The sequence below is a fragment of the Hyla sarda genome, chromosome 1 (assembly GCF_029499605.1).
Source record: "Hyla sarda isolate aHylSar1 chromosome 1, aHylSar1.hap1, whole genome shotgun sequence".
Taxonomy (NCBI): Eukaryota; Metazoa; Chordata; class Amphibia; order Anura; family Hylidae; genus Hyla; species Hyla sarda.
Genome location: NC_079189.1, coordinates 559,592,349 through 559,731,132, shown reverse-complemented (window position 1 = coordinate 559,731,132; position 138,784 = coordinate 559,592,349). Strand labels below are relative to the sequence as shown.

General features: G+C 44.5%; 1 protein-coding gene, 1 long non-coding RNA gene, 1 other non-coding gene and 1 pseudogene across 3 annotated transcripts; 2 read left to right on the top strand and 2 right to left on the bottom strand.

Annotated features, from left to right (window-relative positions):
* The first annotated feature begins 18,322 nt into the window (after nt 1–18,322).
* Nucleotides 18,323–57,299, top strand: LOC130293679 (uncharacterized). The gene is made up of 3 exons (XR_008848262.1): nt 18,323–18,454; nt 54,236–54,378; nt 56,747–57,299. It is a non-coding gene; the product is annotated as an uncharacterized LOC130293679 (long non-coding RNA).
* Nucleotides 45,660–121,555, bottom strand: DCAF12 (DDB1 and CUL4 associated factor 12). Its single transcript, XM_056542622.1, has 9 exons — nt 121,348–121,555; nt 115,909–116,163; nt 100,354–100,560; nt 83,789–83,849; nt 72,508–72,701; nt 66,838–66,903; nt 52,216–52,378; nt 48,455–48,627; nt 45,660–46,195 (listed from the first exon to the last, which is right to left on the bottom strand). Exons 1-9 carry the CDS (start codon nt 121,408–121,410, stop codon nt 46,037–46,039), a joined length of 1,341 nt encoding a protein of 446 aa, XP_056398597.1. The 5' UTR covers nt 121,411–121,555; the 3' UTR covers nt 45,660–46,036.
* LOC130343450 (U2 spliceosomal RNA) lies at nt 78,491–78,600 on the top strand (annotated as a pseudogene).
* On the bottom strand, nt 97,829–98,020 carry LOC130337382 (U2 spliceosomal RNA). The gene has a single exon (XR_008878274.1). It is a non-coding gene; the product is annotated as a U2 spliceosomal RNA (small nuclear RNA).
* Nucleotides 121,556–138,784: the final 17,229 nt, after the last annotated feature.

The window sequence follows — 138,784 nt, the reverse complement described above, 5'->3', positions numbered from 1 at the left end:
AAGAAGGGACATGACCGAGCCGGAGACCTGAGAATAGATATCAAAAAACGTTTTCCAGAACTGTGCCAGTACTAAACAGTTCCACCATACATGAATCATAGCGCTGACCTCTATCTCACAACGCCAACACAGTCCTATGAAGCCAGATAAAAAGAATAAAGCAATTATAGATCCTGAAGTTTTCTTGACCATGACATGACGCAGACAGTTTGTGGGGTTAAAAGAAAAACCTGTTTTCCAGTCGACAGTGGAAAAGGAAATGCCCAGGTCACATTCTCAGGCCTGCACATAAGATCCGGGTTACTATCCGCAGCCAGGAGGAGATGATAGAGCTGGGGCATGGTCTGGAAGGTTGGGTCCCCTTGTAATTGAAGAGATTCCAAGGCAGTAGGAGATGGGATTCCCTGAGGGAAACACACTTGGAGGTGAACCTTCAACTGCACATACTTTAGCCAGGACAGGGGTATCACCTGGCAGGTCACTTGCAAAGAAGCCAGGGGCGGCAAAGGTGCACTATTTCAAGTGGATTTAAAATCACAGTTTGATGCATTGTCCAATCTGCTTAGAATGGTGTATACGTCCCAAATGGAGTCACTAGTTGATACGTCTTAGGAAACTCTAATGCAGTGTGGACCTAGACTAACAATGTGTTTGGCCCATTAAAGTCAATGGACACATCAAGCTCTACTTAGGCAACCAATTTTAATAGGTAACCAATGCAAATACCCTAAAACGTGGTGTGAATGCAACAGAACCATATGAGGGCATGTTTTATGCTGGAACACTTGTACTTTGTAATGACATCACTTATTTTGCCACAACATCTATGACGAAACCCAAAAAATTATTTGTGGGTTAAAACTGAAAAATGCAGTGCACTCTACTGTAAAAATAACGACATTCTGTAGGTCAATTACGACTACAACAATACCAAGTTTATATAGGTTTTGTTTTATTCTAATACTTTTAAAAATTAAAATATTTTTTAACGGGAAACTGGCAGGATGTTCACCTGCACTAAACCCAATATACTGTGTTATAATGCGAGGGAACAGCATTAAATGGTGGGGGTCCTTTACTTGTATTAATGAAGTATTGCAGGAGTTATAGCTCTTTAGTCGTTCAGCTGCATTGCGCAGCTATGAGGAATGCAGCTTCAAGACTAAAGAGTTACAACTCCTGCAATACTTTATTGGTTCAAGTAAGTGACCCCGCAATTTAATGCTGTTTACCCGCACTATAACAGTGTATTGGGTTTAGTGTAGGTGAACAGCTTGTCAGTTTCACTTTAAGAAAATAAGTATGCTTAAAAAATCATAACGCTTTAAATTTTCCACCTACAGACCTATATGAGGGCATGTTTTTTGTGCCACCAATTTTACTTTGTTATGACATCCATAATTTCACCACAAAATCTATGGCGAAACCAGAAGAAAAATATTTGTGGGGCAAAATAAATAAAAAACAACACAATTTTGTAACTCTAGACAGAGCACTTTTCTGCAACAATTACTCCTTTCCTTTATTCTGTAGGTCCATACGATTAAATTGATGTCCAACTTATATAGGTTTGATTTTGTTTTACTTCTGATAAAAAATTATAACTTTTTGCATGAAAATTAGTATGTTTAAAAATTTTCTTTTTGTCACAACTCCACCTTCCTGGTCTGTCTAGGGATATTTGTGTTAAATTGGAGAAATCAATTAGTTTGACAGAATTGGAGATCTTTTCAAGGAAATTCATCCCCTGGGGCGAATGGATTCCCTTTTGAAATTTATAGGAAATTGGGGAACGTATTATTGCCAAAATTATTGGAGGATTTTAAATTAATCCTGTGGGAGGGAAGTTTACCTTTTTAAGTATGTGTGAAGCTCATATTCCCCTTATACCTAAAAAGATCCTATGGAGAGTGAGTTGTATAGGCCTATCTCCTTTTGAATACGGACACAAAAGTTTTCGCTAAGGTTTTGGCCCTTAGACTTAAGCCAATTATGCCACTCGTGATTATAGAAGGAAACAAATTGGCTTCAAGCCCAAAAAAAACAACAAGTTGCACAATTTTTTCGAGATGGACAGCTTATTGAATTCAACACACTTAAAGGGGTAATCCACTGGAATTTTTTTTAAATCAACTGGTGCCAGAAAGTTAAACAGATTTGTAAATTACTTCTATTTAACCCCTTAAGGACTCAGGGTTTTTCTGTTTTTGCACTTTCGTTTTTTCCTCCTTACCTTTTAAAAATCATAACCCTTTCAATGTTCCACCTAAAAATCCATATTATGGCTTATTTTTTGCCTCGCCAATTCTACTTTGCAGTGACATTAGTCATTTTACCCAAAAATGCACGGCGAAATGGAAAAAAAAATCATTGTGCGAAAAAAATCGAAAAAAAACGTCATTTTGTAACTTTTGGGGGCTTCCGTTTCTACGCAGTGCATATTTCGGTAAAAATTACACCTTATCATTATTCTGTAGGTCCATACGGTTAAAATGATACCCTACTTATATAGGTTTGATTTTGTCGCACTTCTGGAAAAAATCATAACTACATGCAGGAAAATGTATACGTTTAAAAATGTCATCTTCTGACCCCTATAACTTTTTTATTTTTCCACATACGGGGCGGTATGAGGACTCATTTTTTGCGCCGTGATCTGAAGTTTTTATCGGTAGGATTTTTGTTTTGATCGGACTTTTTGATCACTTATTATTCATTTTTTAATGTTATAAAAAGTTACCAAAATACGCTTTTTTGTACTTTGGAATTTTTTTGCGCATACGCCATTGACCGTACGGCTTAATTAATGATATATTTTTATAGTTCGGACATTTACGCACGCGGCGATACCACATATGTTTATTTTTTTTTTTTTTACACTGTTTTATTTTTTTTATGGGAAAAGGGGGGTGATTCAAACTTTTATTAGGGAAGGGGTTAAATGACCTTTATTAACACTTTTTTTTTTTAAATTTTTTGCAGTGTTATAGGTCCCATAGGGACCTATAACACTGCACACACTGATCTCTCATCCTGATCACAGGCGTGTATTAACACGCCTGTGATCAGCATTATCGGCGCTTGACTGCTCCTGCCTGGATCTCAGGCACGGAGCAGTCATTCGTCGATCGGACACCGAGGAGGCAGGTAAGAGCCCTCCCGGTGTCCGATCAGCTGTTCGGGACGCCGCGATTTCACCGCGGCGGTCCCGAACAGCCCGACTGAGCAGCCGGGATACTTTCAGTTTCACTTTAGAAGCGGCAGTCAGCTTTGACCGCCGCTTCTAAAGGGTTAATACCGCACATCGCCGCGATCGGCGATGTGTGGTATTAGCCGCGGGTCCCGGCCGTAGATTAGCGCCGGGACCTACGCGATATGATGCGGGATCGTGGCGCGATCCCGCTTCATATCGCGGGAGCCGGCGCAGGACGTAAATATACGTCCTGCGTCGTTAAGGGGTTAAAAATCTTAATCCTTCCAGTACTTATCAGCTGCTGTATGCTCCACAGGAAGTTCTTTTCTTTTTGAATTTCCTTTCTGTCTGACCACAGTGCTCTCTGCTGTCACCTCTGGCCATGTCAGGAACTGTCCAGAGCAGGGTAGGATTGCTATGGGGATTTGCTCCTACTCTGGACAGTTCCTAAAATGGACAGAGGTGTCAGCAGAGAGAACCCCTCTATGACGCGGTGTGAGCTCCTGAGTCCACGCCATAGAAGGGGAGCGGGACAAGGGCATACAGGTATGCCCTTTGTCCTTAAGGTGATAATTTAATAGTTTAGACATTTCGGCACACAGAAATACTAAATAGTTTTTTTTTTGGTTTAAATATTTAGTTTACATATTATAAGCAATCATTCGACTGCTTATGCTGTTCAATGCTATGCTATTGCATAGCATTAAACAGTGTTATTTTGTCTTTAAGATGCAGTGATTGGCATTGATCACAGCATCTAAAGAGTTACATGAGGGACATCAGTGTGATCGCTCCTGTTCTTGCTTCATAGTCCCCTAATGTATATGTGATGTATATGCAAGTCGTGTGGCGCCAAATTGTAAAAAAAAAGGCTAAAGATTTCCCATTAAAATCAACACAATAGCACTGCTTTTTACTAGTTTACTCTTGTTCGGTATATGGCTTCTCCCCCTATTGTGTGTATTTTGCATGTTTGGTGCCTTTATCCCATTAAAACCAATGCAGACTTTAACGCATTAGCCGTACCTAAAAGGTGAACTATCTGCCTACTGTGGAGGATATACCTACTTCAATGGGGGACCTACTACCCAACCTACTTTTACTGTACAGAGCATTATTACAGATTGGGGGCGTATAGATGGGGAGATTGTGTACATGTGGAAAGGGCACTGGAAAATGTGGAATCTAACATGTTTGTTCTGCAGATGCTGAAGAGATGAGTTTTGACTGGAAGAATTCGTCATCTTGGTCTGAACCAGAAAAAGGAAAAGAGGACGACTGTGATCAGAGAAAATGTGAATTGTGAGTCCCTTCCAAATAATAGGGGATAAGATATCTGATCGCGGGGGTCCCGCCCTGTGGACCCCCTCTCTCAATAGCGGCACCCTGCCGTTATCACAGCACAAAGAAAAATCTCTGTGTGTGATGACGGGGCGATACAGGGACCGGAGCACTGGGACGTAACGGCTCCGGCATCTTGTGCTGTCACGTCATGCCCCCTTAATGTAAGTCTATGGGAGGGGGCGTGATGGCCGCCATGCCAACTCCCATAGACTTGTATTGAGGGGGCGGGACGTGACGGCACGAGGGGCCGGAGCCGTGACGTCCCAGTGCTCCGGCCCCTGTATCGCCCCGTCATCACGCCAGAGATTTTCCTCTGTGCTGTGATGATGGCTGTGTGCCGTTACTGAGATTGCGGAGGTCCCCAGGGGCGGGACACCCGCAATCAGACATCTTAACCCCTATCCTTTGGATAAAAGACAAGATGTCTAGGGGCAGAGTACCCCCTTTAAGGCCTAGAAATTACAAGCTACACCTCTGGAGACAGACTTTGACTGTCAAGGCATTCTATGAGTTGTAGTTTTGCAACAGCTGCAGGCACCCTGGTTGTGCAATACTGCTGTAGAATGACTTTTGAAAAGGTCACAGAGCATGCTCAGTGCTGTCTCCAATTCATCTGACGAGGACAGGTCCTATCGATTGCTGCATATGGAGCATGGATCCTGATGTAAAGCATATCACTTAATGCTGTTAAAACAGCTCAGGAAAGATGGCTGCCCTCAAAATGCACAAAAGAAAATACCATCAGAAAATAGAAACAGATTAGTAAAAAACTGTCTATAATCAGGAAAAAGAAAATAGGATATCTAGGATATATATTCCCATGAAATGCCGATCTCTCATTGGATGCTTATCCGAGACATGTATTATTTGCCAGTGAATCGTAGAATCATAGGACGGGTTTCTTCCTGTGATAACAATAGATCGGAATTTAGACCCAAAGTTAGTGGATAAGACATGAGAGGTCTCCGGAGAATCGTCAGGTCCCGTGTCTCCATGACAACAACAAAAGAATACCTTAATGTACGCAGCCTTACTGCAGCAGAGACCTAGAGAATGGCCTTCCTGGAGCTTGCTTATATCAGTCTTCAAAGTGCTGCAATATATATACAGGTTATTCAGCAGGAAATAATGTAGGATGAAGACGATGTGACCGAGAGGTCATGTCTGTATTCAGTGCTGGCTTTATTCGTGCATGGAGGCAGCAGAAGATCCTGTGCTTAAGGCACTTTAAGCGACCCTTACATAGTAAAGTGAATGATTTTGAGCAGTGGTCTCCAAATTGTGGCCCTCCAGATGTTGCAAAACTACAACTCCCAGCATGCCCAGACAGCCGTTGGCTGTCCGGGCATGCCAGGGATTGTAGTTTAACAACATCTAAAAGGTGCCACAGTTTTGACACCACTGATTTGGAGCATCGACCTCATTTACTGCAAAGCTTTGTCATGTGCACGGGTTTTATTTGACCGATAACTATCTTTCATGTTTCCGTGATACACATGAACACATAGCTTGGCCAGGCTCAGGTGTGGTAGGCTGCCGACAGACTAATCTGCTGGTGGCATATCTCCTGTGAATAAGATTGGGCAGCTGAAATTAAAGGGGTACTCCGGTGGAAAACTTTTTTTTTTTAATCAACTGGTGCCAGAAAGTTAAACAGATTTGTAAATTACTTCTATTAAAAAATCTTAATCCGTCCAGTACTTATTAGCTGCTGAATACTACAGAGGAAATTATTTTCTTTTTGGAACACAGTGCTCTCTGCTGACATCATGACCACAGTGCTCTCTGCTGACATCTCTGTCCATTTTAAGAACTGTCCAGAGTAGGAAAAAAATCCCCATAGCAAATCCCCATATACTGCTCCTGACAGTGATGTCAGCAGAGAGCACTGTGGTCATGTGGAAAAAAATTCCTATGTAGTATTCAGCAGCTAATAAGTACTGGAAGGATTAAGATTTTTTAAGAGAAGTAATTTGCAAATCTGTTTAACTTTCTGGCACCAGTTGATAAAAAAAAAAAAAAAAAGGTTTCCACCAGTGTACCCCTTTATACAAGTTCGATCCTTCTCTTGGTAGGCCTCCCATACACAATAGATGGCCGATGGGTTTAGCTAACACATATCTAATGTATATACCTAATTTAAAGTGGTATTCCAGGATTTTTTTTTCTTCTGCCTTTGGGCCCACGATGCCACATCATAATACGGTGTAAATTACCTCCGTGCGCTGCTCTGTCCGTTTTTCATGCACAGTACCCACACCCGGAAGTTCTTTAGTGCAAGTGGTTTTATTTTACTTTTGTCTTTGAACTTTCCCAGCATTCTATGCGGCCAGGGACAATATGTCATAAGTCACATGGTCTCCAGGGGGCGTGGTTTTACGTCAGGGTGGTAGAGATTAACAGAAGTAATGCTATACGCCCACCCATTGCAGCATAGCCACGCCCCCTGGAGACCATGTGACTTATGACTTTTTGTCTCTGGCAGAATGGAATGCTGGGAAAGGTCAGAGACAATAAAAAGACTTGCACTACATCACTTTCGAGTGTGATCCCATTCATGAAGACTTGACATAGCGGCACACGGAGGTAATAGAAGCATATTACGCAGTATTATAGTTTGCACTCATTGACTCAAAGGATGAAGAAAAAAAAATCCTAGAACATCCCTTTAAGGCAGGTATGAGACAAGTGTAATACGGCTGCATTTTTGAGTCTGTATTACAGCCACTGGCTTATCCGTAGATCTAATGATCCCAACTCATAATGAACTATGAGGTTTACATCATTAGACCTGTGGTTGAGGCAGAATATGTGACTATATAAGACTATGTGCACGTCTCCATTCCAGAGCTCCATGCACAATGGACACCAACGGGTCCCAGCAGGTCCCATTGACTTTGAATGAGGTCCGTCAGGTTTCCATCTGGTGTCTATTGTTTTGCACGTGTTGAGCGGAATAAAAAAATTACTGCTTGCAGTTTTTTTTCTCCCGCTCAAGTCCTTAAAGGGGTATGCCAGGCAAAAACTTTTTTTTATATATGAACTGGCTCCAGAAAGTTAAACAGATTTGTAAATTACTTCTATTAAAAAATCTTAATCCTTCCAATAGTTATTAGCTTCTGAAGTTTTCTGTCTAACTGCTCACTGATGATGTCACGTCCCGGGAGCTATGCATGATGGGAAATTATCCCCATAGGAGCTGCACAGCTCCTGGGACGTGAGTCATCAGAAAGCAGTTAGACAGAAAACAGCAACTCAAATTCAGAAGCTAATAACTATTGGAAGGATTAAGATTTTTTAATGGAAGTCATTTACAAATCGGTTTAACTTTCCGGAGCCAGTTGATATATATAAAAAAAAGTTTTTGCCTGGAATACCCCTTTAACTCTACCTAAAACTAGTCTTGGTAGCAACATGGGTCAGTTTCACAGCAGAGCAGTATCGTGTATTAAAGGGGTAGTCCTGCAAAAAGTGTTTAAAAAAAAAAAAACTTACCTTTAACCCCATCCTGACCCATGACATACATGTACATCATGGGACAGGGGGGGGGGGGGGGGGGCGGGTCCACGTTATGACCGGGAGATGTCCGCCGCTGTCATCAGCGGACATCTGCCGGTAATGACGGACAGCGGAGATTGCTCCGATGTCCGTCATATAACTGTTTAAATACCGTGATCTATACAGATCACAGCATTTAAACATTAAATGCCACTATTCCCTGGTGTCTAGTGGTCCCATAGCATTACACTGATCTATGTAAGCCTGATGATGGCTTAGGATAGGCCCCTAGGGGGGCCCAAAAAGTGTGTAAAAAAAAAAAAAAGTACAATTAAAAAAAAATATATATTAAAAACATACCTCCCCTAATAAAAATTCAAATCACCCATTTTTTTTAATAAAACACTGTAAAAACAAGACAAAATACACATATTTGGTATCGCTGCGTGCGTAATTGTCCAACTATTAAATTATTATGTTTATGATCCTGAACGGTGTAAACGCAAAAAAAATTCCAAACACCAAAATTGCAGATTTTTTGTTACATTACATCCCAAAAAAAAACATAGTCAAAAGTGATCAAAGAGCCAGAACTACACAAAAGTGGTTGTAGCTCATTGCGCAAAAAACTAACCCTAACAGCTCTGAAAAAGTTATAGGGGTGAGAACATGGTAATGAACAAAGTTTAAATTTTTTTTCTTACCATAAAAGGAAACAAAAATTATTAAAGTTTGGTATCATTGGAAACATACTGACCCATAAAATAGAGATGGCATGTCAGATTTACCGTATTTCGAACTCCGAAAAAATTATTGCCCTACAAAATTGTGAAATTCCATATAATTTTGCCCTACGCATCATTTTTTTCTGGCTTTGTAATACATTGTATGATAAAACAAATGTATCAGTGGAAAGTACAACTTGACACGCAGGAAATTAACCCTAACACAACTTTGTCAGTCGAAAAATAAAAAGTTATGAGTCTTCGAAGGTAAGGAGGAAAAAAACGAGCCAGAAAAAAAATTAGCTGGGTCATGAACAAAAGAAAATCTCCCCCATCCCTACCATAGTCTGTGATATCACTGCTCCACTTTCAAGTGCTGGGACCTGATACATTAGAGTGCAGGACACTGCTGTGGCCAGTGATTGGCTTGGCAGCAATTTGACATATCGGGCCCCAGTACCAGGAAATGGAGCACGATCAGTGCCGTCTCCAGCATTCATATTTAGGGGGGGGCACATGAGGGGCCTGTGACAAAAGTGGAGGGGGGCAATTTTAAAACGTGTGTGTATGTATATTTATATATATATATCTCATAAATAAATACATATATATATACACACACACTGTGCAGAACATGTTTAACCCCATAAGGACTCAGGGTTTTTCCATTTTTGCACTTTCGTTTTTTCCTCCTTACTTTTTAAAAATCATAACCCTTTCAATTTTCCACCTAAAAATCCATATTATGGCTTATTTTTTGCGTCGCCAATTCTACTTTGCAGTGACATTACTCATTTTACCCAAAAATGCACGGCGAAATGGAAAAAAAAATCATTGTGCGACAAAATCGAAAAAAAAAACGCCATTTTGTAACTTTTGGGGGCTTCCGTTTCTACGCAGTGCATATTTCGGTAAAAATTACACCTTATAATTATTCTGTAGGTCCATACGGTTAAAATGATACCCTACTTATATAGGTTTGATTTTGTCGCACTTCTGGAAAAAATCATAACTACATGCAGGAAAATTTATACGTTTAAAAATGTCATCTTCTGATCCCTATCATTTTTTTATTTTTCCACGTACAGGGCGGTATGAGGGCTCATTTTTTGCGCCGTGATCTGTAGTTTTTATCGGTATGGTTTTTGTTTTGATTGGACTTTTTATTCATTTTTTAATGGTATAAAAAGTGACCAAAATACACTTTTTTGGACTTTGGAATTTTTATGCGCATACGCCATTGACCGTGCGGTTTAATTAATGATATATTTTTATAGTTCGGACATTTACGCACGCGGCGATACCACATATGTTTATTTATTTTTTTTTTTTACACTGTTATTTTTTTTATGGGAAAAGGGGGGTGATTAAAACTTTTATTAGGGAAGGGGTTAAATGACCTTTATTAACACTTTTTTTTAACATTTTTTTTTGCAGTGTTATAGGTCCCATAGGGACCTATAACACTGCACACACTGATCTTTTACACAGATCACAGGTGTGTATTAACACGCCTGTGATCAGTGTTATCGGCACTTGACTGCTCCTGCCTGGATCTCAGGCACGGAGCAGTCATTCGCCGATCGGACACCGAGGAGGCAGGTAAGGGCCCTCCCGGTGTCCGGTCAGCTGTTCGGGACGCCGCGATTTCACCGCAGCGGTCCCGAACAGCCCGACTGAGCAGCCGGGTCACTTTCACTTTCACTTTAGAAGCGGTGGTCAGCTTTGACCGCCGCTTCTAAAGGGTTAATACCGCACATCGCCGCGATTGGCGATGTGTGGTATTAGCCACGGGTCCCGGCCGTTGATGAGCGGCGGGACCGACACGATATGATGCGGCATCGCGGCGCGATCCTGCTTCATATCGCGGGAGCCGGCGCAGGACATAAATATACGTCCTGCGTCGTTAAGGGGTTAATTGAAAATTGTAAAAAAAAAAAATTTAAAATCTTAATACATTCTTGTTGCGCAATGATTTTTGTTTTTGCTGTAGATTTTTGGGGACAATGACTGATGTCACTACAAAGTAGAATTGGTGGTGCAAAAAATAAGCCATAATATGGATTTTTAGGTGCAAAATTGAAAGGGTTATGATTTTTAAAAGGTGAGGAAAAAACAAAAGTGCAAAAACGGAAAAACGCTATGTCCTTAAGGCGTTAAAACTTTTGGACACTACCATTAACTTTGATAGCGGCATCTAAAGTGTTAATGTCGGACATCAGCCTGATTGGTGATATCTGGCATTAGCTGAGGGTTCTAGCTAATGATTTATACAACACAGTGGGAGCAGGCACTGTGCGTACACATACACCTTGTGTCCTTAGGTCTCATTTACACGGAGGGATCCTCAGCATATTTTACGCTGCGGATCCCCCGACAATGGACCCTACAGTGCTGCCTCCATCTGTGCCTGCTCATAATGGCAATCCTCCGCTACGAGCAGACACGCTTTGATGTGTATACTCGCACACATCGCGGCTGCTCTCGGCCTAGCTCAGAGAGCAGGAGGAGCGGCCATGATGTGTGCGAGTATACACATCAAAGCATGTCTTCTCGTAGTGGCAGATTGCCGTTATGAGTAGGCACAGATGGAGGCAGCGCTGTAGGGTCCATTGTCGGTGGATCTGCAGCGTAAAATACACTGTGGATCCACCCCTGAATGAGCCCTTAGGGTACGTTCAGACGTACAGGATCTGCTGTATATTTTCTGCAGCTGATTTTGATACCTATTGAAGCTAATGGGTTGCAAAATCAGCTGCACAAAATATGCAGCAAAAATATGCAGCAGATCCTGTACATGTGAATGTACCCTTAAGGGGTTAATAATAAACTAGCAGTGTGTTCACATGTTGTCCTTCCAGAGGGGTCACTTTCCCTCCTCCAGTGTCCACAGGTCTCCAACAGGTCACATTACCAGAACAATTTATGGAAAAATCGTGCCAAAAATTGCGCGGTTTTACCACGATTTACGAAAAAAAGCGGTAAAACCACGCAATTTTGCCACGATTTTTCCCAAAAATTGTTCTGATAATGTGACCTGTGGACACTGATGGAGGGAAAGTGACCCCACTGGACTGCTACTATACACATGACCCAGCCCCAGGATAGACTACTGATCAGGGGGAGAGAGGGAGTACACGGGACATCACTTACCTCACATGAAGCTGCTCTGTGTTCCTGAGGCCTGTCAGCTCTCGGCCCCCGTCCTCTCCAGTGCTGGGGGCGGAGCCATCATCAGGTACCTTCATCCCTGCTCTGCCTGTCTCTGCTAATGATACACAGACCAGGAGCAGCACAGGGATATCCCCAGCAGCTGCAGCGGGCTCTTTACCCAGCCGGTCAGTCGGCCCCTAACCCCGATACTAGTATCGGGATTAGGGGCGGATCCAGAGTCTAGTCTCGGGAGGGGCACTATTAGAGAATTTTGTTTTGGTGGACAGAAAATAAGGTGTTTCTTAAAGAACTTACAATGTTATTAAATGTATCCAGTATAATAATCAAATATACCAATTGCCACAGAATGGGAAAGCGCTAAAGAAGTTTTTACCATTTAAAACTACAGCTCCCAGTATGATCTAAGTAGTGGTGAGGTTATGCTGGGAGTTGTTGTTTCACCCATCATTACTGCAAAACTTACAAGTGACTACAGCTCTGATGGGACAGTCAGGACAATACACAATGATATCAGAGACTATAGGTGACGTCTTCTCTATAGTCTTTCCTTATCTAATTCAGATGGTACATACCGCCAGGTCCAGCTAAATGTTCTCGCTGAAGAACTTGACGCCCAGACGGCTCCTCACTATGTCAGCGGATTCTGATCCTCTATATGAAAACAAGTATTATTATAAAACTGCCAAACACCATATCCTTTGAATATAGTTCTGACACACTGTACCCTCCGAATATACTACAACTGACTTTACCCTTTGAATATAATACTGCCACACACTGTACCCAATGAATATAATACTGCCACACATTGTACCCACTGAATACTGCCACACAATGTACCCACTGAATAATACTGCCACACATTGTACCCACTGAATATAATACTGCCACACTCTGTACCCACTGAATATAATACTGCCACACACTGTACCCACTGAATATAATACTACCACACATTGTACCCACTGAATACTGCCACACATTGTACCCACTGAATATAATACTGGCACACACCGTACCCTCTGAATATAATACTGGCACACACTGTACCCACTGAATATAATACTGCCACACATTGTACCCACTGAATAATACTGCCACACATTGTACCCACTGAATAATACTGCCACACACTGTACCCACTGAATATAATACTGCCCACACACTGTACCCAATGAATATAATACTGCCACACATTGTACCCACTGAATATAATACTGCCACACATTGTACCCACTGAATATAATACTGCCACACATTGTACCCACTGAATATAATACAGCCCACACACTGTACCCAATGAATATAATACTGCCACACATTGTACCCACTGAATATTATACTGCCACACATTGTACCCAGTGAATAATACTGCCACACACTGTACCCTCTGAATATAATACTGCCACACACTGTACCCCTGAATATAATACTGACACACACTGTAACCTCAGAATATAATACTACCACACACTGTACGCTCCAAATATCCCTCTGAATACAATACTGTGATGTATTGGGGCTTATGAAAACTGTACTACCCCAGAAATTCCTTATACTCTGTGCCCCTCATATATAGTAATAATGCCCCATCCTGTGCCTGCACATATAACTATGACCTGTCCTGCTCCCCCTCATAATAATAATGCCCTCTGTCCTGTGCCCCTACCATATTATTCCCCCCTGTGCTGTGCCCCTCACTTATAATGCCCCTGCAATGTTCCCCTCACATATAATGCATAAAACAAAACATAAACAAAATAAAGTCCTAGACCGTCTGGTCACTGACTACACATATCAGCATGCCCTGACTACGAACTGGTGAGCTACCCTCAGCCAGTTAAACATGTGTCTCCTGCAACCTGTTACTCACAGTTCACACCACTTCTTGGACCACTCGCAGCGCCTTCTGCGTGTTACCTAAACAGGGCCTGTGTGTCTCCCCCTCTAACAGCCAGCAAACTGTTTCCAAGGGAGAGCTTCAACTATTCTGTTTCTTTTCCTTTTAAACACACTTCCCCTTCCTGATACCTCATTAACCAGGCCACAGGTGGATTCTCCAGAGTTAGCAAGGGAAATACACCCTTTCCTTGCCACACTGCCACAATATATATATATATATATATATATATATATATATATATATATCTATATGCAGGGCCGGACTGGCACTGGGGCACACCAGGCAAGCTGATGCCGCAGCCTTTTTCAGAGTTGCAAACTGCGACCGGTGGCTGAAGCCTTTAAAGCAGTGACTGTTGGCTGCTGCTCTTAAAGGGGTACGCCCACCCTAGACATCTTATCCCCTATCCAAAGGATAGGGGATAAGATGTCTGATCACGGGGGTCCCGCCGCTGGGGAGCCCCACAATGTTGCATGCGGCACCCACCTGTTTCTTGTCCGGAAGCGCTGGAGGGTCTCGGTCGCGACCACGGGAACGGAAGTCCGTGACATCAGGACTCCGCCCCCGTGTGACGTCACGCCCCGTCCCCTCAATGCAATTCTATGGGAGGGGGCGTGACGGCCGTCACGCCATCTCCCATAGACTTGCATTGAAGGGACGGGGCGTGACGTCACGGACTTCTGTTCCCGTGGTCGCAACCGAGACTCTCCAGGTGGGTGCCGCATGCAACATTGCAGACATCTTATCCCCTATCCTTTGTACCCCTTTAAAGCGGCAACCGTCTGCCGCAGCTCTTAAAGGGGTACTCTGCTAGGGGATAAGATGTCTGATCGTGGGGGTCCCGCCGCTGGGGACCCCCGCATTCTCAGTGGCGACACCCCGCCGTCATCACAGCACAGAGGAAAATCTCTGTGCATGATGACGGGCGATACGGGCCAGAGCACAGTGATGTCACGGCTCCGGCCCCTTGTGCCGTCACGTCCCGCCCCCTCAATACAAGTCTATGGGAGTGGGCGTGGCAGCTGTCACGCCCCCTCCCATAGACTTACATTAAGGGGGCAGGGCCATGATGTCAAAGTGCTCCGGCCTGTATCGCCCCTTCATCACGTAATGTAATCTAAAGGGGGCATAGGTGGTCTGGGGAAGGCTAGGGATCCCGACGGGTCTGGAGAAAGAGGATGACACTGGGGTAGGGGGGGAGGATCCTAAAGGGGTCTGGGGGATAAAAGGGGGGGGGGAGGTGAGGACCCTGAGATGTCTGGAGGATGACAGAGGGGTCTGGGGTAGGAGGGGTGTAATAGGGATCTTGAGGTATCTGGAGAGCCTCTTTACCCAAGGTGATCAGTGGGGGTCCCAGCAGTCAGACCCCCACATAAAAAAATGGGCTGCTTAGTCTAAAATGCCCGGGCATATTTTTGGTCCCAGTCCGGCCCCTTATATATTGAAAATGGCATTGCATTTAACACTGGTATTAAAAGCCACTTGTAGAAAACATAGAGAAGCTTGGAAACATTTATCAAGTAACATTTTGATCTGGCACAATCAAAAAAAGGACTCTGTTCCTAAGCAACTGGATTTAAAATGAAGAATTATGGGGTTTCTTCTTGCTTGGTCTGCCACACACGGTAACATCTTATTGTAATAGTCATGAACTGTCTCTCATACCCGGGGGACTCAGTAACCTTCCTCCTCCATTTCTTAAGGACAAGCCAAATAATGTGTCCGAATGATGATTGGTATCCTGTCAGTACTTTTCCCTTACACCCTGTCCTAAAATAAAAATTTTGGGGTTCATACTTGAGGCAAGAGAATCTGTAGTATTTATTGAATACTTAATCTGACTCTAACAAATCTTCTGACAATTAAGGTTTTCATTAAGGCTAAGTTTACATTGACATTGTCGTTCATTTGGCTCTTTTTTTTTTTTCTTGAACAGAATGGACCCTGAAATGGGTCGGAACACAACGGACACTGTCGGGTCCCGACGTACCCCATTCACTTAAATGTGGTCCGTTGGGGATCTAGTAGTTTAGTGGAGAAAAAAGATTTATTTCTCCACAAAACTCCCACCAGGTGTGTTGGGGGACTGTCTCATCCCACAGCCACGGCGACTGTTCTTAAGTGACCACGGCACCACTTTAAATTATTGAGCAGCAGTGGCTGCTGGAAATTCAAATGAGTGCCCCCCCCCCCTGCCAAAACCACAGTGAAAGACACAAGCACAGTGAATAATCAAGGAGTGGGGGGGGGGGGGATTAAGTAGAACAAGGGGGAATCAAGGGAGAAATTAAGTGTCACAGGGGGGTGATAAGGGGCAAAATAAAATGGCACAGTAGGTGATCAAGGGGTGGGGATGAAATGGCACTGGGGAAGATGGGGGGAGGTAATGAAATGGCACATGGAGTGATCTAAGAGGTGATAAAATGGCACAGGGAGTTTTAAGGGGGGGCTGAAATAGCACAGGGGGGTAGCAGTCACATATTTAATGCTAATACTGGATACTGGTATCATGCCGTGCGTTGTAGGACACATGACGTGTTAAGTGCAATTGGGGGTACGGTGAGGAGTGTGTTACAGAACTATGCATGTCTAAAAAGGGTGTCACCAAAATGAAAAGTTTGTAAAGACCTGCCATACCTGACTTTACGATGCAATCGCTGCATGAATCTTGAACAGATTCATTAGATTCAGATTAGGGCGAAAATATTGTAGATTCACTCACTTCTTGCTAATACATAGCATCTCTCCCCTACTGGCACCTAATGACAGACAAGTTATAAAATAATTCTTGGGACAATTCAGTGGTAACCATATGCATACAAATTCTATTAAATTGTAAAAAAAAATTTTTTATACCAGGAGTGTTCTAACTAGCAGTATACAGATAGAGCTGGAAGGGGAGGCGTATGACGACTATATATTCTGATCACATAACTGGGTGGGGAGGGATCTGGATCTAGCAGAAGGGATCTGACAGGTGATGATGTCATCCTGTAGTTCACCAAAAGTCTAATCCAGGACTGACTACTTTAGACTGGTGATCACATGCCATGGTTATAGTAAAGAAACCCAATGCTTTCAATTTTATTGCCTCATTTATGAAGCAAGTCTATATTGTAGGTAAGTGTGAAGGTATTATCACAGACACAAAATAGTCTTTTACTGTTCTAAACTGAATAGTCCTTGTCCCTATCTTATATAAAGGATAGCCTGATGCCCATCCCTATCCCATAATGGATAGCCTGATGCCTATCCATATCTTATATGAAGGATAGCCTGATGCCTATCCATATCTTATATGAAGGATAGCCTGATGCCTATCCCTATCTTATATAAAGGATAGCCTGATGCCTATCCCTATCTTATATGAAGGATAGCCTTATCCCTATCCAATGCATGCTTAACCCATTCCCTCTTTGGCGATTTTTCATTTTTGCACTTTTGTTTTACATTTTTCACCTAAAAATCCATATGAGGGCTTGTTCTTTGCGCCAACAGTTTTACTTTGCAATACCATTAACAATTTCACTACAAAATCTACGGCAAAATTGAAAAAAAAAATTGTGGGGCAAAATTGAAAAAATAAAACCATTTTGTAATTTTTAGTGGCTTCCGTTTCTATGAAGTGCAGTTTTTGGTAAAAATTGCACATGATATTTATTCTGTATGTCCATACGGTCGCAACTATACCCAATTTATATAGGTTTGATTTTAATTTACTACAAAAAAAATTTATAACTACATGCACCAAAATAAATACGTTGAAAAATGTCCTCATCTGACCCCTATAACTTTTTTATTTTTCCGTATAAGGGGTGATATGGGGGCTAATTTTTTGCACTGTGATCTGAAGTTTTTATCAGTACCATTTTTGTTTTGATCGGACTTTTTGATCACTTTTTATTCATTTGTATGGTATAAATAGTGACCAAAAATAAGCTATTTTGGACTTTGGCATTTTTTTACGTGTATGCCATTGACCGTGCGGCGATACCACATACCGTATATACTCGAGTATAAGCCGAGTTTTTCAGCACGATTTTTCGTGCTGAAAACACCCCCCCTCGGCTTATACTCGAGTGAACTCTCTGCCCTCAGTGGTCTTCAACCTGCGGACCTCCAGAGGTTTCAAAACTACAACTCCCAGCAAGCCCGGGCAGCCATCGGCTGTCCGGGCTTGCTGGGAGTTGTAGTTTTGAAACCTCTGGAGATCCGCAGGTTGAAGACCACTGCGGCCTTCGACATCATCCAGCCCCCTCTCACCCCCTTTAGTTCTGTACAGTACTCGCCTCCGCTTGGCTCTGGTCCGGTGCTGCAGGACTGTCCGGTGGGGAGGTCGTCCGGTGGGATAGTGGTTCCGGGCTGCCATCTTCACCGGGGAGGCCTCTTCTCCGCGCTTCGGGCCCGGCCCCAGAATAGTCACGTTGCCTTGACGATGACACAGAGGTACGTTCATTACCAACGTCCTTCTGCGTCATCTTCAAGGCAACGCCTCTATTCCGGGCCCGAAGCGCGGAGAAGAGGCCTCCCAGTGAAGATGGCAGCCCGGAACCACTATCCCACTGGACCACCTCCTCACCGGACAGTCCTGCAGCATCGGACCAGCGCCGAGCGGAGGTGAGTACTGTACAGAACTAAAGGGGGTGAGGGGGGCTGGATGATGTCGAAGGCCGCAGTGGTCTTCAACCTGCGGACCTCCAGAGGTTTCAAAACTACAACTCCCAGCAAGCCCGGACAGCCAATGGCTGCCCGGGCTTGCTGGGAGTTGTAGTTTTGAAACCTCTGGAGGTCCGCAGGTTGAACACCACTGAGGGCGGATAGTTCACAAGAGGATGATGACAAGAGGATGATGACAAGGGGATGATGAAGGGGGGTGGGGATGATGACAAGGGGATGATGAAGGGGGGTGGGGATGATGACAAGGGGATGATGAAGGGGGGGTGTGGGATGATGACAAGGGGATGATGAAGGGGGGTGGGGATGATGACAAGGGGATGATGACAAGGGGATGATGAAGGGGGGGTGTGGGATGATGACAAGGGGATGATGAAGGGGGGATGATGACAGGCGGTGATGATGAAAGGGGGATGATGACAGGGTGATGATGATAAGGGTCTGGATGATGACAGGGGAGGATGATGTATTTCCCACCCTAGGCTTATACTCGATAACTTTTCCTGGGATTTTGGGGTGAAATTAAGGGCCTCGGCTTATATTCGGGTCGGCTTATACTCGAGTATATACGGTATGTTTATTTTTATTTACACAGTTTTTTTTTATATGGGAAAGGGGGGGGGGTGATTCAAACTTTTATTAGGGAAGGGGTTAAATCACATTTATGAAATTTTTTTGCAATGTTATAGCCCCCATAGTTGACTATAACATTGCACACACTGATCTCTTACACTGTTCACTGGCATGCAATAGCATGGCATTGATCAGTGTTATCACAGCTCGACTGCTCCTGCCTGCATCTCAGGCACGGAGCAGTCATTTGGTGATCGGACAGCGAGGAGTCAGGTAGTGATCCTCCTCCTGTCCTGCAAGCTGTTCGGGATGCCGTGATTTCACCGTGGCGGTTCCAAACAGCACCACTGAGCTAACCGGCAATGTTTACTTTAGTTTTAGAAGCGGCAATCAAGTTTGATCGTCGCGTCTAAAGGGCATTAGCTGTGCATCCTGGTTGCCTATAGCAACCGGGACCCACCGGGTATAATGTGCGCTCACCTGCTGTGCGCGTGCCATACCTCGGGAGCCGCAGATGGAACATCCATTTGTGGCAAGGGGTTAAAGGGGTACCCCACCCCTGGACATTTTCTCCCTTATCCAAAGAAGAGGGGAATAAGATGTCTGATCGCGGGGGTCCAGCCTCTGGGACCCCCCACAATCTCTGTGCAGGCACCTGGCATTCTGAACATTATGGGGGAGATTTATCATTGTTTTGCTGTGCAAAGTCCTTTTTAGTGTCATTTTATTTTGCACTGTTTTTTGCTGTTGTGTGCCGAATTTATCAAAAAGGCACAAGGACTTTAATAAATATGGCACAAATTTTATTTCACCTCGCAAACGGCTGTGAGCTGCCAAATTGGAAGTTTACTTTTTTTTTTTTTATTACTTTATTATTTTTCCAATATAAAAAAATTTACATTTTACAATAGTAAAAAAAAAAGAGTTGAAATTTCCCCCCTTCCCTTTTTGCATATTTTTGTGGGTAGGGAACAGGGGCACACCTAGCCTTTCCCCAATTCACAATATTATCACTATTAATATTCTTGTTATTCTTAGTATCTAACCCTCTTTAATTTTTCTTAATTCAGGTGTCCCCCCGATTTCCACCCCTCTTATATTATTACAAAGTCACAGAAAACACAAACCAAGAGAAAAAAAAAATAAGAGTTTCTAATTTCTGTTTTCAAATACCCCTCCTATCACCTCCTTCCACTCCTCTACCCCTGGTGAGTTTGGTGCCAACCATCTCCTGATTATTAATAATCTGGCATAAAAGAGCATCAGTAATAACCTTCTTATCTCCTTTCCTCCTTTGCTATCATCCCCTAAAATGAATAATGTTATATTATCTTCCATTTTATATTTTGTCTTTTCCTCAATATATTTTATTATTTTACTCCAATACTCCTGAATCTTCTCACATTCCCATATTATATGCATAAACCTCGCATTTTCCACCTTATATCTTGGGCAGTTACTACTCTCCCTCTTCCCAATCCTAAATAAAAATTTTGGTGTATAATAGATTCTGTATATTATATTCCACTGTGTCAGTTGATGGTCTAAACTTAGGGGAGATAGTTTTTTTATTTCTGAATACATTTACCCAATTTATCTCCCCTTTTTCCTGCTGCCAATTTTTATTTTTCCCTATTATTTTATATATTTTCGCCATCACTTCCCCCCCCCCCATTTTCCCTTCTATATTCCTTATCATTTCCATTCCTTTTATTGTCTGTATTTTTCCCTCTTTGAGCGATTTGGGCGAGGGAGGTCTTCAAACGCTCATATTCTAACCATATTCTTCCCCAGCCTGAACTCCTCCCTCACCTCATCCCACTTTTTTATCTTACTGTTTTTCCAGATATCTTTAATTTTTTTACCTCCGCTCCTGTACAGACTATTAATTCCCATTTTAGCAACTTCCTTCAAGTTTACATTATACCAAATTGGTGCTGTTTCTAGTATTCCTTCTACTTTTATTTCTTTTTTACATTTTTCCCACGTCTTACTCATTCCTCTAATCATTATGTCTTTACAGTGGTCCCTCAACATACGATGGTAATTCGTTCCAAACTACCCATCGTTTGTCGAATCCATCGTATGTTGAGGGATCCGTGCAATGTAAAGTATAGGCAGCTGTACTCACCTGTCCCCGCCGGTCCGGACCAGGTTCTCACCGCTCCCGATGCTGTCCCAGGGGCTCCCGATGCTGTCCCGCTGCTCCGGTGACTTCTTCGCGATCCTCCAGTGTCTTGCGCATCTTCTGCAGGGTCTCTCTTTCTGGTGACGTTATTACACCTCGTAGTGACGTAATAACGACGCCGGAAAGCAAGGCCCAGACCCTGGAGAAGATGCGCAAGACACCGGAGGATCACGAAGTGGACCCGGAGCAGCGGGAATAGGTAAGTGAACCTGCTGGGGCACATTACACTGCTATCCGACAGCAGCTTAAGCATTTTGCGCTGTCGGATAGCAGTTAATGCGATGGCCCCGACATATAAAAGCATCGTATGTCGATGCTGACATCGACATGCGATGGCCTCTGAGAGGCCATCGTATGTCGATTTTATCATATGTCGGGGCCATCGTAGGTCGGGGGGTTACTGTATTCCATTCCCCTTCTCTTAACTGTCCCGATTCGAGTACCTGAAATATGTTTTCATAATTTCCTTTAGTGTTCTCTATTATACATATAATATATTATAATATATAATATATATTATATTATATTCCTTTAGTGTTCTCTATTATTATTATACCTTCTTCTGCCGACGGGGCTGGGACTCGCATCGCGTGACGTGCCCGCCTGCGAGCCCCAGTCCGTCACTCTCCAGGTATTTCTCCTGCCTCTGCCTCTCTGCTCCAGCGCGCGTATCCCTTAGGGCGAGCGTGTGTGCACCGGAGCTTTGAGATTTAAAGGGCCAGTACGCTCATTAGTGTAATCCACCTGTGGCTTGTTTATAAATTCCTCCACCCTCCTCAGTTCTCTGCCGGATCTTTGTTGCCCTGTGCCCTAGACAAAGCATTCCATTGTATTGCCTTGCCGTGTTCCAGATCTCCTGCTTTTGTGACTTGACCTTGCTCCTCTGCCGCCTGCCTACCGAACTCCTGCTACGTCCTGACTACGCTACTGTTCCGCCTGCCCTGACCTTCTGTTATCCAGACTACGAAGTTGTGCCTCGCATCTCCTCAGCTGCATGTGTGGTCGAGCCGTGCCAGGGGTAGCGACCTGGGTGTCGCCTGCAGCTGCAAGCCCATCCCGCTTTGCGGCGGCTCTGGTGAAAACCAGTGGCACCTTAGACTCCGCTCCCTGGTATGGTCCGAGTCATCTGCCACACAGGTCCAGCGGATCCACATACACCAGAGTTCCCGTCTTCAGAAACGTGAGTGTTACAGGAGTCTACAACCCACATAAGTGGCTCAGGTAGGGCAGGTCATCCAGGATGGCACCTCAATGCGAGCTGTGGCAAGAAGGTTTGCTGTGTCTGTCAGTGTAGTGTCCAGAGCATGGAGGTGCTACCAGGAGACAGGCCAGTACATCAGGCTATTTGGAGGAGTCCGTAGTAGGGCATCAACCCAGGAGCCGGACCAATACCTCCGCCTTTGTGCAAGGAGAAGCACTGCCAGAGCCCTGCAAAATGACCTCCAGCAGGCCACAAATGTGCAGGTGTCCACTCAAACGGTCAGAAACAGACTCCATGAGGGTGGTATGAGGGCCTGACATCCACAGGTGGGGGGTTGTGCTAACAGCCCAACACTGTGCAGGACATTTGGCATTTGCCAGAGAACACCAAGATTGGCAAATTCACCACTGGTGCCCTGTGTTCTTCACAGATGAAAGCAGGTTCACATTGAGCACATGTGACAGGGTCTGGAGATGCCATGGAGAACGTTCTGCTGCCTGCAGCATCCTCCAGCATGACCGGTTTGGCGGTGGGTCAGTAATGGTGTGGGGTGGCATTTCTTTGGACGGCAGCACAGCCCTCCATGTGCTTGCCAGAGGTAGTCTGACTGCCATTAGGTACTGAGATGAGATCCTCAGACCCCTTGTGAGACCATATGCTGGAGCGGCTGGCCCTGGGTTCCTCCTAATGCAAGACAATGCTAGACTTCATGTGGCTGGAGTGTGTCAGCAGTTCCTGCAAGAGGAAGGAATTGATGCTATAGACAGAAATGTCAGCAGAAAGCATTGTGGTCAGGCAGAAAGGAAATTCAAAAATAAAAGAACTTCCTGTGGATCATAACAGCAGCTGATAAATACTGTGAGGATTAACATTTTTTAATAAAAGTAACTTACAAATCTGTTTAACTTTCTGGCACCAGTTGATAAAAAAAAAAAAAAAAAGTTTTCCAGTGGAGTACCCCTTTAACCCCTTAAAGGGTAGCTCCCACCATCCTATATTTTTTTTTTCTGTTCCTGCCTATTGCACATCTATCCCTAACCCCCTCCCTGCTTTAAATTTTTTTTTAACTATATTTAAAATAACTTTTTGTCTGCCTGGTAGTGTGCTCACTACCAGGAAGACTTCACCATCAGGCACCACGTCACTGATGCCTGCTGGGGGGGACTTCCACCCTTAGCTCATCTACACAGGGTGCCTCCAGCTGTTTCACCACTACAACTCCCAGCTTGCCCTGACATCTATTGGCTGTCAGGGCATGCTGGGAGTTGTAGTAGTGAAACAGCTGGAGGCACCCTGTGTAGATGAACTATAACTTAGTGCTATCCGGCGCCAAGCCCGCCGCCGCATACCCCGCCCCCCGCCACAAACACCCCGCCCCCCGCATACCCCGTTCCCTCCGTCACACACAGCCCCCGCATACCCAGTTCCCCCTGTCACAAACACATACCCAGTTCCCCCTGTCCCCCTCCTTCTGATGCTTAATGATACTGCAGAGTCCGGCAGCGGGCGTGCAGGGTCAGCGGCGGTGATGACACGTGCGGGAGGAGTGGCCTCCCAGCCAGTGGCCGGGGAGCCAATGCACTCGCTCCCGCCTGTCTGATTGACAGGCCGGGAGCGAGAGCAGCCTAAATGAAAAAGGACTGATTGCCAGGCCAAAATCAGTCCTTTTTCAGGCGTGACGTCATGCCAGGCTGCAGCCGGCCACTAGGAGGGTGACCCCCTAGTGGCCGGTTTTCAAACATAAAATTCACCCTCAAAATGAAAAAATAAATAATGAAAATATATTACTGATATGTTGTAGTACATAAGTACTACAACATATAAAAAAAATAAAGTTGGTGACAGTGCACATTTAAGGACCCATGACGTACGTGTACGTCATGAGTCCTGCTCCTGCGATATAACGCGGGGTCACAAGGCGACCCCGCATCATATCGCGGCGGGCCCGGTGTCATAGTGAAGCTAATAGCGCGCTCAAAGCTGAGCCGCGCGGCTAAAAACGAAAGTGAATGCCTGGCTAGGTCAGGGAGCTGTTCGGGATCGCCGCGGCATAATCGCGGCATCCTGAACAGCTGTAGCACAGGAGGAGGTCTTCTTACCTTCTCCTGCGCTGTCCGATCGCCGAATGAATGCTTCGAGCCTGAGATCCAGGCTTGAGCAATCAATCGCCGAAAACACTGATTGATCCATTCCTCTGGAGATGCATCAGTCTTCAAGATCAGTTAATGCAATGTTATAGCCCCCCCCCTATAGGAGCTATAATATTGCATATGAAAAGTGTAAAAAAATAATTAACCCTTTCAATTATCCCTTCCCCTAATAAAAGTTTGAATCCCCCGGCATTTCCCAGAATAAAAAAAAAAAAACACAGTGTAAATAAAAATAAACATATGTAGTATCGCCGTGTGCGGAAATGTCCGAATTATAAAAATATACCGCTTTTTAAACCGCACGTTCAATGGTGTACGCGCAAAAAAATTCCAAAGTCCAAAATAGCGCATTTTTGAATAAAAAGTGATCAAAAAGTCTGATCAGAACAAAAATGGTACCGCTAAAAACTTCAGATAACGGCACAAAAAATGAGCCCTGATAGCACCTTGAACACAGAAAAATAAAAAAGTTATAGGGGTCAGAAGATGACCATTTTAAATGTATACATTTTCCTGCATGTATTCATGATTTTTTTCTGAAGTGATACAAAATCAAACCTATATAAGTAGGGTATCATTTTAACCGTATGGACCTACAGAATAAAGATAAGGTGTCATTTTTGCCGAAAAATGTACTGCGTAAAAACGGAAGCCCCCAAAACTTACAAAGTAGTGTTTTTTCATCAATTTTGTTGCACATTGATTTTTTTTCCAGTTTCACCGTAGATTTTTGGGTAAAATGACTAATGTCATTACAAAGTAGAATTAGTGATGCAAAAAATAAGCCATCATATAGAATTTTAGGTAAAAATTTTAAAGAGTTATGATTTTTTAAAGTTAAGGAGGAAAAATTGAAAATGAAAAAACGGAAAAAGCCCGTGTCTTTAAGGGGTTAAGGACGCAGCCCATTTTCACCTTAAAGGGGTTATCCAGGAAAAAAAAACTTTTTATTATATATCAACTGGCTTCAGAAAGTTAAACAAAATTAAAGTTAAACAAAATTACTTCTATTAAAAAATCTTAATCCTTTCAGTACTTATGAGCTGCTGAAGTTAAGTTGTTCATTTCTGTCTAAGTGCTCTCTGATGACACCTGTCTCGGGAACTGTCCAGAGTAGAATCAAATCCCCATAGCAAACCTCTTCTACTCTGTGCAGTTCCCGAGACAAGCAGAGATGTCAGCAGAGAGAACTGTTGCCAGACAGAAAAGAACAACCCAACTTCAGCAGCTGATACTTATTGGAAGGATTAAGATTTTTTTAATAGAAGTAATTTACAAATCTGTTTAACTTTCTGAAGCCAGTTGATATACTGTACAAAAAAAAGTTTTTTTCCTGGAATACCCCTTTCAGGATGCAGCCCTTTTTTGAAAATGTGACCAGTCACTTTAAGCATTAATAACTCTGGGATGCTTTTACGAGTCCGAGATTGTTTCTTCGTGACATAATCTACTTTAACATAGTGGTAAATTTTTGGCACCACTTGCATCCTTTCTTGGTGAAAAATCTTGCATTTTTCTAACTTTGAAGCTCTCTGCTTGTAAGGAAAATGGATATTCCAAATAAATTATATATTGATTCACATACACAATATGTCTACTTTATGTTGACAACATGAGAGGGCTTCAAAGTACAGCAGCAATTTTCTAAATTTTCACAAGAATTTCAAAATCCTAATTTTTCAGGGACCAGTTAAGTTTGAAGTAGATTTGAGGGGCCTTTCTGTGAGAAATACCTCATAAATGTCCCCATTATAGAAACTGCACCCCTCAAAGTATACAAAATGACATTCAAAAAGTTTGTTAACCCTTTAGGTGTTTTACAAGAATAGCAGCAAAGTGGAGGAGAGAAATCTAAATCTGTAACCTGTTCTTGTAGACCCATTTTTTTTCATTTTTAAAAGTGGTATAAGGAGAAAAATCCCCCCAAAATGTGTAGCCCAATTTCTCTTGAGTATGGAAATACCTCATATGTTGACATACAGTGCTCTGCGGGCTCACAACATGGCTCAAGAGGGAAAGAGCAACTGTGGGATTTTTTAAAAACGATTTTTGCTGTCTTGGTTTTTGGGGGCCATGTTGCATTTAGGAAGCCCCTATGGTGCCAGAACAGCAAAAAATAAATAAATAAATAAATATATATATATATATATATATATATATATATATATATATATATATATATAAATATATATACACATGGCATACTATTTTGGAAACAACACCCCTCAAGGAACGTAATAAGGGGTATAGTGAACCTTAACATCTCACAGGTGTTTAACGACTTTGCGTTGAATTTGGACATGAAAATGGAAAATTTTATTTTTTAACACTAAAATGATGGTGTTACACCAAATTTTTCTTTTTCACAAGGGGTAATAAGAGAAAATGGTCACCGAAATGTTAAGCCCAATTTCTCCCGATTAACCCCTTAAGGACGCAGGACGTACTCAAACGGCCCCTTTTCCGAGTCCTTAAGGACTCAGGACGTTTGAGTACGTCCTGTGAAATCCCGGCCCCCCGCCGCTAGCTGGAGGGGAGCCGGTGCCCGATGCCTGCTGAAATCGTTCAGCAGGCATCGGGGCATATCGCCCAGGGGGGTCATTATGCCCCCTCATGTCGGCGATGGCCGCAGATCACTGGACAATTCAGTCCAGCGATCTGCGGCAGATTCCGGGTCAATCGGGTCTCCAGTGACCCGGTGACCCGGAATTACAGGCTGTTCGGGGCCGCCAGAGCCTGCAGGGGTGAGGTGGCACTGGTGCCACCTCACGATCGCCCTGATTCATCGGCCGGTTTCCCGGCCGACCAATCAGGGCGCCTGCTGCGGGTGTCACTCCCGCAACCCGCTCCACCCCTCTTCCGGAGGACGTGAGCGGGTGCGGGACGTGCACCCCGGGTGCTGGAGACCCCGATCCCCGGCGTCAATGTTGGGATCGGGGCCCCAGGAGCAGCGGCGGCGACGACGACGAGGGACTGACCTGATGTGGCTGGATCGTTGGAGGTGAGTGACAGCCTCCTGCTGTTGCTTAGCAACAGCTCCCAGCATGCAAAAAGGGCATGCTGGGAGCTGTAGTTATGCAACAGCAGGAGGCAGACCACCACAACTCCCAGCATGCCCTTATGGGCATGCTGGGACTTATAGTTTTGCAACAGCTGGAGGCACATTTTTTCTATGGAAAAGTGTACCTTCAGCTGTTGTGTAATTACAACTCCCAGCTTGCACAAACAGCTAAAGTGCATGCTGGGAGTTGTAGTGGTGCATCTGCTGGTTGCATAACTACAACTCCCAGCATGCCCGTTGGCTGTCGGTGACTGCTGGGAGTTGTAGTTTTGCAACAGCTGAAGGCACACTGAGTTATGTAGCAAACCAGTGTGTCTCCAGCTGTTGCATAACTACAATCCCCAGCATCCCCAGCCAAAGTAGTATGCCTCCAGCTGTTGCATAACTACAAGACCCAGCATGCCCTTCTGCTGTCCGTACATGCTGGGGGTTGTAGCTTTTGCAACAGCTGAAGGCACACTGGTTGCAAAACACTGAGTTTGTTACCAAACTCGGTGTTTCACAACCAGTGTGCCTCCAGCTGTTGCAAAACTACAACTCCCAGCATGCACTGATAGACCGTACATGCTGGGAGTTGTAGTTTTGCAACAGCTGGATGTTTCTCCCCCCCCCCCCCCCAATGTGAATGTACAGGGTACACTCACATGGATGGAGGATTACAGTAAGTATCCGGCTGCAAGTTTGAGCTGCGGCAAATTTTCTGCCGCAGCTCAAACTGCCAGCGAGAAACTACTGTGAACCCCCCGCCCATGCGACTGTACCCTAAAAACACTACACTACACTAACAAAAAATTTAATAAAAAGTAAAAAACACTACATATACACATACCCCTACACAGCCCCCCTCCCCAATAAAAATGAAAAATGTCTGGTACGCCACTGTTTCCAAAACGGAGCCTCCAGTGGTTGCAAAACTACAACTCCCAGCATGCACTGATAGACCGTACATGCTGGGATTTGTAGTTTTGCAACAGCTGGATGTCCCCCCCCCCCCCCCCCCAATGTGAACGTACAGGGTACACTCACATGGGCGGAGGATTACATTAAGTATCCAGCTGCAAGTTTGAGCTGCGGCAAATTTTCTGCCGCAGCTCAAACTGCCAGCGAGAAACTCCGGTGAACCCCCGCCCGTGCGACTGTACCCTAAAAACACTACACTACAACACAATAAAATAAAAAACACTACATATACACATACCCCTACACAGCCCCCCTCCCCTCCCCAATAAAAATGAAAAACGTCTGGTACGCCACGGTTTCCAAAATGGAGCCTCCAGCTGTTGCAAAACAACTACTCCCAGTATTGCCAGATAGCCACTGACTGTCTAGGCATGCTGGGAGTTTTACAACAGCTGGAGGCACCCTGTTTGGGAATCACTGGCGTAGAATACCCCTATGTCCACCCCTATGCAAGTCCCTAATTTAGGCCTCAAATGCGCATGGTGCTCTCACTTTGGAGCCCTGTCGTATTTCAAGGCAACAGTTTAGGGACACATATGGGGTATCGCCGTACTCGGGAGAAATTGTGTTACAAATTTTGGGGGTATTTTCTGCTTTTACCCTTTTTAAAAATGTAAAATTTTTGGGAAAAGAGGCATTTAGGTAAAAAAAATTTTTTTTTTTTTACATATGCAAAAGTCGTGAAACACCTGTGGGGTATTAAGGTTCACTTAACCCCTTGTTACGTTCCCCGAGGGGTCTAGTTTCCAAAATGGTATGCCATGTGTTTTTTTTTTTGCTGTTCTGGCACCATAGGGGCTTCCTAAATGCGGCATGCCCCCAGAGCAAAATTTGCTTTCAAAAAGCCAAATGTGACTCCTTCTCTTCTGAGACCTGTAGTGCGCCAGCAGAGCACTTTTCACCCCCATATGGGGCGTTTTCTGAATCGGGAGAAATTGGGCTTCAAATTTTGGGGGGTATTTTCTGCTTTAACCCTTTGTAAAAATTAAAAATTTTTGGGAAACCAAGCATTTTAGGTAATTTTTTTTCCTTACATATGCAAAAGTTGTGAAACCCCTGTGGGGTATTAAGGTTCACTTTACCCCTTGTTACGTTCCCCAAGGGGTCTAGTTTCCAAAATGGTATGCCATGTGTTTTTTTTTGCTATCCTGGCACCATAGGGGCTTCCTAAATGCGGCATGCCCCCAGAGCAAAATTTCCTTCAAAAAGCCAAATGTGACTCCTTCTCTTCTGAGACCTGTAGTGCACCAGCAGAGCACTTTTCACCCCCATATGGGGTGTTTTCTGAATAGGGAGAAATTGGGCTTCAAATTTCGGGGGGTATTTTCTGCTATTACCCTTTTTAAAAATGTTAAACTTTTTTTTTTTTACATATGCAAAAGTCGTGAATCACCTGTGGGGTATTAAGGTTTACTTTACCCCTTGTTATGTTCCCCGAGGGGTCTAGTTTCCAAAATGGTATGCCATGTGGGGTTTTTTGCTGTTCTGGCACCATAGGGGCTTCCTAAATGTGACATGCCCCCCAAAAACCATTTGTCGCTCCTTCCCTTCTGAGCCCTCTACTGCGCCCGCCGAACAATTAACATAGACATATGAGGTATGTCCTTACTCGAGAGAAATTGGGTTTCAAATACAAGTAAAAATTTTCTCCTTTTTACCCCTTGCAAAAATTCAAAAATTGGGTCTACAAAAACATGCGAGTGTAAAAAATGAAGATTGTGAATTTTCTCCTTCACTTTGCTGCTATTCCTGTGAAACACCTAAAGGGTTAAAAAGCTGACTGAATGTCATTTTGAATACTTTGGGGGGTGTAGTTTTTATAATGGGGTCTTTTATGGGGTATTTCTAATATGAAGACCCTTCAAATCCACTTCAAACCTGAACTGGTCCCTGAAAAAAAGCGAGTTTCAAAATTTTGTGAAAAATTGGAAAATTGCTGCTGAACTTTGAAGCCCTCTGGTGTCTTCCAAAAGTAAAAACACGTCAATTTTATGATGCAAACATAAAGTAGACATATTGTTTTTGTGGATAAAATTTTTTTTTTTTTGGGAATATCCATTTTCCTTACAAGCAGAGAGCTTCAAAGTTAGAAAAATGCAACATTTTCAAATTTTTCATCAAATTTTGGGATTTTTCACCAAGAAAGGATGCAAGTTACCACAAAATTTTACCACTATGTTAAAGTAGAATATGTCACGAAAAAACATTCTCGGAATCAGAATGATAACTAAAAGCATTCCAGAGTTATTAATGTTTAAAGTGACAGAGGTCAGAATTGCAAAAAATGTCCTTAAGGTGAAAAAGGGCTCAGTCCTTAAGGGGTTAACCCCTTAAGGACCCACGCTTTTTCCGTTTTTTCATTTTCTATTTTTCCTCCTTAACTTTAAAAAATCATCACTCTTTAAAATTTTCACCTAAAATTCTATATGATGGCTTATTTTTTGCATAACTAATTCTACTTCGTAATGACATTAGTCATTTTACCCAGAAATCTACGGTGAAATGGGAAAAAAATTAATGTGCGACAAAATTGATGAAAAAACACTATTGTGTAAGTTTTGGTGGCTTCCGTTTTTACGCAGTACATTTTTCGGCAAAAATGACACCTTATCTTTATTCTGTAGGTCCATACGGTTAAAATGATACCCTACTTGTATAGGTTTAATTTTATATCTCTTCAGAAAAAAATCACGAATACATGCAGGAAAATTTCTACGTTTAAAATGTACCTCCTTACCCCTATAACTTTTTTATTTTTCTGTGTTCAGGGCTCATTTCTAGCGCCGTGATCTGAAGTTTTTAGCGGTACCATTTTTGTTCTGATCAGACTTCTTGATCATTTTTTATTCACTTTTTTGTGGTATTAAAACTGATCAAAAATGCGCTATTTTGGACTTTGGAATTTTTTTGCGCGTACACCATTGAACGTGCGATTTAAAAAGTGGTATATTTTTATAATTCGGACATTTCTGCACGCGGCGATACCACATATGTTTATTTTTATTTACACTGTATTTTTTTATTCTTGGAAATGCCGGGTGAATCAAACTTTTATTAAGGGAAGAGATAATTGAAAGGGTTAATGATTTTTTTTTACACTTTTCTTATGCAATATTATAGCTCCTATAGGGGGCTATAACATGGCATTAACTGATCTTTTACACTGATTGATCCATCTCCATAGGAACGGATCAATCAGTGTTTTCTCAGGCTTGAAGCATTCATTCGGCGATCGGACAGCGCAGGAGAAGGTAAGAAGACCTCCTCCTGTGCTACAGCTGTTCGGGATGCCGGGATTATACTGCGGCGATCCCGAACAGCTCCCTGAGCTAGCCGGGCACTTTTACTTTCATTTTTAGCCGCGCGGCTCAGCTTTGAGCACGCGGCTAAAGGGTTAATAGCGGGCCCGGCGTCATAGTGAAGCCGGGAAGCGCCACTAATAGCACGCGGCACTGATCGCGGTGCCGTGTGCTATTAGTGGCGCTTCCCGGCTTCACTATGACGCCGGGCCCGCTGCGCTATGATGCGTGGTCACCGTGTGACCCCTCGTTTTATCGCAGGACCGGGACCCAGGACGTACCCATACGTCCTGGGTCCTTAAGAGGTTAAAGGGGTACTCCGGTGAAAAACTTATTTTTTTTAAATCATCTGGTGCCAGAAAATTTTACAGATTTGTAAATTACTTCTATTAAAAAATCTTAATCCTTCCTGTACTTATTAGCTGCTGAATACTACAGTGGAAATTCTTTTCCGTTTGAAACACAGAGCTGTCTGCTGACATCACGAGCACAGTGCTCTCTGCTGACATCTCTGTGTTTCAAACAGAAAAGAATTTCCACTGTAGTATTCAGCAGCTAATAAGTACAGGATGGATTAAGATTTTTTAATTGAAGTAATTTACAAATCTGAAGAGAAAATATATAACCAATCCTTCTAGGATTTTACCCCGAAGTGTACACAATGGGGGAGATTTATCAAAGTATTTAGACTGGTTTTTCTTGTCTAAATTTGTCGCACAGAAAGTCGCAGTCTAAATATGTGCGACTTTTCTGCGACTTTTGCTCTAGAGGATTTTTAGAACATGATGCATTCTAGTCTATTTTAGACTGAAATGCATTGAAAAATGCATTGGTGCTGAATTTATCAAAAGCGACTTTCAGCGACAAGTCGCATAGGCTGAAAGTACGCCGAAATGTCAGACCATGTTGGAGCAGGTTTAAATATAGACTAAAGCATAGATCATGCAGTCTGTGCACAGAATTTATCAAGAGCTGTGCGCCATTTGATAAATTAGGTGCACAATAGACCAGACTAACCCTCTGTAGTTTGGTCTATATTGATGCGGGACATAGACAGCTTTGATAAATATCCCCCAATTAATGTAAATATAGTATAGAGAAATTTCAATTGATATATACTATATATACTATATTTGCATTCATTGTGTACCCTTCGGGGTAAAATCCTAGAAGGATTGGTTATATATTTTCTCTTCATATTATTTATTTCTGGCCGTTTGGGGTTTCGGCATATAACCAACTATATCCTCGGATTGTAGATTTGTGAGCTGCACACATTCTTTTCCTTTTTACATAATTTACAAATCTGTTTAACTTTCTGGCACCAGTTGATTTAAAAAAAAAAAAAAGAGTTTTTCACCTGAGTACCCCTTTAAGAAAACGCCCCGTATGTGGACGTTAAGTGCTCTGCTGGCGCACTACAGGTCTCGGAACAGAAGGAGCGCCATTGGACTTTTGGAGAGAGAATTTTGCTGGAATTGAAGTCAGGAGCCATGTACATTTACAAACCTCCCATGGAGCCAGAAGAGCAGAAACCCCCCACATGTGACACCATTTTGGAAACTACACCCCTTCAGGATTGTAACAAGGGTTACAGTGAGTACTTAAACCTCACAGGTTTTTTGAACAGTGGGCCGTAAAAGTGAAAAATTTGATTTTTCAGACTATATTGATAATGTTACCCCAAATGTTTCATTTTCACATGGGGTAATAGGGCAAAAGGTCCCCAAAATTTGTAGTGCAATTTCGCCTGAGAAAGAAAATACCCCATATGTGGATGTAAAGTGTTCTGCAGGCACACTGCAATGCTCAGAATAGAAGGAGCGCCATTGGGCTTTTTGAGTGAAAAGTTTGTTGGAACTGAAGTCAGGGGCCATGTGCGTTTACAAAGCCCCCATTCTGCAATAATATGACACCATATTAGAAACTACACCCCTCAAGGAATGTAACAAAGGGTACAGTGAGTACTGTAACCTCACAGATTTACTGAAAAGTGGCCATAAAAACCTAAAAATTAAAAATTTTTACACAAAAATGCTGGGGTTACCCAATTTGTTTTATACCGTATTTTCACAAGGGGTACCTGTATTTCCAAAATTTATTTTCCAGGAATGGATGAAGGGTAGCTTTTGAAAATTGCAATTTACAACCTATGCTGTACTTTATCTTTCTGGGAACAACTAACATGCGACTCCGAATTGTCACCAGAAAATATGACAGAGCTCATGAGCGAGAACTCCATGGAAGTGTGATTCTCCCTGAAGCAGTTTTTAAGGCAGAGGCCCAGATGATCGGGGCAAGTGTCGCACTGAGTGGTGGTGTCCTTCCGAATCCCCCTCTTGCGACTCTGCATATTTTCTGGGATCGTCCCTTTTTTCCAGTGCGGGAGCCCACAATTCCAGAGGTGCTCTGATCCACTCTTCGGCGGTCACCAAAGATGAGGGCCTTTAGACCTTCCTCTTGAAACTGCAGGAATGTCCCTGTGTTGCCAGCACAAAAGTGTTATACATGGCAACCTGTACCATGTAGACAGCAACTTTTTTTTGTACCATGCCCGTGTTTGGTACTCTGGGGTACTCACGCAAAGTTTATACATCTTCACGCCATACCGTGCTACCGTGCTCATTTGGTTGGGATGTATTGCCGGAAGCAGAGTCTCCCCTTAAAGCTGATGAGAGACTCAGCAATAGCGACCTCCCTACCAGGGACATAGGCCTCCAAAAATTTGGCCCCGAAGTGATTGATGACCGGCCTGATTTTATACAGGTGGTCATACGTGGGGGGACATGCCGCATTATCAGCATAATGCAAACATTTTCGAATGGCCTCGAACAGGGGACGTGCCATGGTCATACTGTAGAGTGGGGTCTGGTAAAGGATGTCCCCACTCCAATATAGCCCGACACTGGGTTTTTTGACCAGGCCCATATGCAGCTCGAGGCCCCAAAATGTCCTCATTTCGGCTGCATCGACTAGGAACCAGCCATTGGGCCTAACCAAAAAGTGAGCCCGAGTTTGCGGCAACAAACTGTTGGCCGTATAGATTCGTCTGGTCAACCATCAGTTTGACAAAGTCGTCACTGGGAAAAAAAACTGAAATAGTCCATTTCAGTGAACCAGACTGTCAATCTTGATTCGCCAACAAACTCAGGAATCACAGGCCCGTGGTCCGCTGGCTCAGTCCAGACAAGTTCTCTGGTACGGGGCACCAGTAAACTTGGCTGGGGGGCTTGACTAGTATGAGCGCCAGGGGGACTCATACTAGCATGGGGCACATGATCAGGAGCAGAGAAGGTTTACGGTCCCGCATGGTGGCATCTCCACCGCCTTGGTGGCTCATCATCAGAACTAGATTATGAGGAGGATGAGCAAATAAGGAAGCTGGGGTCTTCCTTGTCCTGTGTGGCGCTTTCAGTGTCAGAGGCAAGTATGGCATATGCCTCCTCCGCTGAAAATGCCATGCAGGCCATTTCCCTACTCTAATGGGGGGGGGGTTTGAAGTGTGTGTGTGTGTGTGTGTGTAACTTAATTTGTGTATGTGCTGTGTGTGGTGCGATACTACCTCGCTAACCCACCCTAACATAAACTTGCTTAAACAGAAAAAAATATAAACTAAAAAGGGGGAAAAGTCAGTGGGGGTCTGGCCACTCAGCCCAGAACAGTGGCTGGTGGCACGTACACAGACCCCCAAACAAAATACCCAAAAAATAAAATGCTTAACCCCGAAAAAATTCACCCGCCTGAACCCCCCCCCCCCCCAAAAAAAGATAAAAATAAAACAAAAACGCTGATCAGGGATAAATCACAGACAGCGGTGGGGCAGGCCGCACACAGAAGTACGGTCCGTCCACAGCACAGGCCTGCTACTGGTGGGACGGACCACCTATTAAGTGCAGAATTTTTTTTTAAAAAGCCGCTATAACCGAAGAAGTCCCTGATCAGTACTACGGTACTGATCAGCGGCGGGTGGGCTTTAGCTAACAGTGGCGGACCTCTCTTTTATAACTAAGAGGGCCTGGCCACACTTTTAGCAAGAAAAAAAAAAAAAAAAAGAAAAAATTACTGCACCAAAAAAAAAAGAAAAAAGCTGGCGGCAGACCGCAGCGATCCAGTAGAGTCGGAGTCACACAGCTAAAAGGTGCTAAGGACCCGCGGACACCTACGGATGGTATGTTGAAAATTTAATGCTTTACCTGACTGCTTTCAGTGCCAAGGGGCCACAGAAAAGGGGCAAGGGGGCACTTTTTTTTTTTTTTTTTTTTTACACTGAGGGGGGAGATGGCAGCATGGGGCTCTGTCCTGCTCACCAGATCTCTAAGAAATGGTGGGCAGAACGGAGAAACATTCTCCTACACCCTCATCATACTGCTGTGATTGGTGCGGTCACTACGGCCGCCCAATTACAGCTGTACTGAGGGGTGGCAACACTTCCACCCCCCAAGTCATCATCCTCATCCGGGTCAAGGGGTCACACATGACCCGGAAGCACCGCAGACTGCCGGTGAGTATTTATTATTTATTTTATTTATATAGCGCCTACAGATTCCGCAGAACCCCCTCCAGCGATGAGCCGGGATGCCTGCTGAATGATTTCAGCAAACATCCTGGTCCAGTACCCGACTGGCGGGGACCAAATTTCCCACAGCCGTACCCATACGCCCTACATCCTTAAGGACTCAGGATGCAGGGCGTATGCATACGCCCTCTGTCCTGAAGAGGTTAACTTTCCTATGCCTTGTGCCTGCCATAAAGCAACTGTGTAAGTGTTGTGAAGTGACACACCACAAAGAGGCTACAGCATTGCAGCCCCCAGTACACACTTTATTACTGAATAACATTAAAACTACATTGTCCTAAAACTAAATATATAAATTAAATGCTTTATTTTGATAGAACAAATTTTATTTATTAAAAAATTAAACCAGTGACACATTACCTTTAAGGACGCAGGTCGTACTGTTCCCCTGCTATGACATGGGCTCATGAGCTGACCCCACTATAGCGAGGTGGTCCCGGCGGCTACCCATGGCTTATACCGGATATCGCCAATCGTGGTGGTGCCCAGCGTTAAACCTTTAGATGCCACAATCCAAGTTGATTGTGACATCTAAAAAGAGGACGGCGGGAGGGCCCTCACCTGCCTCCTCGCAATCCAACCGGTGATCTGACGCTCCAGGAGGCCTCAGCAGCCTGGAGCAATCGAGCACCGATAACACTGATCAATGCTATGCTATTGCATGACATTGAATAGTGTATGCAATTCCAGGATTGCATGTAATAGTCCCATAAGGGGACTAGAATATGTGTCAAAAAATAAAAAAAAGTGAATAAATGTGAATGAACCCCTTCCCTAATAAAAGTTTAAATCATACCTCTTTTCCCATTAAGAAATTTTTTTTAAATAATAATAAACATCAACTTATGTGCTATCACTGCGTGCGTAAATGTCCAAACTATAAAAATATAATGTTAATTAAACTGCATGGTCAATGGCGTGAAGAAATACCAAAGTCCAAAATTGCTTATTTTTGGTCGTTTTTTTTATGCCCTAAAAAAAAAAAAGTTTAAAAAGTAATCAAAAAGTCCCATCAAAACAAAAATGGTATCGATAGAAACTACACGGCACAAAAAATGAGCCCTCATACATAAATAAAAAAGTTATAGGGGTCAAAAGAGAACACTTTTTAATGTATTTTTTATATAATCTTCGTGCACAAAGTTATAGGTTTTTAACTAGGGGTCGACCAATATCGTTTTTTTTAGGGCAGATACCGATAATCGGTGGAGGTTAGGGCCGATAACTTATACCGGAATATCGGTATAAGTTATCGGCTATCTATCCCCCCACGACACCGCTGCAGATCATTGATTTAAAGCGGGTGCTTTAAATCAATGAACTACAGTGGCTTTAGCAGTGCCATAGACCGCCGCCGCCGCCACCCACTTCTCTCCCCCTGCCTGTCCCGGGGTCCTGAGTCCTATCGCCGCCACCCACCCCCCCAACGCCGCACCGCCCCACCCCCATTGCCTCCCCCATCCCCGGTTTTACAATTACCTGTTCCCGGGGTCCACTCTACATCTGGCTCCGGTGGCGTCCACCTGAGCTGTCACTGTGCGCACTGACAGTGACGTCTCGTCATTGCGCACAGCATAATGCAGGACGCAGCAGGAGCCAGAAGTAGCGTGGACCCCGGGAACAGGTAATCATAAAACCGGGATGGGGGAGGCAATCGGGCCGGGTAGGAGCGGTGGGGGGTGCGATGCAGCAGGTCGGGGGGGGGGGGGGGGGCGGTGCGGGCATTATCGGCAAGGTAATTGCTGATACCGATAATGCCCAAAATCGTGATCATCGGCCAAACTGATAAAAATAGGGGTCGACCGATTAACAGAAGTAAAACAAAACCAGTGCTCTGCGTGGAAACGTAAGCCGCTTAAAATTACAAAATGGCGGGGTTTTTATTTATTTTTTTTGTCCCACAAATATTTTTTTTTTTTGGTTTCGCCATAGATTTTGTGGTGTAGTGATGTCATTACAAAGTAAAATTGGTAGCCCATAAAAAAATCCCTTATACAGGACTGTTTTTTGTGCAAAAATTGAAAAACCCTTAATCCTTAAGGGGTTAAGGCTACAATTGGTCTGGTCCTTAAGGGGTTAAAGGGGTACTCTGGTGGAAAAAAATTTTTTATTCAAATCAACTGGTGCTAGAAAGTTAAACAGATCTGTAAATGACTTCTATTAAAAATATATATATATATATATTTATCCCTCCAGTACTTATCACCTGCTGTATGCTCCAGAGGAAGTTGTATAGTTCTTTTCTGTCTGACCACAGTGCTCTCTGCGGACACCTCTGTCCATGTCAGGAACTGGAGAGGTTTGCTATGGGTACCTACTCCGGACACTTCCTGACACAGACAGAGGTATCAGCAGAGAGAACTGTGGTCAGACTGGAAAGAACTACACAACTTCCTCTTGAGCATACAGGAGCTGGAAGGATTAAGATTTTTAAATAGAAGTAATTTACAAATCTGTATAACTTTCTAGCACCAGTTGATATAAAAAATGTTTTCCTCCGAAGCACCCCTCAAATGGGAACTCAGATTTAAGAACTTTGTATATGTTCTTGGCAAAACATTAACCTTTCTAATATACTTCAGAAAGGTAAGCGTTTCTAATAAGAACATCATGGCTTTGTCCATGCGGAAGCTCAGGCATGGACATAGTCCAGTAAGTGAGGATGGGCTAGCCCTCCACTGTGCTCTCTTCTGTTTGATGGCACTCTGTGCACTCTCCTGTCTGATAGAAGACGTAGGAAAAGAGGTAAAAAAAGAAAACAGGGGGCGCTCCCTTAGTTGACGTATACCGACTTGGTGTGACCCTCCACCACACCTAATTGATATACTCACCAGATCTGATGGCAAGCCTTAGTCCCAGGGTTCCTGGGACCAATGTCTGCAGCGGACTGGTGGGGGTATGGTTTTGGTAGGTGTGGCTGCTGAACTCTGAACGGGACTGGACCCTTGCGCAAGGGCCAGTTTAAGCAACACGTGAAAAATGGAGAAAATACGGTCTTAGAGGCGCTGCGCACAACCGTGGTCACAAATGGGAAGACTCGAGCCGGCACAGGACAAAATTTTTATTGGATACAATGGACGACGCGTTTCGGCACACAGAGTGCCTTCCTCAGGTCCAAACATACAGTGCAATTTCAGGGGTGGATCAGATGCAAGATTGCACTGTGGGGAGGAGGGAAAAAGGTAAATGTGGAGAATATGGGGATAAGGCTGTGTATAGCCAGAAGAAAGGAGGGAGAGGTACCTTGTGGGGTTCCTGTGTTGAGCAGGGACCCACGCCAGCACTGCTCAACACAGGAACCCCACAAGGTACCTCTCCCTCCTTTATTCTGGCTATACACAGCCTTATCCCCATATTCTCCACATTTACCTTTTTCCCTCCTCCCCACAGTGCAATCTTGCATCTGATCCACCCCTGAAATTGCACTGTATGTTTGGACCTGAGGAAGGCACTGTGTGCTGAAACGCGTCGTCCATTGTATCCAATAAAAATATTTATTGTCCTGTGCTGGCTCGAGTCCTCCCATTTGTGACCACGTTTGTGCGCAGCGCCTCTAAGACCGTATTTTCTCCATTTTTCACGTCCTGTCTGATAGGACTCCTATCCTAGAAGACTGAAGAGAGCACAGAGAAGAAAGCACAAAGGAGTACTATCAGACAGGAAAGAGCACAGAGGAATGCCAAACTGGTTTTACAGGTTCCTCGGTTGCAACTTGGTTAAAGCCTAGTTGTTAGCCAGGAACACTTTTCAGTCCCTGAGTAGCTTTGGCGAAAGGGGACATCGTACCTGGAACCTTGCAGGTGCCTTTTGGGCCGGAGGCGAAGTTTTTTTTTGTGTGAACACTTGCACTTGGGTGATTTGGGAACGCGTACCTCGGCTCCTTAATAAAAAAACAAAAACCTTTAATCCCTTAAAGGGGTACTGCAGACAAATTTTACCTATCCCCTATTTATGGAGGGAGGTTTCGTTTTTTCCTCCTAACCTTCTATTAGCCATAACTCTTTAAATTGTTTACTTATAGACCCATATGTTTTTTGTGTCACCACCTGTACTTTTTAAAGGACATCACTGATTTTACCACCAAATCTACAGCAAAATTAAACATTTTTTTAATCTTATTTTATTCTGTAGGTTCATATAAATTGGGTATCACTGTAATTGTATGGACAAAACGAAAGGTAGGCCAGCAATTTATTTAGGAACTTCTAAGTCACATAAACTTACTTCTAAAAGTAACTACCAGGATAAAAATCAAAACTTGCAAGGAGAGTGCAATATTGACACGTTTTGCAGATTTGAAGCAAAAAAAATAAAAAAAAAAAGGCATAGGGTGAATACAACCATAGTCCTAAAAGGCTAGTTTACCTCAGTGGAGGGGGGAAAAAAAAAACAAAAAAAAACATACATATATGTACGCATCAATATCCACTCCTTGCAAGTTTTTTTTATTTTATTCCGGTAGTCACTTGTGACTTTTAGAAGTTCCTTAATAAACTGAAGACTATCGCTGGACTACCTTTCTTTTTGTCTGTTGCTGTTGGAGATTGGAGTCAGTGGGCGGATCTCCCTGTCCATCCCAATTTATATGGGTTGTTTTATTTTACTACTTTTAAAAAATTGATACCTTTTTGTACAATAATTTGAATGCTTAAAATTGTTCTCTACTGACCCCTACAACTCTTATTTTTCCATAAACCGGGCTGTATAATGTGCAATGGTCTTTAGTTTTTATGGATACCATTTTTGTTTTGATGAGACTTTTAGATAGCTTTTTATCACTTTTTCAGGGTATGTGAAGCAACCAAAAATACACAATTCTTGACTTTGGTATTTTTAACCTGTTTAACTTTCTGGCACCAGTTGATTTAAAAAATAAATAAATATATACATATAATTTTCAGAGTACCCCTTTAAAAGCTTTGTTCAAGGTCTGAGTATTCAGACCCCCACACCCCCCCCCCCCCCCCAAATCTTTAAACGAGCAGGGAGAAGCCCACAGTTATGCGATTCACTCCACTTTGCTGCATGAGACAAGCACCAGAAAGTGAAGCACACCAACCCTGAGCTTCTCCTGACATATTCAACTGGGGGCCTGAACAATCAAACACCCCTTACCGCTTCCATCAGTCCTCCCAGCGTCTTCTTCTCTGGTCTGCCTTCCAGTAGATTGCCGATAATATTCATGCTATAAATATTCCCAAATGGTGGCATAAAAAGTGTAAAAAAAAAATTTTAAATGTGAAAAAGCCCCTCCCCCAAAAAATGTAATTCGCCCTTTTCCACATTTTACTAATGAGAAGCGTAAAATAAATAATTTTTTTTATATTTAGTATCGGCGCGGGCGTAAATGTCCAAACTATCAAAATATAATGTTAATGATCCTGTATGGTGAATGACTTAAAACGTAAAAAAAAAAAAAAAAATAGCTTTTTGGCCACATCACAGCCCAGAAAAATAAAACTTGATCAAAAAGTCACATATACGCAAAAGTGGTACCGATAAAAACTACAGACCATGGCACAAAAAATTAGCCCTCATACAGCCTTGTATATGGAAAAATGAGAGCGCTAAAGGGGTCACAATAGGGTGATTTAAAACATACTAAGTTTAAAAAGTTAGCTTTTTAAAAAAGTTGTACAATAATTAAAAGATGGGTACCAATTATGTAAACATGGGTATCTTAAGCATATTGACGAAAAATAGCATTTTTCTTTCCACTTTCCCCACAAAATAATTTTTTTGGTTACGCTGTACATTTTATGGTAAAATAATGTGTTCTTACAAAGTACAATTGGTCACGGAAAAAACATGCCCTCGTATGGGTCTGCGAATGGAAAAAAAATATTTAAAAAGTTAGGATCTTTAGAAGGCAAGGAGGAAAAAACTAAAACTGGCAAAAATGAAACTGGCTGTGTCCTTAACCCAAAATGGGCTGTGTCCTTAAGGGGTTAAAGATAAACTGATATATACTAGGCTATAGTGTGAGGGAACAGCTATAAAAAGAGGGATTACTTTAATTGTGTAGTTGTGGTAGAGTTATGGGTGTCCCTTTATTCCTTCCTATTGAGCTGCTGTGCACAATGGAGGTGAGGGACCTCAATAGTCTCTGCCTGCCCCTGTGATTAATATGCAAATATGAGGAGGCAGGGGAGCTGGGCGAGCAGGTTTCCCGCCTACATTTCGCACAGCAGCGCAAAAGGAAGGAAAGAATAAACACCCAAACTTTGAAATTACTACAGCGATTAATGCAAGTACCCCCTTTAGTATATTGGGTTTAGTGCGGGTCAAGAAGCTGGTTTCTCTTCAATTTCACCTCCACTTTCCTAAAGGGTAAAAGTGGAATGCCAAAAAAGGTTTTCAAATGAATTGGTTAAAAGAACATTATACAGATTTGTAAATGTCTTCTATTTAACCTCTTAAGGACAAGGGTGTACCTGTATGCCCTTGTCCTGCAGTTTAAAGCACGTTCGCTAGCTGAGAGCACTTCATACCCAGTGGGTCCCAGTTGCCAGGACCCACGATTAATGCCGGATAACCCTGAACGGCCTGATCCCCAGTATTAACCCTTTAGACGCCACAATCAAAGTTGATTGCGGCGTCTAAATGTGGAATCTCCCTGACCAGGACATCTGCAGTGAAATTGTGGGTTCGATCAGCTAAGTGGAAGGCGGGAGGGCCCTTACCTGCTTTCTCACCGTCTGATCTGTCCTGCTGCAGCCAGCCATGGCAGGCTAGAGCAGCTGAGCACCAATAATCATCAATGCTGAGCCAAAGCTCAGCATTAAACAGTGTATGAAACTGAAGTTAATAAAAGTAAATTAACACCTTTCCTAATAAAAGTTTGAATCGCCCCCCTTTTCCCATTTTTTTTTAAATAAAATAATGTCTGTCATGTGTGTAAAATGTCCAAACTATAAAAATACAAGGTTAGTTAAATCTCACTGTCGATAGAGTACACGCAAAGTCAAAAATTGAGCATTTTTGGTCACTTCATATACCATAAAAAATTTTAAGCGATCAAATAGTCCCATCAAAACAAAAAAGGATACCGATAAGAACTAGAGACCATAGCGCAAAAAATGATCCATATGCATGTATTTTTTTTTTTATTTCAACCCACAAATAAGCCCTTATATGGGTCTGTAGGAAAAAACGAAAGTGCAAAAACAAAAATTTACCTGGTCCTTAAAGGGGTATTCCACCCAAAGAATAGGGGATAAAATCTCTGATTGAGGGGTTCGGTCCAATCTCTGTGCAACACAGATGTGAGGTCAAGCCTCGCTCCCTCCATCCATTCATGTCTATAGGAGGGGCATGAAGGCTAAAAATGGGCTTGGTCTTTAAGGGGTTAAAAAATCTTAAATGGGCAATCTCAGATTCAAAAACCTTTTATATATTGTAGGGATCGACAGATATAGATTTTTTTTTTTAGGGCCGATAGCCGATAACTTATACCGATATTCCGGTATAAGTTATCGGCTATTCCACCCCCCCGCACACCCCACCAGAAGCCGCTACAGATCAATGATTTAAAGCGGGCGCTTTAAATCAATGAACTGCAGCGGCTTTTGTGAGGCCAGAGACCGCCGCCCGCTTTTCTCCCCCTGCCTGTCCTGGGGTCCTCCCTAGTCCAACCATCATCGACACCCCCCCATTTTATAATTGCCTGTTCCCGAGGTCCGCACTACTTCTGGCTCCGGCGGTGTCCTGAGCTGTCACTGTGCGCACTGACTGTGATGTCGCGTTGAGGAAGTCACTCGTCATGGAGCACAGAAATAGCACAGGACGTTGCAGGAGCTAGAAGTAGCACAGACCCTGGGCCCCCGTAATTATAAAACCAGGGATGGGGTAGGCAATGGGGGGGCGGTGTCGGCGGTCTCTGGCCGGGGAGGCGGGGCATTATCGGCATGGTAATTGCTGATACCGATAATGTCCAAAATCGTGAATATCGGCCGATAATATCGGCCAAACCGATAATCGGTTGATCCCTAATATATTGTACATCTTGGCAAAACATTAACCTTTCTAATATATTTCATAAAAATGTTTTTGTATATATACACACAATCAGGATTAGGTTCTGAATAACAAAAACTTGTGTGTGATATGACAGGTATGCTTTAGGCCTTCCAGTACTACTTAGCTGCTGGAAGTGGTGTAGTTCTTCAGAGTCTGACCACAGTGCTCTCTGTTGACAGCTCTGTCCATGTCATGAACTGTCCAGAGCAGTTTGCTATGGAGATTTGCTCCTGCTCTGGACAGTTGCTGACATGGACAGAGGTCTTGGCAGAGTGGTCAGACTAGAAAGACCTATACAAATTCCTGTGGAGCATACAGCAGCTGATAAGTACTGGAAGGATTAAGATTTTTTAAATCAAAGTAATTTACAAATATTTTTAGCTGAAGTTATTGACTAAATCTTACCACTTATAAGAAAAAAAAAAAGGTACAAATGTGTCAAAAAAAAACAAACAAAAAAAAACAAATCAGAATCACCAGGATAAGTTAAAGCATCCCAAAGTTAATAGCTCTTAAAGTGAGACAGGTCAAATGGCCCTTAAAGCCAAAATAGGCCTCGGAAATAGGTCTTTTTTGGACACCAAACACTTTGTGGCATACAAACAAAATAGCATTATTCTTCATTTAGGGTCAACCAAAAAACCACAGGCAATCCGTTTCTGCTACAATTTATTGTCCGATCCTCTCAATATACAGTTTTGTTAGAATCTTTTACACTTAAAAAAAAAAAAAAAAAAAAAAAATTATAATAGATGATAAAACAAGCCCCACAATCAGGACCTAATGAATAAAGCTTTTTTGTATGCATTATGTTAATGACGTTCTGATTATTGTAAATGCTTTGTACTTGACACAAAAGTACCCTTCACACACTCGCACACACGTACACACACACACTAATATCTCCACAGATTTTCACAGAAAATCTGAAATGGTCCACCAAATTATTACATGTATCTGTCCAAAGCCGATTACATCTGAAGTCCCACAGAACCCAAGAGCGTGCAAGTTAAGTAGCCGCATACGAGTCTCTCTGTTGGAATGGGCGCAATAACATCCATGATTTCAGGAGGAGGTGGAGATAAACAGAGTGCTTAAAATACACATTTATTATAAAAAAAAAAAAAAAAAAAAAAAAAGTTAGGAAGGCTCTGCAAATTGGCCACGTTCTGAGACTGTTCAGAAAAATAATGACATAACTTTTTTCAGGGGTACACATCTTGTGATTCGTGGACCCCCATAAGAGAAACTCTATCTTTAAAAAGTTTAACAATGGAGAAGGAACGATAAAAAAGGTTTTAAAAAATATTCTTGACAGGATTGGCTGGTGAATGTCAATGAAAGAAGCATTGAATTTTACTAAAAATAAAAACGTGGACAGAAAGAAAAAAAAGCAGCGGACATAATTTAGTGACTGCTAGAGGGTCTTCTTCTGCATTGCACATTTGGAGAAAAAGGGTTAACGACAGACTGCGCCACCTCATCTTGGGTCTCTTCCTTAGCTCCACAGCCCGGCGTAGTTTCCATGGAGACCCGTTGGCAAAGGACCGCCTGCCACAAAGAGTTTTGTTCCGGACGAGTCGTAGCAGTGGGTGTAAACAGCATTGGGGCAGCAGTCGATATCGGAGAAGTAATTCCTCCACATGTCATTGTGGTTCTGAGGAGACAGGAAAACGCCAAAAGTAACCCTTGTGGGACTGATTCTATATTACAATGTTTAATAAAAACAGAAACCTCCTACAGGTGTAGCAATAATTGGTGTATACATTCACTACTGGAGACACACTGCAATGTTCAAGTCGCCGCGCGCATGCGCAGTATACAGTGATCCCTCAACTTACAATGGCCTCAACATACAATAGTTTCAACATTAAATGGTCTTTTCTGGACCATCGTAAGTTGAAACCAGACTCAACATACAATGCTACAGACAGTCTAGATCTGTGAAACATGTCAATGGTCGGAAGGACCGACCAATCAAAATGGGCATTTACTGGTAAAACCCCTGTATTACTGAAGCGTGTGCACTGATTGGTGTTTGGTAGTGCCCCCTACAGTAAAGGGAGGTATTACATGTTCTGTACACTTTACCTGTACCAGGGTTAGCTGCTACTTTGGACACCAGGTGAGGGCAGCTCCATTACTTTTTTTGGACACTGTGTGTACTGTACAGGACCCTGAAGAAGCTCCTGTCCTCTATAAAGACCAGTGTTTCCCAAGCAGGGTGCCCCCAGCTGTTGCAAAACACTGACATACACAGCGATTTACAGCTCCCAGCAGATCTTTCCTACTTTTATATGTAAGGAATTGCTTTATCTGTATTAGTTATCTACTTATTTTTCTTCAATTCTCACTTTTTTCCTATTTTTGGATGACATTTTGGTGCCTTTAAAACCGATTACCAGGTTTCCATAGAGTTATGGTCTCAACATACAATGATTTCAACATACAATGGTCGTCCCAGAACCAATTAATATTGTAACTTGAGGGACCACTGTACTCTTACATCGCGGCAGCTCTTGGCCTAGCTCATGGAGCAGGGTGAGCGGCCGCGATGTGTGCAAGTACGCCAGCAACTCGCTTCAGTGTGTCTGCTCGTAGCGGCATATTGCCACTCTGAGCAGGCACATCTAAAAAGGCAGTAAAACATCCAAGTTTATTTGAAATACAAAAACATGATAATCTTGCAAGCAAGCACTTAGTGCACACCTCCTAACCATTGATACACTGAAAATTGACACGTTTCAAGCGCATGCGCGCTCTCGATCACCATAACACCTGTGCTCGTCCTCCCCTCTTTATCCACGACTCGGAGGGAGGGACTACCAAATGTGAGTTAAAAAATCTAATTTTTTTTCTAATATAATACTTTGTCACAAAGACAGGTACAACAAAATAGTCATATGCAGGATTAAATATGGAGAAATAATCCTGTGCACATTCACAAATAAGCAGACATATTTTATTACTTTTAGTTCAGTTTCATAAATATTCTTGATGTTGCATTATACATATATGTCAATGTGCACAGTACCTAACACTTCGTAACTTTGTGCATCACACAAAGTTATTTTTCCTGCATAAAAACTTCAATGATGAAACATTATTTTCTTTTGTTTAAACCTTAGAAGGTTCATATCTCGAGCGTAAACTGCAAAAAAAATAAAATAAAATAAAAAACCCTTACGGCTTGGCAATCTGCGCGGCAAAAGCATATATGTCAGTGTGCACAGGGCCCCACACTATATGCAAGAAAAATAATTATATGTGATGCACAAAATCTTCAATAATGAAGCATTTTGGCAGTTTGCGCTCCAGACAAGATCCCCCCAAGGTTTAAACAAAAGAAAATAACTAATGTTTCATCACTGAAGTTTTTGTGCATCACACAAAATTCTTTTTCCTGAGCATTTCAGAGTAAATCATAGTGTACTGGGATCCCACTCCCTGCACTTGTTTCATGCTGGCCAGCATTAAATAAGTGGCAGGCTCCCTTTTAATGTGTTGTGCCCAGTTAAGCACAACTTCTTCAGGTAAGGGTATGTTCACATGGGAGAATTTCCGTGCAGAATCCGGTGGAAAAATTCAACTTTGAAATTCTGCCACATGAAGTTAATATTGTGGTGATGTGGATAGGACTGTGTGCCTAATCTGTGTATTAAAGCACAAGAAATTCAGCATAAATTCAGCACGAATTACATGCACATTCTGCACAGAATCAGCAAAACTGCAAAAAATCTGCCGCCAACTTGGCAGAATAGTTTCTGAGCGGAAACATGTAAATTCTGTAGTATGAACATAGCCTAAGGGTGATATCTCACAGTATGTTGTGGATCTTGTTTTTTTATGGGTTATAACTCCATTGGCACACTATGCCTCCCTATTTGTGCACCCATTTCTTTTTCTTTGTACTCACCAGCCAACCTTTCCCAGTCGTCAATTTGAGAGCCTCTCCTTTGGACTTTGAGCCACTTAAATAGCCAGTGAAATCATCCAAAAACCTCTGTGCCCGGATGTCATAAAACAGGAGTGAGCCCTGACCAGTCCCCACTGTGATAATATGCTCATAGAAGCTCACAGAGCGAATACCTGCACACAAACACACACAATAAGTAATGGCAGAAAGTGTTTGGGTCTGCAGATACATAGAATATATTTGGTTAATAGCTGCTTCTGGCAGAGCAGAGATCACAGATCTGTGAAATGGAGAACCTCCAGCATTACTGAATGGAAATTAAATCAAATTTTGACTTGTGGTACCTTTGATGACAACTGATCAGAGAGGTGCTAAGCCAGTAACATAGTTCATAAGGTTGAAAAAAGACCAGAGTTCATCAAGTTCAACCCATATCCCTAATGAGTCCCTACTGAGTTGACCCAGAGGAAGGCAAAAAAAAAAAAACCCTCATATGCTATAGGTAAAAATTCCTTCCCGACTCCAGATATGGCAGTCAGAATATATCCCTGGATCAATGCTCTGTCCCTATAAATCTATAAACCATAACCAGCGATGTTATTACTCTCCAAAAATGCATCCAGCCCCTTTTTGAACTCTATTACAGAGTTCACCATGACCACCTCCTCCGGGAGAGAATTCCATAGTCTCACTGCTCTTACAGTAAAGAACCCCCGTCTGTGCTGGTGTAGAAACCTTCTTTACTTAAGACGTAGAGGATGCCTCCTTGTTATAGTGACAGTATAGAGACTGGGTATAAATAGATCATGGGAGAGATCTCTGTAAGGTCCCCTGATATATTTATACATAGTTATTAGGTCGCCCCTTTTCTAAACTAAACCCTAATTCTGATAATCTTTCTGGGTACTGTAGTCTTCCCATTCCCCGTATTACTCTGGTTGCCAGTCTTTGAACCCTCTCCAGCTCCCCTATATCTGGTGCCCAGTACTGTACACAGTATTCTATGTGTGGTCTGACTAGTGATTTGTACATTGGAAGAATTATTTCCTTAAATCGTTTTCCATTTCAGTCATCCTAAGTGTGCTCCCATTTAGTACATAATCCCAGCCTGGATTTTGTGTTGAACCTCATCTGCCACTTCCCAGCCCAAACCTCCAACCTATCTAGATTTATATGTAACAGTGCACTGTCCTCTATTGTGTTGACCACTTTACAGAGTTTAGTATCATCTGCAAAAATTGCTTTACTTTACTATTCAACCCCTCTACAAGGTCATTAATAAATATATTAAATAGAATTGGACCCAAGACTGAACCCTGTGGTACCCCACTAGTAACAGTCACCCAATCAGAATGAGGGCTGGTTCACATCACGTTTTCTCCCATACGGGAGCGCATACGGCAGGGGGAGCTAAAACCTTGCGCTCCCGTAATTCATTTCAGTGAGCCTGCCGGAGTGAAACGTTCGGTTGGCTCATTTTTGCGCTGTATGCGCTTTTTCCCCGGACCTAAAACTGGTCAACCGTGGTTTTAGGTCCGGTTGTAAAAGCCCATATGGAGCAAAAATGAGCCGACTAGACCGAACGTTGCACTCCGGCAGGCTCATTGAAATGAATTACATACGGGAGCGCATAGAAAGGCATATGGAAGCGCAAGGTTTTAGATCCCCCCTGCCATATGCGCTCCCGTATGGGAGAAAACGTGATGTGAACCCAGCCTAAGTACCATTTATAACCACCCTCTGTTTTCTATTACTGAGCCAATTACTTACCCACTTGCACACATTTCCCCCCAGCCCAATCCTTCTCATTTTTTGCACCAATCTTTTATGTGGCACCGTATCAACGGCTTTGGAAAAATCATGATATACGACATCCACTGATTCCCCCTGGTCCAGTCTGAAGCTCACCTCCTCATAAAAGCTGATCAGGTTAGTTTGACAGGACCGATCCCTCATAAAGCCATGCTGATATGAAGTCATACATTTATTTTTATCAAGATACTCCAAAATAGCATCTCTTAGTTTAACCTCCATTGTATGTAAATTGTTTGAGGGTTTTCTAACAGGCCTATAATTCCCGGGGTCACCTTTTGACCCGTTTTTAATATTGGCACCACATTTGTCACGCACCAGTCCCGAGGACAGACCCAGTCACTATAGAGTCCTTGAATATTAAAAATAGAGGTCTATTACATTATTTAAATCCACGGGGGCGAATGCCATCTGGACGTGGGGATTTGTTCTAGGGATCGACCGATATCGTTTTTTTTAGGGCCGATACCGATAATTTGTGGAGGTTAGGGACGATAGCCGATAACTTATACCGATATTCCGGTATAAGTTATCGGCTATTTATCCCCCTCGACACCGCTGCAGGTCATCGATTTAAAGTGGGCGCTTTAAATCAATGCACTGCAGTAGCTTTTGCGGTGCCATAGGCCACCGCCGCCACCCGCTTCTCTCCACCTACCTGTCAGGGTGGTCCGGGCCATCCATCCTTCCTTCCTGTAGTGTCCGGCGGCATTCCGGGTGGAGGGTGCACGGTCCGGGCTGTCCTTCTCCGGGGGTCCTCTTCTCCACTCCGGGCAGGCTCCGGCCTAGTACGCTGCATAGACGCCCATGCGCAGCGACGCACCTGACGTCACGGCGTAGTGGCGTCTATGCAGCGTACTAGGCCGGAGCCTGCCCGGAGTGGAGAAGAGGACCCCCGGAGAAGGACAGCCCGTACCGGTGCACCCTCCACCCGGAATGGCGCCGGACACTACAGGAAGGTAGGATGGATGGCCCGGACCACCCCCCATTACGGGTAAGTTTACCGGTATAGCGGAATGGGCAAAAATCATACCGGTATACCGCCCAGCACTACGGTGGGTGGTGCGACGCGGTGGGTCGGGGGGGCGGTCGCGATGAGGCGGGTCCGTGGGGGGTGCAGTTGTTGGGGCGTTCGCGGTGCGGTGGGGGCGGTGCATTATCGGCAAGGTAATTGCCGATACCGATAATGCCCAAAATCGTGATTATCGACCGATATTATCGGCCATACCGATAATCGGTCGATCCCTAATTTGTTCACTTTGATTTTTTGTAGGCGACGCACTATCTCCAGCTGTGGAGAAACTACGATCCCCAGCATGCCTGGACAGCCAAAGTCTGTATAAATTAGTTCTACCAGAGACTATGTTTCACAAACAAAAATGATCAGCTCACACTAACCTGGAAGTATTCGGTGCCCAAGGATTACCACTGTGCAGTGGAACCAAATAGCAGTCAGAAGAGAAAAATCCAGCGCTTGCGGGAAGTGGATAAAATCACGTCTTTATTCAATTCTTTAAAAGCAGGTTACAAACATTTACCAATGCAGCATAGCTGCTTGTTGCAGGCTTGCTGAGCTATGCTGCATTGGTACATGTTTGTGACCTGCTTTTAAAGAATTGAAGACGTGATTTTATCCACTTCACGGAAGCGCTGGATTTTTTCTCTTCTGAGTAACTATGTTTAGTCCATTTCCAAGCATATACTGGTTTGCAGGATTTTTAAAACGCAGGTGGCTGCACTTTTGGGTCCCATGAAAAAAATGCTTTGAAATGGACCAAATGTAATAACTATTAGACTATGGTCAGTCTACAGACCTCAATATATCCAGTATGCCGACAGTTACCCTAAGCATAGGCCACTTTTCAGTAGGAAATGTTGCTTTATATGGCGGAATACTAAGGGCACTTTATTTTATTTATTTAAACCCAGCAGGATACCCACAGACTCACCACTGCCTTGCTCCCTGCAGTACACAGACTTGGCATTCTCTGGCGGCTGCCGTGGATCAAGGAAAGACACATGTGCCTGTGATCCCACAGCATAGACTGACCACTCTAGACCATAGGCGAGACAGACGTTCTCTCTGCAATACGGTAACTTGGTAGACAGCAGCTGTGTGGGAGCAGAAAAGACAACAAAGGAAATGATCACCAAATGCAACATAAGAGCGAGAGAGAGCGCGAGAGAGCGAGATAGCAAGAGCAATACTGACAGCGAGAGAGAGAAAAAGACTAAAACAAAGAATAAAAACTAAAACAAATTATATTATAATATATATAAATAAATAAAATTACACTAGACATATTAATGTACTTATATAGCCAAAAATAATTCTAAATCAGTCTTAAATTATTGTGCAACAATGATGGGGATGATGATAGTTGTCCCAAATGTAGTCGCAAAGCTAGTGGAAACACTAGAAATCTCTCAGAAATGTTAAAGGGATTCTATTGAATAGGAGTTTTCTATTGAATATGAAAATAGAATTTTTTTTAATAACATGTTTGACCAGTTTCTAGTATTTGTATTAGCTTTGAAACTAAGTTTGGGACAACCATTATTGTTGCATTGTAATTTTTGAATTGTAGATTTATTTTTGGCTATATGAGTACATTAGTGAATTATAATATAATATTTTGGTATGGTTTTTATTTCTATTTTTGTAACTTAAAAAATAGACCCATTTTGATGTAGCTGTCTACTTATATAAACTTAGTTACAGTGACCTAGATAACCAGTCCATTTGGTAGTTCTTGGCCACTAAACAGATTGAGCACACAGGCTTATTCCAAATTTAGTTTAATCCATTGTTCAGACAATGTTTTTGCCTTCACACAGCCAGACTTACATGAGAAAATTCAACTAAGGTGGTGCTTGGAAGTTTGTGAACCCTTAAGAATTTTTTTATTTCTGCACAAATTTGACCTAATACTACATCAGACTTTAAGTCTTAAAGGAGTAGTGTACTGAAAAGAATTTCCACTCCATTGTGGCCGGGCTACAAAGGAAAATAAAACTTTAAACACATTACTGCATTCCCCGTAGCGCCGCTACAGCTGTTCAGTCCTTCGGTCCAGCCTTCATGGATCGTCACACTGCCCTCAGCCCATCACTGGCTGAGATGGGATGTCGCTGCGGCTGGTGATAGGCTGAGCACAGTGTGAGACGGAAGTAGGAAGAACACCAGACCGGATGACCGAACCTCTGACCGGGGGAATACATTATAATATATATTAGGGATCGACCGATATCGGTTTTTTTAGGGCCGATACCGATAATCGGTGGAGGTTAGGGCCGATAACTTATACAGATATTCCGGTACAAGTTATCGGCTATTTATCCCCCCGAGACACTGCTGCAGATCATTGATTTAAAGCGGGCGCTTTAAAACAATGAACTGCAGTGGCTTTTGCGGTGACATAGACCGCCGCCGCCGCCACCCGCTTCTCTCCCCCTGCCTGTCCGGGGGTCCCGAGTCCTATCACCGCCACCACCCCCCCCCCCCACCGCTGCAGCGCTCCGCGCCCCCTACCGCCCCACCGCACGGCGCCGCGTCGCACCCCCCACTGCACCGCCCCATTGCCTCCCCATCCCCGGTATTATAATTACCTGTTCCCGGGGTCCACTCTACATCTGGCTCCGATGGCGTCCTCCTGAGCTGTCACTGTGCGCTCTGACGGTGACGTCAAGTCGTGTCACTCGTCATTGCGCACAGCGTAACGCAGGACGCAGCAGAAGCCAGAAGTAGCATGGACACCGGGAACAGGTAATTATAAAACCAGGGATGGGGGAGGCAATGGGGCCGGGGCGGTGCGGTGTGCGACGCGGTGGGTCGAGAGGGGGGCGGTCGCGGTAATTGCCGATACCGATAATGCCCAAAATTGTGTGCGCCGTGGTAGAAAAATGAGAACAAATACAATTGACTAATGCTGTACCACCCACTAATGATTTTTTTTTTTTTTTTTTTAGGTACACCGGAAGCTTCCAACCCTCCCATCAGAAACCCACCAGAAGAGGTGGGAGAAGGCGACACAGGAAAAACAAGAAGCCAGAGAGCACAAACAGGGGAACCAACGTACACCTGTAGCCAAGAAAAGGACTTAAATATTGTGGTAAATATCTCATCATATACTTTGTCTGATATAGAAACATCTTTATTGTCTAAGGGTCTCTCTGTTTGCCCGGTGTCTAATACTAACTGGTTTGACTTAGAGTGTGATCTTCAAGCTTTCTTCACAAGGTTAAAATTGAAAGTGTGGTTTAATGACCGTGAGATTGACATGAGGGGATAGCAATTGTATGTAACATATAAAAGATTTTGATTTATATAACAAAAGTACATTTAATCCCGCAATTGCATCCCATCCTCTTGAGACATTTATTTCTCTTGTGAGAAAAGACATAGATGACTTGAAAACTAATGTTGGTGGTTTTACATTTCAGAATTTGACCCTTGGTGAAAAGCAAGCATTGGATGCTCTTGTCCGTAAACACGACCTTACCATAAAACCTGCAGATAAAGGGGGTGGGGTTGTGGCTATGGACACATCCAAATACAAAAATGAGATTTATAGGCAATTGAGGGATGGACAGACATACATGGAGTTGGATCATGACCCAAAAAAAGAAATTATGACAAAACTAGTGACAATTGTGGAAAAAGGATTTGCCGATAACCTCATTGATGAAGGCCTGAAAGAATTTTTGGTGGCAAAATATCCCGTTACACTGGTAATATACATACTACCAAAAATCCACAAGTCCCTCAATAATCCCCAGGCAGGCCCATTGTGTCCGGGAGAAATTCCCTACTTAGTAATGCTTCCATTCTGCTCGATAAAATATTGAGACCTTTTGTTTTTAACACTGCCTCCTACATTCAAGACACAAGTGATTTCCTGTCTAAACTTAAAAATATTCCTGTTTCAGAACACACTATTTTGGCACCTTTGGATATTTCAAGCCTTTATACCTCTATCAGTAATGATAGAGGTGTAGCAGCAGTTAAAAGAGCTTTTGCGGGTTCAGAAATCCCCATGGCGGCCCAAAATTTTCTTTTACAATTATTAGAATTCATTTTGCATAACTTTTTTATTTGAAGACAAATTTTATTTACAAATTGTCGGGACCGCCATGGGGACAAATGTAGCCCCTATGTATGCAAATCTATTTGTGGCAGGGCTAGAAGAAGGCGTCATCTATTCATCGCACCACTTCAGACATTGTCTGAGGTGGTGTCGATTTATAGAGGACGTCTTTTTGTGGACAGGCAATGAACATGAGTTGAGAAATTTTCATTTATTTCTGGATAATATAGACCCCAACATAAAATTCACCATGTCCTACTCCTTTACAGAGGTTAATTTTTTGGATGTGACAATCACTAAAGTAGGCACAACATTACAAACTAAACTTTTTACCAAACCAACTGATAAAAACACATTGTTGCATCCCTCCAGTCACCATCCCAGGAAAAGGATTTCCTCCCTACCATTTAGTCAGATGCTACGGGTGAGGAGGGTAGTAGAAGATCCTTTAGATCTTCAAACATCCTTAGACAAAATGATAATTTATAGAGAGAGGTTACCCAAAAACAGTGGTGGAGAGACATAGAAAAACGGTAGAAGCCATTGACAGAGAGACATCACTACAGAAAAAAGTTAAACAGACTAACAAAATAATTCCTTTTACATCTAACAATACTAAAAGCAAGGATATTGCAAATATATTATATAAACATTGGTATATTTTGCAGCGTAGTTTTCCCAACATTGAAGAATTCTGTTCCAAACCTTTAATGTCTTACAAGAGATGTAAAAATGTAAGAGATAGACTAGCGAGCCCAATTATCAACAAAGATAAGAAACCATGTCAGACATACATTGGCACAAGGAGAAAGGGTTCATACCCATGTCCCTCGTGTCAATTGTTCGTTAATTATGAAAGGCCCAAATTTTATCCATCCGCAGACTAGACGTTCGTATATTCCGAATTATTTAACATGTGACTCCACATGGGTGATTTACGTGTTAAGTTGCCCATGTGGACTACTATATGTTGGACAAACAACGTGGAGCTTAAAAACGAGGATTAATAATCACCGTTACAGCATTAGAAAGAAAACAATGGGCCTGCCAGTGTCCAAACACTTTTCAGATTTAAGACATACAGAAAAGGACCTGAGATTTTGTATTATTGATCATGTACCAATACCCCAGAGAGGAGACCGGTTGAGACTTTAACATAGAAGGGAGTTGTGGTGGATTCACCAATTGAATACACTACAACCCCATGGGTTGAATATGGAATTTAATGCAATATAAAAATTTGTGAGTTTTGGACAAGAGGGTGGCCAAACCCTGGGCTTCATCAGGGACCTACTTGACCAAATACTTGGGCATATTTAAATATACAGTGTTAACATTTTTACTGGATATTTATGCAATATATAGTAATTAGGTTTTGTTTTATTTTTTTCAGATACATTTTGGAATTATCTTCCCTACAACCGAGGAGACACTTCCTGCTCTGCTAGTCCATTATAATTGATATCTCCTGTTATATTTGAACATTTAAATACATAATAAATACACAGTAGTATCATTTTTTAATAATATCTTTTCTGAAAGTTTCTTAGTGTTATACAGGATCGGATGGGGCGCCATGAGCTCAGTATAGTGGAACAAACTTTAATGGGTAGCTTCATATAAGAGGTTTAACCCCTTAAGCACCAATACAAATAAACCTGTACGCCCCTGAAAGACCAGGCCTGTTTTTTCAAATCGGGGATGTCTGCCAGAGAATAACTCTGGTAACGTTTTGCCAATCACGATAATTCTGACATTGTTTTGTGTCACAAGTTGTCCTTCATGTACATAGTAAAAAGTAAGCCGATATCATTTGTAGTTTTTTTTTTTTTTACAATGCAAAAAATCATGAAATTTTATATATATTTATACTTACTGACCAAAGAGTTTATGAAACTTATACTTTCAGATGACTACTTTATTTTGACAGCTTTTTTTTGTTTTTAAGTAACATTTTAAATTAGTCAGAAGCCTAACAATTTAACTTGAAATTGTGAAAATTTAGAAAATTTGAAAAGCACTTTTTTTATGTGCTATGCAAGGGTTGCAGAACAAAGGAACACACCCCCCCCCCCCAAATTACCCCTTTTTAAAAACTAGACCCCTCAAGGTATTCGATAGGGGGTACAGAGTATTTTAACACCAGTTTTTTGGCAGGAATTATTACAAAGTCAGTGTTAAAAATTCGAAATGAGCATCTTTTCACAAATGCATCATTTGTGGGGCATATTTTTTGTACATCGCTTCTGATATTGCAAGAAATGCACCCTATATTTTATTAAGCTGCTCGGCCTGTGTTTGGAAATACCCCCACTTTAGCCATATTTGGTTCCTTGGTCGCGTGGTAGGACCCAGAAGGAGAGGAGCGCCATTTGGCTTTCAGGCCATAATTTTAGGCCGGATGGATTATAGGCCGCACTTCATGCCTGCAAAGGGTTTCAGCTACCAGAACCATTCAGAACCCCCTCAAGTGACCACATTTTGGAAACTACACCCCCTAAATTATTCATCTAGATCAAAAGTGAGTCCTTTGAATGTGGCTGGAATGGATACAAAGTCAGTGAAAATTGAAAATTTTCTTTTTTTCCACAAATGCATCATTTGTGGGACATATTTTTTGTACATTGCATCTGAAAAGTAGAAAATGCGCCCCATATTTTATTACACTCCTCGTCCAGTTTTCAGTAATATGGAAATTTTTTAGACTTACCGTAAAATCTGTTTCTCGAAGGATCCATTGGGGGACACAGACCTTGGGTATATGCTGCTGTCTCTAGGAGGCTTGACACTATAGTAACCAAAAAGTTGGCTCCTCCCCGCAGGATATACCCGCCTCCAGGCCACTGAGCAATTCAGTTTTAGTCTCAGAGCAATAGGAGGAGACCGACAGATCAAAGGAAAAAAAAACATGAACTGTCCAAGAACCAGAAGAAAAATTAACTTAAAACTACCTCGGACAGATAACCGAATAGGAAACCCAGAAAAAGGCAGGAGCTGTGTCCCCAGTGGATCCTTCGAGAAAGATTTTACGGTAAGTCTAAAAAAATCTCCTTATCTCTATCGGCTCCATTGGGGGACACAGACCTTGGGACGTACCAAAGCCGTCCCCTTGGGTGGGCAGAGAAAAAAAGGTCAGGCAGTCGGCTGTACCACCGCCGCCTGCACAACTTTACTGTCCAGACTAGCATCAGCCGATGCGAAGGTATGAACCTGGTAGAATCTCAAAAAAGCGTGCAAAGATGACCAGGTGGCCGTTTTACAGATCTGCGAGGCCGATGCCTTGTTTCGGAGAGCCCAGGATGCTCCTACAGAGCGGGTGGAATGAGCCAAAACCCTGAAGGGTGGGATCTTCCTCTTGCAGCCGTAAGCTTCCGAAATAGCACATCGGATTCACAGAGAAATAGTGGCCTTGGAAGCAGGCTGTCCCTTCAGACACGACGAAAAAGGAATCGCACTGACGAAAGGAAGAGGTGACAGAAAGATAAGACCGAACAGCCCGTACCGCATCCAATTTGTGGAGCAGGCACTCCCTGGGATGAGAAGGAGCGGGACAAAAGGACGATGTCCTCGTTGAGATGAAAAGAACGGCAGGAGAGAGCTGCCAGTTCAGATACTCTCCTAATGGAAGTAATAGCTATAAGAAAAGCCACCTTCCAGGATAGGAGTCAAAGGGGAACCTCCCTAAGAGGCTCAAAAGGTGCGTCCTGGAGAGCGCCTAGAACTAAGTTCGAGTCCCAAGAGGGAGAAGGGGACCGGTAAGGGGGGACAGCGTGTGCCACGCCCTGAAGGAAGGTCCGGACATGCGAACTGGAAGCCAGAGGACGCTGAAAGAGAATGGAAAGGGCAGAAACCAGACCCTTAAGGGAGCTGAGAGCCAGCCCTTGTTCCAACCCAGACTGCAAAAAGGAGAGGAGACAGGGAACGGAAAAGGTAACTGGAGTTTCGCACCAACGAAAGTAAGCCCGCCAGGTACGGTGATACATTTTCGCAGAGGAGGGCTTGCGAGCCCTTAGCATGGTGCAAATTACCTGGGAAGAAAAGCCGCAGGCCCTTTGAACCACAGTCTCAACCACCACGCCGTCAAATGCAGCGACTGTAAATTGGGGTGGCAAAGGGGACCCTGTGACAATAGGTCTGGATGAAGTGGAAGACTGAACAGAACGTCGTCCAGAAGTAAGACCACTTCGGCGTACCATGCCCTTCGAGGCCAGTCTGGAGCCACCAGAATGGCGGGGACTCCTTCCGCTTTGAGCTTCCTCAGAACCCTGGGAAGGAGGGGGGAGAGGAGGGAACAGGACAAAGCCTGACCACGGAATCACTAGGGCATCCACGTCTAGAGCCAGGCGGTCCCTGGACTTTGACACAAACGTCAGAATTTTCCGGTTGTGTCGAGACGTGAGATTCACGTCTGGGGTCCCCCAGAGGTGGCAGATCTGTGCGAACACCTCGTAAGAAGAGACCACTCTCCGGGGTCGGCTGAGGACCGACTGAGGAAATCCACTTCCCAGTTGAGCACTCCCGGAATGTGAATCGCCGAAATGGCTGGTTCCGCCCAGAGGAGGATCCTTGTCACCTCGGACATGGCTGCTGAGCTGCGAGTGCTGCCCTGCCGATTGATGTACACCACAGCCATGGCGTTATCCGACTGGACACGGACAGGGTGGCCCTGAAGCAGGGACTCCCAATGCTTCAGGCAAAGATAAATCGCCCTCAGTTCCAGGATGTTTATGGAAAGAGGCCTTGAACCATCTGATCCGTGAAAACGCCCCCCCCCCCAGCCCAACAGGCTGGCATCTGTCGTGACCACCTGCCAGTGGAGGGGAAGGAACGAAAGCCCTTGAAGAAGAAGGGGGGAGCGGAGCCACCAGCGCAGAGACCGACAGGGAGAGAAGACCTGTCCCATCGGGCAAGAATCGCCAGCTGAAGAGGACGGTAATGAAACTGGGCAAAGGGTACGGCCTCCATGGCTGCCACCATCCGACCCAGGACTTCCATGCAAGTACGGATGGTGACCGGGGATGGTATCCGAAGGGAGCGGACTCCCGACAAGAGGGCCAGACGTTTGTCAGGCAGGAGGCGAATTCGAGCCGAGTCGAACTGGAGCCCCAAGAAGACCAGAGACTGGGTGGGGGAGAGAACTGACTTGTCTTGGTTGACCATCCAACCGAAGCGACATAAGGTCTGAAGAGTGAGGCTCACATTCTCCAGAGCCTGGGCTCTGGAGGAGGCCTTGATGAGGAGGTCGTCCAAGTAGGGTATCACCGATACCCCTCTTGACCGTAACAGAGCTATCACAGGTGCCAGAATCTTGGTAAAGACTCGTGGCGCTGTGGCCAGACCAAAGGGGAGAGCCACAAATTGATGATGACCTTCCGGAACCGCAAAGCGGAGGTACCGCTGGTGTCCGGGAAAAATAGGAAAGTGGGGGTAGGCATCCCTGATGTCCACCGAGGAAGAAACTCCCCTTGATCCATAAACGCCACCACCGAACGGAGAGATTACATTCAGAAATGGCAGATAAGAAGATGTTGGTTGAGACGTTTGAGATCCAGGATTGGCCGCACAGAACTGTTTTTCTTGGGAAACACGAAAAGATTGGAATAGAAACCCTGAAAGCGTTCCCTTGAAGGAACCGGGACAATGACACCCTGGATGAGAAGGGACTGAAGAGCCTCCCAAAATTCCCTCAGAAGCGAGGGAGATAGGGGAGCACGGGACTGAAAAAAAAAAACGATCCCTCGGAAGGGAGGCAAATTCTATCCGGTATCCGTTGGACACCACGTCCCTGGCCCAGGAGTCCTGAATGTGCGTGGTCCAAATGTCTCGAAAGAGCAAGAGGCGACCTCTCACCCGAGAAAAAGCTGCGGGTGGGGGCATCCCTTCATGCAGAAGTGGGTTTGCGGTTGCCAGATTTGGCCGCAAAATAACTAATGAGTTCACCGTGTCCACTGAGTCCGAACGGTCCTCTGAATCGGATGCCGAATTGGAAACCTCGTCCGCCAGATCTCCAGGAGAGTGCGAACAAGTGGAGGTGGCCCTAGAAGAGGGAGACTCAGACCTGGTACGTGGCTCAGGAGAGCCAGAGCGGTGACCACGGGCACGTCCTCTGGAAGAGCGACACGTGTGGCCTGAAGAAGCGGTCGGACGAGACCTGCGAGAAGAACGCCCCTGTCTACCAGAAGACTCGGGATGAGTCAGAGGAGACACCCCTATTATGCTTATGTGAAGCATAGCGAGAAGGGGAACGGGACCTTCTAGAGGGCCGGTGAAGGGTAGACCTCTCCAAGGCAGTCACCACAGAATGGGAGACCTGTGCCAAGTCTGATATAGACTGGGAGAGGGAGGAAACCCAGGCTGGAGGGGCGGCCGAACCCACCAGGTCTGAAGGAGCACCTGGGTTAGAAATGGCAGGGGGGTCTGGGGGGAGCAGTGGAGCAGGCAGAACGAGTGGGTTCAGCAGAACCTGGCATTTTTGCAGAGCAGTTTTTACAAGCGTACTGGGTAACTAATATTTCCGATATCTGCTTTGAGGGACGAACAGTTCTGGGCAAGGACATAGCAAAAAATGTACAGTCTCACCCAAGTCTGTGTCCCAAGGCAGCTGCTGTGAGGAGAACACCACACCGTGGCTGTGAGGAGAGACGCCGGCCAATAGGAGGAAGAGGTCGGGTCAGAGGCAAGGGCACTGTGATTGGCTCCTGCACGGCCCCAAACGCGCGCACGGCGCTGATTGGCGGCTCATTTCGCGCTGCTGAAGCACTTATGTGGCCTGGTGGGCGGAGCCAACGTCCGCCGGGCTGCCGAAGAAGTACAGCGGGACTTAGTAATGGTGCCCGCTCCGAACCCCGCGTGCACACGCCGCCTGTAGTGAGCTCCTATGCGCCCGGGGAATGGAGCCGGCGAAGTGCCGTCGGCAGCCACGGCTGCCGAAAGTGAAAGTAAATAGGCGCACACGCCCGCAGAGTGCATACATGTCACACACACTGCCCAATAAAGTGCCCCTTACTGTGAAAACACTGCCCCTTAGATCCACTGCTCCCCCCATATAATAAAACACAATCCCCCTGCAGGAAGAATAAAGTAAGAAAAAACAGGGGTCTCCAGCTGTTGCAAGACCTAGGGAGAGAAAAATACTCACCTAAGCTGAAGTACTTACCTAAAGAAGTCTTCAGAATGTAGTCTTCAGTCAGCATTGTCCCTGCAGCAAGCCAAGCTCATAGCGAGGCGAACAGGGAGGTAGGGGGACCCGGACCCATGAGGTACAACCCTACAACCCCGGGTATATCCTACTGGGAGGAGCCGACTTTTTGGTTACCATAGTGTCAAGCCTCCTAGAGACAGCAGAATATAACCAAGGTCTGTGTCCCCAATGGAGAAACCCCCGCTTATACCATATTTGGTTGCATGGCCACACAGTGGGACCCAAAAGGAGAGGAGCACCATTTGATTTCAGGATATCATTATACAAATTATAGGCCGCACTTCATCTTTCAAAGCATTCTAGCTGTCAGAACAATACTGCGCCCCCAGATGTAACCCCATTTTCAAAACACCACCCAGGGCAAAAGTGAGTACATTGAGCCCTTATTGTGTGGCTAGAATTATTTCAAAGTCAGTGGAAAAAATAGCAATTAGCTTTTTTTCCACAAATTATTTGTGGGACATCATTTTGGTAAGTCGCTTTTGAAATGGAGGAAACGCGCCACATATTTTATCAACGTATACGTTCTGGGCTGGGCAGTACCCCCAATTAGGCCATATCTGGTTGCCTGACCGCCTGGTAGGACCAAGAAGGAGCCCCCTTTGGCTTTCAGGGCATCATTGTATGACTAGTCCCCATTCATACTGTATTTCTGCAGTATAGGTGTCCGTTGTTATGTCAAAAAAAGGATGCCAATGTATACTGTAGCAGTCTCATTCAGAAATAAATGGAGATGCTACAGTATACGTCAACATCACTCTTTTTGACGTGATGCTGAGGGATACCTCTAACACTGCGGAAACGCAGTATGAACGGGACGCAGTGTAGGGTCACAGAGCGCATACGCAGCATATTTCACACTGCGGCAGTCACAAGGCAGAGATCTCTGCTGTGGCTGGGTAGCTCAGTGTGTCCGCTCATGACTGCTGGCAGGAAATCCGCCGCTATGAGTGGACACACAAAGCTACCCAGCCGCAGCAGGGAGCTCATTATTGTGACTGTTGGCATGTAATATGCTGTGGATGTGCGCCGTGTGATCCTACACATTATACATTTTGCATTTTATTTATTTAATAAATGTATTTTTATTTTATTTTTTTAATGTATTTTTTTTTATATATTATATTTTTTTCACATATTTTTTTTTTAATGCTTTGGAATACTTAGTATTCCAAAGCATTGCAGATATATGCTGCCTGCTTGTTTTACACTGGCATGTCCTGACAAGCAATAATTGAGGCAGACCTGGGGGTCCTTGTAAAGACCCCCGGGCTGCCCAGGTAACCAGCAGCACCCCGCGATCGTTGCGGGGTGCTATAGGAGAGACACAGAGGGAGCCCCCTCTGTCAAAACTCCTTACAGCTCGTGGTCGCTTCTGACCGTGGCTGTAAGGGTTAAACTGCTGGGACCGAAGTTTTCTTTGTTCCTGGCCGTGCGGCAGGTCCCCGCCCGCCGGGCATCACACACAGCACCCCGCGATTGTGCTGCGGGGTGACAGAGGGAGCTCCCTCCCTCTGTCTTAACACTTACAGCCCGCAGTCACTTCCGACCGCGGCTGTAAGGGTTAAACTGCCGGGACAGAAGTGCTACAGCCGAGTCCCTGCTGCGATCTTGTGGGTACACTGGGCAGCACCCACGAGAAGCATGGACGAGTATAGACGTCCAGGTGCCGGAACGGCCGCCAACCTGGTTGTCTATACTCGTCCATGGTCGTTATCAGGTTAATACATTTAAGATAGAGTGTTCACTATATAGCAGACCTATTTATTTATTTCAATTTTTGTTTATCTTTTCTTAGTATGTTTACTTTATTCTTTGATCATTTTTAATTTTATTATTATTTTCTATTTATTTATATGTTTTTGATAATTTCTCGTTTGGTGTTACTATACCCAATTGGGATTTCCTCTAATCAGCAACTTTCCCATACACAAGTACTAGTGCTGCTGAAAGAGCAGGCACACCCCAAGCAATCTGTAGTGGGTTTCGGTTGGACATGTAGGGACCTAACGGGACCAAGTGTCCTGGCCCCCCCCTTTGACCCCCGGCTGTCCGATACTTTTAAAAGGCGGAGAGGTGGTGGGTTTAGGTACAAATGGGGTAGACAGGGTGGATGCCACCACCTTTCATTAGTGTATGAGGATCCCAGAAAAAAAGGTTTACAAATAAGAGTTATATATCCTTATTTATGATAGAATGTTTTCTTTTTGTTTAAAAAAAAAAAAAATTGATTTTCTCTTTTGATTCATTTATATTACATTATTTTTCAATTATTTTTTATTATTTATTTTTCAATATTCTTTATTATACATTAATATTTTTTTTTACCTATTACATAGGTCTGCTGTACACTAGTTAGTTTACTTATTCTATTACCACCAAGTTAGTAATAAATTTTTTTGCACACTAATTTTTATCTTTAATTTTTCTCTACACAATTTCTGTTTATTGTTTTTCATTTACTTTAACCATTATACACCTTCACATTAGGTAACTCTATTGTCTGTGCCTCGTATACCCCGTGATCCGATCCTGCAACAGAAGAGCTGTATGTGTCCTGTCATCCGCTGGCAGCTTTGTGTCGGTAGTTGCCCTGTTGCAGATAGTCGCAGCAGATAGTGAAACTGCCATTCTAGCGCATGCGTAGTGATGTTGATGCATTGCAGTGTTGTAACGCAGGAGTTATTAATGATTCTTGATTAATATATATATATATATATATATATATATATATATATATATATAATATATATATATACACACATACATATACACATATACACACATACACACACATACACACACACACTTTTTACTTCTGTACAACAGCTCCCCCCTCTGCCCTGCCAAGCACAAAAGATGCAGTAGCAGGTTTAGGACACTAGAGGGAGCTGTTTTACAACTTAACAGCTTTTAAAAATAAATATTACTGCACTCGCTTCACTGAGAAGGGAATCATGCAGGAGGGCACAGCGTTGGGAGCTCGGGATGGGTAAGGGACACTGGGGAAGAGTGAGTGTGTCCCGATTCCCGTGATCGGGACACAAACACCGCTCTGCTCAGGATTTTCATGTGTGAAACGCTGCCATCGGCTAGTCACCTCGCGGTGAGGGGACGCCCCAAGGTCCCGAGGCAAGATGGATGGCTATTCGTGTTAGCCACCATCTTACCACGAGTAGCGGCCAGTATCTGCATGACATACATGTATGTCATAGGTCGGGAAAACCTTCCCCAAAAGGGGTTAAAAATGCATTCAGCCTGGTGCATAACAAAAAATAAATAAATAAAACCCTATACTTTCCATGCTTGCTGCCAGTGCTATTCCTCAGCCAATTGGTGGCCAAACTGTTGTCTTGCTCCAACTGCTGATTGGCCGAGCCGGCAGCACATGAGTCAAACCCAAACAGGAGTGCTGTGGAACGGGACAAACTGAGGAAATTACGGCAGTGAGGAAGGAATGGCCAAGTCAAATTGCTGACCTCAATCCAATAGAAATGTGGAAGGACCTGAGGCTGGCAATTGATAAGTGTCTGGACGTCTGCTAGGTGTGGTGGTGAGTGTGTTGGGGTCAAATCCAGTATTATAAAAAAAAAAAAAACAGCACTCACCAAAAAACTATGCAAATACAAATGTTTATTAACAACATGGTATAAAGAGGACGTGTTTTGGCAAACATAGCCTTCCTCAGCTGACAGTTGTGTTAATAAACATCTGTAATTGAATCGCTATTGGCAAATGCTGGGGTTTAATTCTCTCATGGAAGAACCTTCCCCACAAGCATGGTAGAGCTTAACAAGTATTGTAGAAAGGAATGGGCTAAAATACCTCCACACCGACGCACAGGAGTAATCAACAATTACCAGAAAGATTAAGATGCAGTTATTGCTGCACAGGGGGTCGTACCAGATACTGAAAGAAAGGTTCACATACTTTTGCCACTCACAGATGTGTGATATTGGATTATTTTACTGAATTACCAAGTTGAAGATTCTGATTCCTTTGTTAGATCTTGATCTCTATCTACTTTTTAGGACAAATTTAGACATTTCTGTAGGGTTCATGAATGTTTAAGCACAATCTTACCACTAGGGGGCGCTCACCGCATGCTTTTATATCTGCTTAGCTCCACTGAACAATGAAATTCATATTCAGAAATCCATTACAAAAATGGATGTATGTAAATTGCGAAGGCAGGTGGGATATAGCTGTTGGTGTGGTCATATTTACATTATACCCCCCATGGCTAGTTTTTCGTATCTCCAGTTTTCAGTGTATTTAGATACCTTGGCTAAAGTGTATTCTGCTGTCCACAAGTGGAAGTAGCCATCCAGCGACACGGCTCCCAGCTCCTGCAAATAAACAGATTTCTTAAAACATCCAAGACTGATAACCCACATAAATGTTATTGCATGTCATAACACTTCATACACATTTCTTCCTAATTATTTAACTGCCAGGGGGTTTGGAGACATTTTGTACCTGTGGTAGCGGGGGCAATTTTCTCACCAAAACCCAACATTCCAAATTTAACCAATTAACCCATTAAGGACCAAGCCCATTATGACCTTAAGGATGAGAGCATTTTTTGCACATCTGACCACTGTCACATTAAGCACTAATAACTCTGGGATGCTTTTCCTAATCAATCTGATTCAGAGATTTTTTTTTCGTGACACATTCTACTTTGTGTTAGTGGTAAATTTTCGTCGATACTTGCATCATTTCTTGGTGAAAAACTCAAAGATTTCATGATTTTTTTTTTCAATTTAGCCTTTTTCTAACTTTGAAGCTCTGTGCTTGTAAGGAAAAATAGACATTCCAAATAAAATTATATATTGATTCACATATACAATATGTCTACTTTATGTTGGCATCATGAAGTTGACATGTTTTTACTTTTGGAAGACATCAGAGGCCTTCAAAGTTCAGCATACATTTTCTATTTTTTCGCTACATGAATCTGAATGTTTCAGGGACCAGTTGAGTTTTGAAGTGGATTTGAGGGGCCTTCATATTAGAAATACCCCATTGAAACTGCACCCCTCAAGGTATTCAAAATGACATTCAGAAAGTTTGTTAACCCTTCAAGTGTTTCACAGGAATAGAAAATTCAAAATCTTCATATTTTACACTCGCATGGGATGTAAAATGCTCTGTGGGTGCAGTAGAGGGCTCCGAAGGGAAGGAGCGACAATGGGATTTTGGAGAGTGAATTTTGCTGAACTGGTTTTTGGGGGGCATGTCGCATTTAGGAAGCCCCTATAGTGCCATAATAGCAAAAAACACAACACATGGCATACTGTTTTGACAACTACACCGCTCAAGGCACATAAGGGGTACAGTGAGCCTTAAAACCTCACAGATGTTTGATGACTTTTTGTTAAAGTCGGATGTGTAAATAAATGTGTTTTATTTTTTTTATTTTATTGTTTTACTAAGAAAGTAACGGGAGAAATAGTGCATGCACTATTTCTCACGTTACCTCTCCAGTCACAAAACAACGTCCGTTTTTAATAATGGGCTATGATGGGTTAAAACGGGTAAAATTACATTTGTCATTTTCACAGACCACTGTTCCAAAAATCTGTCAGACACCTGTGGGGCGTAAATGCTCATTGTACCCCTTATTACATTACATGAGGGGTGTAGTTTCCAAAATGGGGTCACATGTGGGGGAGGGTCCACTGTTCTGGCACTTTACATCCACATATGGGGTATGCTCTTATACAAAAATGGGGTTACAATTTTTTTCCCTATTTTCCCTTTAGAAAATGAAAAATTTAGGGTAACACCAGCATTTTAATGAAATTTTTTTTTTTATTTTCTTCATTTTCCCATCCAACTTTAACGAAAATTCTTCAAACTCCGGTGGGGTGTTAAGGTTCATTATAACCCCCCCCCCCTTGTTACGTTCCGTGAGGGGTGTAGTTTCCAAAATGGGGTCACAGGTGGGTATTCATTTTTTGCGTTTATGTCAGAACCACTGTAAAATCTGCCACCCCTGCACAAACCTCCAGCTGTTGCAAAACTACAACTCCCAGTATGCAATGACAGACTGTGCATGCTGGAAGTTGTACTTTTTCAACAGCTGGAGGCACACTGGTTGGAAAATACTGAATTAGTTAACAGAACCTTTGTGCCTCCAGCTGTTGCAAAACTACAACTCTCAGCATGTAGTGATCGCCGAAGGGCATGCTGGAAGATGTAGTTATGCAACAGCTGTTCGGGGATAAGTTTGAGATCGTGGGGGGTATCCGACCGCTGGGGCCCCCCGCGATCTCCTGTACAGGGCCCCGGCTCGCTGGCCAAATAACGGGTGTCGACCAACGCAAAAAAATGACGGCTGACACGCCCCCTCAATACATAGCTATGGCAGAGCCGGAGATTGATCTGCCATAGAGTTGTATTGAGGGGGCGTGTCCGCCGCTGCTTCGTGCGGTGGTCAACACGCCCCCTCTCCCGCGGGCTGCCAGGGCCCCGTACAGGAAATCGCGGGGGGCCCCAGCGGTTGGACCCCCACGATCTGAAACTTATCCCCTAGGGGATAGGGGATAAGTTTTTCAGCACTGGATATCTCCTTTAAGTCCAAGGGAGCCATTGCGTACCTGTACGCCCTTTGTCCTAGACTGGTTAAGGACACATCCAGCTTTTCCTTTTCAACTTCTAAGAGGCATAACTCTTATTTTTCCATCTAACAGACCCATATGAAGTTTGTTTTTTTGTGTGACCAATTTTACTTTGCAACAACACCTTTCATTTTATGTTCATTTTACTGTACAAACGTACAGCAAAAAAGAAAAAAAAATATTCTAATTTGTGGGGGGAAATTGACAAGAAAAAAAAAAAAAACTGAACTTTTGGAGGGTTCGTTTTTACACCGTGCACAGTACGGACATGCTCTATTTTGTGGGTCAATACAATTAAAACAATACATACAACCATACAGTAAAGAACCCTTTTCTTATTTCCAAATAAGTGTAAATTCCTCCCAAAAATTAGAATTGGTGTGGCAACATGAAATTGATAAATTGATATAAGATCAAGCCAGGGACAAGAGATGAGCAAACTTACAGTAAATTTGATTCGTCACGAACTTCTCGGCTCGGCAGTTGATGCCTTATCCTGCATAAATTAGTTCAGCTTTCAGGTGCTCCTGTGGGCTGGAAAAGGTGGATACAGTCCCAGAAGACTCTTTCCTAGGACTATATCCACCTTTTCCAGCCCACCGGAGCAACTGATAGCTGAACTAATTTATGCAGGATAAGTCATCAACTGCAGAGCCGAGAAATTCGTGACGAATCGAATTTACTGTAAGTTCGCTCATCTCTACCAGGGACTTTCAGAATATTGGACGGAATAAATAGGCTAAATGTGTTGGCAGATTCTATGTTTCTATTTGACCAGAGCATGAATAGCTGTACCCGCTTAACCCCTTAAGGACGGACATGCGCCGTAAATGTACTGCGCTGCATAGTGTAACTCAGTGCACAGCGCCGGAAATGGCGAACATCAGCGATCGCGCTGATGTCTGCCATTAACCCCTCAGATGCAGTGATAAATACAGATCACTGCCGTGGGGATCAGATCAGCCAAGATGGCGGACAAAGGTCCCCTCACCTGCCTCCGTCCATCTCCCGGGGTCTTCTGCACTGATCTGCCTTTCAGCAGACCAGAGCAGAAGATCGCCGATAATACTGATCAGTGCTATGCCCTATGGGCTGGAAAAGGTGGATACAGTGCGTAAATGTTCCAACAATATATAATGTTAATGATCCCGTACAGTGAACGTAAAAAAAAAAATAAATAATTCTGCCTTTTTTGTCACATCAAATGCAACATTTTTTTAAAATAAAAAGCGTTGTGGTCAAAATAGGGCAATTTTAAACATACTGACATTGTAAAAAATAAAATAAAAGTTAGAGATTTTTTTAAAGCAGTACAATATGTAAGGTATATAACCATGGGTATCATTTTAAATAGTATTGACCCAGAGAATAAAGAAAACATGTAAATTTTACTGCAAAGTGTACAGCGCGAAAACGAAAGTCCTCATATGGGTCTGGGAATGGAAATATAAAAGTTATGAATTTTAGAAGGCGAGGAGTAAAAAAAAAAAAAATAATAATAAAACCGCAAAAATTAAATTGGCTGTATCCTTAACCCCTTAAAGGGGTACTTTGCCCCTAGCATCTTCTTCCCTATCCAAAGGATAGGGGATAAGATGTCAGATCGCCGGGGTCCCGCTGCTGGGGACCCCTGGGACCTCGGCTGCGGCAGCCCGCTATCATTACTGCACAGATAATGACGGTCAGTACAGGGTCGGAGCATCGTGACATCACGGCTCTGCCCCCTCGTGATGTTACGGCCCGCACCCTCAATACAAGTCTATGGGAGGGGGCGTGGCAGCCATCACACCCCCTCCCATAGACCCCGGTGATCTGACATCTTATCCCCTATCCTTTAGATAGGGGATAAGATGTCTAGAGGCGGAGTACCCCTTTAAAGGACCAAGCCCATTTTCACCTTAAGGACCAGAGTGTTTTTTTGCAAATCTGACCACTATCACTTTAAGCATTACGAACTCCAGAATGCTTTTACTTTTCATTCTGATTCAGAGATTAAGTAGAATATGTCACGAAAAAAATATAGTGGTAAATTTTTGGCATTTCAGCAATTTTTTTTTTACTTTGAAACTCTCTGCTTGTAAGGAAATTAGACATATCAAATAAATGTTATATTGATTCACATATACAATATGTCTACTTTATATTTGCATCATAAAGTTTACATGTTTTTTTTACTTTTGGAAGACATCAGAGGGCTTCAAAGTATAACAGCAAGTTTCCAATTGTTCACAAAATTTTCGAAATCTGAATTTTTCAGGGACCAGTTCAGTTTTGAAGTGGATTTGAGGGGTCTTCATATTAGAAATACCCCATAAATGACCCCATTATAAAAACTGCACCCCTCAAAGTATTCAAAATGACATTCAGAAAGTATATTAACCCTTTAGATGTTTCACAGGAATAGCAGCAAGGTTAAAGAGAACTATTAAAATCTTCATTTTTTTACACTCACATGTTCTATGAGCCACTATGGGGGCTTTGTAAACACACATGGCCTTCAGTTTCGGACACATTCTCTCTCCAAGAGCCCAATGGCGCTCCTTCTCTCAGCATTGTAGTGCGCCTACAGAGCACTTCACATCCACATATGGGGTATGTTCTTACTCCGAAGAGATGGGGCTACAAATTTTTTTTTTTGGGGGGGGGGGGGGGCTTTTTTTCCTATTCTCCCTTGTGAAAATGAAAAATGTAGGGTAACACCAGCATTTTATAGTGAAAAAAAAAGGCTCACTATACCCTTTGTCACGTTCTGTGAAGGGTGTAGTTTCCAAAATGTGCATAGCTTTTTTATGTACTTTTTCCAACAAAATCCTTTATTTATGCTACCTTACAGGTAATACAGGGTTTCATTTGGGAATGAGCCATTTATTTATCTGTTTTCGCCGTTTGTTAACAGCGGGAGCCCCCTTCTACCTGTCAACTCCAATGTTTCCATGATCAGGAGACAGATCACGGCATCTATGGGGTTAATGCTGCAGAGACCACCGTGTTCCCCTTCTCAGCAGCTGAAGCAGGACCCCAGCTGAGATTGACATCCGTGTCCTGGTGGCCATCTCCTGCAGTGCATCGCACTGAGCAGGATATCGGCAGAGCGTATGCATAGGTCCAGTTGCGCTAACATGTTAGCAACTGGAACATATGCATATGTCCTAGGGCGGGAAGGGGTTAAATAAAAATATGTAAATTTAACGGTTTATTATGGTTAAAATATAAAAGCAATATGAGACAAAAAGACTGGCTGTATTAGACTGCTTTATACTGCACAGAAAGGAAAAAAGCTAAGATAAAGCGGTCTGCAGCAATGAAAGCTAGACCATGGCAAATTACCTTCTTCCTGCTGTTGAATGCCAGCGCACGAACTTTGCAGTTTGAGGAGTTGCTGCTCTCTTTAGGGATGTCCTTCAATGCTTTGTGGTAAATGTGAGCATAGACTGGCACTCGGGAGAGGCTGTGTTGAAAGTTGCACTTATTCAGAACATCATCATTAATCTCCCACAGAGCCATTGAGCCATCACGGGAGCCTGAAACAAAAGGGTATTTAAGATCTACACAGTACACACTCTGATAAAGATAATGCCATTTTTAGTGAAGAATTTTATAAATATACATTATATTGGTTATTTTGTATTGGCTTGTTGTGTGACAATCCAGAGCTTTAGTTACAATTCTGCTGATTACTATAGAACACAGTAAGCAAACTGATTCATATAATCCCCCTGGCAGTTTAGATTATGTGCTAAAATGCCAACATAACTCCAAAACAAGAATCAATGCAAGAAGAGATGCACACCCAATTGGACAATGTCGTACAAAAAGTAGATTTTTGGACTTGCCGTAAAATCTCTCTCTGAGCTTCTCTTGGGGGACACAGGACCATGGGTATATGCCGATTGCCGCTAGGAGGCTGACTCTATGCAACAAACAAAAGAAAGTCAGCTCCTCCCAGCAGTACATACTCGCCTCCTGGCTCTGACCAACTCCGTTTAGTCCCAAAGCAGAAGGAGAACTGACCAAGAAAGGAACAGTCTGAACAAAAAAACCCAGACAAAAGAAGGGAACCAAACGCAAAAAAACACCCCTGCACTAAGGCGGCGGCAACTGGCTGCCCACAAACAAACCAATGGATGGGTGCTGTGTCCCCTAATAAAAGGCTCAAAGAAAAATTTTACGGCAAGTCCAAAAATCTACTTTTCTCGAGCGCTGCATTGGCGGACACAGGACGTCCAAAAGCAGTTTGATTGAAAAGAAGGCACTGGCCGAAGAACCACCTTGTCTTGGTGGATGACCAAATAAAGGGGAACGCAAGAGAGGGCAGCCAATTCAGATTGGATGTATGGATGTGACTGCAAGCAGGAAGGCAACCTTCCAGGAAAGGAAACAAAGGGAAACCTGGCCCAGAATAATGTCCAAAACAAGGTTAACGTCCCAAGTCGCAGCAGGGGACCGGAACGGAGGGACCTCATGAGCCACGCCCTGCAAAAAAAGTGCAAACATGAAGGTTGGACACAAGAGGGCGTTGAAAAAAGGAAAGTGCCGTAACCTGCTCCTTGAGGGAACTGAGGGCAAAGCGCGTCTCCAGCCCCGATTGCAAAAAGGACAAGAGATTCGGCAGAGAAAGAGGTGGGAGAGAGGGAACAAGCCTCACACCAGCGGAAATAGGCCCGCCAGGTACGGTGGTAAATCCTGGCGGACGAGGGTTTCCGGGCACGGAGCATAGTCCGGATCACCTGGGAAGAAAATCCCCGAGCTCTCAAAACCACGATTTTAACCACCATGCCGTCAAACACAGCGGAAGTAAATTGGGGTGGCAAAGGGGCCCTTGGGAGGGGAGTTCGGGACGATACGTTAGACGAAAGGGAAAGTCTGCCACGAGACTGACCACGTCCGTGTACCACACTCTAGGCCAGTCCAGAGCCACCAGAATCGCGGAGATGTCCTCCGCTTTGAGCTTCCAAACAACTCAGGGAAGAAGCGGAAGCGGCAGAAAGAGGTAGGGGAGAGCAAAGGGGGTCCAAGGGACCACAAGAGCATCCACCACCAGTGGATTCCAAGACCTGGACATGAAGCGAGGGACTTTCCTCTTAGGGAGTAACGCGAACAGATTCGCACCTGGAGTCCCCCAGCGGAGATCGATTTGAGCGTAGACCTCTGGGTCAAGGTAGACCTCTGGCGCTGGAGCCACTCAGGAAGTACACCTCCCAATTGTCCATCCCGGGAAGGTGCACCCCCGATATGGCTGGAATGTGAAGTTCCACCCAGCGGAGGATCTTCGACACCTCCCTCATGGCTGCCAAGCTGCGAGTGCCGCCCTGGCGATTGATGTATGCCATGGCAGTGGAGTTGTCAGTCTGCACCCGGGCAGCAAGGCCCCGAACAGGCAACTCCAGTAACAAAGGCACAGGAAGATCGCCCAGAGCTCCAGGACATTGATGGGGAGACCGGACTCAGACGGCCATGGAACATTCAGTCCCGATAGACACCTTCCCAGCAGAGTAGACTCCCATCCGTGGTCAGGTCATGCTAATGGAGGGGCAAGAAGGAACGACCCTCCCGGAGGAGAGGGGACCAAAGCCATCAAAGGATGGAGTGGCGAACTCTGAGTGGGAGCCGGATCCTGCGGTGGAGAGACAAGGGGGGGGGGGGGGGGGGAATCTGTCCCACTGGGATAGGATGGCCCATTGGAGGGGACGTTACCGAAATTGGGCAAAAGGGACAGCTTCCATGGAGGCCACCATCTTGACCAGAACTGACTTGCAGGTGCAAGTTGGAATCAGACCCGGCCACCGAAGTAAGCGAATTCCCAACCAGAGCTCCTGGAGCTTGCCCTCCTGAAGAGAGGAGAGCCGCCACTGTATCGAATCGGATCCAGAGAAACACCAGGGATTGGTATGGAGACAGGATGAATTTTGCGCGGTTGATGAACCAACCAAAACTGGAGAGGGTCCGTAGCGTGATGTTGAGGCTGACCCGATTCTGTTCCAGAGGGCACCTTGATGAGCAGGTTGTCCAGATAGGGGAGAGACGAGACACCCCGAGAGTGGAGGAGAGTCACCACTGCCGCCAGTGTCTTGGTGAAGACCCGAGGAGCGGTTGCCAGCCCGAAGGGCAGAGCAACAAATTGAAAATGACCCGCAGGAACAGCGAACCTGAGAAAACGTTGGTGGGCCGGAAAAATGGGGACGTGTAGGTAGGCATCCTGTATGTCAACAGAGGAGAGGAACTCCCCTGGATCCACGGAGGAGTCTACCGACGTAGGGATTCCATCTGGAAATGCCGGAGCCGCATATGACAGTTCAAGAGTTTCAAAATCGAGAATGGGAGGAACCGTGCCATCCTTCTTGGGCACTACAAAGATTTGAGTAGAACCCCGAAAACTGGTCCCTAGGAGGGACCGACACGATAACGCCAGGAGATAGGAGAGTGCAAAGGGCCACCTGAAAAGCTGCAGCAAGAGCAGGAGATCAAGGAGGGCGGGACTGAAAAAAACAATCCCAGGGAATAGAAGATAATTCTTTTTGGTAGCCCTGGGAATCTACCTCTCGAACCCAAGCATCCTGAACTTGCACCAGCAAAACATCCTGAAAGGGGGACAGGCGACCCCCCCCCACCCGAGGGAAAGACTCGGATGGGGGCGCACCCTCAGGCAGTGGGAGGCTTGAGAGTCCTGGATTTTGAAGGGGGGCAGTTAGAACGAGACCCCGACTTCCTGGAGGGGCGAGCCTTGAAAGATTGAGTCCTCCTCTCCTGAGAGGCCGCCGGCTTGTCCGGGCGTCCAGAGAAAAGAAAAAGGCGAAAAGGAAGACCTCTTCCGCTGTGAGTCTGAATGGTGCGTACGATTTTGAGGCAAAGGAAGCTCTTGCCCCCGCTATCCTCAGATGATCTTATCTAGAAGTTGCAAAATAGACAAGATCCCAGAACGGGAAGTTCAGTGAGTGAACGCTTTGAGGCTGCATCGGCGTTCCAAGCCTTTAGCCACATGGAGCACTGAAGAGCCACCAGAGGCAAAGGCAGCGCAGCGAGCAGACTCCAAGGAGGTAGTCCCCCTCATTAGCGATTTGTTGCCCTAAATCTACCAAGACGCCGGGGGAAGCACCTGCCAAGATCCCCTGGAGCAATGGACCAGCCCAAACGGAAAGGGCTTTGGAAAATCAAGTGGAGGAAAAAGCTGGGGACAAAGCCGACCCCCCCGCCTCAAAAGGTGAATTTTGTCAAATTTTTTACTCTTACGCTTACCTGAGGTATCTTTAAAAAAAGGCAGCTGTGTCGGCCAGCGGGAGGGTAGTAGATTTAGACAGCCATGACACAGAAGGGTCCACCGTAGGGGCAGAAGACCACTTTGTAACCAGGTCCTGAGGAAAAGGAGATCTAGCTCGAAGCTTCTTAGTCCCGTGGAAGCGCTTATCCGGATGCTTCCAAGCCACCTCTAACAGCTCGTCAAATTCAGTGTGTGGGCTGAAAACCTGGGGAGCCAGACGAGCACGGCGGAAAGAAAATTCAGGGGCTGAGCCAGAAGTTCCTGGGTCCTGTAGATGGACGGTGTCCCTGACTGCAGACACCAGACTATCCACCACTCAGGAGCGGGATCAGACCTCCCGCCGCCGGGGGGGGGGGGGGGGGACCATCCTGCATAGTAGCCAGGGGTAGGACTGGGCCGCAGGGATGCACTGGGTGGACAGGTAGGTTCAGAGGAACAGCCTGGCATTTTAGTCTTACAGCCTGAGGAATAATAAGTGAACAGGGCAAAAAAGGGAAAAGGGCACTATTAAGGCAGACAACCAGACAGACAAGGAGTGATCTCACCTAGATTCCTGTGTCCTGAGAAAGGCAGGTCTTGCAGGCACAGCTGGAGCAGACAGCAGCAGGATACCGGCAGAGAGGCTGGACAGGGTCTGCAAAGCAGGACAGATGTAATAAGGTCCACGCTGACCAAGAGCAGGGAGGGAGGGACCAGCTGACCCCGGCAGCACACGCAACTCCAGGAGTGGACAGAGCTCCTACCCCTAGAGCATGCGCTGTAGCCGCATAGGGTGAGAAGTGGGGGGGGGGGGGGGGGAAGAGGAGGAGAAATAGAAATGCATCCCTTTACAGTGTGCACTCCTCCAGGATAGGATAAGTCCTGCACCCGGAGCGCGCTAACAGATGAGAGGCAGAGAAGGAGCTCCCAGAAGCCCGGGCACGCGCGCCGGATCCGAAAAGTGGGAAGAACTTATGATCAGGCCTGAGCCGCGGGCTCAATTAGTGTAACTGCCCACAGCCCGGACCGAGAAGAGAGTGCTGTATAACTAGGCCCGAGCAGTGGCTTAGTAGCATTATTGCCCAGGGACCAAACCAGGGACACTGGGTGCAGATGTAGCGTGGCCACAATGCAGAGCGCTCAGGAAGGGACGCCGCTGGCACATCAGAGCGGGCGGAGTCACCAGTAGGCCCGAGCCACGGGGAACTGCTCTAACTGTCCACAGCCAGCGGCACTGAGGATGGAATGACTCCCCGACAGACCCAGATGCTGTGCGCACAGGAAGCCGCAAGGCAGGACTGCGGAGAGTTAACCCCTAATGGCCCTGAAGGGAACCTCAAGAGACAGGCAGAGGACCAGGAGGGAGAGAAGGACCCTGCCCCATGAGGTATAAGAGGGGAGGACACACACACACACACACACACACCATACTTACCCCTGAAGTCTTCGACCAGCTAGGGCCACCTGACTTAAGCAGGACCCAGCTGGCAAACAGGGGCAATGGAGGGGACCAGGACCCTGGGTTCACCACCCTGCGCTGGTTGGTGGTGAGGAGGGGTTAATGGCCCTTCCAGCAATGCATTGTGTCCCTACCTTGCAAGTGGGGGGGGGGGGGGGGGATCAGGCAGCACCATGCTCCTGTCAGCCCATGCTAGAGAAAACAAAAAAAGGGGAGACATTTTTTTTTTTATTAGAAGTTAGGAAAAAAAAAAAAAAGAAAATAAGGCCAGGTCTGGAGAGCTCCAGACCTGTGTCTGCCTCCTGCTAACACTAAGCTAAAACGGAGTTGCTCAGGACAAAATCAGCATAAGAGAAGACACACTTATTAAAAAACAAACACTTAAAAAGGCTCGAACTAAGCCACACTACAGCAACTGGGAGACCCTGTGGGTGTCTCCCCGCCCCCATGGCAGGTGCTATGTAAAACGTAAACCACCCTGCCCAGGTAATATGTGCCGGTGCTACCTCCTAGGAGTGACATGAATACCACAAATGTGTACCCAATAAAATGCATGAAACTGTAGAGCACAATAGCAAAACAATGATATGGTGTGTGTATAGAGAGACCTATAATTAATCGCTTCTCGGCCTTTTGGCTAAGATCAAGTGTAGTATCTGTTCTTATCAGTTTTTCATGCCGGTGTACCGTAACGCCGGTATGGGGCTGGTGGGGATGGGTGCTGCATGGAGGATGCAGGTGTACCAGGGCTTTCCGGGGCTGGTTCTGAGGAATCAGCTCGACGGCTGCCCCGATGTGACCTGTTCCCTCCGGGTCTCGCCATGAGGCTGAGAGGGTCTAGAGCCGAGGTACTTTTGTGCCTCGGGGAGTGGTGACCCCGAGGTGCCGAAACTCACTGGGAGGATAGACTCACTGAGTTGAAGCACGGGCACCATAATCTCTTCACCTTGTGGCACTCACCTCTTGATTCCCGGCCTTCTGGCTAGGATCAGAGAAATTTTTATAGATCCGGCCGGATGTCCGGGCAGTATATCTGCACACATTCACTTATTTATTTCTTTTTTGTCTCACTGTGTCACTTTTTGCGTGTTGTGTGTTCACAGGATTTGTCAGGATGCGGTAGCCCTTCTGGGTGTCCCTCCTGGCGGTCTAGGGGAGGTGTGTGTGGCCATTAGGTTCCGCACCTCCCTGCAAACACCCCGGGTACTCCTGCTTGGCAGGGTACCTACCGTAATCGGCTCTGCGGGCAGATACCTTGGCTAACGCCAAGGGGGATGCCGGGAGCATTTGTGGTCCCCTAGTAGCTTCGGCGAAAAGGGACATCGAACCTGGAACCTCGCAGGTACCTTTTGGTCCGGAGGCGAAGGGTAAGGTTTGTTGGGGGGCCTCTCTCCTATCGGAGAAGGGCTAGCGATAGACCGCATCCTTTGTGCACGTTTTTTTAGTGTAACACGTTTGCACTTTTTCTTGCACTTTGGGTGAATCGAAAGCACGTTCCTCGGCTTTAAAAAAAAAAAAAAAAAAAAAAAATATATAATTAATCAAAGTATCATGCAGAGCAGTTTAAAATCAACAATGTATGAGAAAAAAAGATTAACAATGTATACAAACAATTTTGAAATAAGAAATAAGCTTGTATACAAACATCTCATAAGGGGAAGCAAACCAGGCAGAACCAGGACAAGAGGAACAGTGATGTATACGAGCCCATGTCCAACAAGGACCCCACACGTTCCGTCATCACATGTGACTTCCTCAGGGGTGTAGAGGTGTTACAGATTACCGTGTCATATACAATATGGAATTAGGTATATACTTGTCAAGTGTGGATAACCATCACATCATGCTCATGGGCATCATCCGGCGCCGAATTAAGCACCATCAGGCGCCATATTGGGCATCATCTGGCGCATAGGTTAAAGTTCAACCAATCATCAATGCGTATAGTGCGCCGAGTATTATGTCAGCACGTACTGTGTATTTTTACATCTGCGCACATCGCGTTTCGGCATACTATCCTCAGTGCCATCTGCACAAATCACATGTCCCAAGCCACACAATATGACTGGTCATGTGATCGCCATGATTTACTTATACTACCCATGTTAGCAGATAATTCCATATGTTGTCATAGACAGCCTCGTGTACAGAAGATATGATGAGAAACATTGTTTATTTTAAGCTGGTTTGCACGATACTTTGATTCCTTTTTTTTAGGTCTCTCTATACACACACCATATCATTGTTTTGCAATTGTGCTCTACAATTTCATGCATATTATTGGGTACACATTTGTGGTATTCATGTCACTCTAGGACAGGGATCCTCAAACTTTTTAAATGGGGGGCCAGTTCACGGTCCCTCAGACCGTTGGAGGGCCGGACTATAGACAAAAAAAAAAATGAACAAATTCCTATGCACACTTATATATCTTCTTAGTGGACTACCCCTTTAAGTACGCAGCACAGTTCCCCCACATTAGGTGCAGTACAGTCCCCCCACATTAGGTGCAGTACAGTCTCCCCACATTAGGTGCAGTATAGATCCCCCAAATTAGGTGCAGTATAGTTCCCCACAGACATACAGCCTCCAGCCATACAGTGTAAGGCTGGATGCCTGTGTTCTGCCCCACTTCAGTGCTCCAACCACCGCTCCTCCATTCCGGACAGCAGCAAGTCCCGGGACCGAAGGAGCGGTGGTCGGAGCACCGAAGCTGACGTGCCGCTGGTAACACTTATCAAGCTGGCCAGCGCACGTCCTCATCGCTGCTCCGCTCCTCTGCACTCCGTTGCTATGGGCGCGCGCACGTACGGGACATTAGTGACGTCGCTGTGTGCGCCACCTTCCCGGCGGCCCCTGTGTTTTTAAAGTAAACGCGGGGCCTCCAAGAGCGCATCATCTTTCGGGACACAGGGATGTCCCAGGCAGCGGCGGGCAAGATAAATGTCCTCGGCGGGCCGCATTTGTGGCCCGCGGGCCGTAGTTTGAGGACCCCTGCTCTAGGAGGTAGCACAGGCACATATTACTTGGACAGGGGGGGGGGGTTTACATTATTACTTAGCCCCTGCCCTGGGGTGACACCCACACAGTGTCTTCCGGTTGCTTTAGTGTGGCTCAGTTCGAGCCTTTTGTTTTTAATAGGTGTGTCTTCTCTTATGTTGATTTTGTACTTTTGTATAATTTGTTATTCTTTAATAAAAAATTTTATTTTGTACGACATTGTCTGATTGGGTGTGCATCTCTTCTAGCATTGATTCTTGATTTCTAGCATTGAGTTCTGTTAGCTGTTTATTCAATGTAAGGTAGCACCCAGGTACTTATCCAAGATATTGCTGAGCCAGCCCAATTTTATACATTTGCACAGAGGTTCTGAGATGAAAGACACAATTTTTCCTACATTAGTTACCTGTGTAGTGTTTAGGTTTCTGAGAACTTAAAGAGGTATTTTCCAAGTGTTAATTTGTGCCCCCACTACATTCATTGTCTATGGAGCTGCCCGAGATAGAGAACAGCACAAACACTAGTCCCATCACTTTTGGATAGAAGATATGCAATTTACCTTGGGATACTGGTGTATTCACATGTACAGCATCCTGTGCTGCAGATTTCAAGCTGTGTTCAACCATTAAGTTTACATTGAAACCTGCAGCATCAAATATGTGCAGGATACTGTACGTGTGAATACACCCATAAAGGGGTACTCCGCCCCTAGACATCTTATCCCCTATCCAAAGGATAGGGTATAAGATCTTTGATCGCTGGGGTGTCCAGCCACTGGTACATTTTCTGGACATTTATGTTCATAATGCCAGCTTTGGGCTTCAGTGTTTGTGACATTACACCACATCCACTCCATTCATGTCTAGTGAATCCAGCACTGGGGTGAGAAAGCTGCAGCTTGAAGAAAATTTTCTATGTCTCTCTACAGCAGTGTTTTCCAAGTAGTTTACAGATGGGGACACACTGTTTGAAAAACACTGCTGTAGAGTGCTCTACAGCCACTCCTCCCTCTTATCACAATAGACTTCATGCATCACGCAACCTGATTGATCATGGAGATGATCCGTTTGGAGACAGATTAACCCCTTAAGGACTCAGGGTTTTTGCACTTTCGTTTTTTTCCTCCTTACCTTTTAAAAATCATAACCCTTTCAATGTTTCACCTAAAAATCCATATTATGGCTTATTTTTTGTGTCGCCAATTCTACTTTGCAGTGACATTAGTCATTTTACCCAAAAATGCACGGCGAAACGGAAAAAAAAAATCATTGTGCGACAAAATCGAAGAAAAACGCCATTTTGTAACTTTTGGGGGCTTCCGTTTCTACGCAGTGCATATTTCGGTAAAATTTACACCTTATTATTCTGTATGTCCATACGGTTAAAATGATACCCTACTTATATAGGTTTGATTTTGTCGCACTTCTGGAAAAAATCATAACTACATGCAGGAAAATGTATACGTTTAAAAATGTCATCTTCTGACCCCTATAAACTTTTTTAGTTTTCCACGTACAGGGTGGTATGAGGACTCATTTTTTGCGCCGTGATCTGACGTTTTTATCGGTATGATTTTTGTTTTGATCGGACTTTTTGATCACTTTTTATTCATTTTTTAATGGTATAAAAAGTGACCAAAAATGCGCTTTTTTTGACTTTGGAATTTTTTTGCGCGTACGCCATTGACCGTGCAGTTTAATTAATGATATATTTTTATAGTTCGGACATTTACGCACGCGGCGATACCACATATGTTTATTTTTATTTATTTTTTTACACTGTTTTATTTTTTTTATGGGAAAAGGGGGGTGATTCAAACTTTTATTAGGGAAGGGGTTAAATGACCTTTAACACTTTTTTTTTTACTTTTTTTTTGCCTATAACACTGCACACACTGCATAACACTGCACACACTGATCTTTTACACAGATCACAGGCGTGTATTAACACGCCTGTGGATCAGTGTTATCGGCGCTTGACTGCTCCTGCCCGGATCTCAGGCACGGAGCAGTCATTCGCCGATCGGACACCGAGGAGGCAGGTAAGGGCCCTCCCGGTGTCCTGCAAGCTGTTCGGGACGCCGCGATTTCACCGCGGCGGTCCCGAACAGCCCGACTGAGCAGCCGGGTCACTTTCACTTTCGAAGCGGCGGTCAGCTTTGACCACCGCTTCTAAAGGGTTAATACCGCACTTCGCCGCAATCGGCGATGTGTGGTATTAGCCGCGGGTCCCAGCCGTTGATGAGCGCCGGGACCAACGCAATATGATGCGGGATCGTGGCGTGATCCCGCTTCATATCGCGGGAGCAGGCGCAGGACGTAAAAAAAAAAACAACACCTTCCTACGTTACCTCGTTGCGGAGATATGGGCGTCCCTTTCCTCGATGCTGATAACTTCTGGTTTCTTAGGCTCGAAATGTCACAGCGCTGTCAGCATATCGCCGGCCACAGTGATGTCCAGCCTTGACCAGTGATAGACTGATTGCATTGTCATGTAAGGAGCCCGGGCATCAGGGACTAGGCAGGCCCAGGCTCCTTACATGACAGTGCGCTCAGCCTATCACTGACCAAGGCGGGACATCACTGCGGCTGGCGATATGATGACAGCGCCGTTATGTTTCGAGCCTAAGAAGCCCAAAGCCAGCAGCGCCGGAGGAACGGGACACCGATATCTCTGCAAGGGGTGAACATAGGAAGGGGAGTTAAAGTTTTTTTCTTTTTGCGGCCTGGGGACAGGAAGAGTTAAAACCTTTTTGCCGCAAATCTCCTTTAAGAATGAATAATTTTTTTTTAGCAATTAGAGGAGTTTGGTAAGTTGAGAAAAAAATTAAAATAAAAGTATATATTTATTATGCAGTTCTGTACATTTGCTTAAACCATATAAGACTACGTGAAACAGTTTAGAATGTAACTAACCTGACACAACCAAGGTGTCACTAATCCATGCAATAGAGAAGATCCAGTCATTGTGACCCTCCTTAAAAGGAACAAGAAAGTTGTTAATAGTAATAGCAATAAAAGCAATATGTGTAATTAAGTGAGACAAGGTAGGATCTGAACAGTATGAATTGGGATTTCAAAATAAGAACATTAATAGAAGGGTTCCCAGCAGTACATAGTATTCCAGGAGAATACTGTGGGATGTCACACGGAGAGTTTGGGCCTCTTCTGACAAAAGGGTTTTAGCTGAAAAAAGGAGATTTAACACTTACTGTAAAATCTCTTTCTCGAAGGATCCATTGGGGGACACAGACCGTGGGTGTATGCTGCTGTCTCTAGGAGGTATGACACTATGGCAACAAAAAAAGTTGGCTCCTCCCAGCAGGATATACCCGCCTCCAGAACCTGAGCTAATCAGTTTTAGTACCAGAGCAATAGGAGAGGACCGACAGGTCAAGGTAAATAAATGAACTGTCCGAGAACCAGAAGAAAAAAATGTAACTGAACACACCCTCGGACAGAAACCCAAAAGGGTGGGAGCTGTGTCCCCAATGGATCCTTCGAGAAAGAGATTTTACGGTAAGTGTTAAAAAAAAAAAAATCTCCTTTTCTCTATCGGCTCCATTGGGGGACACAGACCGTGGGACATACCAAAGCCATCCCTTGGGTGGGCAGATAATCAGTTAGGCAAACTGCTGTTCCACTGCCGCCTGCAGCACTTTACGGCCCAGACTAGCATCAGCCGATGCGAAGGTATGAACCCGGCAGAACCTCGAGAAAGTGTGCAAAGACGACCAAGTATCCGCCCTGCAAATCTGCGGGGCCGAGGCCTTGTTCTGGAGAGCCCAGGATGCCCCAACAGAACGGGTAGAATGAACCACAACCCTGAAGGGAGGAACCTTCCCCCTACAGCGATAGGCTTCCGAAATGGCAGACCGGATCCACTGAGAAATGTTGGCCTTGGAAGCAGGTTGTCCCTTGTGACGACCTTCTGTAAGGATGAAAAAGGAATCACACTGACGAAACGAAGAAGTGATGGAGAGATAAGACCGAACAGCCCGAACCACATCCAGTTTGTGGAGTAAATGCTCCTTAGAATGAGAAGGAGCGGGACAGAAGGACGGAAGAACAAAGTCCTCAATGAGATGAAAGGCCGAAACAACCTTAGGCAAAAAAGGAAGGATCTGGCTGGAAGACAACCTTGTCCTGATTAATCTCCAGAAATGGAGAACGGTAGGAGAGAGCTGCCAGTTCAGACACCCTTCGAAAGGAGGTGATGGCAACAAGAAACGCCACTTTCCAAGTAAGGAGGCGCAGGGACACCTCCCTAAGGGGTTCAAAAGGTTCACCCTGGAGGACCCCCAGAACCAGATTCAAGTCCCAAGGGGGAGAAGGTGACATAAGGAGGGGCAGCATGCGCCACTCCTTGAAGAAAGGTCCGGACATGAGAATTAGAAGCCAGAGGACGCTGGAAAAGAATAGAAAGGGACGAAATCTGACCCTTAAGGGAACTGAGAGACAACCCCAGTTCCAAACCAGACTGCAAGAAAGAGAGAAGACGGGGAACAGAAAAAGTAACAGGACACAAAACCTGAGCTTCACACAAACAAAAATAAGACCTCCAAGTACGGTGGTAAATTTTTGGAGAGGAGGGTTTACGAGCCCTGAGCATGGTGCGAATAACTTGGGAAGAGAAACCGCGGGCTTTCAAAACCGCGGTCTCAACCGCCACGCCGTCAAATGCAGCGACTGTAAATTGGGGTGACAGAGAGGACCCTGAGACAGAAGGTCCGAACGAAGTGGAAGGCGTAGTTGAGTGTCGTCCAGGAGCCTGACCACGTCAACGTACCACGACCTTCGGGGGCCAATCTGGAGCTACCTGTATGGCGGGAACGCCCTCCGCTTTGAGCTTCCTCAGAACCCTGAGAAGGAGCGGAAGGGGAGGAAACCGATAGGGCAGAGCAAACCCTGTCCAAGGAATCACTAGGGCGTCCACAGCTAGCGCCAGGGGGTCCCGGGACTTCGCCACAAACGGAAGGATCTTCCGATTGTGCCGAGACGCGAAGAGGTCCACGTCTGGAATGCATCAGAGGTCGCAGATCTGCGCGACGACCTCCGGATGCAGAGACCACTCACTGGGGTCGGCCGAGGACCGGCTGAGGAAGTCCGCTTCCCAGTTGAGCACACCTGGAATGTGAATCGCCGAAATGGCCGGAACCTTGTTTTCCGCCCAGATGAGAATCTTCGTCACCTCGGCCATGGCTGCCGAGCTGTGAGTGCCACCTTGCCGATTTATGTACGCCACAGCCGTGGTGTTGTCCGACTGGATGCGGACAGGGTGGGACTGAAGCAGGGACCCCCAATGAAGAAGGTAAAGAAGAATCGCCCTCAATTCCAAGATGTTTATCGGAAGAAGAGCTTCCCGGGGAGACCAGAGGCCTTGAACTGTCCAGTCCCTGAACACACCGCCCCGGCCCGACAGACTGGCATCCGTTGTAACCACCTGCCAGTGGAGGGGAAGATATGATTGCCCCTGAAGAAGATGGGGGGAGCGGAGCCACCAGAGCAGAGACTGACTGATCCGACGAGGGAGAGCAATCTTGCGATCGAGAGACAGAGGCGATCTGTCCCATCGAGAGAGAGAATCGCCAGTTGAAGGGGAAGGTAATGAAACTGGGCAAAGGGTACGGCCTCCATGACCGCTACCATCCGACCCAAGACTTCCATGCAAACGCGGATGGAAACTGGGACCTGGGCCCGAAGGGAGCGGACGCGGACTCCTGACAGGAGAGTCAGAAGTTTGTCCAGCGGAAGGCAAATCCGGGCAGAGGCCGTGTTGAATTGAAGTCCCAGGAAGATCAGAGACAGAGGGAGAAAGGACATACTTGTCCCTGTTTACCATCCACCCGAAGCGATCCAGGGTCCGGAGGGCGAGATCCACATTCTCCAGGGTCTGGACTCTGGTGGGAGCCTTGATGAGAAGATCATCTAGGTAAGGGATCACTTGGACTCCCCTCGACCGCAACAGGGCTATCACTGGCGCAAAGATCTTGGTTAAGACCCGAGGAGCAGTAGCCAGACCAAAAGGGGAGGGCTACGAATTGAAAATGCCCCTCTGGAACCTCAAAACGGAGGTACCGTTGATGGCCGGGAAATATTGGAACATGGAGGTAGGCATCTTTGATGTCCACCGAAGAAAGAAATTCCCCTTGTTCCATGGATGCCACTACCGAACGGAGGGATTCCATTCGAAAGTGGCGGATGAGAAGATGACTGTTGAGACGCACCAAACGCCCTTCTTGGGAACCACAAAAAGATTGGAATAGAAACCCCTAAAATGTTCCCTTAGAGTAACGGGGACAATAACTCCCTGGAGAAGCAGGGACCGGAGAGCCTCCTGAAACTGCTTCGCCAGAGAAGGAGACCGGGGAGCCCGGGACTGAAAAAAACGATCACTCGGGAGGGAGGCAAACTCTATTCGGTATCCGTTGGACACCACGTCCCTGACCCAAGAGTCCTGAATGTGTGTGGTCCAGATGTCTCGAAAAAATAGAGGCGACCTCCCACCCGAGAAAAATCTGCGGGTGGGGGCATCACTTCATGCGGAAGTGTGTTTGCGGTTGCCCGATTTGGCCGCAAAACGTCCGGAACGGTTGGTGTCCGACTTCCAAGACGGGCGCGCCCGGAACGAGGGAGCCTTCTTGTCCTGCGAAGGCGCCTGCCCCGACCCCTTATTCGGGCCAAACGTCCGAAAGGACCGAAAGGAAGAGGACTTCCTCTGGGAAGTAGAGGCGAAGGTCGGAAGAAGAGAAGAGCCTGCTGCTTCAGAGGCAAACTTCGCTAAGGGCTCCACCTTCTTGTCCGTCGGGTCCTTGAAAGCAGCCACATCTGCCAGTGGCAGTGTGGTAGACTTAGAGAGGCGGGAAATTGGTGGATCCACCGAGGGAGGGGAAACCACCTTAGAGGCAAGGTCCTTGTCGAATGGGTAATGCACCTGAACCTTCTTCCTTCCCGGGAACCTCTTGTCTGGATGTTTCAATGCAGATTCCAGAAGGGTGTCAAATTCAGCGTGAGAGCTGAACCTTTGAGGTGTCTGTTTAACACGATGAAAGGATACTTCAGGAGTCACGTCCGAAGATCCTGGGTCCTCTAAGTGAAAGGTGTCTTTTATGGCCGCAACCAATGAGTTCACCATTTCAACTGAATCCAAGCGGTCCTCCGAGTCAGATGCCGATTTGAATGCCTCATCTGCCAGTTCACCAGGAGGATGTGAACGAGTGGAGGCAGCCGTGGAGGGGGGGGCGACCCTGACCAGGTACGCGGCTCTGGCGAGGCAGTGGCGCGACTGCGGGAACGTCCTCTGGAGGAGCGACGTTTGTGACCAGACCTGGAGGGCCGGGACCCACGAGGGGAGCGCCCACGTCTTCCTAAAGACTCAATGGAAAAGTCAGATGATGCACCCCTAGTACGGTTGTGAGAGCGTGAGTTATGTGGAGAAGGGGAGCGGGTCCCTTTAGAGGGCCGGCGCAGGGCAGACTTCTTCAAGGCAGACCCCACGTCACGGGAGGCCTCAGCCACCGAACGGGAGACTTGAGTCAAGTCAGCCATATACTGGGATAAGGAAGAAACCCAGGCTGGAGGGGCAGCCGAATCCACCGGAAATGAAAGAGCATCCGGGGGTACCATGGGGTCTGGGGCAGAAGAGAGCAGGCAGAGCAAGTGGGTTCAGCAGAACCAGGCATTTTGGAATTACAGTTCTTACACACAAAATAGGAAACTAATGCTCCAATTGTCTGTTTAGAGGGAGGAACAGTTCTAGGTACGGAGATAATGAAAAAAGAACTCTCACCCGAGTCTGTGTTCCCTGTGGCAGCTGCTGTGAGGAGAACTCCGCTCTGAGTGAAAGAGAGGGAGAAACAGGCCAGCCAATAGCCATAGGGGGGCGTGCCTGGAGCAGGGGCACTGTCTAATTGGCCTCTGACCCCGGAAATCGTGTGCACGGCGCTGATTGGAGGGTGATTCGCCCCCTCCAGTAAGCTCCGGCGGCCCTGTGGGCGGAGCTATAGCGCCCCAGCCGCCGTGAAGAAGAATAGTAATGGCGCCCGCTCCTTGCCTCGGGCGCACATGTCAGTCGCTTCTGCGGGGAAGTGAGCGGGCGATACACATGTCCGCCGGCAGCTGTCTGCTGCCGAAACTGAAAGCAAGTCGCCGCTCCGTGCGTAGAACAGTACAAACGCTGCGGCTGTCAGACGCCTAGTAAGCGCTGCGGCTGACAGCCGCATAGTATAAAAACCCACACACGTACATAAAATAAAGTAATAAGGTAACCCCTTCCTGCCCAAAATGCCATTGCTCACCCCTGCTTGAATAAAGATAGAGCCCCAATACAGGCCAGCCCCTTAGATCCTGAAATGTGGGCCAAAAAATGAGGGTCTCCAGAAGTTGTAAGTCAGCCCCTAAAAAGGGAGAAAAATATATACTCACATAGTTAGAAGAACTTACCTAATGGAGTCTTCTGTGAAGTCTTCAGTCAGCTTTCTGTTACCTGCATCACGCCGAGCTACCATGTGCGAGCGAGGAGAGCAGGGAAATAGGGGGACCCGGACCCATGAGGTACAACCCCAGGCGCTGACCGTTGGCGAGAGGTTAACAGCACATATACGCAATGTCTGTGCCCCCCCCAATCGCAATGGGGAAACAGTGAGCCGCAGTTCCTGAGTCCCCACCTGAAAACGTGAAAGAAAAAGGAATAAAAAACTAACACATTCCCTAACTAGGAAAATTAAAAAACATAAGACCTGGTCTGGAGAAATCCAGACCATGTCCACCTCCTTCAGACACTAAGCTTAAACTGATTAGCTCAGGGCCTGGAGGCGGGTATATCCTGCTGGGAGGAGCCAACTTTTTTTGTTGCCATAGTGTCATTCCTCCTAGAGACAGCAGCATACACCCACGGTCTGTGTCCCCCAATGGAGCCAATAGAGAAAAAAGGGCTTCTGTGTAAATAGGTGAGGCCTAAATGGACCAAAATTTTTCTGAAAGATTCTAATGTAAAGTAAGGCAATTAATAGTCTTAATAGTCTACAGATGAACCAGATTTATCAAACAGCCTGAGCCACTTTGACAAATCAGGCGCATTTGAAAACTGTTCATATAAGTTTGTGCCATCTCAGAATTTGATAGTTTAATTAAATGTTAAGACATTAATCTGCAAACAATTCGGACCCATTGAGATAAGGCTATGCTCACATTATAAGTAAGAGTAACTGTTTTGGTCCCACATAAGACCGCACGTTATTTTTTATTTTCTGGTCAACTAGAGGGGTTACCTGTTATGTTTAAACAATATTCAGCAAGAACAACAAGCATAGTGATTGATAAATACCATACTTTTTTATGCTAGATAAAACAGAAAAGCAGCAAACAGAAGACTAGTATGCTATGGACATATACCTAGTATATAACTTTTAATTGGGTATGATAAAATAAACACCCAAAACAAACAATCATGATAATTACCAAGTTTTGCTCCTTATGTTAAAAAGAGTATCCAATTCAACTGAGCCAGATATTGGTTTAAAAAGACAGTTATCAATGTGCAGGGGCACTAAAAGCACATATCCAATTGCACAAAAAGATGGGTTATATAAATATGCAAAAACAAACATGCCTGACCACCAGTCAGTACTGGATGTTTAGCTCAGAATACTCTTCTAATTATTAGATACAAATGCCAATGTGTTACTGTCATTCTTTAGTGGAATACCTCATCAGGCAGGTGTATCCATTACAAAAGCTAAAATTATCAATGATAGAATAAAGGAGATTTTTTTTGTACTCACCGTAAAATCTCTCTTTCTTGTAGCCTTCATTGGGGGACACCTTACAGATGGGTATATGCTCTTGCCACTAGGAGGCGCTGACACTCGGGGAAAAAAAAAAAAGTTGGCTCCTCCCTGGCAGGATATACCCGCCCACATGAAGTGAGGTAATCAATCATTTTTGTCACAAAGCAGTAGAAGTCCAACAAGTACGAAGGACCTCTGAAAACAATCACGGAAAAAAGTCCCCCAATAAAGGCTACGAGAAAGAGATTTTACGGTGAGTACAGAAAAAAAAAAAAATAATCTTTTCTCAGTCGCTCTTCTTTGGGGGGGGGGGGGGGGGGGGGGGGGAGTCACAGTCCAGGCAAGGAACATCTGACGAGTTTCGCACTAACAGGTGCTTAATCGTAGACTAAATTAACATACACAACATGTAGTTAAAATAACTGAGATACAGGTCACGTGTATCACAATATAAGAACATTCAAAAACCAGACATGGATGCATGGATTCTTATATAAACATTTTAACAAACAGGATTTTTTTGTCTTCTCCCAGTCTGAACATGGGCATATCAATTCTTCTTGTCATAAAAAAATGTTTTATCTTGAAGAAATTATCTTAAATTTATCTGTAGGTATACAATTCTCAATATTAAATCACCAGAGGCCGTATGGAAACACTTTACGATGTATACATTTTTTACATATGTGGAAACAATGATTTAAATGGAAATCATTTAGTTATAGTTTATTTTGTAATGTGTCTTACATTAAAATTATAATTTAATTGTTATTTTTTTCATTCTTTGTTTAATGTTACTATATTTGGTAACATAAATGTGTCAATTTTTGTAACAATAATCTATAGATTCTTTGCAAGCCGCGATAGTGGCATGTGCCCCTGATTTTAAATTTACTAGAGGCAATTATACTATTTTCCACATATGTAACAAACCCACAGGGTTATTCAATAGGTCATGATTAAGTCTAGCCTCCTATTCATACCCTGCGGATGTCTGGTGACGAGGAGAAAAATCCAATAGGTTTCCTTATTAATAAGTCTTCTCTTGAGATCTCCTCCTCTTTCCTCTTACCTCCATTTTAAACACTCTCGACTCCAGACACCCGCAAGGAATCCTTAGTGCCCCCGTGTATTTCCCTAAAATGTCGGGACAGCATTGAAATACCTACTTTAACTCCTTTGGTATCTGAATGTGCCTATGTGCCTTCTTATCAGAGTTTTAAATGTATTTGATGTGGAACCTACATACTGTGTATTACAGAGTTGCAGGTAGCCACGTAGACAAGCAGTTTTGTATTGCAATTGATGTACTCCTGTATCGAATAAGTTTTACCGGTAGAGCAAGAAATTATTTCTTTTGTGGAGAGCATGTATTTACAGGTAATGCATCTGTTATGGCCACATCCCCAATTACCTGTAGTTTGTAGAAATTGGCCGAGCCCTCAGGTTTTTTTTTTTTATTAGCATTGGTGGTACTGAAAAGACTGGGAGAGACATGAACCTATCGTGGGACCCCTTTTAGACACTGCTTGAATTTCATTTTTAATTACCTCATGATGGGGTCAGGTTCAAGGATAGGAGTATATTTCCGGATAATGTTTTTGATTTGGCCAAACTGGGCACTATATGGTGTTACAAAAAATACTGTCTTCTGTTTACTATTTTGTTTATAATGTGACGAGCGTTTTTTAGTGTAAGTGACAAGTGTGTCTCTTTCCACTGCGTTCATCCTGGTATGGGCCTTGTTTAAACAGTCCTGTGGGTAGCCCCTCTGTTTTAGTCTATTTTTTAAAGCACTGATCTCTCTCTCTAATCTTTCCTCTACACATCTCACCAAAGGGAATATTTTGTATGACATGCCTAGGGTGGCAAGACTATGCCATCAAAACAGCGTTTGTAGCTGTATCTTTTCTATATGGAAAAAAGCGGTATATTTGACCCTTTATAAGTTAACATATCACCTAAAAAAAAAAATGTATAGACTTTTAACTAAAATGTATTGTAAACTTAAGATTAAGACTGTTCTGGCTGATATATTCCACAAACTGGAAAAACTGTGCCCTTCCAAATTATCAATAAATAGTCTATGTACCTACCTATCCAACTGATCTGAATATGGGTTCGTAGGTGAAAAAAAATGAACAGTTGCTCCCAGTAAAACAAAAATATTTGCAAAGGAGGGGGAGTACCATAGATGCTCCCCTGTTCTGAAGGAAGAAATTGTCGTTAAACATATAGTAATTATGATTTAACAAAAACTCTGTAGCGACGGCGATAAATTCCCTCAGACCACGGGAGTAATTACTATAATGTTCCATGTGATGTCTAAGGGCCATCAAACCTGCCTCCCATGGGACAGACTGGTATAAACCCACCACATCACATGTGGCCCATGTCACGTCAGGTTCCCACTTTAGTTGCAAGATGTTAATTACATGTTTCGTATCTTGTAGATACGTGGGGGTAATTTTGGTTAACGGATTAATTGTTCTGATAAGCAAAGATTAGAGACGGGGATCGGTGCTTTAACCCCTTAAGGACTCAGGGTTTTTCCGTTTTTGCACTTTCGTTTTTTCCTCCTTACCTTTTAAAAATCATAACCCTTTCAATTTTCCACCTAAAAATCCATATTATGGCTTATTTTTTGCGTCGCCAATTCTACTTTGCAGTGACATTAGTCATTTTACCCAAAAATGCACAGCGAAACGGAAAAAAAAATCATTGTGCGACAAAATCGAAAAAAAAACGCCATTTTGTAACTTTTGGGGGCTTTGGTTTCTACGCAGTGCATATTTCGGTAAAAATTACACCTTATAATTATTCTGTAGGTCCATACGGTTAAAATGATACCCTACTTATATAGGTTTGATTTTGTCGCACTTCTGGAAAAAATCATAACTACATGCAGGAAAATTTATACGTTTAAAAATGTCATCTTCTGACCCCTATAACTTTTTTATTTTTCCACGTATGGGGTGGTATGAGGACTCATTTTTTGCGCCGTGATCTGAAGTTTTTATCGGTATGATTTTTGTTTTGATCGGACTTTTTGATCACTTTTTATTCATTTTTTAATGATATAAAAAGTGACCAAAATACGCTTTTTTGGACTTTGGAATTTTTTTGCGCGTACGCCATTGACCGTACGGCTTAATTAATGATATATTTTTATAGTTCGGACATTTACGCACGCGGCGATACCACATATGTTTATTTTTTATTTTTTTTACACTGTTTTATTTTTTTATGGGAAAAGGGGGGTGATTCAAACTTTTATTAGGGAAGGGGTTAAATGACCTTTATTAACACTTTTTTTTTACATTTTTTTTGCAGTGTTATAGGTCCCATAGGGACCTATAACACTGCACACACTGATCTCCTATGCTGATCACTGGCGTGTATTAACATGCCTGTGATCAGCATTATCGGCGCATGACTGCTCCTGCCTGGATCTCAGGCACGGAGCAGTCATTCGTCGATCGGACACCGGGGAGGCAGGTAAGAGCCCTCCCGGTGTCCGATCAGCTGTTCGGGACGCCGCGATTTCACCGCGGCGGTCCCGAACAGCCCGACTGAGCAGCCGGGTCACTTTCACTTTCACTTTAGAAGCGGCGGTCAGCTTTGACTGCCGCTTCTAAAGGGTTAATACCGCACATCGCCGCGATCGGCGATGTGTGGTATTAGCCGCGGGTCCCGGCCGTTGATTAGCGCCGGGACCGACGCGATATGATGCGGGATCGCGGCGCGATCCCGCTTCATATCGCGGGAGCCGGCGCAGGACGTAAATATACGTAAATATTAAGGGGTTAAAAAGATAGGCTAAAAATAAATAAATAAAAAAATAAATAAAAGAGGGGCTACCCACAGGACTGTTTGGTCAGAGCCCATACCGGGACGAACGCAGTGGAAAGAGAAACTTGTCACTTACACTAAAAAACACTCGTCACATTATAAACAAAATAAAAAAACAGAAGAAAGTATTTTTTGTAACACCATATAGTGCCCAGTTTGGCCAAATCAAAAACATTATCCGGAAATATACTCCTATCCTTGAAACTGACCCCATCATGAAAGAGGTAATTAAAAATGGAATGCAAGTAGTGTCTAAGAGGGGTCCCATGATAGGTTCATTTGTCTTTCCCAATCTTTTCAGTACAACCAATGCTAATAAATAACCGGAGGGCTCGGCGAATTTCTACAAACTACGGGTAATTGGGGATGTGGCCATAAACAGATGCATTACCTGTAAATACATGCTCCCCACAAAAGAAATAATTTCTTGCTCTACAAGTAAAACTTAATCGATACGGGAGTACATCAATTGCAATACAAAACTGCTTGTCTACGTTGGATCCTGCAACTCTGTAATACACAGTATGTAGGTTCCCCAACAAATACATAAAAAACTCGGACCAGAAGGCACATTCAGATACCAAAGGAGTTAAAGTAGGGACTTCTATGCTGTCCCGACATTTTAGGGAAATACACGCTATGGATTCCTTGCGGGTGTCTGGTGTCGAGAGAGTTAAAATGGGGGTAAGAGGAGGAGATATCAAGAGAAGACTTATCAATAGGGAAACCTATTGCCTCTAGTACATTTAAATCCAGGGGCACATGCCGCTATCGCGGCTTGCAAAAAATCTACAGATTGTTACAAAATTGACACATTTATGTTAACAAATATAGTAACAATAAACAGAGAATGAATAAAATAACAATTAAATTATAATTTTAATGGAAGACACATTACAAAATAAACTATTATATCTAAATATTTTCATATAAATCATTATGTTTCCACATATGTAAAAAATGGCAATTTATACACCGTAAAGTGTTTCCATACGGCCTCTGGTGATTTAATATTGAGAATTATATACCTAAAGATAAATTAAGAAAATGTTTTATCTTGAATAAATTATCTTCTTTCAAGAAGAATTGATATGTTAAGACTGGGATAAGACAAAGAAATCCTGTTTGTCAAAATGTTTATATAAGAATCCGTTCATCCATGTCTGGTTTTTTGAATGTTCTTATATTGTGATACAGGTGACCTGTATCTCAGGTATTTTAACTGCATGTTGTGTATGTGATGTTCCTTACCTGTACTGTGACTCTTGTCAAGCACATAAAGCAAGTTTTAAGTGTATCACCAGTGCTGGACATCTTTTCTTCTTTGGATTACTTCCAGGGAGATTGCACCAAGGGAGGAGGAGAGCAATGGCAGGACCCAAACAGACAGTGGCTAGACTGTGTCGCTGAGCCATACATGAGTGCGTAAACTCCTCCAACAGAGGAGAGTGCCAAGGCTGCATGAGCAGCAGAAGATTAATAAACAAATAACTTGAGTAGAGAGATGGCTCCATCTTGGCAGAAGATAGCATAAGCTAAATAGTCCCTCTAGTGGAGGGGAAAAACAAGGTGTGGACGAGACCATGCCAGCACACTGATCCTCGTACCCACTGTGGATGCGGGATTGACAATTACGCAAGGAAGAGTCGAAGCAGGGAAATTCCGACTTACGGCAACGGGTGGACGTAGTCACCCAGGAACCCTACGACAACATATAGAAATATGAAGGGATCAGAAACCTGGACACAGGAGCTGGGCAAAGAAACAAAGACATGGCTACAAATGCGAGTAAGAAGAACACGCACACAGCAACCAACAGCGTTGAGAGGAACACCCCATCGAGGTCAAACCCTGGACCAGTTGGTTGCCAACTGAGCCATCCTAGATGTGTCTAAGGCAACAGAGCAGACGCCTGAGCCACCCTGCACGGGAAACTAGGAAAATACCTGAAGGCAGAGGGGGGGCTTAACAGACTGTCGCCCTAACAGGCCCCCTGCCAGAACAGAGGTGCTAAACCATCTCAGATCTTTAGAACAAGCTCACACGAAGGCCCACCACACCGAACAGAAGGGAGGGTGGGCTCTACATGTGCCGAGGACCTTAGTATACATAGGGACACAGACACGGTTCCTCACGATAGTAGTGGGATACCAAACTGCAGACACAAAGGAAACCGCAGACAGCCAGACATCCAAAAGTCCGGCAGAATGGAAGACAGACTCAGCATCCAACAGTGTGCCACAACCATGCCCCTAGCAGACCAACGTGGCACTCTTAGAAAAATGGAACAGAGTGCAGCTGTAGCCATGGAACCTGCAAGAGACGCCCACACCCCATCTCCTAGTGGTGCTACACACAAGGACTTCTGTCGCAGATGCAAGAGATGAGGGGTGCATGTGGGGCAGGAAACATGCAAACACAGAAGATGTCCCATGAACCCATAGAGGCCAACTTCACATGGAAGGAGTAACTGGACTGCAGTCGCGGGAGCGGCAGGAATGGGGGAGGTGACCTGGTGGATTAGAAAGCCATGCAGACACAGTCTGGCTATCTGGCATAGGGACCATGGCCACACAGAGTCCTGCATTCAGAACCACACACTAAAAGTTGGCTACCAGCCTGAAGCCATGAGGGCGGCAGGCATGTGGAGAGGGACCTGGTAAAGTAGGGAACCCCACGAACCAGCATGTGGCACATTGCAGAGGGCCCATGGAGCAACATGGGGAGACCCACCTCGGAACTACGCCTAGGCAGTGAGTTACCAGAACTTCTGCCACGCTGTGGGAAGTGTATGGTAGTTGACCCAACGTAGCAGTAAACTACGGGGACAGCCGTCCGGCTGACTAGTGGAAGATTCCTGAGCACACAAACACTCCTTTGAACCCTCCCACAGACAGTGGGGCACAGGAGTGTAGCCAATCTTATGGGTGACCCAGTGGTATAGGCATGCAGACTAATGACTGGCAGCAGTCCCTTGTGTCTGCAGGAACCCTCTGACAGTACTCACACCAACAGTGAGGTACAGCAAGCCACAGCTATGCCTGCGGCAGCCCAGAGATAGACAGCGGCGGAAACTGTGCGGACAACGGTCTGGCGTAATGAGTGCCCCTTCAGGTGCCGATAAGGCGCTGGTGATAAAATTCCTGGCACGACCCGCCACAGCGAGTCACGTGTGTCTCTGACAGAGTGAGAACCCTGGTGAAAAAAGGTATGCCAGAGGCCAATGCAGTGTGTCCTATCAGGTCCCATACAGGGTGATGGAGACAAAGGGACCCCCATATACAGTCCCAGAAAAAAAAAAGATCCCAGCAGATATTTTTGGTGCACTGTACCTGAAGATACTGCCTTATCGGGTCAATGCATGGGGAGAAGGAAGCAAGCTTCGAAAATCGGCCCCCGTTCTCAAAAATCCATTTAATATATGGTTCCCAGATAGGGGACGCATCAGATATAAAACTGATAAAAAAAGATACTACACTTGATCTAAGCCAAAAGGCCGAAAAGCGATAGATAGTACAGGCTAAGGCTGTAATTTTGTGTCCCAGAGGTCACAAGGGTGCATGCAAAATAAGGCACAATTTAATTATAGGCCACAAAAGAGGGCCCAAACACCACTAAATGGTCTGAGAGACCAGCAGCAGATTCACTTAATTTGTTATATATTTTTTTATTTTTATAAAATTATTTTTTAAATATAATACACCCACTTAGTAAGGAAGCGTGGGGAACAAGGCGCCTTGCACTGAATCTGTCCTTATGAACCCACGAAGATAGAATGGGCTAGGAAGCCCACACCACGCCCCTCATGCAGGGACACTAGGAATACGCATGCTGCAGCCTCGGAGAGGCGAAGGTACGGAGCAGCACACCCGGAAGCGCCTGCCAAGGTGTCGCACAGCTCCGAGGCCAGGAGAAAAGAGCGTGCCTAACCCAGGCAAACGGAGGCACTCAGAGAACGGAGCGCCGCTGAGCCCCGCAATGAAGGAGGGGCCGAGCAAGACGACGGTGGAGGGGCGGAGCTAGATGCCGCTGGAGGCGCCCATCATAAGATCTACGGGTAAGCACCCGCCGGCTACAGGAATGATCCGTAGGGCAAGTGAACCTGTAGAGGAGGCACTTCCTGGCCTCCTGGGCGGCGTGCCCAGGGGGAGAAGGGCGGAGCCACATGCCGCCATAGCTCCCCTGAAAAATGGAGACTAGGCGCAGCCTGGTCTCCTGGGGCACGCTGACTCAGGAGAAGAAGGGCGGCCATGTGCCGCCAGAGCCCTTGACTCCTGCCTGCTGAGCCCCCAGCACACTGCTGACCCGCAGTGGGGGAAAACATAGCTGGCGGAAAGGAGGAACACCAAGGCTGTTCGAAAGAGAGCTCGAAAAGAACGCCTGTGGAGGGAGCCGCTGAAAAAGGCCGGTGGTTGTCCTCCCCAGAACATAGAATGCAGACACACAGCCCTCCCATGAAACCCTGAGCGAGCCCTGCAATAAAGGACAGAGTCCCTTTTTAAAGAGGGCAGGGGGGGGGGGTACATACTCTACTCTACATACCTGCGGACGCCATCTTCTATACTCACCTCAGTTGTCTTCAACCAGCTTATGGCCACGCTGCATCATACCAGGCTAAGATAGCGTGGCAAGCAGGGGCAGTGGGGGACCCGGACTCAGGGTACAACATACAGGCACTGTCTGTTGGCGAGAAGGGGTTAACAGTACATACCCTATGTCTGTGCCCCTTCATCGCATATGGGGGAACAGGTCGCACCATGCTCCTGAACCCCCATCTGAAAAAGGGAAACAAAAAGGAGGGGAAAAAAATAAAAATAATTAAACAGCCCTTACTAGAAAATAATAAAGAAGACCAGGTCTTATCTCCTATTGACACTAGCTAAAACTGATTACTTCACTTCCAGTGGGCGGGTATATTCTGCCAGGGAGGAGCCATCTTCCCCCCCCCCCCCCCCCCCTAGTGTCAGCAGCACCTCCTTGTGGCAAGAGCATATACTCATCAGTAAGGGGTCCCCCAATGAAGAGAGACTGAGAAAACAAGGTGTTGGACAAGTGCAATGGACAAATAGTGTTTTGTGTGCACTAATGCAAAAAGCTTAATGCTAAGACTCTTCCCTGTACTGTTGCACTGTTACTACTGTAAAGGAATAAATGATGCATAACAGCATAATTCAAGTGCTGCATAATCAATGTCCCAAATTCATGGTCAGTCAAATCTTTCAATACAGTTAATAGACTGTGAATTCACATGTAGCTGTGCAGAACCTGCTATTAGTAGGAAGCCAAATTCTGCCGTGTGAGCAGTGCAGCAGAATCACATTGAAATCAATGTGGACTGCCCATTGGAAAATTCATGCAGAATTCCACACATAAATTCTGCCATTTGAACATAGCCTAACTGAGTAAATGAACGGTGCTTCGAAGGGCATGTTCAATCAGCAGATTTTCTGCTATTCTGCTCAAAAAAGCAAAACGATTTTGCGGAATCCGGAATGTGGAAATTCCGCTGTGTGAATGGGACAGGGAAATCCCCATTGAAGTTTATGTGCAGTAATGTGCTTTTTTTTTCCTCTCTAAAAAAAAAATCTGGCAAAATAACAAACATCTAAGGGAACCCCAATGGACCCTATATAAAGTGAATGGGACCTGTTGGGATCCGACAGGGTCCGGTGTAACACTCTCCGTCCATCCCCATTATCAGTGTGTAACAGTGCGCCCAAATGGTGCTCTTTAACACTGATGTGAACATAGACTAAAAAAAAAGCAACAAAATATAATTATATATTTACATTTGTTTAATTTTTTTTTTGTTTGAGTTACTGTGTCAAAAGTAAAACTCACGTCTCCCACACAGATGGGATCCAGGGTGGGCAGCCGATACACTGCCAGGCTGTTGGGGTTATCTCCTCCGGTAGCCAACAATGTCTGGGAAGGGTTTATCTCAATGGCATGGATTCCACAGCTCTGAGGAGTTGTATTAACCGGCTCACGATCTTTCAAGATGGGGATCTTTGTGATCTGCCCTGTCTGTACATCCACCACAAATAACTAGCAAAACAAAACCAAAAACTAGTAAAGTTTAGAAAACAGATATAGATCATGTTTTTACCATTTGATAAAACTTTATGGATAATACAATATGTTATCTGTGACAACCTAATTAAAGGGTACTCGGTGGTAAACTTTTTTTTAAAATGAACTGGTGCCAAAATGTTGAACAGATTTGTAAATTACTTCTATTTAAAAATCTTAATCCTTCCAATACTTAACTGCTGTATGCTTCACAGGAAGCTCTTTCATTTTCATTCTTTTCTGTCTGACCAAAGTGCTCTTTGCCGACACCTCTGTCCATGTCAGGAACTTTCCAGAGCAGGATAGGTCAGGATAGGTTTGCAATGGTATTTTGCCCCCAGATCCCAGTCTACCGACTTCTGGTCCCCCGCTGTTCTCCATTTGTAATTGCTTCTGAGAAGACTCATTGAAGCAGGACCTGACCACTAAGCAAATCACTGCCACAGTGGTATCCCGTCTCAGTCAGTGACTGTTCCAACAGCTACAAGTGAAGAACAGCAGGTGGCCGGATGTTGCCAATCTGGGAAATGCAGAGCCCAGGAAAGGGCAAGTATTTTATTTGTATAGATTTTTTTTTTTTATCTGAAAGAGCCCATTTAAGGGTACAGTTGAAGCATATTTTATGTGTAGGGCTGGAAGCTGCAGCTTTTAATGCAAAACTGACAAAACACAGCTCCAAATTTGCAGCATCAAAGATGTGCAAGACACTATACGTGTGAATACACCCTGCAGGTTTAACTCCTTAACCCCTTAAGGACCAAGGGCGTACAGGTACGCCTTTGCTCCCTGGTACTTAAGGACCAAGGGCGTACCTGTATGCCCGTGGGAATTTCGGTCCCCGCCGCGCGCCAGGGACCGGGGTGACTGCTGATATCTATCAGCAGGCACCCCGTGCAAATGCCCAGGGGGGTCATCAGACCCCCCCCCCCCCCCATCACACTTGCGATTTGCAGCTATTCCGGATCATACGGGTCTATAGTGACCCGGAAAATAAAGGGGATTGCGGATGTCCTAGACACCCACGATCCCCTTGAAGCAATAGGAGTGAGGTGGCAGAGGTGCCACCCCTCCCATCTCTGCTATTGGTGGTCTAGACGCGACCAGCAATAGCAGATCGGGGGCGGAGGGGTTTACTTTTGGTTTCCCCGTTCTGCCCACCCACAATAGGCAGGGCAGGACGGGGAAACCGACAGGGACCGGCGCCGAAGATCCACTTACCCATCGGCGACGGCAGCAGGCGACAATCAGCGGAAGAAGAGGATGGCGACGCAACTCCCTGGATCCGACGGAAGCCGGTGAGTTACTAAGCAACATCTGGAGGGCTACAGTCTGAGACCACTATAGTGGTCTCTAAACTGTAACCCTCCAGATGTTGCAAAACTTCATTTCCCAGCATGCCTAAACAGCAAACAGCTGTCTCTGCATGCTGGGAGTTGTAGTTATGCAACAGCTGGAGGCAGGCAACTACATCTCCCAGCATGCCTTTCGGCGATCAGTACATGCTGGGAGTTGAAGTTTTGCAACAGCTGGAGGACACACTGGTTGGAAAATAGGTTCTGTTACCTAACTCAGTATTTTCCAACCAGTGTGCCTCCAGCTGTTGCAAAAGTACAACTCCCAGCATGCACGGTCTGTCAGTACATGCTGGGAGTTGTAGTTTTGAAACAGCTGGAGGTTTGCCCCCCCATGTGAATGTACAGGGTACATTCCCACTGGGGGGTTTACAGTAAGTTTACTATTTCAAGTATGAGCTGCAGCAAATTTTTCGCCGCAGCACAAACTCCTAGCGGTAAATTCACTGTAAACCTCCGCCAGTGTGAACGTACCCCAAAAACACTACACTACACTACCACATAATAAAGGGTAAAACACTACATATACACCCCCTTACACTGTCCCCCCAATAAAAATAAAAAAACGCATCGTATGGCAGTGTTTCCAAAACAGAGTCTCCAGCTGTTGCAAAACAACAACTCACAGCATTTCCGGACAGCCACTGACTGTCCAGACATGCTGGGAGTTTAGCAACAGCTGGAGGCACCCTGTTTGGGAATCACTGGCGTAGAATACCCCTATGTCCACCCCTGTGCAATCCCTAATTTAGTCCTCAAATGCGCATGGCGCTCTCTCACTTCAGAGCCCAGTCGTATTTCAAGGAAACCGTTTAGTGCCACGTATGGGGTATCTCCGTACTCGGGAGAAATTGCACTACTAATTTTGGGGGCTTTTTTTCCCCTTTTACCCCTTATGAAAAAGAAAAGTTGGGGTCTACACCAGCCTGTTAGTGTGAAAAAAAAAAAAAAAGTTTTTACACTAACATGCTGGTGTTGTCCTTTACTTTTTATTTTCACGAGAGGTAAAAGGAAAAAAAGACCCCCAAAATTTGTAACGCAATTTCTCCTGAATACGGAAATACCCCATATGTGGGCATAAAATGTTCTGCGGATGCACAACAAGGCTCAGGAGTGAGAGCGCACCATGTACATTTGAGGCCTAAATTGGTGATTTGCACAGGGGTGGCTGATTTTACAGCGGTTCTGACATAAACCCAAAAACATACATACCCACATGTGACCCCATTTTGGAAAAGACACTCCTCACGGAACGTAACAAGGGGTATAGTGAGCCTGAACAGCCCACAGGTGTTTGACAAATTTTCATTAAAGTTGGATGGGAAAATGAAAAATATATTTATTTTTTTTTCACTAAAATGCTGGTGTCACCCTAAATTTTTCATTTTCACAAGTGAAAATAGGAAAAAAGCCACCCAAAATTTGTAACCCCATTTCTTTTGAGTAAGAACATACCCCATATGTGGATGTAAAGTGCTCTATGGGTGCACTATAATGCTCAGAAGAGAAGGAGCGCCATTGGGATTTTGAAGAGAAAATTTGTCCGGAATTGAAGGCCACTTGTGTTTACAAAGCCCCCATGATACCAGAACAATGGACCCCCCCCCCCCCCCCACATGTGACCCTATTTTGGAAACTACACCCCTCATGTAATGTAATAAGGGGTGCAGTGAGCATTTACGCCCCACAGGTGTCTGACAGATTTTTGGAACAGTGATCCGTGAAAATTAAAAACTTTATTTTCCATTTGCACAGCCCACTGTTCCAAAGATCTGTCAAACGCCAGTGGTGTGTAAATGCTCAGTGCTCCACTTATTAAATTCTGTGAGGTGTGTAGTTTCCAAAATAGGGTCACATGTGGGGGGGTCCACTGTTCAGGCACCACGGGGGGCTTTGTAAATGCACATGGCCCCTGACTACCATTCCAAACGAATTCTCTTTCCAAAAGCTCAATGGTGCTCCTCCTCTTCTGAGCATTGTAGTTCGCCCGTAGAGCACTTCAGGTCAACTTATGGGGTACCTCCATACTCAGAAGAGATGGGGTTACAAATTTTGGGGGGTATTTTCTGCTGTTAACCCTTGCAAAAATGTGAAATTTGGGGGGACACACATTTTAGTGAAAAAATATTAATTTTTTTTTACATATGCAAAAGTCGTGAAACCCCTGTGGGGTATTAAGGCTCACTTTATTGCTTGTTACGTCCCTCAAGGGGTCTAGTTTCCAAAATGGTATGCCATGTGTTTTTTTTTTGCTGTTCTGGCACCATAGGGGCTTCCTAAATGCAACATGCCCCCCAAAAACCATTTCTGAAAAACGTACTCTCCAAAATCCCCTTGTCGCTCCTTCGCTTCTGTTCTGAGCCCTCTACTGCGCCCGCCGAACAATTTACATAGACATATGAGGTATGTCCTTACTCGAGAGAAATTGTGCTACAAATACAAGTATACACATTTTCTCCTTTTACCCCTTATAAAAATTCAAATATTGGGTTTACAAGAACATGAGAGTGTAAATTTTCTCCTTCATTTTGCTGCTAATGCTGTGAAACACCTAAAGGGTTAAGACACCTACTAAATGTCATTTTGAATACTTTTGGGGGGGGTGCAGTTTTTATAATGGGGTCATTTGTGGGGTATTTCTAATATGAAGACCCTTCAAATCCATTTCAAACCTGAACTGGCCCCTGAAAAATAGTGAGTTTGAAAATTTTGTGAAAAATTGGAAAATTGCTGCTGAACTTTGAAGCCCTCTGGTGTCTTTCAAAAGTAAAAACTTGTCAATTTTAGGATTCAAACATTAAGTAGACATATTGGAAATGTGAATCAAAAAAAAATTATTATTTTGAATATCCATTTTCCTTACAAGCATGTCTGCAGAGAGCTTCAAAGTTAGAAAAATGCTAAGTTTTCAAATTTTTCATCAAATTTTGGGATTTTTCACCAAGAAAGGATGCAAGTTACCACAAAATGTTACCACTATGTTAAAGTAGAATATGTCCCGAAAGAACAATCTCGGAATCAGAATGATAACTAAAAGCATTCCAGAGTTATTCATGTTTAAAGTGACAATGGTCAGATGTGCAAAAAACGCTCGGGTCCTAAGGTGTAAAATGGCCTGTTCCTTAAGGGGTTAAAGGGATACTCCAATGGAATTTTTTTTTTTTTTTTAAATCAACTGGTGCCAGAAAGTTAAACAGATTTGTAAATGACTTCTATTAAAAAAAAAATCTTAATCCTTCCAGTACTTATTAGCAGCTGAATACTACAGAGGAAATTATTATATTTTTAGAACACAGTGCTCTCTGCTGACACCTCTGTCCATTTTAAGAACTGTCCAGAGTAGAAGAAAATCCCCATAGCAAACATATGCTGCTCTGGACAGTTTCTAAAATGGACAGAGATGTCAGCAGAGAGCACTGTGGTAATGAAGTGAGCAGAGAGCACTGTGTTCCAAAAAGAAAATAATTTTTAATGTAGTATTCAGCAGCTAATAAGTACCAGAGTACCCCTTTAACCACTTAAAGACCAGGCACATTTTGGCCTTAAGGCCAAGAGCGTTTTTCGCACATCTGACCACTGTAACTTTAAGCATTAATAACTCTGTGATGCTTTTACTTTTCATTCTGATTCCTAGATTGTTTTTTCGTGACATATTTTACTTTATGTTAGTGGTAATATTTTGTCAATACTTGCATCATTTCTTGATGATAAAATCTAAAATTTGATGGAAAAATTTAGCATTTTTCTAACTTTGAAGCTCTCTGCTTGTAAGGAAAACAGACCTTCCAAATAAATTATATTTTGATTCACAAATACAATGTGTCTACTACGAGTGACGTCATTGCACCGCGCCGTGCAGCGCATAGCAACGACGCAAGGGACGCACACCGGAGGCCTGAAGCAGCAAGGACCCGACCCTGGCAACAGGTAATTACGCAACCGGGGATGGGGGAGGCAACGGGGCAGCGGCGCCGGCAATGGGTGCTGCCTTCTCTCCCCGTCTGTCGGCGCCGCTGCCCCATTGCACAGATAGTCAGGGGGAGAGAACGGGCAGCGGCGCCGATAGCCAGGGGGAGAGAAGGGACAGCAGTAGGGCTCTAGACCCCAGGACAGGCAGGGGCAGAGAAGCCGACAGCGCTGGCGGTCTCTGCACCTGCAAAGCCGCTGCAGTTCATTGATTTAAAGCACCCGCTTTAAATCAATGAACTGCAGCGGCTTATCGGCGTATAACACGCAGGTAGACTTTAGGCTAAAAATTTTAGCCTAAAAAGTGCGTGTTATACGCCGATAAATATGGTACGTCTATTAAAATGTTTTAATCCTTTCAGTACTTATGAGCTTCTGAAGTTAAGGTTGTTCTTTTCCGTCTAAGTGCTCTCTGATGATGCGTGTCTCGGGAACCGCCCAGTTTAGAAGAGGTTTGCTATGGGGATTTGCTTTAAACTGGGCGGTTCCCGAGACACGTGTCATCAGAGAGCACTTAGACAGAAAAGAACAACCTTAATCCTTTCAGTACTTATGAGCTTCTGAAGTTAAGATTTTTTAACAGAAGTAATTTACAAATCTGTTTAACTTTCTGGAGCCAGTTGATATATATAAAAAAAAAAGTTTTTTCCTGGATAACCCCTTTAACCCTTTATGTGTTTCACAGGAATAGCAGCAAAAGTGAAAGAGAAAATTCAAAATCTTCTTCACATTTGGCTTTCGGAAAGCAAATTTTGCTGAAATGGTTTTTGGGGGGCATGTCGTATTTAGGAAGCCCCTATGGTGCCAGAACAGGTTAAAAAAACAAAAACAAAAAAAACACATGGATGGCATACTAGTGTTTTACCCTTTATTTTGTGTTAAAGGGGTACTCCACCCTTAGACATCTTATCCCCTATCCAAAGGATAGGGGATAAGATGTCAGATCGCCGGGGTCCCGCTGCTGGGGAGCACCCCGCTATCATTACAGCACAGAGCGAGTTCGCTCTGCACGTAATGATGGACGATATAGGGGACTGAGCAGCGTGACGTCAAGGCTCAGTCCCTCTTGACATCACGTCCCCTGCCATAGACTTTCATTAAGGGGACGGGCCGTGATGTCACGAGGGGCGGAGCCTTGACGTCACGCTGCTCCGTCCCCTGTATCGTCCGCCATTACGCACAGAGTGAACTCTCTCTGTGCCGTAATGATAGTGGGGTGCTGCAGCGGGGATCCCGGGGCTCCCCAGCAGCGGGACCGCGGCGATCTGACATCTTATCCCCCATCCTTTGGATAGGGGATAAGATGTCTAGGGGCGGAGTACCCCTTTAATGTAGTGCAGTGTTTTTAGGGTCCATTCGCACTGGCGGGTTTACGGTGAGTTTCCCGCTAGGAGTTTGCGCTGTAGCGAAAAATTTGCAGCAGCTCAAACTTCAAGCAGAAAACTTACTGTAAACCTGCCTGTGTGAATGTACCCTGTACATTCACATGGGGGACAAACCTCCAGCTGTTTCAAAACTACAACTCCGAGCATGTACTGACAGACCATACATGCTGGGAGTTGTAGTTTTGCAACAGCTGGAGGCACACTGGTTGGAAAACCTTCAGTTAGGTTCTGTAACCTAACTCAGTACTTTCCAACCAGTGTGCCTCCAGCTGTTGCAACACTACAACTCCCAGCATGTACTGATCGCCGAAGGGTATGCTGGGAGATGTAGTTAAGCAACAGCTGGAGGTACGCAACTACAACTCCCAGCATGCCAATACAGCCGTTTTCTGGGTGGGCATGCTGGGATTTGCAGTTTTGCAACATCTGGAGGGCTACAGTTTAGAGACCACTGTATAGCAGTCTCAAACAGTAGCCCTCCAGATGTTGCTAGGCAACTCACCGGCTTCCGTAGGATCCAGCCGCATTGCCGTCCTCTTCTGCCGCAGATCGCCGCCCGCTGCCGCCACCGATCCTCGTCGGTTCCCCCGTTCTGCCCGGCCTACTGTGGGTGGGCAGAGCGGGGAAACCAAAAGTTAACCCCCCCGCCCCCGATCTGCTATTGGTCATGGCTTCTTGACGACCAATAGCAGGGATAGGAGGGGTGGTACCTCTGCCACCTCACTCCTATCCCTTCAGGGGGATCGTGGGTGTCTTGGACAACCCCAATTCCCCTTATTTTCCGGGTCACTGGAGACCCGTATGACCCAGAATCGCCGCAAATCGCAGTTGTGAATTCACCGCAAATCGCAAGGGGTGCCTGCTGATCAATATAAGCGGTCCCTCGGGTACGTCCTTGGTCCTTAAGTGGTTAAGAACTCTGCCCATTTGGGCCTTAAATGGGCAATGTCAGATATAAAAACTTTTGATAGGTTTTGCAATTGCTTTCATTAAAACATTTTTCAGTATTTCATACTGAAAAACCCAGTCAAAAAACTGCCTCCCTGCCTCCTGTGATACATACCAGCCTGGTTGTGTCCACTCGTCATCACCTACGTCATGGACCCACTCCATGATTGACAGGTCTGCAGATCTAAAGCTGCTGTGATTGCCTCCCTCACTGTCTGTATTTACTTCACAATCTCCTGTGTGAGGACAAGGGGGGAGGGGCAGGTGCACATTGCTACCTGTGAGCAGATGATGAAAGAAGCTGGTGACTGAAGATGGGGACTGGATGGAGGATTTTTTATTAAAAAATTAAGTGTTCCTGCATATATATGTATGTATGTGTAAATCTGTGTTGTCTAGGTAATGTGCATGTCTATGAGTAAATGAATTCAATGGCCCTCATTTACTATTGCAAACATGACTTGTTTTGTCGAATTGTGTGCCAGAAATTCTGTCTGCGCCAGAATTGAAAAAACCCCGACTAACTCTCCATTTTGCTAAGAAAACCCGAAAAATGGGCGTGGCCGCCAGAGAAAAGGGGCGTGATCTCTGAAAAGGGGCATGTACCCGACATTTTCACAAAAAACTACATATATAGTAAGGTTTCCACATAAAATGTGGTGGATTTTAGCTGAGGAAAACCCTACAGATCAGAGCATGAATAAAAAAAATAAAAAAAAAAGCAAAGTGTAGGGAAAGTGGAAAATGTAGGGAAATCTTAGTAAATACCGTGGAAGATAAATTGTAGGGAATTAAAACCCACAGAGAAACCTACACTCCAATCTTAGTAAATGAATCTAATACAGGGGACTACAATAATATGCCTCCAGCTGTTGCAAAACTACAACTCCCAGCATGCCTGCACAGCCAAATGATGTGTGGGCATGCTGGGAGTTGTAGTTTTGCAACAGTAGGAGGAACACAACCTGCAGCAACACTGCTGTAAATTCGAGTTTTACCAATCATATGCCTCCAGCTGTTGCAAAACTGAGGAGTTACACTTTAAAGTGATTATCCGATGTAGCCTCATTAACTTGGGTAGGACCTTGCATTGTAGCTATTAATAAGTACAATATAGAACTCAGCTCCATCAAACACCTGATCAGCAAATGTACATGGAGTTGGAGCCCTGTCAATCTAATATTGATAGCCTAACCCAGTATTTATAATCAGGGTGCCTCCAGCTTTTCCAAAACTACAACTCCCAGCATGCTCCCCAACAGAATAGGGGACGAGTGTCTAATGGCAGGGGTTTGTAGCACACGCTCCTCTTACAGAGCCAGGACGTTAGGCAGAAGATCGCAGGGGTCCCAGCAGTTGGACCCCCGGGATCAGACAATTATGTTCTGCAGATATGGGATGAGTTAATTTTTCACTTGACTACCCCTTTACCACCATCAGCAAACCATTTTATGCAAAACTGTAAATATCCTCTGCAAGACCAGGAACAGATTTAAAGGGGTACTCCGGTGCTTAGACATCTTATCCCCTATCCAAAGGATAGGGGATAAGATGCCTGATCACAGGAGTCCCACCGCTGGGCACCCCCGGGATCTTGCACACGGCACCCCGTTTGTAATCAGTCCTGGTAGTCGCCCGTAATCAGACCCGGAGCACACACGCTCCGGGGACTGATTACAAACGGGGTGCCGCATGCAAGATCCCGGGAGTCCCCAGCGGCGGGACTCCCGCAATCCGGCATCTTATCCCCTATCATTTGGATAGGGGATAAGATGTGTAAGCACCGGAGCACCCCTTTAAAAAAGAAAAAAAACAAGATCACCATTCTCTGACTTTCTCTCAATATATAAAGCATATTATATTAAATAGGTTGAAAAATAGGTTGTACTGGTGCCCAGTACTGTACACAGTATTCTATGTGTGGTCTGACGAGTGATTTGTACAGTAGTAGAATTATTTCCTTGTCGTGGGCATCTATGCCCCTATTGATGCACCCCATGATTTTATTTACCTTGGCAGCAGCTGCCCGACACTGGTCACTACAGATAAATTTACTAGGGATCGACCGATGATTTTTTTTTTAGGGCCGATACCGATTATCTGTCACCTTTCAGGCCGATAGCCGATTACTTATACAGATATTCCGGTATAAGTTATCGGCTATTTCATACCCCCCCGGCGGGGCAGAAACCGTTGCAGATCAATGATTTAAAGCGGGCGCTTTAAAGTCAATGAACTGCAGCGGCTCTTGCCGGGCCAGAGACCGCAGCCCGCTTCTCTCCCCCTGCCTGTCCTGGTGTCCTGAGTCTAACCACCACAGTTGGGCGGTGCATTATCGGCTTATCGGCAAGGTAATTGCCGATACCGATAATGCCCAAAATCGTGATTATCGGCCGATAATATCGGCCGTACCGATAATCGGTAGATCCCTAATCCCCAGTGTTATAATTACCTGTTCCTGGGGTCCGCGATACTTCTGGCTCAGTCAGCATCCTGCCCTGTCACTGTGCGCACTGACGGCGATGTCACGTTGGGGACGTCACTCGTCATTACGCAGTGCAGCGCACAGCAACAGCGCAGGAGCCAGAAGTATCGCGGACCCCGGGAACAGGTAATTATAACACCGAGGATGGGGGGAGGCGATGGGGCAGCAGCGGCGGCATGTGGCCAGAGGATGGGGAGACAATGGGGCAGCGGCGGCGACGGTCGTCTCTGGCTGGGGTATTATCGGCAAGGTAATTGCCAATACCGATAATGTCCAAAATCATGATTATCGGCTGATATCATCGGCCAAACCGATAATCGGTCGATCCCTAAAATTTACTATTAACTAAGACTCCCAAGTCCTTTTCCATGTCAGTCGTCCCAAGTGTGCTCCCATTTAATACATAACCCCAGCCTGGATTATTCTTCCCCATGTGCATTACCTTACATTTATAAGTCTTGAACCTCATCTGCCACTTCCCAGCCCAAACCTCCAACCTATCCAGATCAATTTGTAACAGTGCACTGTCCTCTATTGTGTTGACCACTTTACGGAGTTAAGTATCATCTGCAAAGATTGCTAATTTACTATTCCCTCTACAAGATCATTAATAAATATATTAAATAGAATAGAACACAAGACTGACCACTGTGGTACCCCACTAGTAACAGTCACCCAATCAGAATAAGTACCATTAATAACCACCCTCTGTTTGCTATCACTGAGCCAGTTACCTACCCACTTACACACATTCTCCCCCAGTCCAATCCTTCTCATTTTATGCACCAATCTTTTATGTGGCACTGTGGAAAAAATCCAGATATACGACATCCAGTGATTGCCCCTGGTCCAGTCTGGAGCTCACCTCCTCATAATAGCTTATCAGGTTAGTTTGACAGGACAGATCCCTCATAAAGTCATGCTGATATGGAGTCACACATTTATTTATTTTTATCAGGATACTCTAAAATAGCATCTCTTAGAAAACCCTCAAAGAATTTACAACGGAGGTTAAACTAACAGGTCTGTAATTGCCGGTGTCACTTTTTGACCCCTTTTTAAATATTGGCACCACATGTGCTATGCGCCAGTCCTGGGGAACAGTCCCTAAGTATTAGTCCTGGACTATTAGAAATAGGGGTCTGTTTATCACTTTACTTAACTCCCTTAGAACACGGGGGTGAATGACATCTGGACCTGGTGATTTGACTATTTTGATTTTTTGTAGGCGGCGCTGTACTTCTTCCTGGGCTAGACAGGTGACCTGTACTGGGCAGTTTACTTTATCTCGCTGTATATCACCTGGCATTTAATTTCCTCTATGAATATAGTGGGGAACAATGTGTTTAATATATTAGCTTTTTCCTGATTCCCGTCTATAATTTCTCCCTCATCACTTTTTAAAGGGCCAACACTTTAATTTTTAACCTTTCTGCTATTTACATAGTTAAAGAACATTTGGGGGTTTGTTTTCTTCTCCTTGGCAATGAGTCTGTCTCGACTTTTGTGGCTTTTATCTGTATTTTTTTTTTTTTTTTTTTTTTTTTATATATCAATCATATTCTACATTTTTTCTCTATAGATTTTTAATGCTTCTTCACTGCCGTCCTGTTTCAGTAGCTTAAAGGGGTATTCCAGGCCCAAACTTTTTTTTTTATATATCAACTGGCTCCGGAAAGTTAAACAGATTTGTGAATTACTTCTATTAAAAAATCTTAATCCTTCCAATAGATATTAGCTTCTGAAGTGGAGTTGCTATTTCTGTCTAACTGCCTTCTGATGACTCGCGTCCCAGGAGCTGTGCAGCTCCTATGGGGATATTTTCCCATCATGCACAGCTCCCGGGACGTGACATCAACATTGAGCAGTTAGACAGAAAACTTCAGAAGCTAATAACTATTGGAAGGATTAAGATTTTTTAATAGAAGTAATTTACAAATCTGTTTAACTTTCCGGAGCCAGTTGATTTATAAAAAAAAGTTTTTACCTGGAATACCCCTTTAAATTTTTTTTTTTTTTGTCATTTATTGCCCCTTAACATTTTTATTGATCCACGTTGGTTTTCTCCTATTCATGACCCTTTTTTTTTTCCAAATCTTTATTTTGTTTTTTCAACCAATATAACACAAAGTTGTGAAGCATAAATTGACAAAGCTGTAAATCAACATTGCTTGAGCATGAATCGAAAAAGTCAATACCTTCGAAGATACAATGTGCTCCTGTTCACAATCTGAGGCAACTAAAGGTGCTGTCATATGGGTATACATTTCTTAATATGGATTAGAAGTAATCTGTCTAGCGTTACCTCAGACTGCGTCAAAGGGCTGCAGTAAAAAGACGTTCTGTGTATCTTTCACTTATCGAATTAAATCAACAAACTATTGAAAGTCATTTGTATCTAAATTGCTAAGGTAAACAATTAGCGAGTAGGAAAGAAAAAGAAGAGAGGTAAAGTGAAAGGTATAGAAGGAGAACAAGTAGGAGATGAGAGAAAAGTGGGGGAGAGGGGGGGGGGGGGGGGTGAAGGGTAGGTCAATGGACTATGTCATGGGTCTACTGATTGCACTGGGATACTGAGGTGTTACCAGCTCCTGCTGTGTCAATATTTGCCTGTATTGTCTCCTTGAAGTGAATCCAAGGCTACCACGTTTTGAAGTATTTGTCGTATGAGCGGATACTCCAGCTAGATAGTTCTTCTAATCTACAAATACTGGCTACCTTTGCTAGCCATTCTTGCAAAGTTGGGGGGGGTTAGGCTGTCTCCAGTGGAGAGGTATTAATAATGTTGCCGCTGCCAACAGATGAGCCAGAAGTAGGTGTTTGTGCAGGGTATTTCCCCCATGGAGTAAACCCAAGAGCACTAGCTGTGGGGTCAAGTGTACTTTTCTGCCTAGAATCAAGTCTATGTGTTGTCCCACTGCCTTCCAATAATCAGTGATTGACGGGCAAGTCCACAACAAGTGTGATAGAGAGCCAGTTTGCTTACAGCCTCTTCAACATTCACCCGTAGGGGAGAGGCCCCAATTATATAATCGTTCAGGGGTCCTATACCATGTTGAGATGAGCTTAAATTGGTTTTCTTGGAGTTTCACACATTTTGAAAAGCCATGGGAGTTTTTTTAATACCACTGACTTTTCCTCCGTCGTCAGTGACAAACCCAATTCTTTCTCCCAGGACAATAGGTACAAAGGATAAGCATCTCCCCCTTCTCTATTGATATGGGAACTAATAAATGGGAGTCTAATTTTAGATTCTGCTGCTGACTGCGATGCTGTTTCCAACCAAGTGGGGTCTTTCCTGACGACGTACACCTTGAGCAATGCCCGGCACATGCCCTGTATAGCCTGTATGTGTAGAAAGTGTAGAGTTCTATTCAGTAGAAGGGAATGTAGTAACTCTTGAGTTGGGGGTGAGTTTTCCAGGCATATGTCTTTAGGCATGTACCTTTTACCGTGATAATTTAGAATATTTTTTAAGTCTCCCATTTAGTGTCAGTATCTTTGTTTTTGAGGACATTATCCCAAATTATATTGTTACGTGCTTCTCTGATCAAACTTTGCCTTGCTAAAGTTAATTGTTCTTGTGGCCCCTCGAGAGGTTCCCTTATTGAAGAACAAATTATAATGTATTATATTATGATGACTATTTCCTAGGGGTCCTTCTACCTGCACATTACTCTGTCAGGTCTGTTGGTTAATATTAAGTCCAAGTAGAGCCTGTATCTGACAGAGAAGTTAGCCCATTTCTCCATGAACCAAATCCTCTCCTTCCTACACCAGATTCTGAGCCATTTGTTGGCTCGTGGTACAGGTAAAATTTCAGAAAATATTACCTTGGAGGTCCTTGCGGCCTAAGTCCCTGAAATAATTTTTATAAGGACACTCCACTATATATTATAATAAATCTCCACACACTATGATATATTATTATATATATTAGGGATGTAAGAAAAAAATCGATTCTCGCGATAATCGCGATTTTTTCATTTGCCGATACAGAATCGATTCAAAATATTTTTGAATCGATTCTTTTAGGGATGTGGAATTTTTATCTGCGGACGCCCGGAACAGCATGTCATGTCTTGGGCATCAGGAGATAAAAGTTCCACATTTGTGGAGCCGGGCAGGCCGGATCTGACACGGCTATGGAGCGGGCTCCGACTCGTGCCCACTCCGTACTATGCGACCCCCGGCTGATTTCAGTAGCCGGGGGCCGCCGCTAATAGCCAGCATGCGGCAATCGCCGAGGCTGGCTATTAAAGGAGTATCCGGTGCGCACTTTTCTCATTTTATCCTATCCAGGCTGCAAAATAAAACGCACTTTATCTTACCTGCCAACGAGCCCCCGGAGCTCCGGTACAGGTGTTCGGTCCCCGGGCTGTATTCTTCTTACTTCCTGTTAGTCCGGCACGTCACATGGAGCTTCAGCCTATCACTGGCCGCAGCGATGTCCCGCCTCCGCTGGTGATAGGCTGAAGCTCCATGTGACGTGCCGGACTAACAGGAAGTAAGAAGAATACAGCCCGGGGACCGAACACCTGTACCGGAGTGTACCGGAGCTCCGGGGGCTCGTTGGCAGGTAAGAGAAAGTGCGTTTTATTTTATTTTGCAGCCCGGACGGGATAACATGAGAAAAGTGAGCACCGGAGTACTAGATCACCGCTGTCAAAGCTGACAGCGGCGTCTATTGGGATCTATGAATGCTCCCAGGTGGGCGATATATCGGGATATATCGTGATTTATCGTCACCTAGACGGTATCGCGATATGTCGAATCGCCACACTGGTATCGCGATTCGAATCGAATCGCCAAATTCTTGGCGATTCACACTATATATATATATATATATATATATATATATATATATATATATATATATATATATATATATATCTCTATCTCTCTCTCCATCTCTCTCTCTCCATCTCTCTCTCTCCATCTCTCTCTCTCCATCTCTCTCTCTCCATCTCTCTCTCTCCATCTCTCTCTCTCCATCTCTCTCTCTCCATCTCTCTCTCTCCATCTCTCTCTCTCCATCTCTCTCTCTCCATCTCTCTCTCTCCATCTCTCTCTCTCCATCTCTCTCTCTCCATCTCTCTCTCTCTATCTCGCCAGCATTATAATATGTATCTACACACACCCAATATCAAGTGTAGCCGGTGAACAGAAATGTAAAAACTTTGCATACCGTATTGCATTTGGTTCCACAGACGACTTGACGGTGGTTTAGCCATTGCGACGCGAATACTTTATTGAGGGTCCCAAGCTGAAACTCCCTCTCCTTCAGGATGCCAGGCAGAGCCTGAGCAGCGCAGCCACGTAACAGGCGGTGGTAACTGGGGTCATCATGAGCCTTCAGCTCCCTTGTCTTCAGGTAAAACACCATGGACTTCTTCTCTGGAGGAAGCCTCCTCCGCTTCTGGGTGACATGGTCCCAATCAGCCTGCAAAATGAGAAATAATTGTGAGTCAGCTAAGCACAAGTACCTATAATATTAGGGACCATTTTGACACTCTAAAGCTGCTTTAGCTATCCTACTACTGCTCTTAACATTAAAATCAGAAAGGTTAGCACAATCCTTAGCAGTGTTTTCCAACCAGGATGCCTCAAGCTGATTGCTGTAGCTGGGGTCGTTGCTAATAGCCGGTATGCGGATATTAACCCTTTAGATCGCCACTGTCAACTTTGACTTTTTAACCATTCCTGGTGGTCCAGTGGAGTGGATCGTCCCCCGCGATCAACTGTGGAGGTAGCCGGAGGGCTCACTTCTTCCATGGCTGCCGTGGATCTATATTTGATTGAACATGCCTGGGGCAGGCTCAACCAAATGAGAAGCTCACACAAATCAATGGAGTTCTATGGAACTACATTGATCTGTATGAGGAATCTAATTATTCCTTCTTAAAGTCCCCTAAGGGACTAATAAAGTGTATTAAAAAAAAATTAAGTTTAATAAAAGTTTAAAACACACATCCCCTTCCACAAAAAACAAGCCCTCATACTAGTCTGTGGATGAAAATATAAAAGTTTTGATTTTTTGAAGGGGAGGAGGAAAAAACGAAAACGTAAAAATTAAATTGTCCGAGTCCTTAAGGGCTGCATCCTTAAGGGGTTAAGGACATGGCCCATTTCGGCCTTAAAAGCGTACCTATAAGATCACCCATCAAAAAAACGTAACTGTTATATGTTGCTCAGTATCTCATCCTGATCATGTACATGTAATCTTTATGTGTCTATGAAAAATATTACTCTTAGAATTCACTTTATTTACTTGAAGTGATTGCAAAGTGAAAGTACTTTTCATTTACAGCAGAGGGGTGGGTCCTCACTGTGATGACCCCTCCCCCTCCCTCACTGCTCTGGGAGGGGTAACTCTTTCCTTTCTGGTTTTATGCTATCTATCTATCTATCTATATATATATATATATACACACACACACACACACACACACACACACACACACACACACACACACACACATATATACATACACACACACTGTGGGGAAGGTTTATCAAAACCTGTGCAGAGGAAAAGTTGCCCAGTTGCCCATAGCAACCAATCAGATCGCTTCTTTCATTTTTAACAAGACCTCTGCAAAATGAGAGAAGCAATCGGATTGGTTGCTATGGGCAACTGGGAAACGTTTCCTTTGCACAGGTTTTGATAAATCTCCCTGTGTGCCTACAGCTTTTGCAAAACTACAGCTCCTAGCATGCACAAACATTCTACGAGTTGTAGCTTTGTAACAGCTGGACACATGATTGGTAAAACTGATTTTCAGCAGTGTTGCTGCAGGCTGTGTTCTTCCACTTGTTGCAAGACCACAACTCCCAGAATGCCCACACATCATTGGGCTGTGCAGGCAGCAAGGCAAAAAACCCTCATACTAGAGGTAAAAATTCCTTCCAGACTCCAAATATAGCATCAGAATAAATCCCTGGATCCACGCTCTGTCCCTATAAATCTAGTATACATTACCAGCGATGTTATTCTCCAAAAATACATCCAGACCCGTTTTGAACTCTTTTACAGAGTTCACCATGACCACCTCCTCCGGGAGAGAATTCCACAGTCTCACTGCTCTTACAGTAAAGAACCCCTGTCTGTGCTGGTGTAGAAACCTTCTTTCCTCTAAACATAGAGGATGCCCCCTTGTTATAGATACAGTCCTGGGTATAAATAGATCGTATAAATCGTATAAATGCTGGCAATCCGTGTATGCAATGTAAAGTTAATAAATGTAATTGAACCCTTTCCTTAATAAAAGTCCAAATCATCCCCTTTTCCCATTTAAAAGAAAAAACATGTAAATAAAAACAAACATATGTGGTATCGCCACGTGCGTAAATGTCCAAACTATAAAAAAAAAATCTAATTAATTAAACCGCAGGGTCAATGGCGTACGCACATAAAATGGCGTATTTTTGGTCCCATTTTATATAATGAAAAAATTAATAAAAAGCCCGATCAATACAAAAATGGTAGCGATAAAAACTTCAGATCATGGCGCAAAAAATTAGCCCTCATACTGCCCCATACACTGAAAATTTTAAAAAAAAGTTATAGGGGTCAGAAGATGACAATTTTAAACATATAAATTTTCCTGCATGTAGAGTAGTGATTTTTTCCAGAAGTACGACAAAATCAAACCTATATAAGTAGGGTATCATTTTAATTGTATGGACCTACAGAATAAAGATTAGGTGTCATTTTTACCGAATAATGTACTACGTAGAAACGGAAGCCCCCAAGTTTTACAAAATGTAATTTTCTCTTAAATTTTGTTGCACAATCATTTTTTCGTTTCGCTGTAGATTTTTGGTAAAATGACTGATGTAACTGCAAAGTAGAATTGGTGGAGCAAAAAATAAGCCATCATATGGATTTTTAGGTGCAAAATTGAAAGGGTTATGATTTTTTAAAAGGTAAGGAGGAAAAAACAAAAGTGCAAAAACGGAAAAACCCATGGTCCTAAAAGGGTTAAATAAATATATCCTCCATTCAATCTTCTGGCTCCTGCTCAGTTATGGCGGCAGTGTGCTTCTGCCCCCCCCCCCCCCCCTTTTCTCTACAGGAGCACATAAGCAGCAGCTTTAGACCAGCAGACCTGTCAATCATGAAGTGGGTCCATGACGAAGGTGATAACAAGTGGACACAGTAAGACAAGTATGTAAGCCAGGAGGGCAGTTCTTTGACCGGCTATTTCAGTATGAATTTTTAATGAAAGCAATTGCAAAACCTATTGGTTTTGCATGCTTTACAACATATCAAAAGTTTTTATATCTGACAGTGCCCATTTATGGACCATGACAATTTTTATTTTTGTTTTTTCCTCCTCTCTTTTTAAAATCCATAACTTTTTTTTTTAACCTACAGACCCATATTAGGGCTTGTTTTAATGCACGACTAATTGAACTCTGTAATGACATCTTTAATTTTACCACTTCGCCCTCTTCCACCCCTTCAATATCTGATCTGGAGACAAGATCATCCTCCTCTGAATCAGATAGATCAATAATTTTTGCTTTTTTAGCAGGAGGAGCACATTGAGATGGAACTACGGGGTAGTTACTAGGTGGAAGAAAGGAGGCAGTACCAATTGCATGAGAGGAGGCAGACGGTAATTTTGGATAAGTATTAACATCCAAAGGAGCCATTAAATGAGAACCAGATGGCGTTTCAGAAACACCAGGATTTTGAAGAGGATTAAAATTTGCTTAAGAAGCCTGAATTTCTTGGCGTATAAGCGACCTCAAATCCTCAGAAGATCCCAACTTTTCCTCTTGTACCACTTTAGAAATGCATTTTTTACATAAGGATTTTCCTTTCTCTGGCTCTTTAGCTAGGCACATAACACATTTCTTTTTAGGTTTCTGAGAGGGTTCCTTGTCTCCCTGAAAGAGAGAAGGGACCCACTAAGTAAAAGAGGAAACCTATCTTTGCAGCCCTATATCCATAAGCAGGAAAGATATTACTTACAGAGACCATAGGAACAGGCTGCTCCGCAGAATCAGCTCTGGAGGAAGCCTGAGAGTCCATGGTTAGAATAGAAACACAGCACAGACACAGTGGAGACGCTGGTTCCCTACCTTTAGGCTCTGCAGTTTGAATTTTGGCGCCCCGTGACGTAACTTCCGGTCCGCTGCATCTCCGTACTGCCCGGAACCAAAGTTTCTTGCCCGGTTCCCGGGGGACCACGTAAGCTGCTGCACAAGGACGCAGCCGGCCAGGAAGTGCCACGGGAATGCTGCTACATACAGAGCTCCGGTAAATCCCAGCGACATGCGGCCCAAGAGATGTGGGAAGCACAGGGATCCCGGGACCAGAAGAGGGAAGGCCGCACTAAAGAAAGGAGGCCTTCCCTCCTGTACAGGTACATAAACCCCCTAAGGAGCGCCATATCCTTAGGGGAAATTCGCACGGGAAATTCGCACGCAATTTGCAAATTCATGCAAATTTTTTTTTTTACCATTGACTTCAATTGATTTCTGCTAGCGGATTCCACATGAAGAATTAACTTGTTCTTTCTTCAAGCGGAACGGAATTCAGCGTCGGAATTCTGCTAGCAGAATTTCCGCAGTGTGAACAGGACAGCAGAAATAACAGAGTCAATGGGCAGAGGAGATGTGCATTAATTTGGAGCGGAGAATTCAAGTGGAATAAGGCTGGGTTCACACCACGTTTTGTTAAATACGGCTCCCGTATACGGCTGGGAGGAAGGGGACGGGGCTTAATCGCGGCCCCCCCGCACTCAGCCGTATTCGGGAACCGTATTTAATGTATGTCTATGAGCTGACCGGAGTGAACCGCAGCCTCCTGTCGGCTTCGTTTTCGGCCATATGCGGTTTCCCGACCGCAGGCAAAAACGTGGTCGACAACGTTTTTGCCTGCGGTCGGGAAACCGCATATGGCCGAAAAAGTAGCCGACCGGAGGCTGCGGTTCACTCCGGTCGGCTCATAGACATACATTAAATACGGTTCCAGAATACGGCTGCGTGCAGGCGCCGCGATTAAGCCCCGCCCCCTCCTCCCAGCCGTATTTAAAACGTGGTGTGAACCCAGCCTAACTCGAGTAAATTCCTCTTGAATTACTCCGTGTTAATGCCCCCTAATAAGGACGATGTGGTGCCTGCCAACAATCTTTATTACTTATTGAAGAGTGGTTTATGCCTATACTGAGGAAATAGAGCACCGCTATACATTTCTACAAGTGCAGAGATATCGTTCATGGCTACACCTGAAAGTTCATGGGGGAGATTTATAAAAACCTATCCAGAAGAAAGAAGCTGCTTCTTTCATTTTTGAAAAGACATAATCTGATTGGATGCTATGGGGAACGTTGCAATTTTTCTCTGGACTAGTTTGGATAAATCTCCCCCAGTGTGTCTGATGCTGTTGCACAACTACAACTCCCAGCATGTCAGAAAAGCCTTCGGCTGTCCGGGCATGCTGGGAGCTGTAGTTTTGCTACAGCTAGAGACATACTGTTTGGTAAAACACTGACTAACTTGTAATGTGAGCCCTGCCCTGACCTTCTCTTACATAACAATCCGTTAACCATACATTCCAACACCCCCAGTAACTTGGCCCTGATCTACGTCCCGCGGCCGGCCTGTCACCCACCTGTTCTCCGGGGCCCGCTCCCGGCGCCGCTCTCCTCTTCCTGCTAACTGCTCTCCGGGTCATGCTTTCGCCCGCAGAGCCCCAGCGCCCGCATGGAGAGAGCCCGGGCGGCTGGATATCTCATATAACGAGAGGAGAAATATAAGAAGAGTAGCAGAGAGTACGTCCAGCGAAAAAATACACAAAAAAAAAACCCTACAGACGCCGACGTGACCTTTCACCTCGAGTGCAGCGTAAGACGTCATCACACGCGTCTCGCTGTCCACGCCTGCCTGCGTCTCCTAGCAAAGGAGAGGCTGGCAGAGGCGGAGCGCTCTTAGTTGGCTAGCAACCGAGCGGAGTTTGAGGTGTCGGTCCGTCCTGTCAGTTCTGAGGTGATTGTGAGGAGACATTGTGTGGAGACATTTCTTATTATTCTTCATTAAGGTTATAGCACCCAAATATTAAGACAACTGGAGAAAAACAAGATAAATAACACATATGACTTAGGAGAAATAGCGATGGTTACATATTTTTGACTAGAAACATGGTGTGCCTTCATTTGCGTAGAAATGCGTGACTTTTCGGTGTTATCATACTATTCAGACAATAGGGTGAGATAATGAAAAATAGAATACTAAAACTGTTGCCCATAGCAATCAATCACTGCATCTTTCATACCTTAACCCCTTAAGGACTCAGCGTTTTTCCATTTTCATTTTTTCCTCATCACCTTCTAAAAATCATAACGCTTTCAATTTTGCACATAAAATTCCATATGATGGCTTATTTTTTGCGCCACCAATTCTACTTTGCAGTGACATTAGTCATTTTATCCAAAAATCCACGGCGAAACAGAAAGAAAATTAATTGTGCGACAAAATTGAAGAAAAAATGTTATTTTGTAACTTTTGGGGGCTTCCGTTTCTACGCAGTGCATTTTTTGGTAAAAATAACACCTTATCTTTATTCTGTAAGTCCATACGGTTAAAATGATACCCTACTTATATAGGTTGGATATTGTCGTACTTCGGAAAAAAATCATAACTACCGTATATACTCGAGTATAAGCTGAGTTTTTCAGCACGATTTTACTCGAGTGAACGCTCCGCCCTCAGTGGTCTTCAACCTGCGGACCTCCAGATGTTTCAAAACTAGTTTTGAAACCTCTGGAGGCCCGCAGGTTGAAGACCACTGCGGCCTTCGACATCATCCTGCCCCCCCCCCCCCTCTCACCCCCTTTAGTTCTGTACTCACCTCCGCTCGGCGGGACGTTAGGGTGCGCTGGTCCGGTGCTGCAGGACTGTCCGGTGGGGAGGTCGTCCGGTGGGATAGTGGTTCCGGGCTGCCATCTTCACCGGGGGGCCTCTTCTCCGTGCTTCGGGCCCGGCCCCGGAATAGTCACGTTGCCTTGACGCGACGCAGAAGGACGTTCATTACCAACATCCCTCTGCGTTGTCGTCAAGGCAACGCCTCTATTCCGGGCCCGAAGCGCGGAGAAGAGGCCCCCTGGTGAAGATGGCATCCCGGAACCACTATCCCACCGGACGACCTCCCCACCGGACAGTCCTACAGCACCAGACCAGCGCACCCTAACGTCCCGCCGAGCGGAGGTGAGTACAGAACTAAAGGGGGGGGGCTGGATGATGCCGATGGCTGCCCGGGCTTCCTGGGAGTTATAGTTTTGAAACCTCTGGAGGTCCGCAGGTTGAAGACCACTGTATCAGACATTGACAAGCGGTGATGATGTCAAGGGGATGATGAAGGGGGGGGGGGGTGGAATGATGACAAGGGGATGATGAAGGGGGGGTGTGGGATTATGACAAGGGGATGATGAAGGGGGGGGGATGATGACAGGGGATGATGAAGGGGGGTGGGGATGATGACAAGGGGATGATGAAGGGGGGGTGGGATGATGACAAGAGGATGATGAAGGCGGGAAGGGGATGATGAAGGGGGGGATGATGACAAGGGGATGATGAAGGGGGGTGTGGGATGATGACAAGGGGATGATGAAGGGGGGGTGTGGGATGATGACAAGGGGATGATGAAGGGGGTGTGGGATGATGACAAGGGGATGATGAAGGGGGGGTGTGGGATGATGACAGGCGGTGATGATGAAGGGGGGATGATGACAAGGTGATGATGATGAGGGTGTTAATGACAGGGGTCTGGATGATGACAGGGGGGATGATGTATTTCCCACCCTAGGCTTATACTCGAGTCAAAAACCTGTTCCTGGGATTTTGGGGTGAAATTAGGGGCCTCGGCTTATATTTGGGTCGGCTTATACTCGAGTATATACGGTACATGCAGGAAAATTTATATGTTAAAAATTCTCATCTTCTAACCCCTATAACTTTTTTATTTTTCCGCATACAGGCCGGTATGAGGACTCATTTTTGCACCATGTTCTGAAGTTTTTATCAGTACCATTTTTGTATTGATCGGACTTTTTGATCGCTTTTTATTCATTTTGTCATGATATAAAAAGTGACCAAAAATACGCTATTTTGGAATTTGATATTTTTTTGCGCATACGCCATTGACCGTGCAATTTAATTAATGATATATTTTTATAGTTCGGACATTTCCGTACGCGGTGATACCACATATGTTTATTTTTATTTTTATTTACACAGTTTTTTTTTAATATGGGAAAAGGGGGGTGATTCAAACTTTTATTAGGGAAGGGGTTAAATGACCTTTGTTAACTTTTATTTTGTCACTTTTTTTTGCAGTGCTATAGCACTGCACACACTGCTCTCTTATGCTGATCCCTGCAAAGCCATAGCTTTGCACGGATCAGTGAGATAGGGGCTCGATTGCTCAAGCCTGTAGCTCAGGCTTGGAGCAATCAAACCCCGATCGGACGCCGCGGATACATGTAAGGAGACCTCCGCTTGCGATTTTATCCCGATGTCCCGATCAGCCTGACTGAGCTGCCGGGAAGCGTCTACTTTCACTTTCAAACGCGGCGGTCAACTTCGGCCGCTGCGTCTGAAGGGTTAACAGCGTGCAGCACAACGATTGGTGCCGCGTGCTGTTAGCCCAGGGTCCCAGCTCTCACTGAGAGTGCCGGTTTCCCGTTCCGGTTCCGGCAGACCCGCGATCAGCTACTTATCCCCTAATTTGTGGATAGGGGATAAGTTATCTTTTTGCTGGAGTACTCCTTTAACCACTTAGGGACTCAGGGCGTACAGGTACACCCTGACGTACCTGTACGCCCGTGGGAATTTCAGTCCCCGCCGCGTGCCGGGCGGCGACCGGGATGCCTGCTGAAATCATTCAGCAGGCATCCCGTGACAACGGCCAGGGGGGGTCCTGAGACTCCCCCATGTCGGCGATCACACCCGCGATTTGCGGTGATTCTGGTCATATGGGTCACGTATGACCCGGAGTTAGATGGTGATCGGCGGTTTAGTATACACCGCCAATCACTTCCTGTAGCTTGAAGGAGATGCCGATCCCGTCACCCCCCAGGAGCGCTGCTATTGGTCGGACCAATAGCAGCCAGCAGAGGAGGAGTTAAAGGGGTACTCCGGTGAAAACCTTTTTTCTTTTAAAGCAACTGGTGGCAGAAAGTTAAACATATTTGTAAATTACTTCTATTAAAAAATCTTAATCCTTCCAGTACTTATTAGCTGCTGAATGCTACAGAGGAAATTCCTTTCTTTTTGGAACACTGATGACATCACGAGCACAGTGCTCTCTGCTGACATCACTGTCCATTTTAGCAACCGTCAATCATAGCAGATGTATGCTAAGGGCAGCATGGTGGCCAGGGGTTAGCACTGCTGCCTTGCAGCGTTGGGGCCTTGGGTTCAAATCCCACTAAGGACAACAATAAATAAAAAGTTATTATTATTATTATTATTATAATGACGTCAGCAAAGAGTACTGTGCTCGTGATGTCATCAGAGAGAATTCCAAAAAGAAAAGAATTTCTTTTGTAGTATTCAGCAGCTAATAAGTACAGGAAGGATTGAGATTTTTGAATAGAAGTAATTTACAAATCTGTTTAACTTTCTGGCACCAGTTGATTTAAAAGAAAAAAAGTTTTTTTACCGGAGTACCCCTTTAATGTCCCCTTCTCTCAGCTCTGCTCGCCCACAGAGTTCAGTCAGCGGGCAGAGCTGAGCGAAAGAGCCAGGGACCCCCGCCCCCCCGAGATCTGTGCCCCTCTGGGCTGAAGAAATCCCTTTAAAACAGGGTGAGTTTGTGTGCAGGGACAGTTAGGCGGTAAAAAAAAAAAAGGTTAAAAAAAATTCCCCCCGACCCCCTAATAGGTCCTCAAGGGTCCGCCGCAAATTTAGCAGCACGACCCAAGCCCTATTAGGGTTTCAGGGCACTGCATTTTTTTTGGTCTGCAGCGTTTTTTTTAAATTTTTTATAACGGTGTGATTTCTTATCACACACCGTTATATAAAGTTCACACCAAACACATACACTACACAATTGAACACCAAGGTTTTGTCCAGCATCTCAGTCTTATAGGGGCTTTTTAGGAGGGAAAATTCCATCCCTCCCCTCTGATCCCACCAGGTGGAGGGGCATCTCTCTTCCCTTATCTCATATCCTGCTGCTACAAAGGCTTGTGACTTCAAAAGAGTAGAACACAGGAAGACAGACCCCCAATAACTGGAATACACAGTCTGAATGATCCCTCACCCATGTCTTAGATTATACAAATACAATTATAACACATGTATGAATCTATAATCAGGCCTTGGGCCTGACACCTCCCCCTTAAGATGGAGGCAGAGAGATCTTGCCTCTCCATGCTGATAGATCTGTCCCCATTAACCGTCTACTTCTCCCTGACGCGATAATCCATCTGCATTTTGATGCAGGCTTCCTTTCCTGTGTTGGACAGTGAGATTATATTGTTGGAGGGTAACACTCCAGCGAAGCAGTTTGCCATTGTTACCTGACACTCTGTCCAACCGATGTAGAGGGTTGTGATCAGTTATGAGAAAAATCCCTGCCATACAGGTATGGCTGTAATTTTTTGCAAAGCTCAGACCACAGCTAGACATTCCTTCTCTATGACCGCATAGGCCACTTCTCTAGGCAATAGCTTCCTACTCAGGTAGAGTATGGGGTGTTCTTCTCCATTGGAGTTTACTTGGCTAAGAACAGCCCCCAGCCCAAAATTGGAAGCATCTGTTTGTACCACAAACCTCCTACTGAAATCAGGGGCCTGGAGGGCCGGAGAGTTGGATAATGCTGTCTTTAGGGCAATGAAGGACTTACCAAAATCCTCAGTCCAGGTAATATGCTTGGACACCTTCTTTTTTGTCAAGTCTGTGAGAGGTTTTACTATCTTACTATAGTCTGGGACAAATATATGATAATACCCTGCGGTCCCCAAAAAGGACATGACCTGTTGTTTGGTCTTAGGAATTGGCCATGCCAGAATTGACTCCACCTTACTGGGCTCAGGGCGTAGGGACCTTCCTCCTACCCTATGTCCTAGATACTGCACTTCTGTCATGCCAACTTGACACTTATGGTTTTATGGTAAGCCCTGCCTCAGCTCTTTGCTTTACCACCTTGCCCAGGTAAATCAGGTGCTCCTCCCAGATCTTGCTGAATATGGCAATATCATCTAAGTATGCCACGGCATATTCCCTGTGACCCTCTAGCAGCTGATCAACCAGTCTTTGGAAAGTGGCTGGGACATTTTTCAACCCAAAAGGCATGACACAGCACTCAAACAACCCAAAGGGAGTGATAAAGGCTGACCGCTCCTGGGCCTCTGGGATCATAGGGATCTGCCAGTACCCTCGGCTTAAATCCATGATAGTCACGTATTTGGAACCTGCTAGCTGATCAAGTAGTTCATCTATTCTGGGCATGGGGTAAGCATCAAACATAGTCACTGCATTTAACCTTTGGTAATCCACACAGAACCTAGTGAATTTGTCTTTTTTGGGCACCAGAACTACTGGGGAGGCCCAAAAGCCTTTTGACTTCTTAATTACCCCTAGTTTAAACATGTCCTCAATCTCCTTCTGTATATGAGCCTTTACCTATGGGGATACCCAGTAGGCTACCTGTCTTAGCGATGGCTGGTCCCCCGTATCAACATGGTGGCTAGAGTAGTTCGCCCTGGCTTCCCAGTAAAGGTGGCACTGAAGCGGCCTAGTACCTGACTTAGCTGCCTCTTTCTTTCCTCTGAGAACTGTGGATTGATCTCCACATCCTGAAGGGATCCCTGGCTCTTAGCTTCCTCCACTAGGTCCAGTAAGGGATCACTACCCAGCCCTTCCTCTGGTGCACTGCATACACTGAGTACCACCTCCTCAGGGTCATAGTATGCCATATTAATGTGGTACTGTCTCTGCCTCTGACCTTTCTCATCAAGGGCAACTACATATGTGGTGGGTTCTAGGCGCTGCAAAATGGGGAAGTTACCCTCCCAGGCAGCCTGCAACTTATTCTGCCTGATGTGGTTCAGAACCATTACCTTCTGTCCCACTTCATAGACCCGGTCCCTTGCATTGCGATCATACCAGTACTTCTGCCTGGACTGTGCTGCTGTGAGGTTGTACCAGCCCAGTCAATGCCTGTATCCTGTCCCTGAATCTCAGAACATACTCCACCACAGAAGTCTCAGGGGCATGTATCCCCCTTCCCATTCCCCCCTAATTAAATCTAGGGGTCCCTGCACTTTGCGACCATACAATGATTCAAAGGGCGAGAAACCTGTAGACTCTTGGGGTACCTCCCTGTAAGCAAATAAAAGATGGGGTAAATACTTTTCCCAGTCTTTGCCCTCTGATTCTACAAAGGTTTCAGCATTTCTTTAAAGGTCCCATTGAACCTCTCGCAGAGACTATTTGTTTGGGGGTGGTATGGGCTTGCTACCAAATACTGTGCATTCACCTTCTTACAGAGACTTCACATTAGATTGAACATGAACTGTGTGCCCTGATCAGTGAGCATTTCTCTCGGGAACCCCACCCTGCAGAATATACTGATCAGTGCATCTCCCACCTTATCTGCCCGGACGGAGGATAAGGCAACAGCCTCGGGGTACCTGGTTGCATAATGCAGCACAGTAAGAATAAATTGTTTCCCTGTGCTGCTGGGTATAGCTAGAGGCCCCACAATATCCACTGCCACTCGTTCAAAAGGTACAGATATGACTGGTAGGGGCACTAGGGGAACACGACTAACATCCCCTGACTTACCCACCCTCTGGCAGACACAACAGGATCTACAGTGATTTGCTACAGCAGTACCCATACCTGGCCAGTAGAAATTGTGTGCCAACCTGGACTTTGTCTTGGCCACTCCCAAATGTCCAGCCAGGGGGGGGGGTCTCATGGGCTCACCTCAGCAGCTCTTTCCTGTACTGCCTAGGAACTATTAACTGCCTATCTCTCTCCTGGGGCCCTAGCATGCCTTTGGAAAGGGACTCCCAGTACAAGATATTGTTTTCCCAATATACCCGATGCCCATCTGTGTCAGCATCTGGCTGTTCAGCACGTTGTCTCAGCCCTTCAAGGGAAGGGTCACTGCACAGAGCTTCCCGGAAATGCTCATTGCCCTTCCCCCATCTCTTGGCATCAGGGAGCACATTTCCCTCAGGTGAACTAGCATCTCCATCTTCCTCTGTTTTGGCTTGCAAGTCACACAGCTTGCCCCTTTCATCACCATCCCCCCTTCCTTTTACAGCCACAGCCCTGGCACTCTGCTGATGTGTTACCACTGCCACCATTGGTATGCCTCCCTGGGGTTTACCTTCCTCCCCCTCAGTCCCAGACATAACAATGTTACAGGCATCATACACAGGCACATCACTCCTTCCCTCCTCCTCCTCCTCAAGCATTACAGTCTTATAGGAGTCATACACAGGCCCATCACTCCTTCCCTCCTCCTCTTCCTCACAGGATTGGGACATATCACTCACTGCTGGTCCCTCATCCTTACATGTCACCAGGGGCACACCAGCCCCTCCCCGTAGCCCATCTCCACTAGGTTTTGGCATTGGTAAATCATTGTCATCACATTTTACAATACACCCCATTTCACTTTTGGAAAACATCACTGGTTCAGTCATAGGTAAACATTTTGTTGCAACGAAGGAGGAAGGGCTCAACCAATAGATTACAACAATAAAGTTGGGGTGCTACTAGCAGCAAAAAAAACACATTATCTATTCCAAGAAAAGCAAGCTGCAAACAGTGCACACCCAAAATGAGTATAAATACAAAGAACTTTATTAGTAGAAACCATAAAAGGAGACACATACATCTAAAAACATTTAAAAAGGCTCCCAAGTGAGCCTAAAAACATCACTGGGGAAGGGGACATGACCCCCCAACCCCTACCCTGCCCTGATATCAATATAAAGATATAACTAATGCTCCAAAGTGGTATGTGCAACATAACAAAAGGTCATCAGATAAATATATATATATAATGCAAATCAGGCAATAATGCAGTATGAGTTTAGAAAAAGCAATCCACAGACGGAGGAGCAGTATTACAATACCAAAAAGGCAGGGAGAGCAAAGCCCCACGCATTCCGTCACTCCCAGGTGACTTCCTCAGGGGTATGTATGAAGATTCTCAGTCTCCTTCTTATATACAAAACAAATTACAGAAAAGATACCTATCAGGTGCGTGGTCCGAGCCTGCATAGTATGGGCGCTGTGTGCATGCAATAACTTGGCGTGGACTTCCGCCCTGTGTACTTTCGCCTTTGGCTAATGTGGTGCACGCATGCGCTGGTCCACCCCGAACAAAAAGTACTGCGCACGCGTCAGCCCCAGTATCATCGACGATAGCACTACGCACGCGTCAACTACGCCGCTGGTCGGAAGCGGCCTGTGACGTAGTTTGTTGACACACGTGACTCGTCCGAGTCACGTGAGTCCCCATGTGATCACATGATTAGACGATGATCGCGCAGCCGCAGATCCAAGAGATCGGAGCATGTAGAGTTAGCATGCATCTAGGATTGTTCGCAATGTGTGGGAACCGCATAGTTTTTGAGTAAAGGACGAAACCAAAAACTTTTTTAGGAATATAGTATATAAGTTACTATGTATAAGATAATGTACATGCAGTACATAAATAAAAAGCACTTTATGGATAATGTTGACTATAGTATTTAATAATGTGAAAATGATAATACATGCCTATGGTGTAAATTAGATGTGCACTAAGTGAAAAGAAAAAAATATATATAAAAGAGATAATAAAACAATAAGTGAAAAGTATATATAAGAAAAACATTTATTATTTAAAAAAAGTATATATATATATATATATATATATATATATATATATATATAGTGAAAATATAATAGTAGTTAAATGAGGATGTTAATAACTGATAACTTAAAATGTTACCATATGTGGCATGCTGTTAGAGTATATCAACAAAGTAAAGGAGAATACTACAGCATCCGCCTCTGAGCATAAGGATAAAAATCCTACATTGTGTATGTTAGTAACATGCATAAAGTTATTAGTTAATTAGACTAAGAGTATCTAATTGGAGCTAATTATTCATGTGCTGTAAGGGTGTATTACTTGAAGAAAACGAAACAGGTACGTCACCTCAGAATCGGTGTCCTTGTAGAATACCCTCAAACACTGCTCCTCCTCTCTCACTGTTCCCTACGGTACAAGCATTCTTTCAGACTGTCATGCGTGACATTTGTCAACTATCCCCCAATTCCATTTCAGGACGGAACCTTACCAGTGCAGAGAACAAAGCCATTAGGGACCTGAAAAACAACAAGCATTTTGTAATTAAAGAAGCAGACAAGGGAGGTAACGTCTTCCTATGGCCAATAGAGCAATACACTCGAGAGGCAATGAGACAATTGAATAACTCCAGATATTATCAGAAATTACCATCAGACCCAACAGAATATTTCCAACGGAAACTTCTCTGTATCTTGGACAACGCCTTAGAATTCGGTATCATCTCTAAAAGAGAAAAAGAATACTTGCAGGTAAAAGATCCTTGTACTGCTACATTCTACATGCTCCCGAAGGTCCATAAGGACAGATTGGACCCACCGGGACGACCGATCATTTCAGGAATTGGCAGTCTTTGCGAACGGGCTAGCACATATATTGATTTTTCTTTACAGCCTATCGTTATCACATTACCGTCATATGTACGAGATTCTATGCACTTGATGAAAGAAACACAAGATATGATAATATCAGAGGGCACTCTTCTCGTCACATGTGACGTGGAGTCACTCTATTCCAATATTGGACATCGAGATGGGATAACAGCCACCTCATTCTTCTTGGAGAAACAGGTAAACAATGACCCGAATTTTGATACCCTTCTTGTTAGACTTCTGGATTTTGTTCTGCACCATAATTTTTTCATATTTGACGATCATTTTTATTTACAGGTTTCCGGTACGGCGATGGGTGCACGTTGCGCCCCCTCCTATGCCAATCTCTTTTTGGGTTGGTGGGAGGGGGGGCACGTGTACCCATCACCGTATTTTAGGAAGGTCTTAAAATGGTACAGGTATATAGACGACATTTTGTTTTTTTGGCAGGGTACGGAAGAAGAATGCCTACAGTTTATCTCTTTCCTCAATCAAAACACAATTAACATCAAGCTAACACACCATATCTCTACCTCCTCAGTGGATTTCTTAGATCTCCACTTGGAGGTCAAGGATGGAAGTTTGGAAACAAACTTGTTCCGCAAAGCTACGGCTACAAATAACTTACTACATTATTCTTCGTTTCATCCAAAACATACTTTGAATGGGATCCCTACGGGACAATTTCTACGGATGAAAAGAAACTTAAGCAAACCTCAAAATTTTAAGGAACAGGCCAAAGATCTTACAAAGAGATTCATGGAGAGGGGCGCACAATTCTGACAGAAGAATGCTACTGGATGGGGCCCAGCCAAAAGAGAAAGATGACAAAATAAGATTTGTCTGCACCTATAATAATCAATGGAACAAAGTATGAGGTGTAATAGAGGAGAATTGGAAAATTCTACTATCAGATGCTCGAGTACGTACAGTGGTGCCACAAACCCCAGCTTTGGTTTCCTGCAGAGCTCCCAATCTGGGAGATTTGCTTACTATTAGCCATTTTAAAAGACCCACCCAGTCAACAGGGACAGGATGGAAGCATTATGGATCATATTCATGTGGGGAATGTACGATATGTCAATTCATGACGCCCACTCAACAATTCACAAACCCTGAGAATAAGAAACAATACCGCTTGAGGAACTACATTAACTGCAAGACGACGCAGGTGATTTATGTTATTATTTGCCCCTGCAATAAGTGTTACGTTGGACAAACAGGTCAACAGTTACGCAAAAGAATACAAAAACATGTATTCACTATTGCCTTGGCCAGAAGAGATAGAGAAAATGGCAGAACCCTTACCTCGGTCACGAATCACTTTCTCAAATTTCACAGAGGCCGTTCAAGTGGCCTGCGAGTCATTGGCTTAGAAAGGGTCACTAATGACCTAAGAGGAGGTCCTGTTACCAAAAAATTTACTGCAGACGGAATCCAGGTGGATTTTCGAATTGGGAACAACATCTCCCACAGGATTAAATGAGGATTTACTTTTTACTGGCTTCTTAGGTGAGTAGGTTTGAGACTTAGTTCTGGCCCCTCACATAGTTTTCTTGCTTTTTCATTTTTGATATGCATAGTTTGGTTTGTTGTTGTGTTTCCCTTTTTCCTAACTTAGATCCTAATTACATGTGGACAATTGGTCACATCTGCTTTGGGACAACTTCATGGATAATCTCACTCAAACTGGTATGTATTACAGTATGGGACAGGGGGGAAGATTTGGGGACACTAGTTCACACATTATTGGGATAGGGTGCTTTCACTATTGGTAGTATAGTTGACACTTCACACACATTTCTCACTCACCTCATACAGTCTCCTTTCTTCTCACCTTGCACATATTTTTTCCAGTCACTGTACACACACACATATCACACATACTCTGTTACTACACATATATATATAGTATCTTACACACATCATTTCCATTATTCATTCACACTCATCACTTCCAGCTACACCCACTCATCACTCATTTACACCTTTCACCACCTTGTCACCTTTCACACACACATGGTTTGCGAGTGGGGGCACGGGGGGGTTGGTCCTTCTCCATACTCTAACACTCTTTGTATATAATGCTACATTCCTCATGTTACCATCTATCGCCACATGACTCCAGCTTATGCATATAACACGTGCACAGTTATGTCTATACAAATTTATACTTACCCACATATACGGATCTATATATACTTACTTATTATGGTTTTTTCATCCTATCATATACACTTACTTATCATGGTCTTTTTATCTAATTACCTCATGGCCACCATCATTAGTTCGTTATTAATCTTTATATGGGGTCTCGTGCTTATGCTCTATGTATGCCGCAATTTTTAGCATAACTATGTATTATACTTCGAGTTGTTATTTTGTCGCAACGTATCTTCGTCTGTGTACGTGTTTGTGCAGATGCTGGATGTCATGTCTAGGACACACACACATATATATACTGGTTATAGACATGCGATGTTCGCATGCATGGGCCATTTCCATTTCTTGCTCCTCTATGCAGCATTGTTTATGATATGTTATATCACTTCATCTACAGAATTCTAGGTATATGATTTGGAGACTCTGCAGTTCCTGTACCTGTACACTCACCTGGAGCAGCGGCCGATTTTCTACGTCCAGGATTTTCTCTAAGACGACGGTATTTTTCTGCTCTCAGGAAGCTATCTGGTAAAAGAAAAGACAAGAAAGAAAAATAAAGCCATAGGTTATGGACATGGCTATTCCTTTCATTGGGGACATCCAAAAGACCTTGCTAGCCTATACAATAAGAGAACTCCATGATCAAGAGCCTTTTTCTTTATGGGATCCCCTTTTTGCTCCACCTTTATATCTTTCTCATCAATGGATATTCTACTTCTATCATTGTTTTGGATATTCCACTAGTTAAGAAGAGATATTGCCTAAAAAGAAAGAAAAAAAGTATTTAGTTGCTTGTGGACACTTGTGTCAGAACTGGACGTTATGGGAACCAAGGTCCTTAAGGTACTCCTTGCAAGCAATACCAGCCTATTGTCCGATATATGGGCTTTTCTTCACCTCCATTTTTTTGAACAATAGCATGACTATAAAGATATGATTAATATAGAGACATTATTACTAATTAAATTATTGCTTATTCACAATTATTGTTATTATACTGTCCTTGTAGAAACTTAACTCTGTATTGATACTACAGGTGCTTGGTCCGATTAGCCTCACATATTCCGTTCGAGCTCTTTTAATTACTGTGGGTATCCGCATGGTTGTGATGTTGGGGGACGTTTTCCATGGTTGGAACTATACACTCTTACAGCACATGAATAATTAGCGTCAATTAGATACTCTTAGTCTAATTAACTAATAACTTTATGCATGTTACTAACATACACAATGTAGGATTTTTATCCTTATGCTCAGAGGCGGATGCTGTAGTATTCTCCTTTACTTTGTTGATATACTCTAACAGCATGCCACATATGGTCACATTTTAAGTTATCAGTTATTAACATCCTCATTTAACTACTATTATATTTTCACTATATATATATATATATATATATATATATATATATATATATACTTTTTTAAAATAATAAATGTTTTTCTTTTATATACTTTTCACTTATTATTTTATCTCTTTTTATATATATTTTTTTCTTTTCACTTAGTGCACATCTAATTTACACCATAGGCATGTATTATCATTTTCACTTTATTAAATACTATAGTCAACATTATCCATTAAGTGCTTTTTATTTATGTACTGCATGTACATTATCTTATACATAGTAACTTATATACTAATAGGTGCAACAAGTGCGGAACAGCTCACTCGATCGCCCCTCCCGCTCACGGACCGGACCTCAGTCCATATAATAGTGAAAAGAAATGGAGTTGTCCAGAGCAAGATGTCAAGCAATACGATATTTATTCAGCGGTAACTGTGGGTGATGACAAGGTGACGCGTTTCAGCCGCACTCAGCAGCCTTAGTCATACAAAACAATAGTGCAAGTGGCTTGCTTATATGGGGGTGGAAAAATGGGGTCCGCCCCGATGGGAGTATTCACAGGGCTTAACCCATTATTCACCTCCATCCAGCAAGTATAGTACATATAGTAAAAACGCACATATAGTGTGTGTCACGATGCCGGCTGGAAGGAGGTGGATCCTCTGTGCCAGAGAGGGATAGCGAGGACCGTGCTAGTGGACCGGTTCTAAGACACTACTGGTTTTCACCAGAGCCCGCCGCAAAGCGGGATGGTCTTGCTGCGGCGGTAGTGACCAGGTCGTATCCACTAGCAACGGCTCACCTCTCTGGCTGCTGAAGATAGGCGAGGTACAAGGGAGTAGGCAGAAGCAAAGTCGGACGTAGCAGAAGGTCGGGGGCAGGCGGCAAGGTTCGTAGTCAGGGGAGATAGCAGAAGTTCTGGTACACAGGTTTTTAAACACACAAAACGCTTTCACTAGGCACAAGGGCAACAAGATCCGGCCAGGAAGTGCATGGGAGGAGGTTAGATATAGTCAGGGACCAGGTGGGAGCCAATTAAGCTAATTGGGCCAGGCACCAATCATTGGTGCACTGGCCCTTTAAGTCTCAGGGAGCTGGCGCGCGCGCGCCCTAGAGAGCGGAGCCGCGCGCGCCAGCACATGACAGCAGGGGACGGGAACGGGTAAGTGACCTGGGATGCGATTCGCGAGCGGGCGCGTCCCGCTGTGCGAATCGCATCCCCAACGGCCATGACAGAGCAGCGCTCCCGGTCAGCGGGACTGACCGGGGAGCTGCAGGGAGAAAGACGCCGTGAGCGCTCCGGGCCCCCGCTCCTCCCTAGGCGTAACAGTGTGAACAATAGTCAACATATTAAAACACTTGGGTTACAAGCAATAATGTAGAAAAAGACATACGTTAGTACTAAAAATACAAGAACAAATTACAAAATGTCAGATAACATATAGACATGTGCGATCCCAAAATGGAAGAGGAAAAAAGTGAAAATTTCCAATAGAAAAATCTATATAAATATTACCCTATATAATATCATATGAATCTGAATAAATTCAAGTAACCTATATGGTTGTATATACTACCATAGGACATGAAAGAAAAAATTTGTTTATTTTTTATATTCCAATTATATAGTAGGATCGCAAATGGATATACGGACTAATATGGAACAATTGAATTGTCTCAAAAATATCCCCACATGTGGTATATATATTGTTTAATACTCTGTTATACATATGCTATTAATTATCATATGTGCGGGAAATGATTGTGGGAAAAAGAATTTATTTATATAAAAATAAAATTCTCCCCAAACTCCAAGGAAAACCAAAAATATATAATTTTATACGGGAACAACAGCAGATCAATAATGGAGAATGACATCTTGTCTTAAATTTAAGCCAAGGGGACACCTAGTTTGAAGTTTAATGATCCAGAAGACTTCTCTATCCAATAATTTTTGCTTGATATTGCCTCCTCTAATATTATTGGTGACCCTCTCAATCCCCTGAAGGCTGAGACCAGAAAAATCACCCTCATGCTTTTCGGCAAAATGCTTACTAACCATGGAAAGATGTCGGGTCTGGAAATGGGGAATGTCCGACAGGTGTTTTCTGGTCCTAGCCTTCAGGGGATTGGAGGTGCACCCCACATACTGCAATTGGCAGATGTTACATGTCATTAGATAAACCACATGACTCGTGTTGCAATTAATATATTCTGACATGCCAAATGTTTCTCCAGTTACTGTGGACATAAAGGTTTTGGAATTCTTCATGATTTTACAACAAATACACTTTAGATGTCCACATTTGAAATTGCCCTTGGTATTGAGCCAGGTGGGTTTCTTAATCTCACCAGAACTGAACAAGCTCGGGGAAACACATTGGCCAATGGTTTTAGCCCTCCGTGACACAAATTTATACCCATGTTCAAAAATTTTTATATATTGGCTATCATTAGCTACCATTGGTAAATATTTCTCAATTATTTTACATATTGGTTTGAAATCATGGCTATAATTTGTGGAAAAAACAAGGGGTTTTGCTTCACTATTATTATTAGGAACTTGGGATGATGGCTCTTTGATGCCATATACCAAGTCAGACCTATTTTTTCTCCTAGCAATGTCCTTGGCTCGGTTCAATGACCAAGTCTGATAACCTCTTTGACTCAGCCTCACTGATATATCCTCCGCCTCCTTTTCAAACAGCTCCAATGTGGAGTTGTTCCTCCTGGCTCTAATCATTTCTCCTACCGGGAGATTCTTGACCACATGTGGTGGGTGGCACGATGCTGCTTGGAGTATCGAATTGGTGGCCAATTCTTTGCGGTATGTAGAAGTGGTGACCCTATAATTCAAAGGATCACCCCTCAATATCAGATCCAAAAAACTGACCTCATGCTCTTCACTATGAAGTGTGAATCTGAGGTTACAAGGATTCTGATTGAGGTACAGGCCAAACTGCTGTATGGTCGGCATAGACGACCCCCCGATAAACAGGAGGTCGTCTATATACCGACCATACCACAGGATGTGCTCCCCAAATGGATTGTCATGTGAGAAAAGAAAATTTCTTTCCCACCAACACATGTATATATTTGCCAATGAAGGCGAGAATTTGGCACCCATAGATGCTCCGGTGATCTGCAGAAAATAATCTCCATCAAACATGAAAAAATTATGGGTAAGTAAATACTCCACCACCAAAATAATAAAATTCTGCAGGTCACCGGAGTATGGGGCATAAATGGACAAAAAACATCTCAGGGCAATCAGTGCCTCCTTGTGGGGAATCACGGAATACAAAGCGGTGACGTCAGCTGTTATCCATCTCATCCCGGGTTCCCACCAGATGTTGTCCATGGCAACCAGGACATCCCTGGTGTCTTGGAGGAAACCCGGGATGAGAGGGACCAACGGCTGAAGTCTGGAATCGACCCACTCACAGAGTCTCTCATTGAGAGAGCCAATCCCCGCTACAATAGGACGCATCTGAGGAGGAAATGTGTTCTTATGGATTTTAGGGAGCAAATGAAAAATTGCCATGACGGGGTTAGTTATTTTAATATAATCTGCCTCCTTAGAGGTGAAATGGCCATCCTTTACTCCCAAATCTACCAGATTATATAATACCAATTTGAATTGTGGTGTTGGATTCATTTTTAATACTCTGTATGTATTTATATCCGACAAAATGTCCATATTAAGCTTTCTATATAATTTAGAATCCAACACCACAACCCCTCCACCTTTGTCTGCTCCACGAATCACTATATCTCTGGTTTCAGACAACTCTTTCAGGGCCACTTTTTCACATTTTGTTAAATTATGTTTCATTATTGTGACAT

Bases quoted from the DNA above. Each gene is read 5' to 3' on its own strand.
- DCAF12 (XM_056542622.1), bottom strand. From the start codon at position 121,410: ATGACCCGGAGAGCAGTTAGCAGGAAGAGGAGAGCGGCGCCGGGAGCG. The intron at 52,379-66,837 runs GTATCTAAATAC...GCTCCCACACAG, and splicing joins CAGAATACACTTTAGCCAAG to CTGCTGTCTACCAAGTTACC. The intron at 46,196-48,454 runs GTGAGTACAAAG...CTGTCTCCTCAG, and splicing joins CGACTGGGAAAGGTTGGCTG to AACCACAATGACATGTGGAG.